This window comes from Colias croceus, chromosome 28 (genome assembly GCF_905220415.1).
Source record: "Colias croceus chromosome 28, ilColCroc2.1".
NCBI lineage: Eukaryota > Metazoa > Arthropoda > Insecta > Lepidoptera > Pieridae > Colias > Colias croceus.
The window spans coordinates 5,560,123-5,678,642 of record NC_059564.1 but is presented as its reverse complement, the minus strand read 5'-3'; the positions used below and the strand labels follow the sequence as shown (position 1 = coordinate 5,678,642).

The 118,520-nt window shown below is 35.0% G+C and overlaps 2 protein-coding genes across 2 annotated transcripts; both read left to right on the top strand.

Annotated features, from left to right (window-relative positions):
- Positions 1 to 18,055: 18,055 nt before the first annotated feature.
- Positions 18,056 to 18,935, top strand: LOC123704097 (kallikrein-5-like). Its single transcript, XM_045652365.1, has one exon. It carries the CDS (start codon positions 18,087 to 18,089, stop codon positions 18,933 to 18,935), a length of 849 nt encoding a protein of 282 aa, XP_045508321.1. The 5' UTR covers positions 18,056 to 18,086.
- A 1,073-nt stretch (positions 18,936 to 20,008) lies between these two features.
- On the top strand, positions 20,009 to 109,518 carry LOC123704091 (talin-2). Its single transcript, XM_045652358.1, has 66 exons — positions 20,009 to 20,243; positions 33,505 to 33,634; positions 44,720 to 44,803; positions 45,354 to 45,448; positions 46,169 to 46,323; positions 47,257 to 47,412; positions 47,911 to 48,014; positions 49,157 to 49,298; positions 49,669 to 49,860; positions 50,372 to 50,450; positions 50,904 to 51,072; positions 55,834 to 56,006; positions 56,505 to 56,666; positions 57,725 to 57,816; positions 59,173 to 59,261; positions 60,512 to 60,631; positions 61,163 to 61,301; positions 61,653 to 61,733; positions 62,095 to 62,219; positions 62,819 to 62,920; positions 67,725 to 67,895; positions 68,311 to 68,512; positions 69,230 to 69,378; positions 69,897 to 70,016; positions 70,664 to 70,774; positions 71,182 to 71,271; positions 71,632 to 71,769; positions 71,996 to 72,114; positions 72,389 to 72,533; positions 73,175 to 73,371; positions 74,253 to 74,382; positions 75,345 to 75,469; positions 76,179 to 76,344; positions 77,016 to 77,108; positions 77,353 to 77,427; positions 77,946 to 78,108; positions 78,783 to 78,910; positions 79,495 to 79,626; positions 80,331 to 80,516; positions 80,909 to 81,063; positions 81,459 to 81,602; positions 82,001 to 82,134; positions 82,541 to 82,653; positions 83,075 to 83,233; positions 85,055 to 85,215; positions 89,235 to 89,337; positions 89,822 to 89,952; positions 90,620 to 90,752; positions 91,163 to 91,286; positions 91,630 to 91,794; positions 92,895 to 93,085; positions 94,221 to 95,996; positions 97,301 to 97,417; positions 98,188 to 98,382; positions 99,091 to 99,286; positions 99,836 to 99,966; positions 100,886 to 101,005; positions 101,419 to 101,547; positions 101,794 to 101,874; positions 102,655 to 102,833; positions 103,436 to 103,579; positions 103,828 to 104,193; positions 105,715 to 105,753; positions 106,334 to 106,522; positions 106,902 to 107,899; positions 109,314 to 109,518. Exons 5-65 carry the CDS (start codon positions 46,188 to 46,190, stop codon positions 107,896 to 107,898), a joined length of 11,073 nt encoding a protein of 3,690 aa, XP_045508314.1. The 5' UTR covers positions 20,009 to 20,243; positions 33,505 to 33,634; positions 44,720 to 44,803; positions 45,354 to 45,448; positions 46,169 to 46,187; the 3' UTR covers position 107,899; positions 109,314 to 109,518.
- The last annotated feature ends 9,002 nt before the right edge of the window (positions 109,519 to 118,520 follow it).

Below are 118,520 nucleotides of genomic sequence, written 5' to 3'. Positions count from 1 at the left end.
AAAGTGGAAAATGATAATTTTTTACTAAGCAAATAAGATTGCCTAGTTCCATCAGCCTACAGTAGATACTCTCGTTAGCGAGGTGGCTGTTTTATATAAATAAGTATTTCAGGACATTTTCACACACGGCACGATCTGATCCCATACTAAGCTTTCGCTTGTGTTATGGAAACCAGATGGCTTAATATCTCATCATATCACACAGCCATAATATAATTTTTAATAAATACTTATACAGGGTTACTTGTAAAACACCAGCAACCTCGCAGGACAAGATAGCTAACATCATAAGTAACAACATTTGTTCTACGACTATTGGCATATCGCAATAAATAATTTCTAATGATTTTTTAAGCTTTTATTGTACTCTCCTAACATTTGTAACTGTTCACTCATCACTGTTCACTGCATGTATCGCGATGTAATTTAAACCAAAAAAAAAGAACGTGTGTGCCGAGCACACGTGTAGAAGTGAAACTTCTTTGGCAAGAGTCAAAGATATCCAAAATCGTCGCCTTACTCCATGACGTGACTCTCAACGCGCCTAAAGCAGTTTCACTTCAAAATGTATATCACGGCGATAGGTAGGTACTATATGCGGCACGAAACTGTAGCGCTAAGAGAAATGTGAAGTGGAAAATTAAATCCTTTAATATCAAAATGTGTATTCACTGTAACTAAGGCGCCAGACAGACGGGCGACGCGACGCAGTTTCAGCTTCCGTATAGAGCCTATTATAATAGATTTATGTTTATCACAAAAGTTTTGCTTGCGCTTAATATTGTTGATAAGGATTAAGGGTCTGGCGAGGAATAAAAGTGCCTAATTTTGTTAAATCAGTTGCTATGGGGAATAGTGCAATGCGGATTGTTTCATACCTATATTTTATTGTGCAAAGTATGGGTTGGGGTTGCTTGTGATAGTGGTAGTACTTACCCACCTATCTATACGTCTTTGTTAGGTTTATTTACGAACATGCATTTCTATTTCGGCCTATAACATATTTCATGTTAAACTATAGGGCTTTTATTTTTGCTAGCTAGGTAGTTAGACGATGGGTCACGGATGAATTCTACACATACCCGTGGCCCTGTCGCTGATGCGGCTTGACGGAACACAGTGGGGTTTTGGTCGGTAGGAATCCGACATAACCCACGGCCTCTTCCCCGGAGGCCGTGGGTATCTATGCAAGATTTCCCCACTAAAAAAAAAAAAGGTAGTTAGACGATTTTAAGAATTTTTCATGAGTTAAAAGCTACCTATTTTTCATTCCTATGTGACCTCTGAACGAATTTTGTTGATTATTTACAGTGATGTAGCTTACTTTGTATATAAATATGAGATATATAGAAATGCTTGATTTACCCGCGGGTTTTTCGTGGGTCAATAATAAGTCATCTATATGTACTAATATTATAAAGCTGAAGAGTTTCTTTGTTGGAACGCGCTAATCTCGGGAACTAGGTACCTACCTACTAGTCCGATTTGAAAAATTATTTCGGTGTTAGATAGCCCATTTATTGATGAAGGCTATAGGCTATATAATTATATATCATCAAGCTAAGACGAACAGGAGCGGAGCAATTGCGGGTGAAACCGCGGGGAACAGCTAGTAAGTCATAAGTCTTAGGTAGGTACTACATTATAATTTAATATTAATTAACAAAACACATATAAACTAAAACATACTGATAAGTACTGAGTAGTTAGGAACAATATTAGGTATGTATTTTATAAGCTTTTTATAACTAGTAGGTACCTACCTAGGTAATTGTTTATAGAATGATCAAATCAACATAGAGTCTAGACTCTTGTAGCGTCCGCGTCGTTACATAAGTACCTGTCTACAATCCAGAAACTTAACAAGGTTCCTTCCTTTACAATATCATTCTCTATTTACCTCTCAAGGAAAATTCTAGGAACATAGTCTATATACCAAGGTAAATGGAAAGTTTAAAGTCAAAGGTAGGGGCCGTATCGACCAATCAGAGGCGAGATCTACAGGTGGGCTGCTGTCGGCCATTTTGCTTTTCACCCCGTGATATTTTAAAGCCTTCATGTGTTTATTTTAGTGTAAAATTGACACTGATGTATAATTTGTACTAAGTGCATCTTTTGTCTATGGTCTATTACGTATTGTCAACGTATTGTCTCTAATTTTTGTTAAAAGGGCGTAAAAGGGTTTTGACGTGAGAGTTCGTGTAGGTTTCAATTTCTTACGCAGACATGCATTACGATTTACAATGCATGTCTGCTTCTTTGTTATTTTGTGTAGGTACTTGTAAGGTGGCACATAATTGTGTTATAGCTAGCTTTAGGTTATAGCAGAGAGCTATTGGTTACGTCATAATTATTTAATACCTACTGTGCTTGTGGGTGGAAATGGTACGGAGGAGGATTTTATTTACGTCTAAATTTCATTTGTGGTTTTTAACTTTCTGTTTCTCTATTTTTACATCTCTCATTTGATAGTATATCAGCTATTGGTAAATTATTTCGGTCAATACTTAGCTTCCACTTCATAGGTAGGTAGGTACAGTAGAAAAGTTTATTTAAGATCGTGGAAGATGGTTCAATATTGTTCCGGAAAATAATATTATTAATCTCATTAATATATTAAAATTACCACAATTTAACAGCTACCATTAAGATCACAATCGAGTTGCAAACTGACCAGGCATTTGGGGTGTTTTTCACCCCAATTAACATCTCTCCCTGTATGGTAACTGGATCTTTATCGTAATTTGATCTACAGATGGACTTAGATCTTCTAATTTAAGATATATGGTTATTGTCTGTAATAAAACTAGGGTAGAATTTTTATTCACGCGTCAGCATTCGAACCCGAGAGCGTTTGAAAATACCTAATACACACTAGGCACTCAATTCTGAAAATTCTACCAGTATGTAAGTAATTAAAGTTATTGCTCAGTGAATGACCTAGACTATCTTTATAATAAAAATGAATCGCCAAATGTGATGCTATGCGTAAACCTCTAGAACGAAAACAAATTTGGGAATTTTTTTTAACGTTTTTGATAACACAAGGAAGGTTCTTATGGAGAGAAAGCACGAAAAAGGGACAATAGTGAAGAACAACGTCCGCCGGAGCAGCTATTTAGATAAATTTTCATCCGATTCCGGTCGAAAACGGAACGAGAAAATCTTTTAGTATAAATTGATAGCAATCAGCAAATAGAAAACTTAGTTTTTTTTTTGACATAATCAAGTGATAATTAAATTGTAAACGTTTTTCAACAGCTATAAATAATTAGGTACCTATATCAAAGAAAGATAATGTTTTTTGTACGTTCAAAACAGTATGTAATAGGAATACCTACATTATCTAGACACGCGGCAGCGTGTTAAGCCGAGTTCAAGCGAAGAGAACTGGCGAGCAGCAGCCGTGTGTATATTTACACGAACCATTTCGAGCCACTTTTCACCCCCTTATAACTCGAAAACTATTTAAGTTATATAAACCAAATTTGGTACATATCAAGAGGACCTCAAGATAAACAAGAACCTTAAATTTCATAAATACAGATTAAACAGTTGCGTAGATAATATTAATATCCAAAAATCGCAATTTTTAAGACTGACTGACTTATAGACATATACAAAACCTAACCTACTTCCAGATGACCTAGAAAGTTCAAATTTTGTAATCAACTAGGTAATAGTGAGTGTACAAAGGAAAAAATCAGAAAATACTGAATTTATTTGTATTTAATTTTTTTTTCAATGACAAATTTTGTTTGTATGGAAAAATGGAAAAGTTTAAAAAAAAAGAAAATAGTATATTCACCTTACTAGTCTTAAAAAATAGATCAAAACTAATCAGTGGCCGAAAAAAATTTTGAAATCCATCAATAAATGACTGAGATATAGATTATTGAAGTTTAGACGAAACATCTGTAGATTCGAAGCGCCTCTGACATCACACTCACTCGCGCTAGTATCGCTAGGGCGGATTACTTCGATTGCATGATTTCTTTATTCAAAACTGTTATTAAACGTAAAATAAAAGAAAATTGTAATAAAAATATTGCCTTTATTGCTCATACAGTTAAAAATAATATATAATTTTACATATTCACATTTATTTATTCTTTATTTATGAGTGTTTAGTTTAGTTTTAATTTCAGTGTAAATAAATAAATAAAATCTTTATTTTGCTTTAAACATGGTATTCAATGGTGATACAATTATATTAATAAAGCACAAACATGTTTAGCCAATACAAGCATGCAAAAATAATTACCATAAATGGTGTAATGGAAGAAGGCTTCGTCGAAGGTAAAATGATTTAATTTGCGTAATATTAATATGAGTGAAACATCTTTAGGCGCGTTTAGAGTAAAATTTCAAGATCGCGTCATGGCAATACCGTAACGTCATGGAGTAAGGCGACGATTCTTCTACAACGATCTTTGCATCTTGGTAATAGTGTGTGTACAAATTCACGCTGGATGTTTAGAAAATCATGTAATCTTTTAAACAGAAAACGAGTTTAAAAAATTGCATTTAATGACGGGGCAATGTGCGCTGACATTCATAACATACAAGAAAATATAGAAAATAATACTAAACAAACCATACAGAGAAACCGCAAGAAAAAAAAATCGTATATAAAAAGTACATATTATATATTTTATAAAGTAAATCAAATTTGCAGAGTAATTTTCTGTACAAAAAGTAATGATATCCCACCAAAAACATAAATGTAAAAATTGGAGCCGAGTTCAATCGTTGACTTAATTTGCCAAAAAAAGAAATGAGATCTAAATGTGTGCCAAGTTCTGCAGACAGTCCAGAAATTTATTTACAAAGATGTATTAAGTTCTTAGGTTTTAGTTTTACACACTGTTTATATTTTGTGAGGTTCTAAAAACTAGCCTCATCAAATTATGGGGTTCAATAGATCATTAGTTGTTTGCTTTGTGAAAATAATTATATTATTCAAATTAAAAAAGTTATATTTTGGAATAAACATTGTTCTCTAAGGGAAAATAAAACAATTGAGTTTTCAGTCAACCTAAGAACTTAATACATTTTTGTAAATAAATTTCTGGACTGTCTGCAGAACTTGGCACACATTTAGATCTCATTTCTTTTTTTGGCAAATTAAGTCAACGATTGAACTCGGCTCCAATTTTTACATTTATGTTTTTGGTGGGATATTATAGGTATCCGATTGCTAAAACATTGACTGATTTTAACTAAGTATGTTAATATAAAAAAATAGTTTGGAAAATCCAAAAGTGCACGCCTCATAATCTCATCCTTTACAATAAAATTGATTATTAATAAAGAGTACACTATAAATATAAAAAAGAAATAAAATAAAACAGTTGGAAAAGTAAAGAAAAAAGCGGTACCGTAATAATTAAGCTATTTTTCTTGTGGCCCCACCTAGATGTGAAACTGCGCAGGTTTAAGGGACTGACTACCAACTTATTTTTTTAAACCTTGGCTTATAGTAATTTTAGTTAAGTAACTGCCTTGTAATGTTTTGGGTATACATACCTGTAAATTACTTGTGTTGAAAAATAAAGAATTAAAGAATTAAAGAATTATAGTATAAAGTATCGAGTTTATAATGGTGAATTTTGAGTACACTATAAATATAAAAAAATAAAATAAAATAAAGAATATATATATATAGATAATAGATATACTAAAATTATGGAGAACAGTCGATATTTTTTTTTTTGTTTATTTAATAACAATTAAACCACATCGAATCAGACCCTGAAAAATGAAAGGGTTCTATTCCTGAGCATACTCAAGCGTAAGAGAAAAAAAAAGACTCGATTAGTAAAGTATTTCGGTCGCTATCGTGTTAACAAGAAAAAGGATCCGCACATACAGACACACGGACGTCCAAGACAGAACTTTTTTAAACTGTTTTTTAACTAGTTTAAATAACAAAAATGACATCAAAAATATCATGAACGTTAAAAATAGTGTTTTTTCTTAATATGTGTGTGTATGTATTATCTTACAAGTGCAATATACGATACATAAAGACATTTTAAGTTTGAAAAATCACATGTTTTGCGCGAAGTGACAGTAGTACCCACCTCAACGCTTCGCTTATGAGGCGTGCAATAAAAATGTTACGTAGGTATTAAATATGAGATTTTATTCAGCCCTCTAAAGTCGCGTTTAAGCATATTTTTTTAATTCAATATTCAAATTTCTTTAGCAGAATGTAGATTTAAATTTCTTCACTTGTATTGGGCAATATTAGTTGAGAACCTATTCGAAAAGATAAATCATACTCTATTATTTTAGATTTGCGAACAATATTAATGAAATAATTAGGTACTTACATTTGATTACAAACAGCATTTTTTCCGAAATGAAACAAAGTCTTTCGTTACGACTTAGGTACCTACGACTGTCAGTTTGTCTGTGATAAACTCAAAAACGACTGCACTTATTTTCACCAATGGATAGCGTAGCTCCAGACATGTTTTAGAATTAGGAATTCGATTTTGATTTACGTAAGCACAGTCACAATGCACACAGTTTTTTATTACCTTTTTATTAAAATATATCATTAGATTAAATGCTTTTCAAGATGTCGGCACCGACCCCTTTAAAATCAACGGATTGGAATCGTAATATATATTTATATTCTATTTTACTTAATTATCTGTTTGCAGCATTTGGCCAAACGCAAATTTAATAGTTTGGGGTGGAGTAATCGAGTTAAAAGTATTTTATCGAAAGTTTGGGATTTAATGGGCGCCAAGCGACGGGGGTAGACAGATCTAAATCGATAATAGTTACAACTTACAGTCAACATTTTCTTATGTATGTACTTGTCGCAGTTATCTAATAAACCTATTAACGTATGAATAAATTAAAAATTAGTCATAGTTATGAAAATGGAATTGATATAATAAAAAAATCAGTATTAAATTATGGTCATGTAGTTACTAGTAATTACCTATTATTATTTACTGTGGTTATGTTAAAAATGTTATTAACTTTACTACATAAAAACACGCAGATGTTTTTAATAATGAATACAAGACGTAAACTATAGTTGAAGTATGATAGATCAGTAGTAGCAGTATCTATGGAGATATGATAGATATCTCCATAGATACTGCTTCCCGAATCGGTGGTAAATGTTAAAAATACCTAAGTAATTATTACTTAAGTATTTTTAACATTTACCACCTATTCGGGAAGCGCAGTATCTATGGAGATATTTATCATAATAGTACTTACTACAGTCTAATTGAATAAATGAATGTTTGAGTTTGAGTTTGAAGGTGTAGAAATGGATCATTACGTAGCATTAAAACAACAGCAAAAAAATAAAGATTAATTTGCATAATAAAGAATCTTCCACCGTTCTGGGAAATAACGGTTTATTAAGGAACTACGGATACCTTCTAGGGAAGCGCGCTCCATCTTAGGCCACATCTCAGCTTACCATCAGGCGAGATCGTGGTCAAGCTCTTCCCTATCAGGCAATAAAAAAAACTCCTTATATTATATTTTCAGTTATATTTCTAATTTTTTACATAACATCAGTGAAATATCACACATTTTATATCTCAATTGTATTATCCCCATATTTATTACATTCCTATCGGCACATCTATAAAAATACACGCATGTTAGACATGTAGATGTGGATATTCAATGAGGCATAGCGGAGGGCTCTGATTTATGGGTTACACTTCATTTTGAGAATCTTTTGTAGTACCTACTGCAGTGACTTGGGTTTTTTGATATATTATTTGGATCTGATGGAAAGAATAAGTTTCTGGTGGCAGCCCTAATTTGTATTGGTGGAGCTAATTGTTTTTCTATATAAATATGAAGTCGCTATACCAAACATTGCTGATAAAATTTGATAGTATTATACTTGTACTATTTTAAATAGGTACTTTTTAAACTTACGCATGTATTTAATGACTAGCTGCTCCGCGTGGTTTCACTCCCGTTGGTCGTAGCGTAATGATATAATATAGCCTATAACCTTCCTCGATAAATGGGCTATCTAACACCGAAAGAATTTTTCAAATCGGACCAGTAGTTCCCGAGATTAGCGCTTTCAAACAAACAAACTCTTCAGCTTTATAATATTAGTATAGATAAGAAGAAACCATATTGTGGTGTGTATGTATTTTGTGTATTTTCTTAACAGCATCTTTTTGGTAAACAATTTTAATTAATAAATTAAATCTAATTAAGCCTTTATTTTAATTATTAGTGTCTGTTTGCTCTGGTTGAACTAAGAAATATTCATATGTTCGTAAATAAATCGATAAATTGGTCCATACAAATTTAACGATAAATTACTTTATTGCACTTAAAGATAACAAAACAAGAAATACAAACACTTAAAATGTAACTTACACAAGTACAATTGGCGGTCTTATCGCTTAGAGCGATTTCTTCCAGACAACCTTTGGTACAATAGAGGAATAAATACATAAATACATTGTCAAGTACCTACTTACAGTGGAAAAAATAACTACCTTTTAACGGAAAAGCTTGCCAAAAATCATTAAGTAGACGAATTCGCGGGCATTTTCTAGTAACAAATAAAAACAATTCGGCGAACTCACTGAAGCCTTCAAGAAAGAACCATTACTGGGAACAGATGACGCAGCTTCCGGCGCGGAGGATCCGGCGTGACGTCACTTCCGCTATCTGACAGCTATAGTTGTTAGGGTGGCTGTATGTTTATTATCTAAATAAGTATTTTTTTAAGTAAAAATTTCTTTAGGCGAATTGAGATTAAATTTCATGGTCGCGTCATAGCAATACCGTCACGTCACGCAGTAAGGCGACGATTTTTTCAGTCTTTGAATCTTCTGACCCGCTCTTTTTTGTAATAAATAATAAAACAATTCAAACAACTTGTACGCAATATTCGGGAGTATAAAAATTAGTACTATAATAATCATGTGGTATAGGTATATAATCACATGAATATTTGCAAAGTTTTATCCTTTTCCTTTTCACTTCAAACTAAATAAAAGGAGACTAATTTCTAAATACATAAATGATGATTTAAAAGAGCTTCCAAAATGATTAGTCGAATTTTACTGTGAAATGGGGTTATCCGCTCTTTCCTTGCAACATAGTCACAATAGTTGTCTACAATTTGTCTGTCTGTCCCCTTTGTTCGCGGGAACTTTTATTGTTACGGAGTCGCGACTAGCAAGTCATATTGCTTTGTCTGCTAATGATTGATTGGAAGATATTTTTGTAGCAACTTCACTATCTGCACTAATATTATAGTGAGGAATTGTATTTTTGTCTGAAACTCAAAAAGTACTCGACCGTTTTCAATTATTTTACTATTGTATAGCTCTACATAAACATATGTACCTATAGACATAAACAAACAACACTTTCACAGCTTTAAAGACTAGGTATATTACATGATAAAATAAAAAAATACAATTACATATAGGTATTCAATTTTATTTTGGTCAGTAGGTAAGTATATAATTTTTAACTGACGCTATATATGTAGGTATGTAAAATTAAATAAAGGGTAAGTTTTCCGAATTATTGAAATAAAATCTCTTACCTACTTCAGACAAGTTTCTTTTTCATCCACCTAAATCTATACTATCTATATTCTATACTAAGTATTATAAAGCTGAAGAGTTTGTTTGTTTGTTTGAACGCACTAATATCAGGAACTAATGGTCCGTTTTGAAAAATTATTTCGGTGTTAGGTGGCCCATTTATCGAGGAAGGCTTTAGGCTATATAATATCACGCTAAGACCAACAGGAGTGAAGCCACGGGGGTGAAACCGCGGAGCGCAGCTAGTAATATTATAAAGCTGTAGAGTTTGTTTGAACGCGTTAATCTCAGGAACTACTGGTCCGATTTGAAAAATTCTTTTGGTTTTAGATAGCCCATTTATCGAGGAAGGCTATAGTATAGGCTATAATATATCATTACGCTAAGACCAACAGGAGCGGAGCCACGCGGGTAAAACCGCGCGGCACAGCAACCAACATTGCAACTCTTGAAGAACATTGACAATCTTCCATGACAATTTGTATAAAAATACTTTTCTTAACACAATATTCCCTTTGCGCTCGTCACGGATAAAACATTAACAGCTGCGATTAAAACATTAATAATTGCTAATGGTTAAAATAACAAATGTTATTTGTCCCCAGACGCTGGGAAAAGAAACAGTTGCGTATGGTGGGGGCATTTGGTATAGTCGAAAAATATACGTCAAATATAGAAAAAAAATGATACAGTTTATGAAAACTTTGAAGAATATACAGAATTGATCGAGCAGGATCAATATTATTTTGCTCTTTTATTATAAGTAATTAAGTCATATTCATATTATTTATTAATATATTTTATGAAATATAAATCAGGCAGTCGATAAAGTTCCTGTTTAAAAATTACTGTTTTGCTCGACTATTATAGAATGAGGGTTATGGTTTTCTAGTGTACCAAGAATTGGAGGGATTTTTTATTTTATATTAAAATCCTTATCATCCAAGTTTCCACCATGGAGAGAAAAATTAACATTAACAATGAAAATTAAATAAAATCATGAAATGTTTTTATTTTGTATTAGGGACTGTATCTAAAAATAATCTATTATTCTTCCATTTACTACATAGCAAAATTCTTCATAGATTTTTAGATAGGTACTTGACAGAATATACCTTGACTTTGTTGATGTGCGTATGTTCAAACCTTAGAGCATTAAACCAAACCGACATCTAGAGCTCTGTCTAAATGTAGTCTAAAAACTCTCAAATACATCGTCACTAACAAAACAAAATTTAATGTTAACAATATCATATCTACTTGTTAATGGAGTGACGTCGTTATAATTTTTATTGTCTCTATGTTTCATTTGGGGTTGATTTCATTATACTATCGAGGGTAGTTTGATATTTCGTTGTTTTTAATGACTGGTATGGAGATATTTTGATACCCGAGAAAGGACATAGGCTACATTTTATCCCGGGAAATGACGCAATCCTGGAAATCCCGCGGGAACGGGAACTATGCGGGTTTTTCTTTGATTGCGCGGGCGAAGCCGCGGGCGGAAACCTAGTACATAGTAACTAATTATAATTTAAATAAGAAAAAAAAATATCGTGGTAGGTACCTAATAATATTCGTCGAACCTCGTATCTAATGCATTTTTAGTGTGACACATCACACACTGAGAACAGTTTTATACTTAAATATTTTTACAATTTTTACCCCAGGGTTCTATTGAATAAAAAGGAATGGTAAGATATCAATAAATAATGTTAAACTGATAGCAGTACCCCACAGATATTTATTGTAATGTTACGAGTTGTTTCGTTACTGAATTTGATTTTATTATAGCCCCAAAAGTATGTAATGTCGTAAGTATGCAATGTAAGTATTTAGAGAAATATCAAATTTTTGAGTTATAGATACCTATATATCATCCATTATTCTAGGCATCCTTTTTTGGCGCACGCAACCTCACATATTTTGATGGTTTTATTAATATTTTGTTTTACTTTACTTTATTTTTTTCTTATTTTTTTTTAAATTCGTACTTTGTAATGTTTATTATGTACTTGTGAGTTGTGTGTGTTGAAATAAATGATTTCTTTCTTTCTTTCTTTCTATAAAATTATATGAGCAAACGTCAAAATTTACTATATTAGTCCCAATTCAAAACTTATATAGGTATTATTTTTAATGGTAATTTTATTGAGAGAGCATGTACATAACTACTTTATTTTACAATAATAAAAAAAAATCTTCTAAAGCAGTTTCTTGAGGGATCTCTATAGAAATTTCCGAGACGATGGTAAATAACACGGAACAGATAAATAAGGTAAATAATATGACGATCGCTTGCCACTTCTAAAACAAGTCTAATTATTGCATTTAGTTACTATGTACTACCTACATAATTATTGTACAAATCTTTGCAATTGTTTGATAATTGATACACACCACAGATTATGTAATATACAGACAAAGCCATGTTATATATTTAAATATCACTAGGTACTTATTATAAAACAAAGTCACTTTCTCTGTCGACCCTATATCCCTTTGTATGCTTAAATGTTTAAAATTACGCAACGGATTTTGATGCGGTTTTTTTAATAGTTAGAGTGATTATAAAGGAAGGTTTTAGTATATGATTTCTTAGGTTTAAGAGAAAGCGAGCGAAGCCGCGGGAAGAAAGCTAGTATCAATATTTTGTAAACTTGTGTAATGTATCTCAATTTATTTCCAATAGAGGGATGATGGCAGATAAAACTAAATGTAACTTTGATTTATATGTGGGGTTCGGGATGAGTCGCATTTCTTGTGTCTGTTACATATAGAAATACTAGCTGTGCCCCGCGGTTTCACGCGGCGGATAAAACCACTGCAACTGTCCACAGCTATTACTATTCAAATTCACTATTATTCAATTTACTTATTACAGACGAAAAGTTATGACAGGATTTATACTTCAACGGTAAGAAATAAACTTCTAGGTAGGTATCGAGTTTATCAACACATCACATGTTAATACTTACCTATGCCTCAGCCCCCGGAATCACAGACACAATAGAAAATCTATATTGTGTCGTGGATCGTGGTCTCATTGGGCCGCTCGGTGGTCAATGGGTTATAGGTACTATTACAAAAACTTTAGGTAAGTACCTACCTGAAAACAAGTCAAGACAATCACAGTATAATCTTCCTCTATTGTTATTTACGATATTTTACAACATAGGTACCTACCTACTACCTACTTAGCTTCAATTAAAGTTTAGTTTCGGCAACTCTTAAAATTTGACATTTGACATAATATCTATAATTTATGGTGAAAAGCGCGCCAATATTTAAAAAATAGAATGTATTGAAATAAAGATATACATATTATTATTAGTATTACAAATGTAACATCTTTATACCATATTACCTAAATGTTTATACCTAATAAATAAAGAATCATGAATTAGTTATTTATTTACCTACATAGGTATGCTGTAAAATAAAGAACATAGGTAATAACACCACCAACTTATTTTCTACATAAACCATAAACAAAATTAATCTTCGTATTTTCATATTAGCAGCAGAAAATCCGAGCATAACCGGATTAAGAAGAAGAAGAAAGAAGAAAGAAGAAGAAAATACATTTATTTTAATGTCTTGCCACACAGGAAAAAAAATTGAGAATAGTAAGATACAATAAAGTTTGGATGCGAAGAAAACAGAAAATTATATTAAATACTAATAATTAAACCTAAAACACATAGGGTCTGTGCAGCATCAAACATTAAATAAAAAGGAAACCACTCGGTGATATTCTGTGATGCAGAGGCATCGCAGCACCGGTTTTCAGTGGGCCCTCCTCGACAGTCAAAGGCACAGTGTAAATTTTTTACATAATATATTTAAGTATATAGTTTTGAGAAAGCAAAAGGTATACATAAATAATTAATATATTTAAAAAAAGAAAACATATTACATAAATATACAATATACATAATTACATTATAATTTGTATATTATAGAATTATAGTAACTTTACTACATATATATTGACTAGGTTGTAAGGAGATCAAACAATGCGAAACATATTTAGTTACCATGCAACTAAAGCTGGCCTACCTGCCTTACGATTAGATAATTTTTATATTTATTTTTAAAATTAGTCACAGATTGAATGTTGCGATAAGGCGGAGGCAGGTTGTTCCAACATTTAGTTGCATTGTACTTAAAACTGCCTCTGAATGCGTTTGTATGAAATTTTTGAAAATACATTATGTACGGAGTTGCCCTAGTATTATATCTGCTGTTTATATTACGCCCCCAAATTATTTTATCATGGAGATACTCAGGTTTAGTAGACTTTACTATCCCAAATAGTAAGGTGGCAAAATGCATGTGCCGTCGATTTTCCATGTTTAATATTTTGGCTTTATTAAGATAAGGTGATATATGATGCCTAGAAGGTATGTTCCAGCAAAATCGAGCACATGCATTTTGAACCCGCTGAATAGCATTCTTAGTTCTTTTAAGTAAACGAGGACCGTATACAGTATCTCCATAATCAAATTTTGAGAGAATTAATGTTTCACATAATCTGACCTTTACTTCAGAATTTATATAACGCTTCAGACGATATAGGACCTTAAGACGATAAAAACAATTTGAAATTGTTTTGTTCACATGCTTTTCAAACCTCAAACCTTCGTCAAATATAATTCCTAGATTGCGGGCTTCATTAACACGTTGCAGGACCGTACCCTTAATTGACACTTCTATGTTTTGCTGTTTTTCAAGCTTCTCAATTTGTTTTTTTGTTCCCATAATAAGATATGTTACACAACATGTTATTCATTACGTAAAGTGCATAACACCATTTGTGTTTGTTTGTGGCAGTCTAAAGTGATGTTACAGAGATTTTTGCATAATATTTAAAATCATTTTAGTAGAGAAATTATTCTATCTGCAATTCTATGTAGCTTTTTCAGTCTATCTGCAATTCTGCATAGAATATTTTGGCGGTTTAATTTTGAGTTGATTAAAACTTAGATTTATTAAAAATTTTACCTTACCACGCGTGATTCGACGTATTTAAGTAAAGTTGCATACCTACCTATATAATAAACTAGATTTCCGCCCGCGGCTTCGCCCGCGTTTGCAAAGGAAAACCCGCATAGTTCCCGTTCCCGAGGGATTTCCGGGATAAAAACTATCCTATGTGTTAATCCAAGTTACCCTCTATATGTGTGCTAAATTTCATTGTAATCGGTTCAGTAGTTTTTACGTGAAAGAGTAACAAACATCCATACATCCATTCATCCATACATCCATACATCCATACAAACTTTCGCATTTATAATATTAGTAGGATTATTTTTTTGAAAAATAGGGTCATAAAGAAGTTTCACTTCTTACGTGTGTACCCTAGTACACGCACACATTTTTTTATTATACTTAGTACTGATAAGCTAGGTACTTACATCATATTATCTATTATAAAAAACAAAAAGGATAGATTTTAATTTGGACCAAGTTTAAGAAAATAAACTACATTTTCGCGTACAGGTTAACAGTCTCAGTCTACCTGTGACCCGTTCGTTTTAAATTGTTTGTAATGTCGAGATAACAGCTAAAATCATGTATTTCCACATACGTATTTCTTATTCCAAGAAGGCCTTATTTATTTACTCTACAGTAATTTAATATCGTAGAGCTATGACGTATTTCTTGTGTTGTATTTACCAAAAATAAAACACAAGAAACACGTCTACTTAATTCTAGCCAATCACATCCCCAAAGTATTTCATAAATCGTCACGAAAATCGCAAACCGGGATCCTCCCCTACAGTAATAAAAATATTATTCATAACTATAACCACCCCTGTTACATCGCACTAATGAATTAACAGCAATCACAGCCAAATAGCGGTGAAATATGAAGTGGAAATTCTTAATGGGTTTAGTAAGATAAATCAGTTAAAAAATTATAATTTTGTTTATTTTTAGTGGGGGTTGTTAGATGATAAGATATAGAGTTCATTAATCCACTTTAGACGAAAACATAAGTACATATTTAAATATAGACGTGCTCTATTTACAATTAGAGTTAATTTCCATTCACGCTATAGGTACCTATGTACTTTATCACAGAATACGGAGTACCTACAAACATGATACTAAAAGTAAAAGAAAAAAGTGTGCGTGTACTAGTGTACACACGTAAGAAGTGAAACTTCTTTATGACCTTATTTTTCAAAAAATAATTTATTATGCAACACACTGCTTTCCGAATCGGTGGTAGGTAAACGTAAAAAAAATATGTAGGTAAGTACCTAATGACGATTCTAAAGTGCTTCTAGAAGAAGTATGATTGAAGTGAAACTTCTTTATCAGGGTTGGAAAAAAATTTAGTGTAACATATTTTCGTTGCGCGTGACATTTTTCCGTTACGCGCCATCTTTTTCTTATCCCTACCACGCGTGATTCGATGTATTTCTGTAAAGTAACTTTACTAAATACTATATTATAGTAAATTATTTTTTGAAAAATAAGGTCATAAAGAAGTTTCACTTATTACGTGTGTACACTAGTACCTACACGCACACATTTTTTTTTTGAATAAATAAATGTTTGAGTTTGAACAATTTGGAAGACAAACATGGAAAAATAGTGTTTGAACCTAAAAAAAACTTAAAGTTTAAATTTATATTCAGTGCTTAAAAGTAAAACAATTCTACAGAAAAACAACTTTTGCCAAGTTAGTTTCGCACAGTTATCTCCCCAAAAATATCGAAACAGATAGAGATAGCAACCCCAATCGTAACTTGTTTTTATTGTTCTGCAGATAATATAATTTATATAAAATAGTTTTATTCGCGGAGGGTTGATTAACTTTGATTTTCGCGAAACATTGTATTTTCTTACCTACCTACCCACTTCTTACTATAAGAGAAATATTGAAAAACGTTTTTAGACAAGTAGAAAAGATATGATTTTTTTATATGATAACTAGCTGCGCTCCGCAGTTTCACCCGCGTGGCTCCGCTCCTGTTGGTCTTAGCATGATGTTATATTATATCCTAGACTCTAGAGCCTTCCTCGATAAATGGGCTATCTAACACCGAAAGAATTTTTCAAATCGGACTAGTAGTTCCCGAGATTAGCGCGTTCAAACAAACAAACAAACTCTTCAGCTTTATAATATTAGTATAGATATTATAGTATAGATTTGTAACGATGAACTGAAAAGTGCTAAAACTAATTTAAAAGTTAATTATTCATTAGAATATGCTACACGCTATTTATTTGAACACTTAGGGAGTGTGGTCACCGAAGGATACAAAATTGCACATTTCAAAAACAAAACTGTAAATTTTCACAAATATGAATAACATTCAGTCCCCCATTGAAGTAATCGTCTAAAAGAATCCACGCACCATGTAACATAGTCGTGGTTGTCATAAATATCATTTAGGAGTTGGGGCCCTCGTCGACGTAGCGTGGTGAACAAATCTTTACAAATATGTACAGTCAATCCCTTTCTTTTGTTGTTGATGTAGAGTACTGGAAGAGCCAAAATATGGTAACTGTTACACTTCATAATGTAATCCTGAATTATTTTTTTTTGTTTCTGCTTTATGACTATTATTTAGTTACTTCTCGTAAATTATTATCCTTGGTACCTACCTAAATCTGTTCAATGAACAGACGCACTTTTATACGTCTTTTTTTAATAAAAATAATAACAAAAACAATTCAAAATTTAGTGAGAAACGTCACGTCTTAGAAATACAATATTAAAATTGTCAATTTTGAACATGTTATCATGCTAAACAAAAATTTTATCAACACAGCAAAAGACCAAAACCTTTATTGAACACACGTGTAGTATAGTTCTATAGGTAGGTACTTATATTCTGTAGATACGCGTATTTTCATTCCAGCTAATTACATAAATAATTTATGTTAGTCTCTTCCAGTACCTTAAAGCAATGTCGATAAGCCGATAGTCACTTAGCAAATCAATGGAGAGGTCAATATTTTGCAAAGCTCTCACAGCCCTAAGTTTGGTTGTCATGTGACTGTGTGACACATACCATACTTTGGCCGAGGATTGAATTGTATTTGCATTTTTGAAATAATCAATACATATAAGAGAATTCACTTATCTTTAGCAGATATGATTCAGATTGAAATCTTAATATAGGACGTTTGGTCCATTGTACTACAGACAACTTAAAAATATTTTGTTGTAACATACCTACGTAATTTTTCCGGAATTTACTGAAAAATAATGTTTAGTTAATGAGATTAGAAGCACCATAAAAAGTGTGAGGTTCAAATGATTTCAAAGGCGTAGCCAATTACCTATACTGTTAATAGTTTTTTTTAATACTTAAGTCTAATTGAATAAAATAAATAAATGTTTGAGTTTTGAGTTTGAATGTAACCAAGTGTAACCTTACCATAGAGATAGAGCAATTTCTAATCAATGCCAAATTACCATTGCCACAAATATGACAACCACATGAAATGTACAACTTGGATTTTGCATAAAACCATTCCAAAAACATGAAAGCAGCATGTATTATCTTAACAGCAATCGTATTAGTTGCCATCATGGCTGTGTGCGTCATGGTCAAATTTGCAACAGAAATAACCGTGGAAGAGAGAAAACGGGACTACTTGCCCGGCGCAGGAGTGTACCATGTCGCTAAATCCATAGCTGTTATCTCTCTAAATGATAATAGCAGTGTGTCTATAGCAGAAAGGTATCCATACGTGGCTGCTATCGCCAGGAATACGTCCTCGCAATGGTCATTCGCCTGTTTCGCAAGCGTCGTCCTCGTAAAATGGATCGTAACTTCTGCGCATTGCAGAAAAAAGGGCGCGACGCATAGAGTGCTCTTACTCCACGACTTCGCGAGAAATATCAGTGCGTCATACCCAATTCTGTATTGGAGGATACACGAAAAATTTAACCCGAATAACACGATGCCCATGTATGATATAGCAGTTGCTAAATTCAATATAGAATTACCTACCACGTTACGCTCGTCCACGTTCGACGAAAGGCAGGTTTTGCATTTTGATGCGAGCATTTGGAAAACTGTGTCTACAATGGACAGGCGCATTTATTTGATAAATGATTTCGATAGTTTTGAATTGAAATTCGCGCCCAACAGCCGATGTTATGAGAGCTTTGGTGTACAAATAGATGAGAGCTTAATATGTGTAGACATGTCTGATTATGAAGATTGTTTTGTACATGAATTCGGACCTTTGTACACAGGGGATAAGTTGGCGGGTGTGCTGGCTCTCAAGCCGCGTGATTGTGAAGTTAAATTAGCAATATTTACAAATGTTTCGTATTTCGCTACTTGGGTTTTGAAATTGACTCATACTACGTTTTATGGATGATTTTTATAATGTAAAAATATATTGTTTTTTGTTAAAAGTTTTATTTTGTAAACACACGCATTTATGAAGTTATAACTACCGATACCGCATATGACTAAAAAGCTACGTTAAAATCATCCATCATCCATCGATCCAGCATCAAATTATTAGAAACATTGCAAAAATTTAATGCCACTATAATATTATTCCCTACTGGCGGTATATCCAGTAGACATCCGCATTCATAAAGCTGTTAATTTAATGCGCCTGTCCGAATTCTCATAGCAAGATACGTGCCAAGTCTGCTTGTACGACCAAATAGGAAGGAAATATTAAATTTGACGATATTGTTTTCGTAAATCGTACTAATAATTTAGTATTTTGAATGATTTTGTATCGTTAATAACCGGGGTATAGCGTATAGGCATGTTATGTATTATACTGATATTTGAATTATCATTAACAGTCAAAATCGTATCATCTACCTATCAAGTTCGTAATGAAACATTTATAGGTACCTAGGTACCTACCTCGTTAAAGAGATACAGATGTACATAGGTAGGATTTCGTTGGTATATAAAATACATTTATGACACAATTTAAAAGTAGGAACTTGGCTTCAGTCCTTGTGATGTGCCTTGTGAGTGGTGATAGAGGTTCGATTTGATTTTTGTGTGAAAACGATCTCTTCTACATCCATCTAGTTTACTAGATCGATGTACTACCTAGACACCTTCTTATTGTTATTTGTCAGGTCAAAAGCATAAAACAAATTACACAAAATACCTACCTAGGTAGTTAAAAAATAATAATTAGCCTGCATTTTTAATTCGCGGTTAATGTACCTATGCGAGTAAATTCTACCTGTTTAGCATGTTATTGTATATAATAGAGCAAAAATAATGATGACTCAGACGTTCTCTCGTATTACAAAATTGCGCGAATTCGCTCTCTTGATTACGTACGGCCACAATGAATCAGCTGCGTTGGACAAAATCAATACTTCAGTTCTAAAGTGGCAAATGCGGCTAAAATGAAGCTATGCGCTTCATGAATTAAAACATATTATATCCGAGTACGCATTCCCTTATCTATTACTCACAAATTTAATGATATACACGCAATATTATAAACAGAGTCATAATTAACCAGCAAAATTCAATTAACACTAGTGTGAACTTAGCGTCAGGTGAAGAATATTTCGAATTAACTCTGCGCTAGAGGGCGCAGTGTTCTCGTGATGTTGTTACATACTGAAGGGCGTGTGAGTGCTTGTGTTAAAAATTAAGTGTTTTGTGGTTTTAAAAGTCCCAAACAACTACGGAAACGGTAAGTAAACGAAGATAACGACAAAAGTAATGCGTAGAGATATTAATAATGTTCATATCTTTATATAAATCGAGTACGAAATAAGAATCCATACATCTGTCTGATCAGACGTATAACCCGTCCAAATTTAGGTCGGGTCATTAGCGTTGCCGTTCCACTTATTCCCGTTCTACTTCATTTGGTCGGGTTATATTCCCGCCATCTTGTATGGAGCTTTCAGGATTTCGTATAAATATATCGATCGAAAGCTGTATGGAACTTGAATACGACATTATTTTATGTTTAGGAGTTTTGGGCGTGGGAAACAATTTTGGTACATTTCTCATTCATTGATTTCCTGTCGATTAAATAATTTTTATTGTTGACATTATACAAATTGAAAAATAATTGGAGCTTTCGCATTTTACTTGCATTTAGGTAATTGTGATAAAATTGCCATAAATTGTTGTAAAAGTTAATTTTTCCAAGTAATTCGTTTAAACAATAACTAAATTTGTCATGGCCTTGCTAGCGCCTACATAAACCCATATAATAATGACATCAGATTTCTAAATAGCACCAGTTGTAGAAAAACGAACTTTAAAAAGGCTAAAGTAAATTTAGGTGTTACGATCGAGTGAGGGTCGTTAGTAATTCAATTAAACGTTTAGAAGATAAATTGCCTTATCAATTATGAAATAATATTGTAGGTATATCATATTATGATTCTAGACACCAAATAAAAGGTATCCCAATTATAAAAAGTGGAACTATATTTCTATATGGAAAGAGGTATATAATTAGCAATTACTAAGGTAGCTAGTTTCTAAAATTTCATTAGTTACTGAAAATTATTTGCAAATTCACAATATTTAAGTAACATCTTTCCAAGAATTAATAAATTCAACTTAAACTCATATCGTAGAAACTATATTAACTATTTCAAGATCATTTACATCATCATGTTTACGTTTTCCTTCTATTGATGAACAAGGTTAAAAAATGACATAATGTATTAAATAAGTGATATTTTTGGAATTCTCTCCGTCATTTTATATATTGGGTTTTTGCACAATTTAACTAAGTATAGCTTTATATGGTTACTAGCTGCGCTCCACGGTTTCACCCGCGTGGCTCCGCTCCGAACTACTGATCCGATTCGAAAAATTCTTTCGGTTATAGATAGCCTATTTATTGAGGAAGGCAATACGCTATATATCATCATCATCATCATCATCATCATCGGCCCATATACGTTCCCACTGCTGGGACACGGGCCTCCTATGAGGGTACAGGCCATAATCCACCACGCTGGCCAAGTGCGTGTTGGCGGATGACACATGTCGTCGAACTTTTTAATTCTTCGACATGTCGGTTTCCTCACGATGTTTTCCTTCACCGTTCGAGCAGTGGTGATGTTACAACATGCGCAGATAAATTGAAAAAATCAATTTATTTCCTGCGCGCTCGCCTGGTCTCGAACCCCGGACTTATCGATTCGAAGTCCGAGGTCTCACCACTGAGCCACCACTGCATATCATCATGTTAATACCAAAATAACAGGAGCGGAGCACTATGGGTAAAACTGCAGGGAATAGCTAGTTTTCTATATGCCGGATACACTTGTGTTTTATTAGTTTTAATATTATGGATTTTACTGTTTATTGTGTCAATTATGATAATATACTGTGTTATTCATAATAGACAGTTACACCTACCTGCGATCGGTCATATTATTATCACCGTATATATAACCTATAGCCTTCCACAATAGATGGACGAACCAACACAAAAAACATGTTACAATTTGAAATCAGTAGTTGTTGAGATTAGCTTAATCAAACAGTCTTTACAAATAGTAAAGATAATAACTATGTAGGAAGTAAAATTATACATATATTGGCACATTATTTTGCTATGTACACCAACGCAGACCCAACATGGTCAGCGTTCATTGATAGTATAATTCAATGACTTGACCATAATTGGTTGTTACATCTTTGTAGAGACTGTAGTTAAATATGGTTTTTTCTCTTGTAAGGTACATATTGAAAATGGTACTTAGGTATCCTACTAATATTATAAATGCGAAAGTTTGTTAGGATGTGTGTGTGTGTGTGTGTGTGTGTGTGTTTGTTACTCCTTCACGCAAATAGTACTGAACCGATTACAATGAACTTTAGCACACATATAGAGGGTAACTTGGATTAACACATTGGATAGGTTTTATCCCGGAAATCCCACGGGAACGGGAACTATGCGGGTATTACTTTGAAAACGCGGGTGAAGCCGCGGGCGGAAAGCTAGTAATGAATAAATCGCGTTTAAAATCCGTTAGTCTTTAATTTATGTAGTACAAACAGTTTTGTATCAGTTTCGACAAAGGCAACAACGGTGTATGTAGAACACAGTAAAACTATAAACTACCGTCGGAACTATATTTAGAATCCTAATTTCACAAGTTCCGTGATGGAAGCGTGTTGGGATGCTGTTCATCTTATTATTTGAGTAAACATAAGGAGAATATATTATTAAGGATATGTAGGAGAGCCTGTGGACTTACGAGCCTTGTTTGCTGGTGTAGGTATGTACCTATGTCGTCGTTTTACAAAGCACAGACACGTCTATATTTTTGTAAAGATCTGTGAAATATAGGCTATCTGCAGGCTATAATATGTTGGATACCCCAGGAATACATCCCTAAATAGGTAATACACAAAAGGTACACCTATTGAGTTTTTTAAGAAGATGTTATTAGCAAATTGTAAGCGCACAGCGGTATTTGGTAAATGTAAAAATGGTTCATTTTATTGGAATTAACTTGCTACAAAATAAATTAAAGCCCATAAGTAATCTGCATTGCGTATTATGTCTTACATCACATTACGTAACTTAACCACCGGTTCGGAAGGCTTCTGAGAAACGGCGCTAAACTTTTCTTGTTTAAAAGTGAACTGCCTTTTAATTAAAACTCAATATTATAAAGCTGCAGAATTTGTTTGTTTGTTTGAACCCGCTAATCTCAGGAACAGGAATTGGTCCGATTTGATAAATTTTTTCGGCGTTAGATAGCCCATTTATCGAGAAAAGCTATAGGCTATAGGTATATCATCACGCTAAGACCAACAGGAGCGGAGCAATGCGTGTAAAACCGCAGGGCACAGCTAGTTTTAACATAAAATACGTAATAATTATATTTTAATGAAAATAAACGGAATTTATAAACGCTATGAATAATAATTTCATCGAAATCGATTCAGCGGTTTTGCGCATACCTACACTTCTCCCAAAGACGAATTGCTCATAATACGCTAATACTAAGAAAACATAACATCACTATGTCTGACACGCGCTTGCACTTGACCTGATTTTATCAAAGCCACTGTTTTTAGCAATATCGCGATCGCTATATGATACAAACTGCCTTGGTCAGCAGTTTTTGAACAAACTCATACTCATATGAAAGGCTTGAGTGATAAACCGACTTAAAAATGGCGGTTATCGAAACGATTTAGGTATGGAATATTGCGTAAATTGAAAAATATTCACATGATGATATTTATGGGGTTTGAAATGATTATAGAAAAAACTGTGCTTCGCAGTTTTACCCGCATTGCTTCACTGCTATTGGTCTTAGCGTGATGACTGATCGTGAGGTCCAATTCTCAATTTTTCGGTATTTAATTAACTATATTACGGTAATAGATATTCTTGCTACATCTTTAATGTGGCTACTTCAGTGGGCATAGATGAATGTTTGGAAATACTTGCCAATCCTACGATGTTCATCGGATAGGTTAATAAATGGTCCTCCTATAAGAAAAGTGTTTGGTGACACTCAACAAACCACATGTATATTGTAACTAGTTATAAGTTAATTTTATTTATTTTATTTTTACTAGTGTGCATCGGTACAAATAAATTTATTTTCTTTCTTTCTTTCTTTCTTTCTTTCTTTCTTTCTTTCTTTCTGTTTGTATAACGAACGTTGTTAACATCAGGTTCTGAGCATCAACAATTCGCGAAAGTAACGGTGTTAGGTTCCTGTCGGTGGCAATGTTGCTGGTTTAATTATGCTACAGCTAGATTGATTTCCGGTATCTTCTTTGCTATTTAGAATAGGTGCGCAAAGGCCATAGTAATCTGCCTTGACTATTATTTTTAAAAGTAAAAGATTTGATTTTTGTTTGAATTTGAATAAAAAAACATCTAGGTAGGTACCTACTTACGAAAAAGACATGAAACGGAGAGAGCGAGCCAGCGCGCAAGAGCAACTTTTGTCTCCGCAACTATTTTGTCTCTCCCATCAACTTTATGGGTTAGTAAGAAAGTGCGCGCACGTAGCGACGCAACTCCCTATAGAGTTGATGGGAGAGAAAAAATAGTTGCGGAGACAAAAGTTGCTCGTGCGCGCTAGCTCTTATTCCTGAGTGAACGTTCGTATGTTTGTATGTAACAGACTTCTTTAGACTCGATATTGACCCAATTTAAACGGATAGATACAATTCAAACTTTGTACACTTATCAAGGATCGGTGACAATGCAATAATTACAGCGTGTTTTTGATCTTTATTTATTGAGCTAAATTAAAACACATTCACAATTATTTAGGGAAAACAAGGTTGCACATACTCGTTTGATATTAAGCGGTAAATGAGTCAATCTCCAAGGCTACGTTAATAGGTCAGCAAGTAGTCAATGGAGATGACGTAGTTGTACTGTTTTTGTGTATTATTATTGGATTGTTAATTATTGTATGTTTGTTTCGTATTGGGATGTGTCACCATTGATTATTATTGGTGGCATGTTCATACTGCGGTTCAATAATGAGAATACATATTCAATTTTACGGAGAAAACACAGGGAAAGAAAACATAAAAATAAGACTGGGACAAGAATATAATATAATATGTAATAATGAAACAAAATACAAATTAAATGTTAAATGGTTATCATAACAAAATACAAAAAGACTCAAATGAAAGAAAGAAAGAAGAAAGAAAAAAATATTTATTGCCACAAGTAATATGTTCTTTCCTTTAATTTGGAATCTTATAGAACACAAGCTCCCGACTTCGCTCGTGGATCTTAGATCTCTTTAGATCTTATAGCACTCAGGGATCGCGTACATAGGTATCCAACGGTGAAAGAATTTTTAAAATCGGTCCAGTAGTTCTTGAAATTAGCGCAATCAAACAGTATTCAGATTTATATTGCTAGTGTAGATGTTCTTTTGTTATATCCAACTCAATTATCTATACATCTATACAAATATTATAAAGAGGAAAGGTTTGATTTTTTGTTTGTTTGTTTGTTTGTATGAATTGAATAGGCTCCGAAACTACTTGGCAGATTTGAAAAATTCTTTCACCATTCGAAAGCTACATTATCCACGAGTAACATAGGCTAGGTTTTATCCCTGAAATCCCACGGGAACGGGAACTATGCGGGTTTTTCTTTGAAAACGCGGGCGAAGCCGCGGGCGGAAAGCTAGTGTCTTTATATGGTGGACAGTCGTTCCACCAAGGACAGATTCTAGATGGTCCATGCGTATTGTTTTCTGTATACTGTATTCATACCTTTGATTTCTTACCACCGTCTAGAAAAAAAATATTTTTTTTTAAATGCAACCATCTAAAAAATAAGAAACGACGTGTGGCACTCGGGGACTGGGGCGGTAAAGCTATTGTATGCTATGCCTTCAAGCCACACCTCCGCCGGTCGGAGTGGGGAGCGTGAGGTTTTTTTCGTTACGGAATTTCTCGATTTGATCCCCGCGCTCAAGGCCTGCGATAAAAGCTATGCAATAGCTTAAAAATCATGTACCTAGGATATGAGAAGGAATGGTTGTTTATACACGGTTATTTATTACAAACATTTTTTACCATATTTGTTTATCTGTTTGTATGTCACGGACGTTGCATTGACATGGCTAGCCGGTTTACAACTGCGATCTTATTCTGTTAGTAAAAAAGCAAACTTGTTTGGAAATAGTGTCAATTTCATGTTTTTTTGTAAATTAAAGTAAAACGAATATTCAAGGAAGAACATTGTTTACGAGATAATAACTATTGATAATTTAATAATCACTACATAGTATAAAACAAAGTCGCTTTCTCTGTCCCTATGTCCCTTTGTATGCTTAAATCTTTAAAACTTTAAAATACGCAACGGATTTTGATGCGGTTTTTTGTAATAGAGTGATTCAAGAGGAAAGTTTTAGTATATAATTTATTCGGTTTTATAGACAAAGCGGGCGAAGCCGCGGGCGGTAAGCTAGTGATAAATAATATAGTTGGAACTAAGGTTGATGACGTCATGTCACTCATGAGCAAATAAATATTATTTTACAAGCATGTATTATGAATTCCTTCTTGTTCTTATTCTCTTTTACGCAATTTAAGCATCTTTGCTCACTGTTTCTATTCGTTATAGGTACATAATATTTAACAATAGTGATAACTGCGTTAAAAACAACCGACTTCAAACTTGCACTTGCAAAATTTACAAATACCTACAGACAAAAACGCTCATAAAATAAAAACTACTGGGCCTATCCGAATAAAATTTTTATGGGACCAATTCGACACCATCCCGCATCGAACAAAAAAAGAATCACGTAAATCGGTTCAGAAACCTCGGAGTAATCGGTGTACATACATAAAAAATAATAATAATATACCGGCCGAATTGATAACCTCCTCCTTTTTTTTGAAGTCGGTTAACAAGAAGAAGCTTCTGACACAATATGCATACCTATATCTACTCAAACTAAAATTCCCTAAACAATATAACATATAATATAAAAATTATAAATATCAGGGCTATCCAACTATGTGATACAGCAAGTGACAACTTTCTAAGCCCTTCGTGGGTGTCGTGAGGGCGCGCCCACGGGGCACGGTGTAAGGTACCTAATACTTGGTAATGTATCGATGTGGAAAGCTAAATTCTTTGAAATTGGGACGATTATCATCGGATATCAATAACTAATACTTTAATACATCTCGTGGCGCGGTGTTTGAAGTTAAACTTCTCCGAAACGGCTTGACCGATTCTCATGAAATTTTGTGTGCACGTCGGATAGGTCTGCGAATTTTCATACCCCTAAAAGAGAAAGGCAGAACATTTGTCGGGACAGCTAGTTTATTAAATAACTTACTAAGAGTAATTATTATCCTGATTCAAAGGTTGTCTGGCAGATATTGCTTAAAAGCGTCCGTCAGACGTCCTGTCATCGCGCAAATTATGTATTGTCAAACAAATGAATTTTTAATAGTTAGCTGTTAATTTTCCTTTTCGGCGCATTTTTCATAAGCTTTTCTTTCATAACATCCTTCTCCTGACGATAATGTTTGGGAACGTTCATGAATTCTGCTGTATGATTATTGTTTTATGGTTTTTTGGTTGTTTCGCTCTTGTGTCCGAATTAGGCGTTAGTTTTTGGACTACTTGACGTAACTGATGCGTGTTGCATGATGGAAACAGCGCTAATCAATGTAGGTATGTGCTAGTTTCAGGCCGTAGCTTTGTTCCTTGATAATGTATTGCGCTCTGCAGATTCAATATCCGAATATTACGTTGCAACAATTTTGGTTCGTGTAAAAGTTCACGTTGAAAAATCGTATTTCGACTTTAAATGGTAAAAGCAAAGCTTTTTTGGCATTATATTTTGTTCCTTGAAACATAAGTACCTACTTGCAAGTTGCATACATAGATGTTAAAAAAAAATAATTGTTAACAGTAAAGTTTCATAACAATTATAATAGCATCAAATAGCCTATATCATTTCACAAAGTTACAACAGTTGTTTCTCACTTTTTTCGAAAACTAAGCGAAAACTAGATAAGATAATTAGGCTGTATGCACGTTGTTTGACGGTCCGTTTCGACATTGCCCTCATATTTTATTTTACTACTACATAAACATGCCCTTATTTTTTTAATCTCTTATGAGTGAAAGGTTGATTTTATTGAAGACTAGGAGATGCCCGCGAATTTGTCAGAGTTTAATGATATTAAAATAATTAGAAAAATGTACTAAGTCACTATTTTCTATCAATTGTGTTCAAAACTTGGTTCATAACTGTTGAAATAATTGTATATTGAAACACAACTTGTGGATGCTGATAAATTATCTTTATTTTTATAATACTTTATTACAAACTACATTGTGCGCACACGACATTACACCACGAACCACAGAGACAGGAGAAAGGGGGCAAAGACAATTGCAGTTGACAGTGATACCATACAGACTATACAATAACCAAAATACAGATTATAATATTTGCCTATTACAACAAAAACAGATTCCATTACTTAAATAATTAATATCTACATAATATCCTAAAATTTTTCCGTACTAAAGAAATTAACGAAGTGTTCTAAGAATTCTAAAACAAATTACATTTTAGTAATATTTTCGATGATGACGGCAATTTTGGGCGGTGTGACGTAATATGACATTATGACGGAATTCGAACCCCCGCCCCCGCGTATGCCTTGACCAATTCGGCCTCTCAGTTCATAGGTAGGTATACAGGGTGTAATCGTTAAGTGTGCACAAGCGATTATTCCGTAAATATTGCAGATATCAAAAAACTTTATACTGATATCGATAGTACTTAACCTAATGAGTAAAATGGCCAGAATATTTTTTTAAAAATAAAACGAGAAATATCCAAAAATGTTACATTAAACGCTCCCATACAATTTATTTCCCATACATTTTGTATTCATAGCAGATTTTCGAAATGACGTGAAGAAAATCAAAAAAAGAAATAAAAAGCTAAAATCTTTCATATTAAATGTACATGGGATATTCATAACTCATACTAAATGTATGGGAGGGTTTAAAGTTAATTTTTTTGATATTTCTCGTTTTATTTTTAAAAATTTACTATGGCCATTTTACTCATTACATTAATTTAAATAAACGTAATAAGTAACGTAATAACGTAATTAATGCCTGGGAAATTCCCGGAAAATATCCGGAAAATGCTTGGAAAATGTCTGGAAAATCCCCGGAAAATGCCTGGAAAATGTCCGGAAAATGCCTGGAAATGCCCGGAAAATGACTGGAAAATGCCCGGAAAATTCCCGGAATATGCTTGCAATTGTCCGGAAAAAGCGTGGAAAATGGCTGGAAAATATCCGGAAAATTCCTGGAAAATCCTTGGGAAATGTCCGAAAAAATGCCCGGGTAATGACCGGAAAATTCCCAGAAAATATCCGGAAAATGCCTGGGAAATGTCCGGAAAATGCCTAGGTAATGACCGGAAAATTCCCGGAAATATCCGGAAAATGTCTGGAAAATCCCCCGAATATGCTTGGGAAATATCCGGAAAAATCTGGGAAATGCCTGGAAATTTCCCGGAAAATATCCGGAAAATGCTTGGAAAATGTCTGGAAAATGTCTGGAAAATTCCTGGAAAATGCCTGGAAAATGCTTGGGAAATTGTCCGGAAAATGCCTGGTAAATGTCTGGAAAATTCCCGGAAAGTGTCTGGAAAATCCCCAGAAAATTCCCGGAAAATGCTTGGGAAATGTCCGGAAAATGCCTATGTAATGACCGGAAAATATCCGGAAAATGTCTGGAAAATGCCCGGAAAATGCTTGGGAAATGCCCGGAAAATGCTTGGGAAGCCCGGAAAATGCGTGAAATTGTCCGGAAAATGCCTGGAGATGCCCGGAAAATGCCTGGGAAATGTCCGGAAAATGCCTAGGTAATGACCGGAAAATTCCCGGAAATATCCGGAAAATGTCTGGAAAATCCCCGGAATATGCTTGGGAAATATCCGGAAAAATCTGGGAAATGCCTGGAAAATTCCCGGAAAATATCCGGAAAATGCTTGGAAAATGTCTGGAAAATTCCTGGAAAATGCCTGGAAAATGCTTGGGAAATTGTCCGGAAAATGCCTGGTAATTTCCATGTGTTCCAGGTAATTTCCAAATGTCTGGAAAATTCCCGGAAAGTGTCTGGAAAATCCCCGGAAAATGCTTGGGAAATGTCCGGAAAATGCCTATGTAATGACCGGAAAATTCCCGGAAAATATCCGGAATATGTCTGGAAAATTCCCGGAAAATGCTTGGGAAATGCCCGGAAAATGCGTGAAATTTTCCGGAAAATTCCCGGAAAATGCGTGAAATTGTCCGGAAAATGCCTAGGTAATGAACGGAAAATTCCCGGAAAATGCCTGGAGATGCTCGGAAAATGCCTGGGAAATGCCTGGAAAATTCCCGGAAAATGCTTGGGAAATGTCCGGAAAATGCCTAGGTAATGACCGGAAAATTCCCGGAAATATCCGGAAAATGTCTGGAAAATCCCCGGAAAATGCTTGGGAAATATCCGGAAAAATCTGGGAAATGCCTGGAAAATTCCCGGAAAATATCCGGAAAATGCTTGGAAAATGTCTGGAAAATGCCTGGAAAACCCCGGAGAATGCTTGGGAAATGTCCGGAAAATGCCTATGTAATGACCGGAAAATTCTTGAAAAATATCCGGAAAATGCCTATGTAATGACCGGAAAATTCCCGGAAAATATCCGGAAAATGCCTGGAGATGCCCGGAAAATGCCCGGTAAATGCTTGGGAAATGCCTGGAAAATCCCCGGAAATGCCTGGGAATGCCTGGGAATGTCTGGGCAATTCCCGGAAAATATCCGGAAAATGCCTGGGAAGTGTCTGGAAAATATCCGGAATATGCGTGAAAATGTCCGGAAAATGCCTGGAAAATCCCCGGAAAATGCCTGAGAAATGCCCAGAGTAACTTATCTACACTTTTTTACTTATCATTGGCTATGTAATGTACCACGGGAAAAGCAGGGGCGCACCACAAGTGTGCAAAATAAAATAAGTTAAAACTGCACTACACGCGTGCCACACCGACTCTTGCGCATGACAATGTAACCGGTTTACGCGACATGAATTATTTAACATTGTTTGTAATGTGTTTATGTGCACGGCGTGTGCACATTTAATTGTTAGCACAGTTTTTATGCATCACATATGATTGGTCATTTGAATTTGAGTATTGATGGATTTAAAATTAAATCGCGTTTTATTTGTGACTGGTCGCTCGTTTGTAATGTGTTCGAGATATATCAACTATCAATTGAAGTAATCGCGTTATAAATCCGTTAAAATAGTATTTAATTCAAAGTAAACTTTAAATGTATACAGTATGTTTGTTTTTAAGTTTGATTTAACCCATTGAGCCCCCAGCGCAGCGGCCCGATCGGTCCACGACACAATAGATTTTCTATTGTGTCTGTGATTCCGGGGGCTGAGTTATTAAATACATGCAAAAGCATCTGTACTTTAAAAATTAAAAGAGATTGCATTTTATACAGGGTGTAATCGTTAATAGTGCACAAGCGATTATTCCGAAACTATTGCAGATAACAAAAAACTTTAAACTGATATCGAAAGTAGTTAACCTAATAAGTAAAATGACCGTAATAAATTTTTAAAAATAAAACGAGAAATATCCAAAAATGTTACATTAAACGCTCCCATACATTTGATTTCTCATACATTTTGTATTCATAGCAGATTTTCGAAATGACGTCCTCATTGTACAATAGTCAATACCATGAGGAGCTCTATTTAAAGTTTCTAAATGGGAAGTTCATTTAGTAAATTCAAATTTGCGAAGTAATTAAAGCAGAAAACCAAATAAAGTAAGAGAAAGCTATAATCTTTCATATTAAATGTACATGGGATATTCATATCTCATACTAAATGTATGGGATGGTTTTAAGATATATTTTTTTTTTTATATTTCCCGTTTTATTTTTAAAAATTTATTACAGCCATTTTACTCATTAGGTAAAGGTCTTTCGATATCGGTTTAAAGTTTTTTGTTATCTGTAATAGTTAAAAATAGCATGTGCACACTTAACGATTACACCCTGTATAAAAATCCACATAATTTTTTTTATAAATGTATTTTTGCTAAATAGTTGAAGTTAAAGCCTTCAAAGACCTTAAAGATAGATTATTTAATATTTTTCAAACGAGATAAAACAAATCAGCGGAATTGACTACTAACATTTTTTTATGTACCTATGTAAGTATTTATCACTTTATCTCTTGAATCACTCTATATATTAAAAAAAAAAACGTAATAAGCATACCTAGGTACAGAGAATGCGACTTTGTTTTAAAACATTCAGTGATTAGGTTTTAGACAAGCCGCGAAAAACTAGTTACTTATCATTGCGGACAAACAAGCCCGCTTTCCCCGGTACGGATATGTTTTCCCGGGTTACATAAATGGCTCCGCGGCGGCGGGGCCCGGCGCCCGGACGGCGCGGCGCCGCCCCGGGGAGATCGGCGCCTGCTGGCTGTGTGTGTGTTTAAAGTTATGGGTGATACCGGGATGTTAAAATTGGGAAAGAGGTGGTATTGGTGTGATGTATGGTGTGATGCTGATAATAAAATATGAGTTGAATGTGACTGATGTGGATATGAAAGCATGTTATATCGATTAGGTACAACTTGAATTAACCTAATATGTACATTGTTGTATTAATTTATATACGATTTAAATGTTTTAAATATTTCAATGAAAATACAACCTGAAAATATACAGATAATTTTATGCTCTGAAATTTTATTCGTTAGAAGTGGTGGTCATTTAATAATCGTGGTAAAAACTTTAATAATTCAACTTTGACATCGAATAAATTTTATCGATGGGGAGTATTAAAAACTTATTTCTTTTTCGTATAGGTATTTTAACTATATGTATATTAAGTTTTTATTTTTGTGGCGTCAGTTTTATATTCATTTAAGAACTAAGTATCTTTTCTGTAGTGAGAAGATGATGATTGACTATAATCGTATGATCCGATCAGCTGTTTTTGCGTGAAACAGTATCAAACATACATATTTTTTACACACACGAAAATAATATAAGACATTATGAATGTGTATTGTAGGTATTTTCATTTATATCACCTAGGTACATGTTAGTTGTTATATGTTATTTGATTAGACTCGGTGATAATGTATTTAATTACTATGTTTTTAATTAATTGTTTGTTATTGTTTATTTATAGATAACTAATAAGTTACCAACCACCTACAACAGGATATGTTCTACGTGAAATGATATAAATAATAAACTGAGTAAATAAAAATTTAAATTTATCAGATCACGAAAACTGATTTTCAGCTCTTAGCTTCAATCTTAAATTAACATAAATTTGACATTATTATAGACATCAATAAAATCGATAATTTATTTTTTTAGCTCTTGTTTAAATTTGTTTCAGGTATTGAGATGTGAAATAGACGGACATACAAACACGCCAAACAGAGTGCCTTAAGAGTAAAAAGTGCCTACAAGTAGAATAGAAGAGAAGAACACTAACGAACGAAACTAACGAATTCCGAAATTATTAAGTGAGTATCATTATTAAAATTAATTAAAGTAATTATACCTAATAATACCTATTTAAAGTAAAAAATATGCTCATGCAAAACATAAGCGCAGTTGAGCATTTTTAATAATAAACTTAACCGCCTTTGAGATGTCAAAACTAGACCAAATTTGGTGAAAATGGAGCACAATCTAAAAAAAAGTAGCATCAAAATCGGTATACGCATTCGAAAGTTTTGAGGTGACAAACAAAAATACGAACATCAACTCCAATGCAAGTAACAACACAGATTAAAAAAAAAACATTTTTTGCGATAAAAAATCACATTGACGTCATGGCACGAACGATTTTACATCACAGCAGGGTGTTTTGTGCTTATAGTGAACTATGGTGTTGTTTAAAAAACCAAGGGGCATCACGTGAGCTGGAAAAACTTTAGGAAAATGTAAATGCTCGAAATTTTGGGACCGTTTGTCAAAACTGCACATATATAAATGTATGTCTTTCTGTATGCATAGTGTAATGATAGTACCAATATTTAGAAATAAATAAAATAAATAAATAAATATTTTAGGACAATTTTCACACACGGCGTGATCTGGTCCCATACTAAGCTTTCGCCGCTTGTGTTATGGAAACCAGATGACTGATAAACATACATATATACAATTTTAAATAAATACTTGTATAGATTATTAACACCCAGACACAGAGCAAACATCCATGTTCATCACACAAATATTTGCCCCGGATGGGAATCGAACTCACGATCTCTGGCTTGGAAGGCAGGGTCACTACCAACCAAGCCAACCGGTCAGTCAAAATATTGTGTTGTTCCTTAAACACTACAATATTGTCCATAACTTGATCTATTATATTACAAACTTCTACGAGGAGATACATGTTGAACTAAAAGGCACATAATTAAATTAACTGATCCATGTGTAGCTTACATAATGTATAATGCATATATCACAGCTTTTTGTAGTAAATATAACCTTAGTGACAATCCAGTGACATTCCAAAAATGCTTCTAAACGAAGTCTAGTGAAATAAATGGTTTAGTTTGCAAAATGTATCGAGATTTTGAACTATCTCTATCGATGCATATATAGGTACTAGATTTCCGCCCGCGGCTTCGCCCGCGTTTTCAAAGAAAAATCCACATAGTTCCCGTTCCCAAGGGATTTCCGGGATAAAACCTATCCTATCTCTCAAGTTGGATCGAACTGCACATGGTGTGCGAATTTTATTACAATCGGTTAAGTGGTTTAGGAGTCCATTGAGGACAAACATTGTGACATGAGATTTATATATATTAAGAAAGATAGATTATGTAAATATGTGTTAAGGAGAACGGACTGATGATTATAATTGAGAACCGTATCCAAATGAAAGATAAATATTATCAAAATTAATTCCTCATGACACTATCTCAAGTGCATCCATGTTGTAGTGTTTGCGCAAATTGCTTGTCAAAGCAATGTTTAAATTGTGTCGAAACGTACATAGTTCAGATAGGTCATCCCCTAGTCAAAATATAGTTAAATAATTTTTTACAGTAATATTATAAAGAGGAATGATTTTTTTGTTTGTATTCAATAGGCTCGAAAAGTGTTGACCGATTTTAATAATTTTGTCACTCATGGAAAGATACTTTATTGTGAAGTAACAAAGGCCATATTTTATTTCGTTTATATTTGTCCTTAAAGATAAAGAAGTTATTGAAGTTGTTTAAAATATGCTACTATCTTAATTTATCTTAATAAACTATTTCGTTTGTGGATGGAGCTGTGCCAATTTAGTACCTATTTAACTTTATCTATTTGATTAATTATAAATGCAGTATTTGTATGTTTGTCTGTATTGACTATTTTATCTAATTAACTTGATGCATTGTATAATAATCAACGACGTTTGTCATCCCTTGCCATTACCCCTCTATAATTTTCCGTATATTATGTTTCTTGTATTATTATCATGTTGAATTATCGAATGTTTTCTTAACAAATGGCACAATTATATCATCAACCGCTAAAAGCACGGCATTCAGCCGCCGGAGACCCTTTGATATCAACAACGCGTCTGATACAATCAAACTGTCAACGGCGCTCACCCCTTAACGTCTTCACGTATTACTTCCACGCCGACGCACTACGCTACCTAAATAATATGCATAATTGTTCGTCAGTTCACTACGTAAATTACGATCCACCCTTTTGCCACTCTAATCGCGGTTTGAACTGTTTATTTATTTTTATTTTTTCATCTGTTTTGTTGGTCCGCCTCCGCTCCGCACTTAGTACTCTTTTGTTGCCAAATCTGTTTTCGTTTGGGGGACAACGTTTTTCTTACAATAATAAAAGTTGATTTACTAGTTGCGCAACTTCGAGTCGCAATTACCCCGGCGATATAAAAAGAGCATCAGATAGAATTGATGATACATTTTTATTGCTGTCGGCCGAAGTTCATCGGTAGTAAATTCATTCGTGACATGATAAGGGGATTAATAACTCCCACGGCAGGCTGAGAGCGTGGCGTCTTCGGTTCGATGCGAATCAATAAACAAAATCACGAACGCCGGAAATCCGAGCGTAGTCCGAGATGCATTTCCATCTTTCACCGTCTTTTCACCCTCCGAATATCATCCCCAAATGGCTCCCTTTTTTACGTGGGTGCGAGGGTGACAGGAGACGGCCAGTACGCGTGCGCGAGGCGACCCCTCATGAGCGTTTGAGATGGTTCATAGTTCTGAGTACGAGATCCTCGCGTGTTGCTGGGGTCGAGGAACATTCCTTCGTGGACCGTCCGCGGCGGCGGAGGTCCCGCTCTCTCAATCTCGGGTCTAAACTTCTGCCTTAACGCTTTAAAGGAACAGTCATATTGGTGCACCGCAAGGGCCCATTTTAGATCCCGCACTTATAAATCTTCACAAATATCTATCTGCATTTTGAATTCTTCTTACGTTTCTGCTTCGTGAATAGAATTTGAACTCCTAATTCAAACCGAAAGGTTAGCAGGGAGTGAGAGAGCGAGAAGGAATATAGTATTGTTTAAAGTGGGAACGAGACGGCGAGATGACACGCTGCTGCCGGTCGAGGTAAGTGCCACTTGTAAGTCACGTGTTTCAGCTTTCCGCTTTCAGTTTCAGGCTCCACTCAAAACTTACTATTTCATTCCACGTAGCGTCCTCTTCATCTTTATGAATGAATCTACGTTTTATTTCATTTGTGCGTTCAAAACGTGCTTTTATACGTGAGAATTTTAGGTTAATGCACTAGGTGTTTTACTTGATGTAGATAGTAGTGAAGCTTATTTCTAGAAATTGTTGTTTATTCAAAATGTATCTAAGTTTTATATCAAAATTAGTATTTATTCCTTGATGTATTACTCTGTGTATAACTTGTATTTTAAGCAACGTAATACGAATTCTATTTCATATCTCATGGGTATGAATTTAAATTTCTGTCTTCAAAGTTGGGACATAAGAAGTTAAATAGTAAAGTGATAGAACCTTGTAAAGAGATTGAATTCATAAAGTTTGCCCTATCACATTAGATTGTCTCTTTCATAAGTTTAATCTGTTAATTTGTAAACTGCACGGCAGCGTAGCCCATGATTACGCATCGTTAGTACCGTTTGATTGGAGGGACACCCCGGGGCCAAATTTGCATTGGATTCAGTGAGACCATTGCTATTTTCTATCTAGAGATTGTTATGAAAGAAACTTGATTGAAACGGTCGCGGTAGGTAGTCTACTGCTTACTGATGAAGAATGATTTATCTTTTAATTTGCTTATTTCCAAGTATTATATCCCTACTCGTGTATTAGACTCTAATAATTATATCTGGTATATATATCACTACTCGCTATTAACACATGTACTTATAACCTTTTCAATTTTGCTAGAAGAATTGGGTTGATGAGCTTATAAAAATGAGGTCTTTACAATTTACATTTACATTACAAAAACACAACAGTTAACATTTTATTTAAACGCAAAATGTTTCTAATTTCTACTTGAACTCAATAACAATTTTAGAATGAATTCCATTCGTATTTTTATTTAAAATTATTTCAAAAATTAGAAAGTAATAAACCTGCGTATTCATGACTACATGATTTACCTTTTGATTTAGTTCAATTTGCTTCGTATTGTAAAATTTAATTATCTAAAAATTACAACTTTCCACATTTCACATCGAAATCTATTTCCCAATTGTGATAAAAACACAAGTTATTCCACATCAAGTCGGATCCAACTTTCACGTCATTCATTAGCTCCTCCAGATCGGCTTTTCCCGCCGCGGGGGCGCATTATGTCCCGCGGCGTTGATTGTAACGGGCCGAGTTGATTGATTAGCGGACCCGGGACCACCCCACACATTAGCGCCGTGTTTGGCGTTGTTAGCGCGCTGTTTGTCCTCTGGATTGGCTATTTGTTAATCGTCAACGTTAACTCGATATTGATGGATCTCTTTATTGGTTTCATGACTGTCGTTTCGTCTATCGTTCGTTGGTTTTGTTGTTTTTTGTTCAATAGCAGTATTCGGTTTCTTAAGATCATCATCTATATCATGTACTTATTGAAAATGGTATCCGATTCGATCGCTGTCTCTAAAAATGATTAAATTTCAAACAAGTTTTGTTGTACTATTACAAACAAAATTCGGTTGTTTAACCGATAAGAAGTAACCGTGACTTATTATCTTAAATATTTCACTGCAAACAGTATGGATTTTTATCTCATTTCATGATTCGTAGATCCGACCATATTATAATTGATAATGATGTTTATATAAACTTTATTTGTTCTATTCGAATCGAATCTTAATTATTACGACTTTTTAACTGTATTTTTAATATGCATTATTTATTTAATGATAATAAATAATGCATATTCCTATATGTATTCGAGTATTTCACAATGTTTTTAGCTCTATAACAATCAAAGAGCTAAACTGGACACTCAAATCATCAAATTCAGCTGAATAAGTTAAATCCCTGCAATCACACCCTGGTAACGAATACAATGTGCCCTTTTCACAATGGGCCGGCAGAGTTGGGCGAGTAGAGGCAATCACGATAGTGAAGATTGGCCGTCATTGCATATGTTTATTCATAATCGCCGTACGGGCAATATTCGTTGGGCCAACGCTGCCCATTGTGAATTGGGCCCATTATGTTAAAACGTCGACCGTATCCACCCCGGCTGGCCACTCGATGTCCCCTAATTCGCTAATAGAAAACAGACTATCCGATTTCCCTCTCCGACTTCCGGCATCCGGTGCTATATCGACTACATCACATATCACTATATTATTTTTATTCCTACCACCGTTATCAGCGGTATCTGCTGTTGATAATGCAAGATGATTAGGTTCGTTGCGGTCATCGAACTCTGCTTCCACGTTTTGTTTTTTATTGTGCGTGTTTAATTCACGATTTATGATTTATTCGTTATTGATTTTTTATGTTATGCTGTTCCCTAGTTGATGTGGATTGTTTTAATTATATGTGCCTTGTTACAGCAAGATTATTGCGTCGTTAAATGTATTCTTCACAATATGTATCAGTTTACATAATATACATTTTTCTAGCTGATGTTTTCTTCGTTAGATTTATACCTAATTATTGTCTTATAACAATAAATGTGGTAAATATTAAATTACGTATTTTCACGATGGAAAAGTGCTTCCTAAAGTAATTCTAGTTGGATGAATAAATCTTTGAGGTTGAGTTTGAATAGATTTTTTTGCAATAAAAATGTCTTCGAATTTTCTCGAAGTATCCCTAGATCCATTCCAAGGAGCCACGCCCAATTTGCCGCCCGTCTCGCCTGTAACCTCTATCCCAGAGAAGGACAGACGCACAGGCGGCAGACGAGCCGGCGCCGGAGTGATCGATCCCGCCTCAATGTTGACGCATGCGCACACCGTGTTTGTGCTGATTTCAACGGATTATGGATTAAACTTTTATAGGCGGATTATTCTTTTATAGCTGTGTTGTAGGGTAGGTAGGTAGGGAGGGAGGGGGTGGTATTTGAATTATAATCAATAATTGATATTTGTTAATGGTTATGTAGACTTGAGGTGATAGTTTGGGATTCTGTCTTGAAGATTTTTGTACTTATGTACCAAAGTATGTAGTAATTAATAACGTTGTTATTATTTCGTCACATTTTAAATCGAAATTTATTTGATGTAAGTGGAATTTGATAAAATGGCATACAATAATGTTAAAACATTATTGTATGCCATGTCAGGTTAGGACTTATAAAAATATTTATTTTGCTTGATATTGTTTCAAAAATAAACAAGCAAAATATGGCACGTTTTGCATTTAGCGGTATCATTCACGTTTAGATGTCCTTTTGTTTTTTTTTATATTCAAAATATTTTAAATTTATATGGTATAGTGCCTTACTTACATACCTTTCCTTACGGAATCGTAGAATTTGCAATACCAATATGTATTTTTATTATTTAAACACAGATAAGATACAGTATCGCGTGTGATATTTTGCTATCTACACGGCTTGTTCATTTAAATTGTTACAGCGAATCTCCGTAAATAGAAGTTAAGTACTTGATCGATATAAGCAAATTAATATTGCAATAAAAAGTGTGTCATAAGCCGATTGATTTTGAATATATTTTCCCGTGACGCAATTTTGCATTGATTCCATAATTTTGGAAAATGTGCTTAATTTAGCTGTTTATAAGGTCGATTATCTGTTGTCTTCGTTCGCTTGGAATAGGTAATTTTGGAAAATATGCTTAATATCGCTTGTAATAAGGTTGATTATGGCTTGTATTCTGTGTACGGGTCGTTGGCGACGGTGCGTCGGGAGCGTTGCTAGGCAACCGGGTTTGTGGGCCACGCGGCTGCGTGCTTCATAGGAAATTGGAAAATTGAAATGTTCACAATGTTTGTCTTTGGTTTTGAGTGCAAGCTAGCTGAGTGCCGCGGCGATGGCTGTCTTTGTATTGATTTTTTTTTGTTTAAATCGTTTTGTGTATAACAATTTTAAGCGGAATAAGTACTTAACTATTTACCTATGTAGGTACTATCTTTGTTAATTTGATTAGTCTATAGGTAGTTTTTTTTACTTCGTTTATTATTTCTAACAATAATCTATTGAGTTATTGACATAGAAGTTGCAAACTTTTCAACAATAATTAATCTAACCGCATACTTAGAAATGTTCAAATATTTTTTTTTCTCAGGTACTTTTTATATCGAGGCTATAGCATAGCTAAACGAAGACTCAAAAAACATCCCCCTTTTCTTCAACATGGTAAAGATTTCTAAAAGATTAAGTTTTAGTGTCATAACATAAAACGTTCCGGACGCAAGTGATACGAGTAATGTGAAAAACTTGCGTCCGTTTGTCACGAGAAAGGGTGAATAAATCGAGAGCATCTGTATGCAAGTGTGGAGATTTAACTGACTGTGGAAAAGAGGTTTTGTTTTTTATTGTTTAGCTCGGAAAAAATAAAGTACATGTTATTATATTATGCCAAAATGCTTCAGGTTTAAATCATGATGCTCTGTTTCACTTCGGACAAAATTACGGGAAACAACTTTCACAGACATGTCTTTCGCGTTTTGTGTAATCAGATAATGAACCTTGATTTTAACAATTTGTAGGTATAAAATAATGTATCTTCATAAATAGGCGAATGCTAGGAGCTTATAAATTTTAAACTATCTCCTACGTGATTATTATAGACGTTATTCTATATTGTATAAAACAGTATATTTTAACGTTCATTTGTTTACATTTACTCATATTAAAGTTTACGCGTAGGGGTGTGACGTTTTTTATGATAAACACTAAACGCGTATGCACCCTCTGATGCGGTTTAATGGGCGGTGATAATTCGGTGCTGTGAACACGTCAGAATTTATATTGGACGATATAAATATATATGTATTTTGCAAATTTGAGATTGAGGTTTTTGTTTATAAATATTGAAAAAGAGAACTTGATCTTCGATGATAATATTGTTGTAAGGTACTGAGATAGTTCGATTCGAGGTCTTCTATCTAAATTTAACACAACATTATTCTTATTTCAGTTTAGGATATTTCTCAAAAAGATTAAATTTAACTAAGAATGATTTACAGAGCAATAGATTTTAATAATTAATGTTGACTAAATACATCTAACTCATCTAAGTATGCGTAATCGTCAAACATAAAAAGAGTCAAACAAAGTTAGGGTAGTCTTATAAATATAAAATTATATGACATAACAGAAAAAAAAAAACAAAGTACCTACTCTGTTTTATTGCGCAGTTGTGTAACTATGATAGGCGCTACATCACATGCTCAATATGCAAATGACGGTCAACGCAAGTGAAGCCACGAGCTAATCCTAGTGTTATATATTTATTACCTCATCATCAGCCCCGAAATTGAACCCAGTTCAATTAAACATGCCTTCGCAATTTGCAAATGCACTTCACTTAGCCATAGGCCATTAGACTTTTTATGGTTCCCATACATCATCCCTTAACGTGGTGTTCAACAAGTTTATTGCAAAACGTCTGAGTGTCAATCCCATAGCGATCTATTAAAATTCCTCTGTGTTGAATCGTGGGGATGATGGGGCAGTTATGCAAAACTGTCAGTCATAATGTGTATGGTTATTGCTTAGGTTTTTAATTAATTCTTAAAGCTATATGGGAAGTGTAGGCTAGATCTGTTTTGTTGACTGTATGGGATTCGATGGGGCAGATCAGATCTAGTCTGTGATTTTAATTTGTTTTAAAACGCTTGTGTTGGCTTCACCTGTACGGTGTAGGCCCGTGTAGCCTGTAGGTGACCATTTCTGTAGACTCGATTTTTATTGACTTTAAACGGACAGATTTAATTTAAACTTTGTACACTTATCAAGAGGGATGTTTTCTTAGTTCTTTTAAACTATATTTCATAATTATTTGAAATTGAAGTCAAGTTGATTCCTCTGTGTTACTCAGTGTTACTAGTTTACTACCTATACGCAGTGTAATAACTCAGCCCCCGGAATCACAGACACAATAGAAAATCTATTGTGTCGTGGTTAGATCGGGCCGCTCGGGGCTCAATAAGTTAAAGAGAATTATACAAATTGATATGCAATCAATTTACTATAATAATGAGTGACTAAAATCGTTTCAGTAATTTTTGAGTATTTCCATGGCGTATACTGAACATTTATTATATCGTACCTGAAGAAGAATAAGAGAGCGGTTGAGTTTTTAGTTCAAAATTATTATATTTTCCCTTTATAAAGTAACAACCACTTGAACAATATTTTCCATACATATGAAAATAGCAAATGTCATTAACTCGCCGTCTATATTGTTATTATTAACACAACTAATTAGTCGGTGTGACTAAATGAGTTCTATTTCTAGAAATCGCTTCCGTTTGTTTTTAGTTACTTACATATTTGTTTTTTTATGTAGGAATTTGTTTTTATAAGAGGTGTTTTGTTTATTAAATCGTGTGAATGTTAACAAGTTGTTTTTATTGTTTCTTTATTTATTTAATTATTTGTGTAGGTATATAGGTACTTTGTCTTATCATGAATCTGATTGTATACGTATAGGTGCGTACATTATGAGTTGTTGATTTATTTGAAGTTTGTGTGAAAATAGGTTATGATATGTGAGACGATTATTGTGGTTATTTTTAATCCACATAGCTACAGCACGAACGAAAGTGCGAGTTATAGGATGATATTATACTTATTCAAACATACATACCAATATTATAGATACTTATTCAAGCATACATACAAATATTATAAAACCGAAAGATATTTATCTATTTTTGTATGTAGTTACCTAACATATTTCTTCCTCATTTTAGCATATAATCTGCGCTGCAAAGGTTCTACCGCCAAGTAGTATATTTTATAATATTACTTGGCTAGTAGAAATCGTGATGTTACAATATGGAGCTTGTCTGTTGAATTAAAAAACAATAATACAGTACAGCATTGTTTTTCTTGGTTCCTTTCCAATCTCATATTATTTCATGTGTCCGGCGCCTCATGTCGCTCGCGAGATCGCTTCGTTATTTGCGGGAATAGAGAAAGAAGTTAGTTTTATTTGTTGTAAATTTTCTTGTTATAGAGTACTAATTATTTTAACACACGCTATATGATATTATAATGTATTTAACAATATTTATTTATTGATTTCGTCCATTTTTTCTTGAGTTAGGAAGTTATAGAAATATTTCGGTCGGTCATTTTTCAAGACAAGCGAAAGCATGCAAACGAATAAAAAATATAGTATCTATCAATATAAATGAAATAAAATGGTCTTCTCTACAAATTAATATTTTACGTTTCCAATGTTATTTTATACAACTCTCCCAATATTTTACGTTGACTATAAACTCGTAAAGATTGTGATGAAACCAGGTGTATCACAAAATGTCCTACAATATATATTTTAATCTAAAATCTATCGAACAGCTAATAAAAATGATTTAACGTACAAATATAGCTTATTGTCTCACATTGACGGGATAAAATCTGCGCGTGAGTCACCGCTCTAGCTACGCGCGTCTGTTCGCGTGTTGTTATTGTTATATGTTGCAGTCAGCTGGTGGAATTTGCTATTTGATTGAATGGCTAGCGTCTTTATTGAATGATGATATTTATCTGAATGACTAAAGGATAATTTTCAATTTGTTGAAAGTAACGTTAAACGTTTTGACTGAACGTAATTTAGCATAGTCGTTGGTTTGAAAAAAGGTTGTGTTAGGCTCGGTTGTATTTTTAACTACACAGGAATAGGAGCTCCGCAAGGTTCCGTCCGTCCGCGTCGTCTCGCAATCGTCTTGTGGACGTTTGGAAAAAGTAAATTCTGTCGTCATCCAATTAACGCGATAGTCGTTCAATCAAATAGCGGATTCAATCAGATGACTGCGACATACATATTATGTTGTTTTTATTTTATTTTTAATCTCATCCGGCCGTCTTCCGCGTCCGCGATGTTTACGCGGCTCGCTTTGTGTGTGACAGATGAGTGCGAACTCGAACTCAAACTCAACTGTAATGTGTTCTGTAATTTTAATTAATATTATCTCTATTAATTGCAGGTGGCAAACGAGCCCGCACCGCAAACGCACACGCCCGCGTGACTCCACCGGCCGCCGGACGAGCGGAGTCGGCTGATTGACACTGTATGTGTTAATGTACATAACATTGTAATAAAAAAAAAATATCTAAAAATATTTCGCAATCAAAGCCGCGTCGGGAAACTAGTAATAGTAGTAGTACCAGGTTTTTGAAGTTATACTTCTTTTTGAGTGAATTTTTACGATGAAAAGCGCGCACACCGACATCTAAATTTAACAGCATGAAGTTAGTTCTAGGTGGTATGAAAATTGATAACTATGTTCAAGTTGTATATTCTAGTATTTTTTTCCATACGCCAAAGAAGTATAACTTCTAACGCGTGTAGGTACATAAGTACATACACTCTTTTTTTATATTAGGTACATATTTATGGAACAGCTAGCAGGCTTATTTTTATGTTTCGTGGAATTAATAATTATTATTTTGTAAGTATTATATATTATAATAATCGAAAGGCAAGAAATATTTATTTGGCCCACGGCCATTGTCTGATCACCTTTTATAACAAAGGAAAATCGATCACCATAACAAATGTTAAACATACAACTATGTATCCAATAATGAAGTTATTTACAATGTATATATTTATTTCAGAAAACAAAAACCCATCGCCAAAGACACCACTCGTTCAGCGGTCCCAGCGGGGACGGTCCCCGGCTGCAGCCAGCTCGCACAGCTACTATACACAGGTGGGTTGCATCGGAAATGATACAGCAGTTTTGTATAAATATAGTGATATAAATGAAATGAAATGAAATGAAATGAAAATACGTTTATTTTGCATACATACCAAAAATACAAAAAAAAGAAACAAGAAACTTAAATCTAACTTAAATATAATGTATTCCACAATAGGCCTGCCACTCAGTGCAATACACTGATTTTCAGTGGTTGTCTTAGGATGCCTTGCTGACAGTGGATGTATTATTGCTCAAACTGCAGTGAAAAGTTATTTAAAAAAAAAAAACACACACACACACATTTAACTAAATTAGGTTGGATTACTTCAATACTAAAAATTTTTAGATTGCTGACAAATTTTGTGTTTTAACTGAGGATTTATTAGTTAGAAAATGCAACTTGAGGAGCTTTTGCACCACAAAATGCAGGATATTTTTGTGTTATAAAACGATAGAGCAGATAGAGCAGTTTCTACACAAAGGAGCAGGCAAGAAACGCTGTAGTTGTTTTTAAATCATATAAATGTAATATTTTACATAATAATGATGGCAGAGAACTGTCCTGTGGTTCTTAAGCCAACGGCATTTCGTGAACGTTCGTTTCACCCACGGCCACGTTCAAATCACAACGATACTGGAGTTTTCACTTCAAAATTTCGACGACATTGTTTAATTACGACAATCTCTATGATGATAAAATGTAAAAATTTTATTTCTCCCTTGTTCCAGACCCACATCGCTATCCAAAATGTCATCCCTATCGCTCAAGATCTCGATAGAGGGTGGCAAGGTGGTGAAGACGATACAGTTCGACCCGACGAGCACCGTGTACGACGCGTGCCGCATCATACGCGAGAAGATCCTGGAGGCGAACACTAGCGATGGTATGTTTCACTTATTAGGTGTCCAAATCACAAAAGGAAAAAGAAACGACGTGTGGCACTCGGGGACTGCCGCGGTAAAGCTATTGCATGCTATGCCTTCAAGCCACACCTCCGCCCGTCCCCGTGGGGAGCGTGAGGTTTTTTTCGTTACGGAATTTCTCGATTCGGTCCCCGCGCTCAAGGCCCGCGATAGAAGCGATGCAATAGCTTAAAAAAGGAACTCTTAGGTTCGGCAAACGGGCCACGAAAAATAGCACAATCTATTGAATAATCGATCCAGTCAGCAGAGGTCGTCATGTAAGAACTAGCGCTCCGCGGTTTCACCCGCATTGCTCCGCTCCTGTTGGTCTTAGCGTGATGATATATAGCCTTCCTCGATAAATGGGCTATCTAACACCGAAAGAATTTTTCAAATCGGACCAGTAGTTCCCGAGATTAGCGTGTTCAAACAAACAAACTCTTCAGCTTTATAATATTAGTATAGATTGCTTGGAACATATAATTGTGACTATCAAATAATAATTTTGTGACTATAAACTGAAATGTAACCTAGCCTATCTTTGAAGTTAGTTAAAACACCACACGGGATGCAAATCAAATTTAAAATCGGTTCAGAAGTTTTGGAGTTTATTGCGGATAAAAAAAGTGACACGTACTTTTAATAGGCCATCCACACGTCTGCAGAACAACGTGACAAACAACGAACACATAGGGACAGCACTATACGAAGAAAAGAGATGTACTTATTTCTTTCTCGCTTCTCTGTATAGCGACGTCCCTATGTGTTCGTTGTTTGTCACGTTGTTCGGCAGACGTGTGGATGGCCTATATTATAAGAAGACTATACTTACTCAGAAAAACTTATGTTTTTAAAAAGAAGAATTATATTTTCCCTTCCACAAGTTTTGTAAGCAATTGTTCTTTTCCCTACAGCAAAAGAGTACGGCCTCTTCCTCGCCTCCGAGGAGGACAACAAGAAAGGCATCTGGCTGGAGGCCTCTAGAAGCCTCGACTACTACATGCTCAGGAACGGGGATCTGCTCGAGTATAATAAGAAGACGAGGAACCTGAGGGTCCGGATGTTGGATGGTTAGTGGATTTTGTATAATATGTTTAACGAAATATGTTTGTTTTCAGAGTATTTGATATAAGTAAAAAGTTTCACACTAAATGAAAGCAAATAACCATCGAGTGACCACAGAAAATGTTATGTTGCATTTTTTTGGTCGCATTTTTTAAGAGAAATTTAATGGAAACGAAACATGATGTTCATTACATCATGATCACAATATGATGATCGTCATAAGTAGGAATAAGAAAGTGCCTGTGTATATATTTGACTAGATAAAAAATATACCGGCCGAATTGATAACCTCCTCCTTTTTTTGAAGTCGGTTAAAATAGCAAAACATCTTCCTTTTTTCGTTAATAATTTCCACAAAGAAAAATATTTTGACGTCTGTGTTTTTAATTTTGTGAATTGTTTATAACCTCTGTATTTAAAAAAAGCCAAAAATGCGGGTGAATTTGCAAGCATTTTTTATCTAGTTTTGATTTAAATGTAGGTAAGCTAAAATATTTGTTCAGGTACGGTGAAGACACTGCTAGTTGATGACAGTCAAGTGGTAGCGAACCTCATGGTGGTGATTTGCACTAAGATTGGTATCACCAACTATGATGAATATGGATTGGTGAGTTTTATAATATGTATTTCTGTTTAGTTAAGCGCTGATTTTTCAATCCTTGGTTAAAACTTATTTATATATTCAATAATGTATTAGACTACCCTTTCAAAAATGTATTCTAATTGTCTGTATTTGACAGTTTACAGGTGACATTTTAAAATGTTCGTGTAATAGTGTAGAGATTGTACCTAGTTAAGTATTTGTGATTAAACGTATTTTCTTTCTTCTTTCTTTCTTCTTCTAATACTTTATTGGACGGTTAAATTTTAACCAAGGATTGTAAAATCGGCCCTTGTTGGGTTAAATTGTTTGGAATAGTCATGTGTGTAAGGGGATACTATGGTATAATGGTTGCGCTATTAATTTAGTTTTTCATACGTGAAATACGAAATTACTAGGCTTTGACTTTAGAATTTATGTCATAAATCAAATAAATGTACAATAAGAATAAATCCTGTCTACAAAATTCTGCAAAATAAATAGAAAGACATGATTATCATAGGTATAGTTATCATTTGTATTTATAGTAGCTGGAATAGGAATGTAAAAGTTCGGCTTTGTAAAATTTACAAGTATACAGTTATAATTGTCTTAAAAATTCAAAAAATTCAAAAATTCAAATTAATTTATTTGCCAAAAAACATGGTATACATAGATATCCCACACATTTTACAATATACAGGGTGTCCCACTATTGGTATACTAAGCGCAAAGAGACTTGTAGTTTTGCATACACTGATCACATAAAAAATACTTAAACAACAAAATAACTTCAAAAATGTTTTGCTAAATTTTTCCTGAAAATCCATGTTTTCTTCTCTAGCTTCGCGCAGCCGGCATATACCGCTTCTATGTGAGCATTTTGTCTTATGAAAACATAATCTTAAACGATAGGTCACGTGCGGGTGGCAAAGTTGGGCGGGTTGCTTGTTATGGGTGTACACATAGAGTTTTAAGAATTCATCTATTTGAAAAAAAAAGGCGTCTGGAATTTTATAAGTATTTTTTACGTACTCAGCGTATGCAAAATTATAACCTCCTTTGAGCTTAGTGTACCAACAGTGGGACAGCCTATATAATTAGTCAATTCTATCCCATACATTACCTCGTGTTATTCATCAATTCATATTATTCATTCATTCACACAGGTACGCGAGGAACAGAAGGAAGAGGCGGATCCGTGTGAAAAGCCTAACTACGGCACGTTAACATTGCGCAGACGACACCACGAAAAAGAGAGGGATGCTAAAATGGACCAGTTGAGGAAGAAACTGAGGACTGATGATGAAGGTATGTATATATAAGAAGAAAGAAAATATTGTCAACTAGCTAACCGCCCGCGCCCTCGCCCCCTTTGTCTAAAACCTAATAAATTACTAAAACCTTCCTCTTGAATCTATCTATCTATTAAAAAAACCGCATCAAAATCCGTTGCGTAGTTTGAAAGATTTAAGCATACAAAAGGACCTTTTTTTCTGCCCACGCTTCTCTTAAGCGGACAGGGAGAAGCGTGTTTTTAATTTTGACTTGATTTTGACCCACTTTAAGCCGCCAGATTCAATTCAAACTTTGTACCCATAACAAGGATGGGTGACAATACAATTTCATGAGTTTTAGTGCGTCTTTTTAGCTTTTTTTTTAATATATATTTTTTTTACAGTAAACTGGGTGGAGCCATCAAAAACGCTGCGCGAACAGGGCATAGACGTCACAGAAACTCTTTTACTACGTCGCAAGCTGTTCTTCTCGGACCGCAACGTGGACTCGCGGGACCCGGTGCAGCTGAACCTGCTGTACGTGCAGGCGCGCGATGCGATACTGGACGGCACGCACCCCGTCACACAGGACAAGGGTCAGTTTGTGGGGCATGAGGGGGTGTATAGTACACATGAGTGAATAGATAGTACATGAGAAAAACCGTCATACAAACACATGAGTAGATAGATAGTACATGAGATTGTACGGAGACAAACCGTCATACAAACACATGAGTAGATCGATAGTACATGTTGTAACTTAGACTTAGACTTAAGTTATTGTTAAGATAAATTTGTGATAATAATTTCAATAAATAGTAATGAAAAAACGGAGAAAAACCGTCATACAAACACATGAGTAGATAAATAGTACACAGGCAAATCTTCATACAACCACATGATTAGAGTACAGAGACATAGCGTCATACAGCCACATGAGTAGATAAATAGTACATAAACAAAAATTGAGAACTTATGAGCATGAACTGTCAAAACGGGACTATTATTTTATGTTGATAGTCCATAAGTCTCGCATAAAAATAAGATAATACACGACAATACATTTATTTAGCAGAATAATCATACTATTACTATATTTTATTGCAGCGTGTGAATTCGCTGGCATCCAGTGTCAGATACAATTTGGTGATCATAGAGAAGATAAACACACGCCTGGTTTCTTGGAGTGAGTAGTCACTAATATTAATAATTCTATTGCTTGAGTATTTTTGATTAAATATGGATTCATATTATATCGCGAATCAATATTGAATTCAATACAGTTAAAAATTACCTAAAAGTTCATAGTGCAGCTGGTCATTCTTAATTATGCCATTTTTATGAACTATTACATAAAATTGCCTAGAATTTCGCAATGTAACTAGTAATTCTTTATTATGCCGTTTTTATGAACTACAGCATAATTTTGCGAGCAAATACGCTTCAATGTTATTTCATTTGAGAACTGATCATATTGCTCAGAGACATGACGAATGAATCGTGATCGATTTTTTTCTATTTTTTATAAATTTATAAATGAAAATGTTTCACAATTGTAAAATCTGAATATTTTAAACAATTTTTTAACCAAACTGATACAGACATAAAAACTTATATTTTTATTTAACAAATCCAACAGCCTAAAAGAATTCCTGCCGGCGTCCTACGTGAAAGTGAAGGGCGTAGAGAAGAAGGTGTTCAAAGAGCACCGCAAGCACACGGGTCTGTCTGAGTTGGACGCTAAAGTGCTCTACACCAAGAGCGCTAGGGACTTGCCCACGTATGGTGTGGCTTTCTTTTTGGTTAAGGTGCGTATTTTGATGTACAATTTATGGTAATACTAGTTTTCAGACAGCGGATCCGCCCGCTTTGTGTAAAACTAAAAAATTTTAACACAAATCGGGCGAAACAACTTTCAACAAAACAAAGAAATTTTCATCGAAAATCACTTAATGAAATAAATTTATTTGCCCATTTATGATTTATAATTAATGTACGACAGACGATCTATTAAAAAAAACCGCATCAAAATCCGTTGCGTATTTTGAAAGATATAGCGAGCTAATTTTAACATTGGTCCTTCGAGCCGGATTTTTGTGAAGTTAAATTAACTTTTTTGTTCTAACTGTGTACGCGTCTGTGCCATAGAATATTGCATCCTTTTTATACTTTTGTGGTTAAATATACCTTTCTTTTTCTCTCTTAACGATATTTAGATTTAAATTTATGATTTTATATTTATAAAGCATTAATTGAATGCCATAAAACCAAAAATATCAAATTCAATATTTAGATTTATATTTTCTCATTTTCTAATTTATACCTATATCACATTGTAAGTCAGTTAATAGTGCGTCTATCCATATATATATGTTACAGTCAAAACCCTGAACCAGTCAATAACGTTATTGACCGGTAAAATCAGTTAATAAGGATATTGACTAAGGGCGTCGGTTAATATCCTTATTAACTGATTTTATCTGATTAAACCAGTTAATAACGTTATTGACTAAGGGCATCGGTCAATATCCTTATTAACTGATTTTAAGTCGAGACATCTAGTCAATATAGGTTTTAACCGACGTGCCCAGTCAAAACTCATAAAAAGTTAAGGACGTTAGTGAAATTATACTAGAAAATCATTTAAAAAGGTTCATAAAACTTTTTAAACTTTTTTATATTTAAGAGTTTTATGTTTGATTAATTAATTCGGGGTATTGTTTGTAAACTGTAACCGCGCGAGAATACGTGCCCCAAAATATTTTTGAAGATGGCAATTGTGTTTTAATAACAACTAGGTTTCCGCCCGCAGCTTCGCCCGCGCAGTCAAAGAAAAACCGCATAGTTCCCGTTCCCGTGGGATTTCCGGGATTGCGTTAGTTTCTGATTTGACGGAGTGACCTGCAGGTGTACTTCGAAGACTGCTACTGGATCTAATAGACGAGTAGAGCTAGGAATGCCGAGTTTGGACTCGTTTTGTTAGTTATGTCGAGACCTTACCTCCGGACTTGATGGAATGATCTGCAGGGGTACTTCGAAGACTGCTACTGGAACTATTATACGAGTAGAGCTATGTGTGCCGAGTTTGGGCTCGTTTTGTTAGTTACGTTGAGACCTTACCTCCGGAATTGATGGAATGACCTTCAGGTGTACTTCGAAGACTGCTACTGGAACTATTATACGAGTAGAGCTAGGTGTGCCGAGTTTGGGCTCGTTTTGTTAGTTATGTTGAGACCTTACCTCCGGACTTGATGGAGTGACCTGCAGGTGTACTTCGAAGACTGCTACTGGAACTAATAGACGAGTAGAGCTAGGTGTGCCGAGTTTGGGATCGTTTTGTTAGTTACGTTTAGACCTTACCTCCGGACTTGATGGAGTGACCTGCAGGTGTACTTCGAAGACTGCTACTGGAACTAATAGACGAGTAGAGCTAGGTGTGCTTAGTTTGGGCTTGTTTTGTTAGTTACGTTGAGACCTTACCTCCTGACTTGATGGAGTGACCTGCAGGTGTATTTCGAAGACTGCTACTGGAACTAATAGACGAGTAGAGCAAGGTGTGCGGTGTGCCGAGTTTGGGCTCGTTTTGTTAGTTACGTTGAGACCTTACCTCCGGACTTGACGGAGTGACCTGCAGGTTTACTTCGAAGACTGCTACTGGAACTAATAGACGAGTAGAGCTATGTGTGCCGAGTTTGGGCTCGTTTTGTTAGTTACGTTGAGACCTTACCTCCGGAATTGATGGAATGACCTGCAGGTGTACTTCGAAGACTGCTACTGGAACTATTATACGATTAGAGCTAGGTGTGCCGAGTTTGGGTTCGTTTTGTTAGTTACGTTGAGACCTTACCTCCGAACTTGATGGAGTGACCTGCAGGTGTACTTCGAAGACTGCTACTGGAACTATTATACAAGTAGAGCTAGTACGTTTTGTTAGTACCTGCTGGTCACTCCATCAAGTCTGGAGGTAAGGTCTCAACATAACTAACAAAACGTGTCAGACGTGTCTAACAGACGTGTCTAACAGACGTGTCTAACAGATGAAAAAATTATGTCGAGACATAATTTTTTCATCTGTTAAATCGTGTGCTGGCCTCCGATGCCACAATTGACATTTTTGCTAGTAGTATTAATACTGTCCTAGACCTCTGTATCAGGTACTTGGATGCACATTGAATGTAACTCCATTTTGTTTGTATTTTTGTTAACATATTGTTACTAAATTCTATGTATGCTTTGGTATTATTACTGTAAATACAAAGAATGATTCTGTGTCAATAAATAAATAAATAAATAAATAACTAACAAAACGAGCCCAAACTCGGCACACCTAGCTCTACTCGTCTATTAGTTCCAGTAGCAGTCTTCGAAGTACACCTGCAGGTCACTCCATCAAGTCCGGAGGTAAGGTCTCAACATAACTAACAAAACGAGCCCAAACTCGGCACACCTAGCTCTACTCGTATAATACGTGGGCCACACTGAAAGTTTTGCGTAACTAATAAACAAAACAATTTATTTGTCCAATATTATATTTACTACTTTTTAAAGTATTCTCCGCTACATTTAAAACACTTTTTCATCCGTTCAAACCATTTCTGGAAACATGAGGACCATTGGTCCGAGGGTATGTTTTCTGCGTGCTGTTTGAAAGCAACCACGGCCTCTTCTGGCCTCGTAAATGTCGAACCACTCATTGAATCATAGATTTTTGGGAAAAGGAAGAAATCGCAAGGTGCTAGGTTAGGACTGCGTGCGGCATGAGTCACGTGCTCTATGTTTTCAGTAGCCAAAAATGACTTTGTTTTGTTCGCGGTGTGCGCCGAAGCACTGTCATGGTGCAACAAGATGCGACTTCTAGGTCGCTTTTCTCTTATTTTTTCTAAGACATTGGGCAAAAAAATAGTGGTGTACCACTCGGCATTAACAGTCTTTTGTTACTCAAGTGGGATAGTGCAGACAGGATTCGTCTTAGAGAAAAATAATGCAATCATTTGTTTGCCAACCCTTCTCGCCTGCCTCTATTTGGTTGGTTTGCTGTCACTTTCAAACACCCACAAAGAATATTGGTGTTTTCTTTCTGGAATATAACCATATATACATATTTCATATCCTGTCACGATATTATACACGGCATTAGAATGTCCGTAATTGTACTTTAATAGCATTTCTTAACACCAATCTACTCGATGTCGTTTTTGTTCTGGAGTGAGTTTGGGAGCAATTCACCGGCAACCAATCTTCCTAACTTTGAAATGTTCATGTAAAATTTTCTGAATTTGTCTCATACCAATCCCCAAATGTCCTCGAATATCCTAATAAGTGATATGGCAATTTTCTTAAATTAGTCGTCTGATGGTAGCCATATTTTCCTCCGTGATCGCAGTTGAGGGTCGACCTTCACGAATTTCATCATGAAGAGAAACACGGCCGCGATGAAATTCAGCATATCAATGCCTTACAGTGCTCAAATAAGGTGCTTCCCTCCCAAAAGTATTTTGAAGGCGAGCAGTGCAAGCTTTCGGAGAGAGCGAACTTTTAAAATCATCAAAAATCATCGCCCTAAAATTGTTTCGTGTTAGTTCCGTTTTTGCTACGGACAACGAACTTCAACTTGAGATTAAAAAAAATTGACACGAGCTTCCAGCCAAATTTTTTTTTCCTCAACTTATGAGACTTCATAGGTTAAAAAAATATAACATTCAAAATTCAAACATTTATGGGTGGCTAGAAACGCAAAACTTTTAGTGTGCACTAGGTAGTTCCAGTAGCAGTCTTCGAAGTACACCTGCAGGTCACTCCGTCAAATAGGAAACTAACGCAATCCCGGAAATCCCACGGGAACGGGAACTATGCGGTTTTTCTTTAACTGCGCGGGCGAAGCTGCGGGCGGAAACCTAGTTGTTATTAAAACACAATTGCCATCTTCAAAAATATTTTGGGGCACGTATTCTCGCGCGGTTACAGTTTACAAACAATACCCCGAATTAATTAATAAAACATAAAACTCTTAAATATAAAAAAGTTTAAAAAGTTTTATGAACCTTTTTAAATGATTTTCTAGTATAATTTCACTAACGTCCTTAACTTTTTATGAGTTTTGACTGGGCACATCGGTTAGAACCTATATTGACTAGATGTCTCGACTTAAAATCAGTTAATAAGGATATTGACCGATGCCCTTAGTCAATAACGTTATTAACTGGTTTAATCAGATAAAATCAGTTAATAAGGATATTAACCGACGCCCTTAGTCAATATCCTTATTAACTGATTTTACCGGTCAATAACGTTATTGACTGGTTCAGGGTTTTGACTGTAACATATATATGTTTGCTATATTAAATCCAATTTTCCTATGAAATACAAACTTAAACATTTATTTATTCAATGAGACTTCTTCGAGAAGCACTTTTGAAACGTCATTACATATTTTAACATTTACCACCGATTCGGAAACCAGTATCTACGGAGAAGAACCGGCAAGAAACTCCATAGTTGCTCTTTTTAATCATGTCAGTATTACAATTTAATTTTACAAAATATGTAACTGTATATTATCATATCTCCAGGAGAAAATGAAAGGCAAGAACAAGCTAGTGCCACGCCTACTGGGCGTCACCAAAGACTCAGTGTTGCGTCTGGACGAACGCACCAAAGAAACGTTACAAACATGGCCGCTTACCACTGTGCGGAGATGGTGTGCTAGTCCCAACACTTTTACATTGGATTTCGGTGATTATAGGTATGTTACAGTCGATAAAATCTGATTTCGTTTACTATTCAACTTAAACTCAATTTATTAAGATTTCATCTAGAAACACTTTTGAATTGTCATAACATAGTTTAACATTTTACCACTCGTTCGGAAAGTAGTGTCTACAAAGAAGAACTGGCAAGATACTCTGTAGTTACTCTTTTAAAATCACTGGAGATAATGCAGGAGATATCTATCTCCTGTATTATCACCAGACAAAAAAAATCACATCATAAAGGTACCGTTGCAACAACAAAGACACGTGAATAAACATAATTTACTTTTAGATGTTATATTCGGGCTACAGTATTATCTTTAAAAGACAATAACTTGGTTACAATATTGAGTAAAAATTTTCGCATAATAAAAAATTAACATTTCCTTGTTCCATATGCACTACTACAAACTTTTTTCCGTTTGGCTGCGTTGTAAAAATTTTCATTAATATGTATTTAATAATAATAATTATTCTTTTCTCCTCTACAGTGATCAATACTACTCCGTGCAAACAACGGAAGCGGAACAGATACTACAAGTGATAGCCGGATACATAGACATAATAGTGCGCAGGCGCAGAGCAGCTGATCACCTCGGTAGAGATGGTAACGAGGGCTCTGCGCTGTTGGAGGACTCGGTGTCGCCTTCCAAGTGAGTGTAGACAGACAGACAGATACAAACACAAAATACATACACAAACATATTAAATTGTTGAGCACCAAAAAAAAAATGTGTGCGTGTACTAGTGTACAGACGTAAGAAGTGAAACTTCTTTATGACCTTATTTTTCAAAAAACAATTTATTATATGCAACTTTACAGAAATACGTCGAATCACGCGTGGTAGGGATAAGAAAAAGATGGCGCGTAACGGAAAAATATCACGCGTAACGAAATAATGTTGCACTAAATTTTTTTCCAACCCCGATAAAGAAGTTTCACTTCAATAAAAGATGGATACACAACGGACTACAAATACAATAAAATAAAACAAATAAACGCAAAAGCACGCTTTGATGAATTCCACACACATGCTAATTCATTTACAAACAGACAAATAGACACAATTGGATTTATAAAAACGAATTATGATTTCAATTTTATTGTCAGCCAAGTCCCTTGAACATTTACTCCTATATTTTCGAACTTATAGTCGAGCCAATTTAATAGGCAACATTTGACGTCTATCAATTTTATCTTCGAAGAGAGGTAACCTGCTTAAAAACATCGATTAAAGTGTATTAATCGATACGGATTTTAAACATTTGTCAATCGAATTTATTAATTTATGATGATTTTTATTCACAAGTAATCAATGCATTCGATTCTAGATGTCAGATTTCGATTTTTAGAGTAACGTCTCTGGTATTTAAAAAGAAAAAAGGTTTATTGACACAAAATTGTAGCGACGTCAGTTCTTCAATTCAGAAATTGTTTATTATGTTTAGGATGGTTTATCAGTAAAATGAAATCTTAAAATTACTTGTATCGGTCATTATTATTATAAATATGTAATCGTAATTGAAAAAAGTTAAGCAAATGTGCAGTTCTAACAAAACGAAATATCATGTTATTCTATGTCGTCGTTACTAGGTTACGTTGTTGAATTTTGTTGAACTGTCAAATGTTGCCTATTAAAATGGCTCTACTATAGTTATGAAATACACAAAAAATAAAATACATTTTCATTGTAAAAATATATATTTCCAGGGCAAATATAATACAACACGACACGTTCAAATCGGGCAAAGTGAACACCGAATCCGTAGCAAAGCCGGCCGTGCTCCGGCCTGGGGCAGAAGGTATGTGGTAGAAAATGATAGATTTATTATGGAAAATGGTAGAAAGTGTGTGAAGTACGGTAGGTTGTAGTAGAAATTGTAGGGATAATAGTAGAAAGTTTGTGTGACGTATGTGGTGGATGGTGTATGGTAGGATGTGTGTTCGGCTTTAGCGTGTAACGGAAATGCAATTTTTCAACAATTTGTTTTTATGGAAAGTCGTCTTTACAATTTTTTTAATACAATAAGTATGAGTATGATAAACTAGCTGTGCCGCGCGGTTTCACCCGGATTGCTTCGCTGTTGTTGGTCTTAGCATGATGATATATAGCCTTAGCCTTCCTCGATAAATGGGCTATCCAACACCCAAAGAATTTTTCAAATCGGATCAGTATTTCCTGAGATTAGCGCGTTCAAACAAACAAACTTCAGCTTTATAATATTAGTATAGATTTGATGTGTTTCTGAAGAATTGCGTTTGTAATGTTACACGTTGTATAAAATTGTCAAACTATTATTACATATTTGTTTTATATAAGCTTGCAATAAGCTATTTTTTTTTCTTTTTTCTATAAATTCTGTTGATCTATGAACACTTTGTAAATGAAGCACAATATACAAGTAGATTGAATTATTGAAACTGTATAAACCGCTGTGTACAGAATTTGTATATCAGATATATTTTATTAAGCTTTGATATATTTTGAGTAAAAATTTAGGGCTTGTTTTGTTTTGCGAAGTTCCAAACTCCTTGAGGACACAATATATTGTCATATTATAATGTGATCCAACCTGAAATAGATAGATTCAACTACACATTGTGACAATTTTAAATTCACAAGAATTTATAATATCAGTTGTTGGTTTATTAAATTTATATTTTTATTGATGTGCAAAGTATACGACTTATCTTTGCTATGTCGTATTTTACACAGAGATAGTTTGATCGCGTTATATGGCAATATACGTATAGAGAGTACCTATATTCAAGCAATAAGTGACTCTATTACATACAGCATACAAGCCAAGTCGTATAATCTTCACCTTTAAATATTGCCAAGCAATCAATGACTTTATTTTGTACCTCATAAGCGCTAAGTCGTATAATATGTATATGTAAATATTGCCATACAAAAAGTGGCTTTATTGCAATATGGCGTAGGTACAAACTCGTACAGTTCATACTTATACATATTGCCAAGCAACAAATGACTCTATTACATACAGCATACGAGCCAAGTCGTATAATCTACACCTATAAATATTGCCAAGCAATCAATGACTTTATTATGTACGGCATAAGAGACGGCGAAATCGTATAGTAAATACTTATAAACATTGCCAAACAACAATTGACCCTATTGCCATACCGCGTAGGTGCAAAATCGTTCGCGGTCGGGCACATGACGGGCGCGCAGCAGACCACCGTCTCTGGCCAAGTGATCACCGGCCACACGCCGCCCGCTGTTAGTATTTATAGTGTTTTTTGTTTGTCTGTTTGCTTTTTGTTTGTCTGTTTGTGCATGTGTAGGTGGGGATCGGCTGCGTAGGTATTTAATGTTTAAGGGGGTGGAGGTGAAAATAAATGGAAACAAAGAGATAAATTGAAGGAGGGAGGGATCTAGAAATTAATGGTTTTTGTTAGATGTGAAATTTTAGAGGGGGTTAAACTACAATTTTGTTGATAAATTATAGACGAGAGAGACTTAGGATACTTTTTGGGTAACATAGACAAATGAAATTGAAATAATTATGAAATAATAATGATAGTAACATTTATTTTCACCACCATATTTTGTATCATACAATTAGCTTTATATTTACGCTTTTGTGTTGCCATCGCTTTATCATTTTTTGCATACTTATTGTACTAATCTAAAAATATATGTGTTGAAACTTAATATAATTTTGAATTTCATAACTTACTAATTTTAACATGTAAACCCATATGTGTTTCAATAAATTAGTGTTTTAATACGTAACTAACATTGCATCAAATAATCTATCATCATTGTCTTGCCATACGTAAGCTACTAACCATTACTAAACGACTAACTAAATGTGTGTGTGTGTAACTAATGTGTATGTATTCTGTTCACGCACACTAACATGGATTCATCAGCGTTAGATGTCGTCTGTGTAGGTACCTGATGTTATTATTTACTTATTTATCTGTTGTTTTATTGAAAATAACTCTTTTTGACAGTTAACCAAAACATTGAACTTAATTTGCATAAAGTTTCTTTCGAGTGTAATTTTTTTATGCGAATTTTCTAGATCTCACAAAAATTAATAACCTTGATTGTTTAAATGGCAAAGTATTTTCAATGAAACAACAAGAATATCTTATTTGAACTATACTAATATAATGTCTTTTTGTGGGTATTAATTAAAACAAAAAATATTCTGGGCTGAAGTATAGTTTTGTTGAATATTATGTCTATAACAATGGCGTCCACTGAAAATCAGTGTAGATTATGCAATACTAAACTGAATTAAGAATATTTTTCATATTTTTGTAGGGCTCTCGAAAGTTGAGCACGCGATTTTATACAATAATTGTGATTTAAGTCATATTAAATCAATATTCCTACTTACAAAACATTGACTTAGAAGTAAAGATTTAGAAAAAATGCTCTCTTGATTTTTTAAACAACAAAACTGTACTCCAACCTACACTACAACAACGACAAATAAAACAACACACACCTTACAGGCATCGCAAGTGCAACAGACGAGAGTCACATCGATATTGAGCGAGCCGCAGAGAGCTCTGCTATCGACTATCACGAGTGGCAGAGAAGTTATCAAGCAGACGGAAGAAGGGTTGACAAGAGTATGTATGAGAAAAAGTGACAAACATTTTTTTTTTTTTCAAATTTTGTGTGTGAAGTTTGGTAGGATAGATGAATGTGAATTTTTGAAGTAATACAGGTGACATGGATAATATATTTTAACTAAATATAATTTATTAAGAAATGCATAAAATTCGTTTTAATATTTAATAACTCAGGCCCCGGAATCACAGACACAATAGAAAATCTATTGTTTCGTGGGCAGATCGGGCCGCTGTGGGCTCAATGGGTTAAATCCAATTGGGAAACTATAAATCTATCTACTCACAACCATCATTTAAAACGCCAAAAAATGTAGAATTGACAGAATATTCATTGAAATTGACACTATTACGTGGCAGTAATGTTCAAAATCTATTGCATCATATGAAGACTGTCTAATTAACTCGTAGGCAGAGTTTTGTTTGGGACAATTTTTTGATCGTGATACTGACTTTAATTGTTTAATGTATTTTTTTAAAAGAAGTCTAATTGAATGTTTGAGTTTTTAATTTATATTATTTGTTACACAGGCTTCACTGCCAGCACTAGGCTCAGACGCCGGCTCCGTTCGTTGGAAGACAACTACACTAGATACGAGCAAGCAAGTGGTGACGTCACACATCGCAGCTATGAACGCGGCTACCGCGCAAGTGGTTACGCTTACAGCCGGTACGTAGATTTGAATAGACAGACGGACAAAATTATAATGCTGTTAATATTTTCATATCTTTATAATGTCCGGTTTTTTAGATAAACACTGTTGCAGACAGAAATACTATGTACTGCAAAAAGTTATTCATAGTAAAAACTTATTTATTTTGTCTTTTCAATGTTCATTTATTATTAAAAAAAGCCTAATTCTAACTGCAATGATTGATACAATTTTCAGTATTATTCCAATGGGTCATGTTTTAATACTTTTGGATAGCCCCTTTTACACATGATACGAAATATAATATTGTAATACATTTCTAATATTTTTGAATTAAATATGTCTACCATTTCTTTTATTATTTTCAGGACCTACCGAAGAAGTCGATCACACCGCTGTTGGTGCAGCAATTACGACTATCACCACAAACTTACCTGAAATGACTAAAGGTAAGCAATTTTATTATATATAATATAAATATTTATTTCATTTTAAATTAAGTTCTCATTACAACTTATATTTATTCTATAAGTCATATATTTCTTATAGCATAATTATATTTATCAGTAACCACGATTAATATTTTGAAATTAAAGACTTAATAGAGGATCTTAAACGCGGTTTATTCATTATATGATTAAACCCGACTTTTTAAATCGAAAATCTATTTGAGTGATTTTTCTATTTGCAAAATAATAATTAAAGCATAGAATTCGAATACCGCATCTAAATCGATTTCTTTCTATTCTTAAAAAAAAATCCTTAAAAGCTATTAAAAAACATACACTAATCACCACACTTGATCACCAGGTGTGCAAATGATAGCGGCACTAATGGATGATGATGATAACGGTGATAAGCTGTTGGACGCTACACGCAAACTGTGCAGTGCCTTCACCGATCTGCTGCGAGCCGCCGAGCCGGAGACTAAGGAGGTGAGGATAGACGGACAGACAAACACACACATCACAGATAGACATTTTACTTGAAGTCAAAGATCTTGTTTGAACGCATTTTTCCGAAAGAATTAATAAAATTGGCAGATTTTTTTTATAACTAGCTCGTGTAATCAATAGTGTTTTAAATTTTTTCTGTTGGCTGACTGTACTGACTGATGTAAACTTAATTTATTTTTATTACATCGAATTCTGAAATAAGGTACAACTTAAGGTTACCCCTTCAATTTTTGCTGAAACGATATGAAGTAAAAAAAGACGGGTTGCACTCCAGGAGTGCCGGCAGAAGTGAAAACTTGATTATTAACGTTCAGCATGTTTGATATTTTGGAATGGTATCCGTCTTACGCATGGAATATAAGGGTCGTCTTACGCTTTTTCGATCAGGCCACGTGTCCTGACGCGAGTTTAAGATTTTATACCCAACGCCGCTAAAGAAGTTTTCACTTCAAAAATACATATAAATACTACATTCAAACTTATTTTTTAAATAATTGAACAATATATTCAATCTGTCACAAATTAAATGCCAAACTAAACAATTACATAAAATAAAAACGCTATAATTTCCCTTCCAGCCCCGACAGAACCTACTCAACGCAGCCTCCCGCGTCGGAGAAGCGTCCACAAGCGTTCTGTACACCATCGGCGAAGAAACACCGCAAGACAAGGAGACACAGGTAAACAGACAGACAAACAACACGCCAGACGAACGGCACAAAACAAAAAAGTCGTATCTCTATAGAAAACTCAATTATTGCTACGACAATTTCTATAAAGTCTTCTTCGGTAAGGACAAAAATGATTACGGTGCTGATTTCGATTCGCATGAAAATGTTTTTTATAAAGATAGCGGTGATAAGAAAGATAGCTTTGATGATGATGGTATTTACGAAGATGTTGATACGAGTAAAGACTGGGGTAAAATGCTAGATGTGATACAAGAAGAGTCAGACAGCGATTACTATAGGAGCTTAGAGTATTGTAATGTCACTTTGAAAAGACCGGTCACGTTAAATGACATAAATCGAGCCAAAACACCGCTCGTCGATGATAATAAAAATAATAATATCGATGATATATTGCACGATTGTGAACATTATTTAGGGGATAGTGCAGAAAAGCGTAATTTTAATACAGATAATAAAACGCCGGATTTACACCCGAAAAATATAACGGACAAAATTTACAACTTCAAAAAAGATTTCTCTCACCATGACTATGTTAATATTAATTATAAACCTGATTTGAATACAAACGTTAACTTAGATCGTCGCACAAAAAATGAAATTTTACGCGAAAAATTCTTTCTATCCAACAACACGGATAAAAACGATATAAACGATCAATTCAACAAATTTAACGACAAGAAAATAGAATGCCACAGTATAAAAAATGACGTAACCAAAAAGGGGCCAGATGTAAAAGTTGCCGGTTCTCTAAACATGAAATTGTTCAATTTGGACAAATACAATCGCGTTTTAACAACTACTGAGACGTTCGTAGAAAAAGCTGAAGCTAGTTTCACGAAAAATGAGTTAAATTACAAACGCGATGACTTCGAAAGTTTTATAAAACGTAGCGAGAAATATTACACAAGTGAACATAGGGATAGAACGACCACTGTACAGTTGAATAATTCCAATCCAGTACCGAAAGGGAAAACTGAAATAAGGATATTTTACAATCCTACCTTTTTGGCAACGGACGCAAAACATCGCGGCTTCTGCCAATTTTGTAGGAAACGGTGTCCGCGTACTGAACTCAAATGTTGTACTCAATGCATTTGTTTAGAACTCGAACTGAAAACGGTATTCAAAGAGAATTGGTTGAATATTCTTTTGATTTTGGCGTTGATTTTCGTGTTGTTAGCCATTTTTATACAATGGTTGTTGAGAAAGATCGGTTGTGAGGAAGGTGAAGGTGGTGATGATGATGAGAAATGTTTCGAAATGTTCACTTGGTAGGTGATGTCTATCCGTCACTAAATATCGTTACAATGCATTCCAACTTTTATTGAGAACGGCATAAAAGACATACTCGAATCTTGGCGGCGTTTTAAGACAATATAATAATCTTTAATTTGACAACTTAAAAAGAATAAATATAGGTTTGATTTAACCACACGATAAAGGCACATATAAATAAAATAGTTTATATCTATATGTATAAAAATGAAACCCGTTTTCCTTGGTCACGGCATCACGCGTGAGTTTCTTGAAGTACGAGCCTACGAGGATGGTTCTTATGTAGAGAAGCACGTAAATATGTACTTCGGGCTAAGCCGGGGCGGACCGCTAGTTTGAAATATAATATAAGAAGGTCCTCCTTTCTTAGTATTGTGCGTTTGAAAATAAACCTTAATAATCACAATGACTTAACAATTTTATACTTTAGTTTAATTGTTTTAGAGTTGAATTTAGTATTAACGGTGCGGGTCTATACACTTAATTTTTACTCAGACAATTGTTATTGCCGTCCTTTTCCTTAATTATTTTTACGATTATATTTTCAATTTTTTTTTTGCTTGACACATTTTTTTTTTTGTTTAAAGACACTAGGGAAAAAGACTGCGAAGTATCAATTGATTTTTTTTTTAGTTTTAAGGTGGTATTGCGAGAAATTATTATGAAAAATTATAATTATGATATTGGACTTAATAACGACACTAGTTTGTAATCTAGTCGTTATTTAAGGAGCCATTTTCAACGCTTGCGAGTACTAAAATGATATAATTATTCATATTAAAATGTATAAAGTACATTATATTAAAAATGTTCATAAAATCCTTAAAAAAAATGAAAAAAAATCTGAAGCATTTTTCGGGACTGTATTTTTTTTGTAAATACTTCTAAAAAGTATTCAATTGACTGGGGTAGGGTGTAAATATGAATTCAAAGTACATATTTCATAATATTATTAGAGGCATATTTTAAATAATATTATTACAAGAAAATTAACATTCATAATAACACTAACAAAGAAATAATGTAAAATAAGTAATATATAGAGGCTATTACGTAGTTCAAAATATAAAAAAAAATATATTAATTTTAATACCTACATAATTATGAAGCAAGCGTTGAAATGGTTTCAGTCATTTAGCATTTATTTAGAAGTCTGAATTAAAAAGGAAAAGAATTAGCGCCGATTTTTCAATCCTTGGTTAAAATTTATTCGTCCAATAAAGTATTACACGAACATTTTAAAATGTCACCTGTAAACTGTCTAATACGGACAATTAGAATACATTTTTGAAATGGTAGTCTAATACGTTATTCGATGAATAAGTTTTAACCAAGGATTGAAAAATCAGCCCTTAATATACTGACAATCGAGTTCCTAAATTGGTTAAAAATATATAATTAATATTATTGGTTGAATTTATTCGGTATTATTTGTTATTAATGGCGGCTCTCTTTTTTTTTTGTAGTTTTAAGTTTTTTTTAATTTGGTTGAGGGATTTTATTTTGTATCTACATTTCATCACAATTTTTTACAAATGGCGTAGTATTAGCTTTTAAAGTTCGTCATGTTTTTATTCGTTGTATTATACATCACATATTATTTTGTTAATACGAATTATGCGTTGTTTTCAATATAACAGTTACATAATATATAAGTACATAATGCACAGTTTTGTAACGCACTTAATTAATTTTTAGTAACAGTTTATTATTGGAATAAAACTTAACATTATTTTTTTTATTAATTTCAATTTTCATGACCATTTTTTAATGATCTGACAGGATATTTTTTATCAAGCCACATACAGTTTTATTCCGATGGGAAATTTATTGTTTTATTTACGTTTAAGTTTTTATTTTTTTGCTATTTTTCGATTTATACAAATCTTTATGGTGCGTGTTTATTTGATAACATTTATCTATGGAAATTGGAGAGCAAAATTTTTTCATATATTGTTACTTTATTAAATACTTTTCAGGCAAATGTTGTCAAATAAACACGCGCCACATGTTTGTACTTACAATCTTGCCACCCGTATGTTATTTTTGTTAATACATTTGCTTTTTTTATATTACAATGGACTTTTTATTTTCGACTAACTGTCTGTAAAGTGAATGTAGTGACAAAAATAATTATAAATATTTTATTACTAACCATACCCTGTATATAGTTGTATAAATTGGCTAGAGAATATATTGCCATAGAATAGATAGTGCAGAAGCTCCACAGCAGGTTTGTTTTATTAGTTTAACAGTTTTTTTTAAATAAATATGGAGATGTAAATATGGAGACAAATAACATATTAACTATCCAGATTGATTTTGTAAATATACTCATTTTATTACCAACTAGCTGCGCTCCGCGGTTTCACCCGCGTGGCTCCGCTCCTGTTGGTCTTAGCGTGATGATATATAGCCTATAGCCTTCCTCGATGAATGGGCTATCTAACACTGAAAGAATTTTTCAAATCGGACCAGTAGTTTCTGAGAACGCGCCAAGCGTTCAAACAATCAAACAAACAAACTCTTCAGTTTTATAATATTAGTATAGATAACAATTGATATAATAAGCTTTCTTGACTAAAATTGTATATATCTATTCTGTGGTAATATTCATGGACTATTAGACTAGATAACTTTAGCAACATGTCCAGTTTGTAAAACATTCGATAAATGACTTGAAATAAGGTTTCGATGAAGGCATATATTACAACAGAATATTATGGAGCTTTTAGTAAACTTATAATATATTGAGATGGGAATACAATCGTCTACATACACAAGAATATATTTTGATGAAAAAATATTTTGAATTATAGAGGAAACGAATATAAAAAAGTAGGCAAAAATCAGATCAATATTATGTATTGAAATTAATATAGGGTTTCTAGTAGCACTTTAGAGAAGAACTGCTATAAATTCTGTCACATATTCGCTTACAATGAGTCACCTTGAAAATTTAACTGTCAGCTTTTTACTTAACACTCTAAATTATCATTTAAATTCACAGACTTATAAATACTACTTATTATATTATTGGTATATGAGTGCATATTGATAATTAAAACAGATTTTTCAGATATCTATATAGATTTAAAACGCACACAATATTTACAATTATTTTAGGCTTATACAAATTGACATCATTTACGAAATCGCATCATCACAAGATATCCTGATCTCGCTTGCTTAATTTATTATCAAATTAAAGAAAAATAAATATAAAGCTCAATAGAAAACTCAGCCTAATACACACGTTGGCAGAGTTTTGTTTTGGACAATTTTTTTGCGCGGTCTCGTTGTTCAAACTTTTGTCAGATAGGATGCTTATTGAGCGCCACGCCATAGCGCTGTCACAAAACGACTATGGCCATTCACCAAAGCGCTGGCAGTTTCTTAGGCAGTATATTTACCGCGTAGTTCAACCTAGTTCGGCGTTATAGCGCGGCAGTAAGGCGTGCTATGTGACAAAGCCATTATTTTACATCTATGAAACACCACATCATTTATAATACAGGATATACTCCTCTCGCTGGCCAAAGCGGTGGCCAACACTACAGCAGCGCTAGTGCTAAAAGCTAAGAACGTGGCCGCTCAGTGCCGCGACGAGCAGCCGCTGCAGAACACGATCATAGCGGCCGCTACACACTGTGCGCTAGCTACCAGCCAGCTGGTCGCTTGTGCTAAGGTAATTGTTATTATTTACATTATTTTATTTATATTGTTTTGCCTGAAAAAAATAAACTAGACTTCGTTTGGAAGTGTTTTTGAATCGTCAAAATACAGAAGATAATGTTTTTCTTACATTGTAAGGGGGAAGGGATATAATAGTATTCATTATTTCAGATGAGAAACAATTCTTGGTTATGATTCCTGTTTCTTGGTAGCAGTTGTTTTACAAGAAAACTCGTTCAAAGTGAAAAATAGGTCTTTTATAGCGATGACAACTTAAATTCATTACACTAATTTACAAGTGCAAATTACATGGTCATGTCAAAAAAGTCTTTAACTCGGAAAAAATAAAAAATATTCACTGAAAATTTAACTCAGAAAAATTTTCCCTAAAATAATGAACTAAAACTAGCATATAACTCGACAAACAGGTGGTAGCCCCCACCCTCCACAACCCGGCATGCCGCACGCAGCTGGAGAGCGCGGCCCGCCAGGTGGCGCAAGCTGTGGAGCGGCTCGCCAGCTCGTGCCAGCTCGCGCCCGAAGCTGCGGCGCCGGCGGTCGAGCAGCTGTCTGCTGCTGCACGACGCGTCACCGAGGAGCTGGAGAGATTGTTGGCGCATTGTGAACTGGGTAAGTTGGGATATTGCTGAAGGATCGGCACAAACGGGCCCCCTCCATAAGCCAGCATGCCGCACGCAGCTAAAGGCCCAAGCTGTAGAGCAGCTGTCTGCTGCTGCGCGGCGCGTGACCGAGGAGCTCGAGAGATTGTTGGCGCATTGTGAACTTGGTAAGGATATTAAATAAATAAATATTTCAGGACAATATTCACATACGGCACGATCTGATTACTAAGCTTTCGCTTGTGTTATGGAAACCAGATGGCTGATAAACATACATGTATAATTTTAATACTTAGATAATTAACACAGAGCAAACATCTATGTTCATCACACAAATAATTGCCCCGGGTGGGAATAGAACCCACGACCAGTGGCTTGGAAGGCAGGGTCACTATCGACCAAGCCAACCGGTCAGTCAATATGTAGCAAGTGTTGTAGTTTTTACAAAATAGATTAAAGTGAAATGACTGCTTTATGTGTGTAATGTGTGATTGCGTTTTAATTGTATATTAAAGAAACAAGCTTTAATGCCAAACAATAACTTAAAATTACATTAAATTCAAAATACATGAATATGGCGAACGGGATAGAATCAGCCATTCTGTCGGGCTTGGATATCCGAACAGCGCTGATTTTCAGTTTGCCAGCGTATTTTTTTTTCAAGTCACTTAAGAGACAATCCTACAATTTTCTCTATATAAAATCTATAATATGTTATCGTTAACAGACCGCCGCGGGCAAGCGACTGTATCGCAGTCGGTGGACAGCGTGCTGTCCGCCAGCGAGCGGCTCGGAGCAGCGGCTGATGCTGGGGAGATGGTTCGCAGCGCCCGCCTGCTGGGACAGGCCACTGCCAGGCTGATTGCTGATATTAAGGTGAGACAACGTCGACGGAAGTGTGTGCCGAGCACACGTGTCACAAGTGAAACTTCTTCGGCAAAAATAGAACGAAATACTAAAACTATAATAATTGTTTTTGACGCGAAACTCTAACACACAAACTGACTTTAATTTGTCCAAACTGAATAAAATTTAAATGTAAACAGCCAATGTATATGCTTTTCAATTAAAAGATAATAAAATAAATACAATAAAATTGAGTACATCCTCTTTTGAAATCCTAGCTTGATCACGCGACTTCACTCCCCTTGACAAGTAGACTATGTATTTATCCAGGCAAAATTTAACTGTGTTCCAAATTTTTACGTATCTGTCGCTTGTTTTTGCGTGTAAGCGTAACAAACATCCATACACGCTTACAAACTTTTGCGCTAATAATACTAGTCGTGTGAAAAGCTATTAACAATATGATAAAACGAAAGTAAACACATGCCTTTAAAATAATATGATTATGGTTAAACTTCAAAATAATAACGCATTTTAATATTTTACAGACGGAAGCCGAAAAACAACCATCGGAGAGTCAAGGCAAATTACTAGCTGCAGCAAAACTATTAGCAGATGCCACCGCTCGCATGGTTGAAGCGGCCCGGCTCTGTGCGTCCGAACCGCAGGTATGGGGATACAAACATACACACACACAAACACAAACAGAGACATGTGCCTGCCTTGTAATAGGGAAAATGATTCAGACATTAGTTATACGTACGAATACGTACATAGGTACACACGCATACGCAAATTCACGTATTCCTGTAAAAAACACGCAAAATTAAACTTGCATATACATATATAAATAATTTTACATGTACAACGTTACATACTTAGCAATGTTGCCATATTATTTATTTATTTATGCTTTATTGTACATACATACCAGGGCAAACAAACTTAGACTATAATTTTATACAATATAACAACACACAGGCACATATGCACGAAAAGGCGGCCTTATTGCTCAAGAGCAATCTCTTCCAGGCAACCCTGTATAGTATATATATATTTATGGGCTATATTAGTATTGAAGATATTCAAATATAGTCTTTTGAGAAATAAATATCTTAAACCGTCATAATAGATACTTAGGCACTACACTAATTACAATAAGGCACTTATATATACCGTTAATAGTAACCAGACTCAATAATGATTTTGAACATGGAAAGATCTGTCTTTCCACGAAGTGAAGATTACTTTACCTCACCATTTATCTCTGTAAAAAACAGAAAAACAATATATTAATAAACTGTTTTTTTCTCAGGATCGCGACAAGCAAGAGGCGTTACTCCGAGCTGCAGAAGAACTCCGCTACATCACAGTGGATTATGCGCAGGGACAGGATCTGGTCGAGGCTCAAGTGGCGAGACTGCATGTGAGTTTATACTCAAACTCAAACTTAAGTAGCAGCTCAAGTGGGGAATTAAGATGTGACTTAAGTGGGAACTTCAGTAGTAACTCAAGTGACGAGAGAAAAACTTATGACTTTTTGTAGGGTAAATGATGGCTAAATAAAGAATAGTGGCGATATTTCAAATGAAAATGATGTAAAACACAAAAAAAATGTGTCAATACATTTTAAGATAACAAAAAAAATTGACAAAATATATTATATTTTCATAATAATCATTTAGTAAAGGTTGTAGAAATTTATTGTCATTATCGCATTATTTTCTTGCAAACATTGTGTTCGTTAGTGGTGATATAATAAAAATCATGAATAGCAGTTTAAGTAGCCAACAAATGAAAAAAAAAAGTATTTTTTTACTATTTTTTGCACAGGAAAGCGCCAAACAAGCTACTTCGAGCGCTACACAGCTGATCGCGTCCGCTCACAACGCGACGCAGTACAACACTAATAAATATTCGCAGGTTCGTTCATATATTTGACATTTTTTGGGATTTTTTGTACTTTTTTGTCGGATTTTGATTTTTGAGAATTATGTCACGTGTAAAGTACTGTATTTAAAATTTGATTTCGCAAGTAAATTATCGAATTCAGACGTTTTTGCAGTTATCTTTATGAATAGTATATTATTTATGAGTGTTATGTCATATTTAAAGTACGGTATTTAAAACTTGATCGTCGGAAATAACTCTTGCTCTACTTTTCAAAATTTTCAAATTTGACATCGATATTTTTTTAGTTTTTTCCAAATTTTTATTGATTTTTTGCCTTTCCCCTACGATATTTTCCAACTTTTTCTGTATTTTTTGCCTCTTCCCCCCCAGGAGGCACTCCTATCTGAGTGTACAGTGCTAAACGAGCAAGTGCCCCGCCTGCGCGAAGCGAGCGGAGCGTTCGCGGCGAGGCCCAGTGATGCGGCCACGAGTTTGGACCTTATTACCGCGGCCGAGAGTTTCTTACAGGTTGGCAAATATGTTAAATGGTAAAATATTGGAAATAGAGAGGACTTTTTCGTTACAGAAAAAAATTTGAAGTTTCATCATGTGCAATAGTAACATGTAGTATTGCCACTTTTTTATAACCAAAAAATCATTTTTGAAGTAATAATATGCCCTCACATAAACTGCTATATTTTTTCTTCTTTACGATACATTGTCAACCTACACTCACATTAACAATCTCTTCCAGCCAAGCGGTCACGTGGCTCAAGCTGCTCGCGCCGTGCTGCCAACAGTGAGCGAACCCGCGGCGAATAAACAGCTAGCGGACACTACGCACCAGTTTGCGGCTAGCTGTACTGATTTGAGGTTAGTTTTTAGGATAAAATTTATAGAAAGCTAATTTTATAAGTAATTGTAGTCACTCAGTTCAAAGGACAGATGTTTTTTATAAAAATCCAGTGTTTAACTTAATAATATATTGAAGTTTTTGAAGTGAAACTTCTTTAGGCGCGTGAAGAGTAAAATTTCAAGGCCGCGTCATGGCAATACCGTCACGTCATAGGACAGAAGTTTCACTTCTGACATGTGTGCTCGGCATACACGCTCTTTTTTTCATAGACTAATATATCTATTTTCACAGATCGGCAGTAGGCCGCGCACGAGCATCATGCCGCGGGCTAGAGATGGACGCAGCTGCCGAAATCTTGCGCAGTCTCCAAGCGGAGATCGATGAGATGGAGCGAGCTGCTGCTGCACTGGAGCTGAGGCCCATACCTGCGCAGACGGTGAGATGACATACACCTTGTTATTATGTATTTTCTTATTATTACTGTCTATCTACACTAATATTGTAAAGAGGAAAACTTTGTTTGTTTGATTGTAATGAATAGGCTCATAAACTACTGGACCGATTTTAAAAATTCTTTCACCATTCTCCATGAGTAATATAGGATAGGTTTTATCCCGGAAATTCCACTGGAACGGGAACTATGCGAGTTTTTCTTTGAAACCGCGGGCGGAGCCGCCGGCGGAAAGCTAGTAACATATAAAATGCTTACTGACGAAGTAAAAAGATTTAAACTTCTTGTAAATATATTTAAAAAAAATATGTAAAATCTTAGTGAGTTATTTTTTATCGTCATTTTTCATTTACAGGATATTATTTTTGTTGTATTTGTTTTTATGCTCGATCGGTGGTTCTTTCTATATATTATGAAAAAATTAAACCACTATTCATTCAACAACAGCATCTTTAATTACTTGAAAAAAAGAAAGAAACGATTACTTGTGCGTTTGTCCGTAATAACTCAGGCCCCGGAACCACAGACACAATAGAAATCTATTGTGTCGGGCTGCTGGGGGCTCAATGGGTTAAGCATAAGCAGGTTTTTTATATAAAACAATAATGTGTTATTGTTCCCTGCAGCCGGAATGGTCGTACGGCCGGCTGCAATCAGCCGGGCGAGCAGCCGGCTCAGCGAGCGCTGCTCTGAGCGCGGGCGCGCGGCGCGGGGAGCAGGCCACGTGTGCCCGAGCAGCGCTGGACCTGGCTGCTTCGCTGCGGGACTTCGCGCCGCCGCTCCGAGCAGCGCTGGCTGTCGCTGAGCCGGATCATCAGCCTAGGTAACGAATATATCACTTAAATGCAGGCACTTACCTCCAACCCAAGATGAAAACTTGTTTAAAAGAAATAAAAAAAAATATTAAGCTATTGCATAGCTTCTATCGCGGGCCTTGAGCGCGGGGACCGAATCGAGAAATTCCGTAACGAAAAAAACTCACGCTCCCCACGGGGACGGGCGGAGGTGTGGCTTGAAGGCATAGCATGCAATAGCGCAACCGTAACAGTCCCCGAGTGACAACGTCGTTTTTTTTTATTTTATTACTTATATCTATATTTAAAACACACACATACGCATATCAGCAAGCATGCACGCACACTTGCGTAAACATAACATATAATAACGTCAGAGATTCCCGTACGAACACATTAATTCATCAAGGAATTGTAGGTAAATTTGAAGAAAACGCAAAACATGTGTTTGTTTAATACAGCTGTTTTTTTTTTTTAATTATTATTATAATTTTAAATTAAATCATATTAACAAGCACCATAATTAATTTTTCTACATTTAAGTTTTATCTAATAAAATAAAGCATAAAGAATATTATATGAATTGTAATTTATTCCTAAAACATTAATAAATCGACATTTCATTTACATCCATGTCTAGTTTTGTTTGTTTCTTTATATTTTGTATTGATGCTCACAATACAGGCCACGAGTCTAGTGTGGGCATCTTGGTTCAAATGATGTATAGAGTATACTACATCTTTACTGTTTTAACAGTCTTATTGTAACAAAGTTCAGATTGTATGCTTGATTATTGAATAAATATTTTTTTACTTTACTTCACTTTTACATACCTCAATCCGCATTTGTCATGAAAAACAACCGTAAAAAAAAACTTAAAACAACCCTAAAACACAATTTACCCCCACAGAATAATCTCGTCCGGTCGGCAAGTGGTGACGTCATCTCTGACGCTGGTGGAAACTGTGAAACGTTACCTCGTCAGCTCTGAAGAGGTGGACTGCGCGAACATCGTCAGCATGGCCAAGAGTGTGTCGCAGGTATGGTGTAGTAATTTAGTTTGTTATTATTAAATATTCACCGGTGTTGCAAGCTCCTATATATCTCTTGATTAACTGTCAAAAGCAAATAAACGAAAAAAATGTGTGCGTGTACTAGTGTACACACGTAAGAAGTGAAACTCCTTTATAACCTTATTTTTCCAAAAATAATTTACTATATGCAACTTTACAGAAATACGTCGAATCACGCGTGGTAGGGATAAGAAAAAGATGGCGCGTAACGAAAAAATGTTACACAAATTTTTTTTCCAACCCCGATAAAGAAGTTTCACTTCAAAAAAAATATTGGAACACTTTTGCAAACTTTATACATTGATCACAGACCCACGATAATATTTTTGTTATCTTATTGAAGTGTATTTTAATTCTTTAAACTATTTTTAATTGATCTTTGTTGAGCAAAATTCAGTTTATTTCATTTTCTATCTCTTTCTATTAACAGAGTGAATAATATATTTTTTGAATGTTAGTTTAATGTAGTATCACAGTGCATTAGTCGAATACCAGAATGTGCAAGAAACAAATGTTATTTGAACAAGTGTTACCATCTCTACAAGACACATCTTCGTATTATATGTGCCGTTTTATAAAGTCACTAAAGATTTTTAACGTGATACAATATTTATAAACTCAAACATTTATTTATTCAATTGGACTTCTTATAAAAGCACTTTTGTGTCATAATATTTTTTAACATTTACCACCATATATATTTATATATACTAATATTATAAAGAGGTAAGTTTTGTATGTATGTATGTATGGTTTTCACGCATAAACTACTGGACCGATTTTGATGAAGTTTGGCACAGATGATCTTTAGACCCTGAGAAAGAACATAGGCTACCTTTTATTGCGAAATATGTACCACGGGTAAAGCCGGGGTGGGCTGCTAGTTAACTATAAATGCCCGTGATATTTATATTTTTATCCCCTTTCAGAGTGTGGAACAAACGTTAGAAGCGGTTCCAACGCACACGGAACTCGACGGTGCATTAGATGATGTTGCGCACACGCTGCATATACTGGATATTGGTGATCTGCCCAGATCCGATCGGACTTATGGGTGAGTTACGTGTTTTTTAAAGTGAAACTTTAATCATAATCAATATTGTATATTTTAAAGGTGAAATAAAGATTTTTTTTTTTTTTTTTTTTTTAATTACATCGTCTCAAACTTTTTGATCTGTGTAGCGCATGTCGCGTGACGCACTAATTATCATATAAATACGATAATTTTTAGTTAAATGTCTATAGTGTGAAAAAAAGTTTCGCTTTTACCGTGGTTTCATAAAACCACACAACATTTTTTTTTGTGAAAGGGGGGGGGGGGGGGGAAACTTACTAATAATTTATTTTCGTGCTCCCGTAGTTTACTAGTCGAAATGGGGGATCTTTACAGTGTTAGTTATAGTTTTAGAAATTTATTATTATTCAAAATGTGTTTCTACTAACGGAGCCGGCAAATGTTATTCTGCATGTAACTTATCATTCCATCACAATCTGTTGTTTACAACAATAAGCTACTGTTTTGATATTTTTTATCTGTTATAGTATTAATATAGAAAGGTAGCTTCCTAATTTCAGGTCTATCAAATAATTTTATAAACTCGTCGTTTAAATTTAGACTAGAGCCTCTCGAGGCGACTTTACAATTATTGTGTTATTACTTTTTTCTTTGTTTCCCTTTAAAGCGTTTTAAAATGTTACCTTCATCATCTCATCATATTTATTTTCTTTGTTTTTGTTCAAAATCGTGTTTATTTTCGACACAGCGAGCTGCAAACAGAACTGAACTCAGCCGCAGTAGGCCTCAGCAACGCCTCCTCAGATGTAGCCGCGGCCGCTGAAGTTGGCGGCTTGTCTAACGCGGGGCGACAGTTTGGGGATGCTTTCAACAGGCTGATGGGCGTTTCTCTTGAACTGGCCGGGCAGACTGAGGTGAGCAGCTTGTCTAGATCTTATCTTAATATCTTAATATATATTATAAAGGCGAAAGTTTGTAAGTATGGATGTTTGTTACTTTTTTACGTAAAAACTACTGAACCGATTACAATGAAATTTAGCACACATATAGAGGGTAACTTGGATTAACACATAGGATAGTTTTTATCCCGGAAATCCCACGGGAACGGGAACTATGCGGGTTTTCCTTTGCAAACGCGGGCGAAGCCGCGGGCGGAAATCTAGTAAATCTATATAGCTATATTCTATAGTCTATACTAATATTATAAAGCTGAATAATTTGTTTAAACTATCTACTAATCTCAGGAACTACTGGTCCGATTTGAAAAATTCTTTCAGTGTTAGATAGCCCATTTATCGAAGGATATATAGGTTATATATCATCACGCTAAGACCAACAGGAGCGAAGTAATGCGGATAAAACTGCGGGGCAGTGAATAACTATTCAGGACAATTATCACACACGCCACGATCTGATCCCATACTAAGCTTTACGCTTATGTCATGGAAACCAAATGGCAATGTTCATTATAAAAATATTTGCCCTGGGTGGAAATCGAACTCACATCCTCTAACTTCGAAGGCAGGGTCGCAACGGTGGTGATTTCTAACTTAAAAATACATATTTAATTTCTGATAATTTGCAGGAAAAAGAAACGCGCGGTGAAATGATACGATCAATGAAGTCGGTGACGGTCAACTCTTCGAAACTACTCGGCACAGCTAAATCTGTTAGTCAGGTGAGTTTAAATACAATTTTATTTATATAGAACATTTAAGAGGTCGTTAAATTAGTTTAGAATGATGTACGGATACAGATTATTGGCAAAAATGATCATAATTTTAAAGAAATACTATTGTGTCCGGCTCGAAGGACCACCTTTATCAAAAATTGTAAAAAAAATCGAATACAATAAATTTGGACATTTTTCTACTTCTAGTGTGAATATAGAATATTATTTGTTTATTTATTTATTTCTACAGGATTTGACACGACCGAACGCCAAAAACCAACTGGCGGCCGCAGCTCGTGCCGTCACAGAGAGCATTAATCACTTGGTGAGTTTAAAATAATAGGATAAATAATTTTGCACGATCTTGAAAGTAGTAAGGTGAAATAAAATACTTCGTTTTCTGAGTCGTATTAAAAGCAGTTGTTTTTTTAGAAATTAAAAACAAAAGTGGACCCAGCACACTACCTTGAAGTACACCGAAGTTGTTTATAATAGTCTGACTATTTCTCTTGGATTTAATGAAATCTATTCGTTTTTGATTCATTGTGATTGTAATGAATTGTTTTCTGAATTGAATACAGTACCACTTAATTTATTTCTCTTATTTATTCTATAAATTTGTGTGTCAAATGCTTCAGACTTGTCAAGAAATATCGTAAACGTATTTTTAATTTATTATTTATACATTTTAATTTATAATTTCTCTACGACACGACGGATGTATCCGTGTTTTATTTTTAGCCTGTTTTTACACACAAACCGTTGTCTCAACCACCAATTTTACCATTTTTTACACATTTACCCACCTTTTTAATTTTTATTATTTATTGACTATTTCTCTAGGTGGACGTATGTACAGAAGCTGCGCCTGGGCAAAAGGAATGTGCAGCAGCTATACGCAGTATCGAAAGCACTCGTCCACTGCTGGGTGCACCGAGCCAGCCGCTCAACGATCTTGGTTACTTTGCGTGCCTCGACGCGGTCGTTGACCAGAGCAAGGCGCTGAGTGAGTGACAGACACACAAACACAATTAGTCTTTTGTTCCCTCCCGCACACACACAAACATTAAAAGTCTTTCCCTCCGACACATATATGCAACTACTTAACATACTTCATAAATTTCCTTTCCCATCAGGTAGCCTGGTAGAGATTGCTGCTTAGCAATAAGGCCGCCTCTTGTACAAGCTATGCCTTTTAATGTTATTTTTTATCATAATTTACTTTGTGCATTAAATTGTTATAAATAAATAAAAATACAAACACCATATGTCGTTAATCTTGAAACGCATCAAAATGACACATTATTTTGACTTATTCGTAAGCAGAAATATGATAACACGTGGATGAAAAACTATTTTTCCTCTCTACTTTAAGTATCTAACATAGTACACACGGACAATAATTCAGAGTATTCCTTGACAGATATTGCCATAAACAACAAACTGGAACATATTTGCATGAAATTTGGTAAAGAGATATTTTGATACCCGAGAAATATATATAGATATATATACATAGGATAGGTTTTATCCCGGAAATCCCACGGGAACGGGAACTATACGAGTTTTTCTTTGACTGCGCGGGCGATGCCGCGGGTGGAAAGCTAGTTTTAAACTAAATACACAAAATATTTTGTTCCTTCACTTGTGTATAAAACTAATAATATTGTTATCCTACAGGCGAAGGCATGTCAGGAATGGCGAGTTCTATCAAGAAGGGCGACAACACGCACTTTGCTCGTAGCGTCGTCGGTGCGGGCGCAGCTGTGCAAAGTCTTGTGGAATGTGCCGCACAGGCTGCTTATTTGGTGAGTTATTAGTTAATAAACACATAGAACAATATTAATTTATCCTTAATAATAAACACTTAAAAAAAAAACGAAAATAATACATTTTTAAATCAGTACAAAGCGGTCTTACCAACATGACAGAAGATTCTTCATTGTTATAAAATTTTGGTCAAAATTACTGTGAAAAACTGTATTATAATTGTACAATTTATAGTCGACTTGAAGGACAGATAATTCTATCCATAAAAATTACAAGTAATTTCTACTCACTTCATATCTTACTCAAAATACCACAAACTATTCGAGCATATATGAATTGTAGCCATTTCTACACATTTTAAACAAGTTTTTGGTCCTTCGAGTTGTAACTGTTTTTACATATAAACCAATCACATCTTTGATCAAAACATTTAGAGCATGAATGAATTTCAATAAATTTCAACTCATAATTTTAAATAGTTTTTGGTACTTCGAGTACCTTTTTATTTTCATTGTACGACCAATCGTCACTTTTCTTACCTCCCAAGACCCAAACGCCTATATTTCGCTACATATTATTCTGCACGAATTCTAATACAATTCCCACTGTCTCCCTCAACCAGACGGCGGTATCAGACGAAACGTCAACAGCCGGTAGAGCGGGTCTGGTCGACCAGGCGCAGTTCGCACGAGCTGCGGCCGCGATAGAGAGAGCTTGTGAAACACTGTCTGACCCCAGGACTGATCAACACCAGGTGAGATTTGGAAAAATAATATATATTTGCTAAAAATATGTCAATAAATTTGCTTGTCATAAATGTTTATGGCAATTTTTCTTCACAACTTCATATGTAGTTATTTTGAGTATGTTTTCTGCTACCTATGTTACATAAAACAGAATTTAAATGTTAGGGGCTTGTTGTTGAAATCTAATATGTCATTAACATGTAATAAAAATAAAAACGGACTTAATATAGAACCTTGTGTGACACCGATTTATAAATTGTGCCTAGTAAAGATTTTCGTTTCAATGAAATCTTTTGAATTCTGTTAGATTTTAGTAAGAAGCTATATCATTTTTCTTGATTCCATAAAAATTAAGTTTTCTACATAATATTTTGTGATCAACACAATCGAAAGCTTTAGGAAGATCACAAAATAATATTTATCGAATTTTGCTGAGTTTACTAAATTTCTTATACATTTTAAAACCAATATTAGTAGATTAAGGTTTACCAGCTTACAAATTCTCGTGAACAGTGCGTTGTATAGTGTGCAGTGGGCGGAATTCGACTTAATAAAATTTTTCGAGTGTAATTTTTGTTTATTATGCGTTACTATATTTACGTTTACGTGTGCTTACTATATTTTGGTCACAGTATTTAGATGCGTATTATATCTTTTATTATGTGTACTATACTAATAATTATACAATATTTATGTTTGTATGTATGTACAGGTGCTATCAGCAGCCACGGTAATAGCGAAACACACGAGCGCACTGTGCAACGCGTGCCGCGTGGCTTCAGGCCGCTCTGTGGAGGCGCAGAGCAAACGACACTTTGTGCAAGCCGCCAAAGATGTGGCCAATTGTACCGCTGCGTTGGTGAAGGAGATCAAAGCGTTGGACGCTGCGTATACGCAGGTACGTGCGTTGACAAGTTGTAGGACGCATTTTTGTGTATAAAATTGATTTAGATGACGACAAGTTGTAGAAGGCATTTTTGTAAAAATTGATTGCTTGTTCCGTTTGGTAATGTTTTCAACCGTGAACTGCTGTTTTTGTTGTGTTTTTTATTGTCACGAGAAGCATTTTGTAAAATTGATTAGGACGAAAAACGTTACAAGATCATCAAAATGACTAAACATCACCATTTCCACTTATGTATTTTGCAATATATAATAATAATTAATAATCATTTATTTAACACTATTTTATAATATTACATACACCTATTGACCCAGGCTCTTAATCTATCCAGTTATAAACTGTTTTATGCAATAAATGATGTATTTATGTATATATTTATTTTATAGGAGAACCGCAGTCGTTGCGGTGCTGCGTGCGCGCCGCTGCAGGAAGCGGTGCGTTCATTGGTACAGTTCGCTGATAGTCCCGAATTTGCTGCAGTGCCGGCGAGAATCTCACCGCAGGCGAGATTGAACCAGCAACCGATATTGGATTGCGGCAGGTGAGGAGATATAACGCAGACGAAACGCACCCACTGCGTTGTCTCGCGTACACTTGCGTTTTGTAATTTTGATAAAAAAAAATGTCTGAATTCAATTTAAACTTGGTCCACTTATCGGAGACAATTCAAAAATATTTGTTAAGCGTATTTTTTTTTTAATTTTTAAAACTGTATTAATTAATTATTATTGTACACTAGTTTGGTGACAGGTGAACAAGTTCATAGTGGTCTTTGTTCCTTTAAAATTTGATAGCTTTAGTTTTGGTGTGTTGATAAGAAATTGATAGTAGACAACGGTAAGACACGATTTTGGCCGCGCTATTATAGAAAATGAACAGTAATACTTACTTCTATCATTCATCTTTTATAATTTTAACTATATCTTCGTTCCCCAGGAGCATAATATCCGGTTCGTGCTCTATGCTCGATGCAGCACGTGCGCTTGCACTTGCTCCGGCCGACCGCGGCCATTGGCAGGCGCTCGCTGCACACAGCAAGACCGTGTCCGATAGTATTAAACAGCTGGTCGCTAATATACGGTGAGTGTACACACACTTACATACATCTCTGACGGACAGACACACACTAACAGGTCTGAAATACTTACACACACGCAAATATAACATATGTGACTCAAATACGATAAATATTAGAAATGTTTACATAAAAATATACACACGAACATCTCTGACATAAACACACGCACGCACGTACAGTAACGTAACATATTATGTCACAAACACAACACATATTTCAAATTAAGTTTTTACTTATCATCTCTGAAATTCATAATCATACACAGTATTGCCTCTGTCATAAATTCACATGCAAAATTTCATACATGTAGATATGTCCAAAATTATGGAGTGAAAAATTTAAATATACCTTATCAAAATAACATTACAAAATTTTAACCCACCCCCATTGTTTTCAACAGTGAAAAAGCGCCAGGACAACGCGAATGCGCACGTGCACTGGACACGCTCAGCGCGCAGCTGCGGGAGCTCGACCATATCGCTATACAGGCTGTGGGGCAGGAGCTGCAGCCGAGACAAGCTAACACGCTGCAAGGTGAGTGCGGGTGGATTATACCCGGAAAAAATGGAGATGTATTTTTTTTTTTTGTTTGTAAAAGTCCGTAAGAAATAGTCAGAGTCAGTTTCATAGAGAATAATGTATTTTTACTTTTGTCAATGTGGTTATTATTACACACTTTTTAACGTCAATTTTAATAGTAATATAATCTAAACTGACAGATAAGCTGAATAAAACATATCCTAGAGCCGGGAAACTGGATATAAATGTTTCATTTGTATTTAAAGTACTTAAAAATTATTAGGATGAGTACTGGGTATTAATCTATATGAAATTTAATGGGCTGCTGGACAAATATAGTTATGAATACTTTTAATTTCAGTATGTCCACAAGTCGTATATTTTCATTAACATGTATTTATCAATTAATCTTCTTGCACAGGTTACTGTGAACAAGTGGAGAACAGCGCTGCCGAGATCCTGGAACGCCTGGAAGCTGTTCGTGTAGCTTCCACCAGTGAAGCGGAGAACCTGGGACACTCTGTGCTGCAGCTGGTGAGTTCAACTCAACGCTCTAACTCAAACTTAAAGTTGAAATTATGTTTGTCAAGTTTTAGAAGTGTGAGGGGGGTATAGGAGAGGGAGTAGGTTGTGTCTATTTTTTTCTTGAAGGGGGAATTGTAAATGTTCAATAAGTGGTACAAGTTTATTGAAACATCTAGATATATCAAAAGAAAAATAATTGATATTAACAATTATTTCTCGTCTTATAGATTAATGTATGCAATTTTCACGGCTCAGTCTTTATTTAAACCGGATTGAATTATGCAATAAAAACTATTTGACTTCAAAGTAATTTAGCTATCAACTTTTGAAGAATCATTTCCAAGTTGTACATTTTGTTTATCCATTACTACCTTACAAACATTGCATTATTTTCATATTAATGATCATTAAATACTATGTTTTCCCTCAGGTATCATACGCCGAGCCGCTAGTGGCAGGCGCAAGCGGTGCAGCATCAAATCTGACGGAATCGAACGCGCAGTCCGATCTCTTACAACACGCACGCACTGTGTTGGAGACCCTGGCGTTGCTCGTGACTGCGGCCAAGCAGGCGGGCGGCAACCCTAGGGTGAGTTTGTGTTAGGGTTGTGTCCAAAAAATTGAGAATTTGTTCCTTCGAATGTACATTTACATATTTAGTCCTTCGTGTTTATATTTACACATTTGGTTCGTGTAGTTTATATCTTCATATTTTTCCGTTTAAACTATTTTTTTACATATCTACACATATCTGGTATTTTGCGTCTACATTTATACATTTGGTAGATCTATTCAATATCTTCATATTTTTGCGCAAAAACTATTATTTTTTTTACATTTGTTCGAGTCTCTATCATCAAATCCAGTTCTTTGAGTCATTTATACATCATTCTAGTCCATATCTACCCATTTCCTCCTTTGAGTGTATTTTTCACATAAATTTGTTTGTGTTTATATCTCTATCTGTGGTTCTTCGAGACTATCACCCGTATTCACAAACAGTACTTCCCTAAGTAAAGCATCAACACTGTGCCAAGGGTAACACTTCTCAGTGCGTTCCATTCATCGAGCCTTTCTATTCATAGACAAAACTTAAGTAATGCTTGGCAAAGCAAACGCACTGCGTAAAATGGCGACATGTGATTGGTCCATTTGTATTGCTAAGTTCATGGTAGAGTTTGACAGGAGTAAATGACAATGACAATCAATTCGAACCGTTTGTTTAGAAACATTGTTCATTTGATTTGTCGTGGTAATTTTCATATAATAAGCTTACACTTAAAATGTCGCAGCACCACGTGACTGGAAATAAAAAAAATAACGTTACGGACGCAATGTGGTCAAATAAATTTTGTTTTACTATCTTCACAAATTACCTAAGTTCCTAAGTTTAAACATTGTAATGTTATTACTTTGCTATTATGTATGTAATTTTAACTTGGTTTGATATGGCATATTGACTGGCAAACTAAGGAAAACTTAAACGAAAATTTTGAGTGACGTATAAAACAATATGAGTACATAATTGTATTCCAGTTCTAAGAAAATACGATTCACCACGTTGGAAAGGGAACTAATCGTGGCTCTAGTACGAGACCGACCCATTATTGAAGACAAGCGAACTAATTCAAAAAATATTGAATTAAAAAGGCAAGCTTGGGAGGACTTGACTGTTGCCTTCAACTCACAGCCATATATATATATATATAAACAACATCTTTCAAAAATCTATAACGTTTTCTAAACTCTTCCGAACTATAGTAATCATCAAATAAGGATCTTGAAAGTCCCGTACCACTTTTCTTGTTATTATTGTCCTTTGTTCAAATATCCTATCGTTAATATAATTACGAATTCTTCTTCACTGCTATAATCCATTTTGACTTTTGAGGTCGAAAGTAACAACAAATTAAGACGACAAAAAAATATAACTTCACACGTTTTGTACACGTGGCCTGTTTTTGGTCTACTATGCGTTGTCTAAAGTAGCTAACGAAGTTGCTTAGCTGTGCGTTCAGTTTATCGAGCGCATAGTGCGCTTCACCACTTAAGTATTGTTTGTGAAATGATTTTGCTACCCCTATGCGTCCATGCCTACTATGAGACTTCACAGTAACGTTTGTGAATACGGGTGTATATTTCCTACTATAAATCTATATTTTTTTACATTTTTTCGAGTCTATATCAACACATTTGGTCCTTCGAGTATATATTTTCATATTTGCTTTTTTTGAATCTATATTTTTCACTTTTGTTCGCGTCTATATTTACGACGACCTATGACTACTATCGACATTTGGTCCTTCGAGTCCCTTATTCAAATAAGCCGCTCCTCGCCTCTAGTCCTTTTAATCTACATTATCACACTTGGTCCTTCGAGTCCCGTTGTAACCTCTCGCTCACTGTACAGGCGGGGGGCGCTCACGCGGAGGTGGACGCGCAGGGGTCGCTCGCGCGCGCGGCGCTGAGCGAGCTGAGCGAGACGGTGCGCGCGCTGAGCGCCGCGCGCGGGGACGCCGGCCCGCTGCTCGACTGGATCGCGCGCTCGCTCACCCGCCTCACGGAGCAGCGGTGAGCGCACATACACACACACACATACATGATCACCCGCCTCACGGAGCAGCGGTGAGCGCACATACACACACACACATACATGATCACCCGCCTCACGGAGCAGCGGTGAGCGCACATACACACACACACATACATGATCACCCGCCTCACGGAGCAGCGGTGAGCGCACATACATACACACACACACATGATCACCCGCCTCACGGAGCAGCGGTGAGCGCACATACACACACACACACACACATACATGATCACCCGCCTCACGGAGCAGCGGTGAGCGCACATACATACACACACACACATGATCACCCGCCTCACGGAGCAGCGGTGAGCGCACATACACACACACACACATACATGATCACCCGCCTCACGGAGCAGCGGTGAGCGCACATACACACACACACACACACATACATGATCACCCGCCTCACGGAGCAGCGGTGAGCGCACATACACACACACACACACACATACATGATCACCCGCCTCACGGAGCAGCGGTGAGCGCACACATACATACAGACAGACAGGACACACGCAAAGTTATAAACACAAATGTACACAGACACGCGTATAATCTATAGATACACACAAACAGCCAAAGATGTATACATATACATAAGCAAACAGATACACACACACACATAGACATGAACGCACCGGTACACATAAATATACATAATACAATGTAGACACATGAGATGCATGTCGATACATAAGCAAACAAACACAATATACACAAATAAATATACGTAGACACACATATACAACTATATCATATACATACACGCACAGACATGAACGCGCCCGTGCACATAAATATACATAGACATAATAATATATGGAGACACACACAAATACATGCACACGTGTACGCGTACGACATGAGATAAACGTACAATTGACAAAAATACTTAAATATACGCACACATAAACAAACTCGCACCCACTTGCGTGCATATACTTATGTACAAATTAAGTGTTCGTGCACTAACTAGTGTTTAACAAATACACATAATATTATGATATCATTTACCAAGAGTAAGTAACAAATAACAAAAAAAAATGTGTGCGTGTACTAGTGTATGCACGTAAGAAGTAAAACTTCTTCATGACCTTATTTTTCAAAAAATAATTTTCTATATGCAACTTTACAGAAATACATCGAATCACGCGTGGTAGGGATAAGGAAAAGATGGCGCGTAACGGAATAATGTCACGCGTAACGAAAAAATGTTACACTAAATTTTTTTCCAACCCCGATAAAGAAGTCTCACTTCAAAAACCGTTATATACAGCCTTTCTTTTCTAAGAATGAATTGAAATTTTCTTAAAATAATTCTCATTCATCATCATTCTATAGTAAGTTATTTTTGTTCATAAAAGGTCATGAACGGTAGTTTCCTGATGTATTTCTATAATAATTATAACTATGTTTTAAACTTAATTTAAAAATATCATATCGATACAGGTAAAATAAATCCTAAATCTTAACGATACACGCTCTAACCACGCAAGCGTGCGTAAATAGCCGATTCGTCATACGGTTATAAATAACCGCCCAGATGTCGGGTTAAGGACATGGTAAAGAGTATAGGGTATACTAGTTGTTCACGTTGATTCGTCTGTTTTGATTTCATTTTTAAATGACTTCAAAAAATTAGGAAGTTCTCAATTCGGCCGATATATTTTATTACAGGTGGAATTATGCGATTTTTGGCGCTTTTGGTAGTGTATTAGGGGTTCAAAAATTGACTGGTCGTCTTAATTTATCAATTTAAATATGATCGTTGAGGTTACTAATGTCATTATGAGAAGTAAATGAGAAAATATCAAATAGGAAACACTAACATGTAATATGCTTCCTAATACTATAAATCTAAAAGTACTTCGTTTAATGTACAGTTCACTTTTACCCCGAATGCATTGATTCTATTTTGTTAAATTTCCATATAGAGATAGATAAGACCTTTCTGATGACATGGGTCACTTTAAACAGAAGTAAAGGGTCCAAAATTTTAAAAATGTCTAGATATGACACAAAAGGGGAGCTAATTAATAAATAAATGGCGTTTTAAATCAATATCTCATAGCCGTCAACGTAATGTATGTAATTATATTTATTACGCTTAGGTCACCGTTAGTTGAATCTTGGATCTGAGCCAAGCGCAGAGCACTAACCAGCTGATACGTTTTAGCTTAGCCTAGTGGTATTGATCTTGAACAGTTTTTGAGATAAAATATGCCTAAGACTTGTAAATAAAATTTATAGTAATTAGAAAGTCTAGTGAAGACAGTTTTAAGGCTGTATAAGAAGACTTTTCCAATGCAACAATATTGCTTTTTAGGATTCCGATAAAATGGTACTAGGATATTAATTGCACTATAAATAGTGAAATAAGTTTTAAAATAAATGACACATATCTTATTCCCGACCATAATTTATCTGCAAACAAAATTGCAGATAAATTATCCAACTTCTTCCTTTTCTGTAAAAAATGAGATGGAAAGTGTCTTTGCAAACGAAATTACTTTAAAAGCTTTCGCTCACTCTTTCTGGCTCAAATTGTTAATGCACTTTAAAATAACACTAAAATTATTATTATTTTATAATATAACGTAATATATGCCGTCAATAATTTAGTGTTCAAGTCATTACCAAATGGCCTAGGTCGCGATCAGCCGTTCACAAGAACGCACGCGTACGCACCGTGCGGTCAGTGTCGTAATATTTGCGTGTTTTGTTTATATTATTTGTTATTTTGTTTACTATGTGTTGAAGTGTAGATAAATTAATTGTTTCTTTGTGAAAAGTGAAAAAGTGTTAGGGTTTTGGTTGGGGACATGTAAGTTTTATTTTTATATAGATAATTTATAGGGGTATATTGAAAGTAAATTTCGCATATCAAAGTATAAGAATTGTGATGATAGGTATGTGCGAATTGATCTGCTTGTAATTTGTGTATTTATATGTATGGTAGGATGAATTAGTGAATGATATGGGCCTAAGTCATCTATTTATTTATTTATTCTTTATTATACATTAGGTTTAATCTTATTTTATAATATCTTAATGGATTTAAATGTACAAAAGGCGGCCTTATAGCTCTATGCCATCATCTACAGTTATAAATGTTCTCATATGTTTCCGATTTTAAATGGTTGGAAGTATGAATAGGTTTTATTCTGGTCATATATAATTTGGAAATGTCATAAAATACCGCAGATTAATGTTATTAATGATCAGCTGTGTCTGATAAATACGCCGGTATGCGTGCCAAGCATTGTTAAAAATTATTGCTCAATTACTATGCATTTAATAAGGTTTTGGATAAATTATCATTATTGATTTTATCATTAGAATTTTGACATTTTTCGTCTATCAAAACGCTCTAGTATTAAGGCCATCAAAATAATAAAAAGCTGGAAGATAAATAAGGTCAAGTACACTAATGAATGACTAAGCTCTAACAATTATTTCGACCAGTCATATAACATTAGGAAATTTTAATTTCTTACCTTGAAAATAACATAAAGTCGAGTATAACATTTTATACATTTCACGCTGAGTGCCAGATCTTTTAATTCCTGTATTATGGTTTTAATGTATCCTTGTGTTGAAATATTTTTAAATAGAGCATAACACAAATCGTTGCAGTTATGTTCTTTTTTTTCTAAAGTGTATAAGAGCAAACACACATACACTCTACTCTACACTTTGGATGAAAGACATAAAATTATTTCTATGTTAACATACACACAATCTATCACTCCCAAGTAAAAATACATATTCCGTACATCTTTTTGACCGTATACAAACACACACACACATACCTTCACAGTTATATGAAATCTGCGTACATAAATCTAAATTATGTTTCAAAAAAAATCAAGCAGTGATTTGAAAAAATTAGTTTTATTTGAAAAAAAAAAACAAACTACATCCTACAGCAAAAAAAAATTATTAATCTAGGTTTTCTTCCTTGTTTCTAAGCTTTGATTTTAATTTGCAGAATGTCGCTTATCGGCTCATACGATGAGACGGAATCGTTCGTCGACTATCAGACACGCATGGTGGCTGCCGCCAAGGAGATTGCTAAACTTGCTTCGGATATGGTAAGTTGACTTGTAATGGAGTTAATATTTATCACATCAGATCACCAGCAAATGATAACTTAAAGCTTCTGGATTAGGTCATTTAGACTTGATTGGTACTTTCACGTTAAGACAAGTAAATTTTGTTGTTTAAGTTCAGCAATTTTCATAGTTTTCTAAAATTGGTAAAGTCCTAGTTTATTTTTCATAAAGGACTAGTGGTCCGCCCCGGCTTCGCTCGTGCTACCTACATGTTTAAACTATCCTATCTCTCAAGTTGGATCGAACTGCACATGGTGTGCGAATTTTATTATAATCGGTTGAGTGGTTTAGGAGTCCATTGAGGACAAACATTGTGACACGAGATTTATATATATTAAGATTAAAACGTCAGTTATGTGGCAAATAATATATTACCTCTCTTTCATTTTGTACCATACGAGATTACATCTCTCTCGTAATTTTCCTTTTAAAATGTCCTTAAAATATCCAATTTCTATTGCAGACAGCTAAAGCGGCTACGGAACCATCCCGTCTGCTAGAGATCGGCAATGAAATGTGCCAGAAGTATGAGAAACTGGCGTCAGACAGTGTCGGTGCGTCTGCCACCACGCCTAATGCTGATATTGCTAATCGGTATGTATTTTCTATAGTTTATTTAATTTCTATGGTTATTTAAAAAAAATTGTATGTAATTTATAGAATGGATCGTTTATTCCAAAATAAGTAAACTATTTAATATAAAGTATAAACTTTGACTTGTTTTTGGTTATTTATTATTTTTCAAATCTAGATTATTTTTACCAATTTTAATAAATTTTGCATAAAATACAATCCAACAAGGAAAAGAACTTACTCGACGCCATTTTTACGTCGAATTAAATGAACTTATAATTTCAATCCTAATAAGATTTCTACATATTTACATTTGATGTAAGTTATAAAAAAGAGAGAGAGTAATAAAAAGTGAATCATTTTTGTTTTATAGCATTCATATGCTTGTAAATAAAGTGAATAGTATTTTATAAATGACATTTGACACCTAATTTACACCAAAAAGTTCACTGACGTTCCTTTTCTGAGTTGGATGGCATTTACTTACCACATAACATATTATATTATGAAAAATATTAATTCTTTTTTTTTTTTGTCACCATGTAACTCTTAGTAATTAATACACAAAACAGAAAAAAAAGATAGTAATGGAGGCAAAAAGGACTCCCCGTCAGCAAAGCAGCAACCATTATTTAAAATGTGTTTCAAAAAATAAATAAAAAGTAAAATTCATTGTTTTCCCATACAGTATTCGCGTGTGTGCCGTAGAAGTGGGCGAAGCTGTCTCTGAATTGGTCAGAGCTGGTGGCCATTGTCGTCTAGCGGCCATACCGCAGAACCAGCGGGCGGTCGGTGATTGTGCGAGACGGTTGAATGAGAAGGTGGGTACAGGGTACAGGGTACACGGGTGATAGGGTACAAGCAGATAAATATGTGTATTTTGTTGTGAGATAGAAGATAGAAATGTAAACCAAATATACAAAGGAGAAGGTGGGGGAGATAGGGTACAAACAAATAAAAATATGTACCCTTTTGTGAGTTAAAAGTTAGAAAGTGCAACAGACATACATAATAATAGGAAGATGGATACATGGGTACAGGGTGGTAGGGTACAGGCAAATAAATAAAATTACTATGTTGGGTACATATTGATAAGAAAAATTAAAAGTATTATAGACATACACACAGAAGAGTAAAACAGGTTTTAATAAATAATCTGGCCACAATAACGAAATAAATTATTAAATTATTATAAAAACTGCATATATATTATTATTTTATTGTTTCTCAGGTGGTCTCAATGCTAAGTGCTTTACAAGCGGGTTCCCGAGGCACGCAAGCGTGTATCGACGCAGCGGCCACCATCGCCACTATTATAGGAGACTTGGACACTACCATACTGTTCGCTAGTGCCGGTAAGTTTTGTAGATGTTGGTAGAAAGTGGTGTAAAGTGTTGCTATTACAAAAAAATATTGAGAAATGTATAATTATGTTGGTAGAAAGTTCGTTGAATTTATTCAGATGAGAAAGTGGGGAAATTTTGTGTCTGGAATCGGTGATAGATCAGTTGCTCCATAATTGATAATTTTTTTATAATTTCCATAAATTCGATTATAAAATTTAGCTGTTGATAAAATTTGTCGAATTGTAATTTTACTTGCATATAGCCATTTTCTAATGTATGTGTGACCGCATACATTGTTATTTATTTTATATTTATATAATATGCCAAAAAACTAACCAATCCCCACTCCCAGGTACACTGCAATCAGACAAAGAGGGAGACACGTTCTCCAACCACCGCGAGGGTATCCTAAAAACGGCTAAAACATTGGTAGAAGACACAAAGAGTCTGGTTGGTGGTGCTGGCGGGTCGCAGGATCAGTTGGCTGCTGCTGCACAAAGTGCTGTAGGAACTATCAGTGAGTTAAAATTATTTTGTTTTTTATATATTGTTGTGGATAGTGATTTTTTAGTAAGGTTTAGTTGCAAGTATGAGGCGGAAAATAAATTTTACGCTGACTTTCCGACTTTTGTAGTAGTTATATGGTAAGAACTGCACACGAGTGTAAATGTTTTCTTTTTACTAAGGACCCAATATGGAGTTTTTGATTTTGATAATTATCAGTATTTAATTTTGTTGCTGTTTTATTTTACGTTTACGTGTTTCGATGTTTATAAAATTTCAGGTAGTTTTGATTTTATCTCTATTTTGTGCAACTTTACAAAGCAAGCGTTGTAGTACATTTATTCACATTACTGCAACTGTAGTCATGTTGCAATACAAATATACCTATTACAGCAACTGTACCCGTGATGTAGTGCAACTATTCACGTTGTGGCATGTTGCAGTGCAACAGTTGACATTGCCCTCTGTTGCAGTGCAACTATACATGTCACATTTCACATTGTGGCATGCTGCAGTGCAACTATACAAAGCGTCACATTTGACACTTGGTCCATGCTGCAGTGCAACTATACAAAGCGTCACATTTGACACTTGGTCCATGCTGCAGTGCAACTATACAAAGCGTCACATTTGACACTTGGTTCATGTTGCAGTGCAACTATACAAAGCGTCACATTTGACACTTGGTCCATGCTGCAGTGCAACTATACAAAGCGTCACATTTGACACTTGGTTCATGTTGCAGTGCAACTATACAAAGCGTCACATTTGACACTTGGTCCATGCTGCAGTGCAACTATACAAAGCGTCACATTTGACACTTGGTTCATGTTGCAGTGCAACTATACAAAGCGTCACATTTGACACTTGGTCCATGCTGCAGTGCAACTATACAAAGCGTCACATTTGACACTTGGTCCATGCTGCAGTGCAACTATACAAAGCGTCACATTTGACACTTGGTCCATGCTGCAGTGCAACTATACAAAGCGTCACATTTGACACTTGGTCCATGCTGCAGTGCAACTATACAAAGCGTCACATTTGACACTTGGTCTATGCTGCAGTGCAACTATACAAAGCGTCACATTTGACCCTTGGTCCATGTTGCAGTGCAACTATGCGAGGTGGTGAAGCAGGGCGCTCTATCGCTGGGCCGCGGCGGCAGCGAGCCGCAGGTGCTGGTGCTGCACGCGGCAAGAGATGCGGCCGCTGCGCTGAGAGATCTTGCTGCTGCCACTGCTGCAGCGAGTGGGAAACATGTGCACCATCCCGATATGGAGCGGCTGAAACATGCTGCCAAGGTGAGTGGTGTGATGTTGTGATGCTGGCAAGTGGGTGAAATACGCTGCCAAGGTGGATGTAAGTACTTGGCGAGTGGCTGCAAGACAAGTGATAATGTACTTGGCAAGCACATGCGCCATCCCGATATGGAGCGGCTGAAGCATGCTGCCAAGGTTAGTGTAAGGCCGAGTACATTAACTTGGCAAGTGGTTGAAATACGCTGCCCAAGGTAGGTAATGGGGCAGGATGTGCTGTGCATACATTACTTAACTAGTGGTGGTTGATAATGCACTTGCCAAGCACGTGCAGCATCCGGACATGGAGAGGCTGAAACATGCTGCCAAGGTGAGTTGTGTACTTGGCAAGAGATGGAAACTGTAATGTACTTGGTGAGTGGGTGGAACATGTCGCCAAGGTGAGTAATAATGTACTTGGGGAGTGGCTGAAGAACGCTGCCAAGGTGGGTAAGGGCAGGTGGTTTAATCAGGCAGCCAAGTTTAGTAACGCCGCACTACTTACTGCAGTACTGTGCTGTAGTTGGCTATGTGTGCACACGCTAAGTGCCGGGCTAAAAGTCACCGCCAAGCAAGAAAATGGTAATTAGGTAATGTATTGATATGGCTGAATTGACATTTAGCCAAATGTATATTGACAAAGAGCTCTGGATTCGATGCCAGATGGATACAATTTTATTGTAGATCTGATTAATAGTAGATCTATTATTGAAAAGAGTAAATAGTTATAAACATTGTGTATATTTTTAATTCAATTGTGTCTAATCAGACTCCATAATACAGGAAGTCCCGTTTACCGATCTGTTATTTTTATACTTTTTTTTTCAGTTATGTACAAAATTTTAAATGAATAAACAGCTTTTGAGGTGCACTAATTTGCCTAATACAAAATATACTTTTGTAGATCAAAGTAGAAACAAGTGTATCAGGTTTATTTGTATTTGTTTTCCACATCTTCACCATAAATTAGAGACACGTTTTGCTTGTACATTGTCTATGTATGTTTGTTGTGTACACTTCGATATTGGACTTTCTAAAGAGCAGAGCGAGCTGTCAAACTCGTCGTCAACAGCTATGACATAGTATGAATTTGACAGTTCGCTAAGCATTGTATAAATTGTAACTAAACGGGTGTTTCTAGCGTCTCTCCGACCCGAAGCGCTGGAGTCTCCCGCTCAAAACGAACACAGTGCCAAGGGCAAAGAGACGCTCGATTAACTTGAAGGAGTACAACTCGTGCGACTCCGAAACTGATATCTTCCAATCAGACCAGGAAGAGGAACTGGTCAAGCTCCTAGACTATTCGAGCCAAGATGACGATATCTCGCCAAGCATATTTTACGACAGTTGCGAAGAACTCATTGCCTATATAGAAAATTTAATGGTGAACCCGCCAGAACGAGTAATCGATGATGATTTGAACATGAGATACAACATGGCAGCTAGAAATAGCTTATTCGATATGGACTGGCGAGTACTGAAATATGGAGAGAGCATTTTCTTGGGAGAGTTAAGGAAATTGATAGATCTGTGTGCAGATTGCTTCAAGAAAGCGGAAAACAGAAGGAAGCGTAATGAAAGGGAAATAGAAATCGTTACGTCTGATTTGGATACAGAAATGAAGAGATTATCACAAGTTGTAGAGGATTTAGATTGGCAAGACACGGTCAATGAAAACATGACGACGAAGATAAGCACAATTCAAACGATAATAACGAAAAAATCTAAACAGGAAAAGCCGAAATTGAAAAACCCAGTGTTCAAAGTTAAGAAAGTTAAGCCGGTCAATTTAATTATCAATTTGGATAAAACACCTGAAATCAAGTCGGTTGAACCTTACAAATCGCCTGAAAAAACTCCGGAAAATAGCCCGAAATCGCCGGCACTAAGCAACGGAGTTAGTACGATAAATAGAAAAGAGTTTTGGAGTTTGTTTAAAAATGACACGGAATGGTGGAAGGCCCTCGCTCAGAGGAATTTGGAAAAGATGGAAGAAACTAGACGTGAACTAGAGAGATTTAGTGGTCACGAACTAGTTTTGGGTGAAATTCAAAATGAATTGGACAGATATGAGAAGGAAAAGCACACTTTACGCACGTTTATCGAAGAGGTTGACTTATCAAAAACAATTAACAAAGATCTCGAATACAATAAAAAATATGAAGATATTGTGCTAAATTTGATTGATTTCGCCAAAAAAGACTTTGTGTTCAAAGGTTTCGATCCGTTAATAGTAAGATTAAATGAACTATCTAACATAGAAATAGAAAGGAGAAAGAAGAATATTCAAATAGAAGACATATTGAATATCACCAATATAGATATAACGAAATATACATACGAAGAGTTGTGTATACTAGAAAAGCGATACAAAGAATTGATAAGGAAGTACAAAACTCATACACAAGATAAAGAGAACGTTACACCCGAACGTGAAACAGAAAATAAATCAAGACCACCTACATTTCATAAAAATGTCATTCTTAACGTGCATTCTAGTCAAAATATAACGCGAAACATAAACCAATATACATCTAACTCAAATGAAAACACACTCAAAAGAAACAAGAATAGAGATGAAAATTCGAAAAATAACTTGGAAATCTTGGACATAACACGCACGTACCCGTTAGAGTACTACGCGAATAACTGGTGGACGATCTACGAAGACATAGTGAAGAATCGGGAACGCCAATTCGGCAGTATAGACAACTGGTGGGAATTCTATGAAGCTGTTCTAAATAGAAAGGACACAAGCGCCGAGGACTTGAAGCGACTGCGTGAAATAATGAAATACAGAAGCTTGAGGCGGTCAAGGCCGAATAGTCGAATGGAGGAGCAGTTAAAGATGCTAGATGACGTGGATAACACCAAGTTCCGTGAGAGCGAAGCGGTGGCGACGAGCGGCAACGAATCGGTCAGAGTCTTGTGATGTACATTAACCGCCCGCTGGCCGCTCAGAGCACATCTAACACGCAGCACGCAATGGATAGCGCATGGTGTGGAACGGATCATTGTTGTTTCGTGGTGTTTTTGTCGTGTGCGGAAATGTTTAAGTCCTCATATCGCATGGTACAGGTTTCTGACTAAAAAGGCACATAACTCTTTCATGAGACGTGGCTTTTTTTTTGACCTAATCCTAAAACTTTTAAATTTCAATTCATCTAATATTTAAGGATATTTTTGGGGTCATGTTTTTCATTGTTTGAGTCTATTTTTTATGAAGCTCGTGCCTCGGGGACTTGAATATTTCCAGCAAATCATGTCACCGTCGTCATTTCACAAAGAATCATCACGCCAAGTGTCGCATCAGCACCGCCTTATTGTGGCTTCTCACCTATTTATATATTATTCATAGGGTCATATCATCTATTTTTGCGTATCTTTGTATCATTAATAGATTTATATCTAATATTTTAATGACTTGTCAAAAAACGCATTTTAGAGATGAAATAACAGATTAGTATTGTCGTAGTTTAACTGTGTTTTTCTAGAGATTTACGTCGAATTGTCATAAGTTTAGATTATATAACATTCATACAATCATGGTATCCCGGTCTTTCATTGTGTGTAACAAAGCCAAAAGCTTTCATGTATAACCGACTTCACAAAAGGAGGTTTCACTTGCGTTAGCTTCGAAAGTCCAATATTGAAAAAAAAATACAGGCGGCTGGAAATTTGTCTTATCTATCTGTTTATATATGGTTGAAAGCTTGTGGGTTTCTGGCATGAGCTTTTCGCACTTGGGTGTTTATTTTTTATTTTATTTTTTGTTTGTTTATCTTTTTATTTATTTTATTTTAATCATCTTAAGTGGTAGCGCTTGAGAGAATCATACTCACGCTCATATTTACAATTGGCTTTAGCTTTGGCCCCGATTGGCTACTGTGGTAATCATTCAAAATTATTAACCAAAATTTTCTTAAATTCGTGAGTAATTCAGATGGTGGTTTCCTAAATTGCAACGTAACGAATACTTCTGGGAGGTTTCTAAAGATGGAAAAAGTAATATTTTTTTTAATATCTCTCTTTAACAAGAGTTAGGAGAAAAGAGAAGTTTTGCAAGGAATCTTGTTATAATCAGAACGTAATTGCAATGAACAATATAAATCTAGCAGTAAGAAGAACCTATCTTAGAATCCAGAAGTATTCGTTACGTCACACTATTCTTATCTATTATACTGATACACGAAGCTATAACTCCGTTTCCATGGCAACCAGGTGATGGTGACGAACGTGACGTCACTGCTGAAGACGGTGAAGGCGGTGGAAGACGAGCATACGAGGGGAACAAGGGCTTTGGAGTCAACTATAGAAGCTATCTCGCAGGAGATCGAGGTAGGTGGTGTAGAATGTTGTAGAATTTTGCCAATGGTGTTTTATTGGAATGTTTAGTATGTAATATTTTAGTTTTATATTTTAAAAGACTTTTTCTGCAGAATTTCACTTTTGTTTTTTAGGATACATTCTATCTAATATTGACAATATTCTTCCTTTTAATAATTTGTTTAAAATTTCTGGGGCATTATTAATAACTTACGTGTGTTTGTGTTTCGATTTGTTTCGGGGCGTTTCTTTTAGTTTTTCTCCAAACCTTTAAGATAGCTTGTTTAACATTCGGCACATTATTTCGCACTATACAATACCTTTATATTTATTTTACTCTTGCTACGTATTCTTTATCACTCTCCTGTTGTGCTGCTTCGCTGTGTATAATGTCTCTGTTTAAGGACACTGTCCTTTCAAACTACACTATATCTCTTTCCCCTGCGACAGGTGCTAATGTACCCAGCTCGCCTGGTCTGGTGTCACACAATATTTGTCCCACGTTGCCGGCAGATGCTATTGTCCCCCACCTACTCTACATTACCCCCTCTCTGCGACAGGTGCTAATGTACCCAACCCGCCTGATCTGGTGTCACACAATATTTTTCCCACGTTGCGGGCGGATGCTATTGTCCCCCACCTACTCTACATTACCCCGTTCTCTGCGACAGGTGCTAATGTACCCAACCCGCCTGATCTGGTGTCACACAATATTTTTCCCACGTTGCCGGCAGATGCTATTGTCCCCCACCTACTCTACATTACCCCGTTCTCTGCGACAGGTGCTAATGTCCCCCACTCCCCCCACGGGCAGCGGTTCTGCCGAAGAGCTGGTGCGTTGCACGCGGCTGATGACCGCAGCCACAGCCCGGGCGGTGGCCGCCGGGGGCACGGGCGGAGCCGCGGGGCAGGAGCAGCTCACAGCAGCCGCTAACCTGGGCAGGAAGACCGTGCTCGACATGCTGGCTGCGGCCAAGGTGAGCATTCAATGATAACATTTATTTATTTATATTTTAGGAGAATATACAACTGTATTCTTAAAAAGTAGTCAGATAATATAATAATCACAATAAGCCATTTACAGATTCTCACGACTAACATACTTACACGGCTAAAATAACATTTCTAAATATATATTTAATAGATAGATAAAGAAAATCCCGCATAGTTCCCGTTCCCGTGGGATTTCCGGCATTGCGTCATTTTCCCGGGATAAAAAGTAGCCTACGTCTTTTCTCGGGAATCAAAATATCTCCATACTAAATTTCATGAATATTGGTTCAGTAGTTTAGGCGTGATTGAGTAACAGACAGACGGACAGAGTTACTTTCGCATTAATAATATTAGTATGGAATTTACATATAATAAAATCGTAGGTAAGTCAAAACTTTTTATAAATTTATGGCGTATCTTCAGTAGATACTGAAGCTAAAAATATAGTTTTTAGAATTTTTGTCTTTTTTTTTTATTCAAAAATGGTTCAGGCATTTGACCGCGATCTCGCCTGATGTTAAGCGCAGATGCGGTAAAATTGGTTAGTATGCCTGATCAGAGGAGTATAGCCTATTCATTCTTTTCTTAAATAAATCCAAATTACCACCACTATTTAAAAAAAAATCAAAAGCACTCTTAAAGACGATTGAAATGTCCATAAAATTACAATATATATACTATTTCGTCACTAGAGCGCAGCACACGCAGCGGAAAGCGACGAACTGCGCACGCGCACGTTGGAAAGCACACGCGCAGCTGCAGAAGCGTATCGTGCGCTGCTCAGTGCGTTACTTAGTGCACCTGCAAGCAAAGCCGCGTTGCCCGATCTGTCTAGAAATGTCGCTCATGCTGTCGCGGATATGTTGGCGGCCGCTGAGCTGCTTAAAGGTGAGTGGGGGGGGGGGGAATACACGGTTATTATGTTAGGGTACGAAATATTAACAACTCAGGATCGGGATCGGGCCGCTCGGGGCTCAATGGGTTAACGAGTAATTTCATATTTTTGTATTCGAAACACTCGTATACGTTTTTCTACTGATCCTTATTGTCTTTAAAACACCTAGCAATTTATATACAAACACTATAATTTCTACAAAATTTGTACTTGGTCCTTCGAAATCTGACCCTTAAAGAAATACACGATTTGAATGGTCCTTCGAGCCAGATCGATCCTTTCATTTGTTCATTCAAATAGAATATTCTAAATATTAAGTTCCGATTGAGTACACCTACAGTTTGTCCATGATCCTTCGAGTAAAATGCTAATAGTAACCGGATCCTACAAACAATCTAACCATTACAATATTTTCTTATTTCTAGATATACCCACAATTTCTCCACAATTTTGATTTACACACCCTTGGTCCTTCGAGTCGGATCCTACCAAACAATCTTACCTATTTTAATGCAATTTTTTCATACTATTATTTGAACCAGGTTCGGACTGGGTGGACCCAGCAGACCCGACCGTGATCGCGGAACAGGAGCTGCTCGGAGCAGCCGCCTCTATAGACGCGGCCGCGAGGAAACTGGACAAGCTCAGGCCGAGGATTGTGCCGAATACACAGGTGTGTTTTTGTTGTATTTTTTTGTTGTAAATGTGTTTAGAAATTAAAGATTTTTATCAATTGAATCAAACACTAGAAAATACAATGTGTTCTTTGTTCTTGTTTAAATTGTTGTAAAATGTGTCATCTATGTGTGTAATCTATTCTTTTTTAAATGTGAATGTATTCGTTATAATTGTTTGTTAAATTGTTCTACGTGTGCAATGTCTGCTATGAATGTCTTTGTAATGTATTCTTTAAAATATGTGTTAAATTGTGTATAAATACAGAGCAATAATAGGTTATGTATAAAAACATTACTTAGTAGATTTATTACAATAATTTAGTAATATTATACCTTTTCAATAAGAACTGACTAAAATTTTGCAAGTTAACATTCGAGTATTCGCAAATCGCAGACGATTAGTTTACTTTAAATCATTGAGAAGAAATACCGTAATATGAAAAGAAGAACAGAAGATAGAAGAGGAAAGAAGAATTAGTGTCACGCGTCGGTGAGATATGTTTGATATTCTTGGTTGTTTATTTGTGTATCAGCCAGGAATCAAACATATTACACATCGACCGTGTCCCGTTCTACATGTTAACAAGAGAAGTTGTTGTAAAGAAGAGTTGAGAAGAAAATGGAAGAGAAGATTAATGTGCACGCTAGATTTTATACTATTTATAATTACCAATTTAATTAATTGTTGTGTATTGTTCAAACTCAAAACATTTATTCATTCAACTTCAGAAGCGCTTATCGTCGAAATAAATAATTCGATATTAACCACTTGTTTGGAAAGCAGTTTTTAAGAAACTCTGTAATTTTCTACTCTTACTTCCAATCTTCGACTTTTTGGTGTAAAAAGAAGACTGCATTCTTCTATATTATTTCTTTCTTAATACTTATCTTTAAAATGAACAATATCTCTCTCAGGAAACGGACGAAACACTGAACTTTGACGAGATGATCCTGGAGGCCGCTAAATCGATCATAGCGGCCACTTCCGCTCTAGTTCGCGCAGCTTCCGCCGCGCAGAGGGAGCTTATCGATCAGGTAACTTATTGTAGATCACTTAAATATACTTCGATATTCAGATTAAACAAAAATTTATTTGCTTAGAAGGGTTGAGCGTAAAGAATATCTTATTCATGACAGTTTTTTGAGATGGTAATGATTCATTTGATAATACTTTATTCGAAATTAACCGTCGATACCTATCCTCGTGGTTTTTATTTTTCCTATCTCCCAATGTTTTCAAATATTAGGTTGCTGTTTTGCGTAACAAAGAGAAGCGACTTTACTTTTTCTCTTTCTCTTTTTATATAAATAACGGGTTTTAACTGTCATTAAAGTTAAATAACTAGCTTTATAACCGTTTTTCCAACCCATTATTTTATTATATCTTAATATAGATGATTTTATTACATATTATTAATTAATTTGTCTAATTTCACCATAATTTCCAGGGCAAAGTGGCCCGCCGCCCCACATCGTCATCGGACGACGGCCAATGGTCTGAGGGACTCGTATCGGCCGCTAGACTCGTAGCTGCAGCTGCGCATGCGCTGGTCGAAGCTGCTAATGCTCTTGTACAGGTGAGTGTACAGACAGACATACATACATGCATACCTAGATGGACGCAGATAAACTTACATGCTCACACACACAAATACAAATATGGATGTATATTTACACACAGAACGCTCGCAAACACATAAACACGCATTATGTACACGCACGCTAAATCACTGTGTCCGTATTTCAACGACTTCAAATTATCTGCTTACCTAACTTGCTTTATACTGATTTTTATGTTATTTTAAATTGATTTAATTCCTCAGGGCGCGGCATCAGAAGAGCGTCTTATATCTAGCGCGAGGCAAGTGGCCTCGTCCACCGCACAACTGCTCGTCGCTTGTAAGGTGAGATTGTGTGTTTATTTATTTTATTGCGTTGTTTGTATGTAAAAATGGGGAAATGAGGGTAGGAATTTATTAAGATGTTGTTGTTTATATAAATTTTATAAAATTTATTAAATGTTGTTGTTTGTATGAGAATTAGGGTAGAAATTTGTTTCCTTAGAGATGAAGTTGGAGCATGAAGTTTTTCACAAATTTTATAATTATGATCAGCCAAGTAAGACCGATAAAACAAAAATCATTAAAATCTGTTCAGCAGCTCTTGAGTTATAAGTGTCGTAACTTTATGTTATACATATATCTGGCCTATGGATATATCTGGATGTCAAATGTTTTGGCTACTAATATTAAAAACGCGAAAGCGTCTCTATTTGCGTATTTTCTACTTTTTCACGCATAGACAGCTGATCGAATCTATGTGAAATTTGAAACACATATATATCTTTTAGACTTTTTAACCCTTACAATTTTTAGCCTTTAAATTTGAACATGTAAAAATATATTGGTGTGCAATGGATTATATGAATTTGAATTTGAATTTGAATTGAATTTTTAACCTATATAATCCCCGATCCCCACCCGGGGCAAATATTTGTGTGATGAACATAGATGTTTGCTCTGTGTCTGGGTGTTAATTATTTATTTAAAATTATATGTGTATGTTTATCAGCCATCTGGTTTCCATAACACAAGCGAAAGCTTAGTACGGGATCAGATCGTGCCGTGTGTGAAAATAGTCCCGAAATATTTATATTTATTTATTTATAATATGTGCGTGCGCAGGTGAAAGCCGATCCGTCCGGCGAGTCGACCCGTCGGCTGCAGTCGGCCGGCGCCGAAGTGATCCGATCGACGGATAACTTGGTGCGGGCCGCCAGAGACGCGATACACTGCGACGACGAGAGGTCGCTCGTGCTGAACAGGCGCATGGTGGGGGGGATCGCGCAGGAGATCGACGCCAGGTGAGTGGGGGGAGGGGGAGTTTACGCAAAATACTCATTTGTCGAGTCAAAAACGATTCTTATGATGTCTATCAACTAGAGTCACTCGAACCACAAAAATGAGTTCAATCAAAATTATGTCCGAGTGGTAATTCATTGAAATGAACACCCTCATTAGAAAACTCTGCCTAATTCACCCGTAGGCAGAGTTTTTTAATGTTTAACCTTTGTTGTTTATTGTATGCCAATGAAGAACATTTTTGTCCATGATAGAATTGCATCATCACTACATAGTATTTCTTAATAGATAGAGTGATTCAAGAGGAAGGTTTTAGTATATAATTTATTAGGTTTTAGACAAAGCGGGCGAAGCCGCGGGCGGTAAACTAGTTACACTATAAAATACTCTACTTTAACTTTTTACTTTTTTACTTGAAAGAAAAAAAATTTTCAAGTTAAAAAAGTGTCGCTGCATAATAAATTATTATTAAAACTTGTGTTATTTCAAACCATCGCAGCATAAAGTTAACTATAAATAAAATATCACTACAGTAAATGCTAACAAAAACTCTACATAACAAATATTATACAACATACAACAATTTTTTACCAAACTCCTACAGATCTGAGGTCCTGCGCATAGAGAAAGAGCTAGAGGAAGCACGTGGTCGCCTCACCGCCATCAGACAGGCGAAGTACAAGCTACGCGGCGATACTTCCGGTGACGAGACGGACACTGACCACGATGGTCACGGTCACGGGAACAGGTGAGCGACCACGACGTGTTGTGGTCATGACTATTTGAAAAACATGACCGTGATGATAAAATTGTTTAAGTTAAGTAAGATGAGCGTGAGTTAATTATATTTTTAAAAACATAATGAAAGTTTTAGTTAAATGCAGTATTACTTATTTAGGTATTTTTAATTGCTTTTTTTAACATGGTATAAAGATGCTCTTTTTCATACCAACTACATTTGAAAATAAATGCTCACAATCGATCCATCCGTTCCAGATTCAAATCGCCAACATCAAGCTTCGCGAACACAACGTACAGTCCGAACAGCACGTACAGCGCTCACAACACGACACAACACACGTCGTTCAACACGACACAACACGCGTCATACAACACGACACAGCACAGCGCTAACCTCTCTCAAACACTGGGCTCGCCGGGTTATGGGCTAACTTCACCGGGTCACAGTCAGAATTCGGTCGGTCACGGTCAGAATTCAGCCGGTCACGGTCAGATCCCGTCGCCCGGTCACCACAACGGTTACGCAAAAGAGACGGAGCACAAAAGTGCACAGAGTCCGTCCTTCTCTAGCTTCCGACCGGATGATACGCCGAAGCAAAATTACGAGGGTTTCACTACACGGTAAGTTGAACTAAGTTAGGTATAGGGGGAGGGGGGGGGCAAGTTAAAGTTAACTTTGATATTCGATAGTTGATTTAAATTCAAATGTTAAATGATTTTGTTTCTTTCGAGAGAATATAATAATTAAAATTAAAATGTGATTAAAAAAGCATTAATGATTGATATTTTATAGTTTTTTTATTGAGTTTGGTCTGAAAAACGATAAAAATCGAAGGACCACTTTAATATTATTAAAAGGACTTAAATGGGTTTTTAGATTACTTTGCAAATCACTGAACTTTTTTAAGTAACGTTTTTTAGTAAATTAATAACTAGTAAACTAAAAAGACTGAAACAGACTGTCCAAAAAACCTAGATACTAGATGTAATATTTAACATGATCTAATCTATTTTCTGCTTCTCTTACACGCTGCTGGATTTTAGATAATATTTACTTACTTTAATAATAATTTTTAAATATATTTACTTGTTAACGTTCGAACTACGATGTGCCTTTATGTACTTATGATATGTGCCTATTAGATACGATGTATGAATTATTGTGTTACTTATTTACAAAATATTGAATATCTTTGTTACTGTCGTGGTCGAATCTTGTGGAAAAATAAAAAAAAATGTTTAAAATTATTATAATTATCTGATATGTAAGGAAAAAATAAAAAAAAAAATATAAAAAAATCAAGTTTCGTGCTATTTTCCACAGGATTCTCGAAAAAAAATGATGTACAAATTATTATATTTTTCCCGAAGACGAGTCAATGATGCATAAAAAGTGTGATATTCAATGTTACAAAATTAAAAAAAAAATCAAATTTATATAAAATGTATTCTGTATTAAGATTACTATAGCCATGTACTCGCTATAGATATTGCATGAGCTTAAAGCGTCGGAAGATTATCGAATTGGTCTAATGATGTGCCTTTTTTGATGAAATCGAAATAGAGCGATAGATGTCTTTTATACCCTCCATTTTTCCGCCGTTTTGATATACACTTACATCGACTATTCGTTATTTGAAAAAGTTTTATAACTTGCATTAAAAATAGATTTTTAAATATTAAAAAAAATTGAGGCACGTCATTGGTCAATTCAAGGATCCATAAAGAACAGCTATAACATGCTTCTCTATTGACTGGGTATTGTGGTTATTGTGAAACAGATTTTTAAGAACTATTCGAAAATAAATTTATAAAAATATTATATTTGTAAACTCTTTGGTACTCCAAATTGTAAAAAGCGTACAAAGTAAGGTAGTTGTCGAAATTTTTTGCGGTAAAAATCTTAAAAATCTGCCGATAAATGTGTTTCTATTATACTTGGAAAACTCCGCTTCCGTTTATATCAATAATAAGAAACTGCGTAGATGATGTATAATCTGAGACGCACAATTTTAGAAGGATATAAAATTGTATAAATATGCCATATAAAAAGACAACTTCTTTAAAATACCAAAAGAACCAATCTCAGATTATGAAGCATCATCGTCTCTACGGTATTTTCAAATAATATCTTATTTACAGAGAAAAAACTACGAGTAATGACAGAACGATGAGAAACGAGTAAGTCGTCCATGTGAACGAAGCAAATGCATTTTTACAGGCTTTCAATTGTTATGTCATTGTAAATTACGCAGCTTGATCCCGCTCGCGTTTTTTTTTTGAGCAAAACACATCGTTCTGTACATAAAAAGCGTATAACCGTTGTTTTTGTAAACGAATTTGTTACTGTCTACTTCTACTGCAACATGCTAGTAACCCCTCGCTGCATCTATGTGCGACATGTCGACGTTTTATATGATTATTTTAATATTTAACGCCTTATTCGGTGGCAATGCTCTTATTGTTTTGTGCGAAATTATTCGAGCATTGCAAATCGGTATAATCTTAATATGCATAGATATAGCCTTATTAATAATTACATATTAACAAAATAATGCCTCAGTTACGGGTTGTTTGACTGCATTACTTATCTTTAACTTTACTTTCTCATAGGAATTGTACCGTTTACTAATTTCTACATCTCATAACAAGAGACTCGCAGTCACGCAGCCGGTAACTGCTCGTAAATTTTGTTAATGCGTAACGTAGCCGTAGCCACTAACAGTTGTTTCTGCGCATGCGGGTGTCTAATGTAACATAGGACGAGCATGACAGAGGAAACGGTTGTCGTCAAGTCGTTGCGCCTGCCGGAAGTGAGGACAGCCCGGCTGGTGCAGGGGGAGGGGGGGGAGATGAGAACAGGCCGGTTGGTGCCCGAGGGGGGGGAGGTGGTGAGCTACCGCCGCGAGAGGGCCCCGCCACCGCCGCCCAGGCGAATCTCGCTCCTAAAGTATGAGGACAACGGTTCATAATTGGGTTCGTCTATCTCTCTACTCGCACCGGGGGTAGGTCATCGCACATTTCATACCGAATCAACAGAAACAGTTTGACGACAATCAAGGTTTTGAACGGTAACGGTCTTGTTGGTGTTGAGTTTGGTTCGTTTGCTTCTAATTCTAATTAATAGCGACTAACGTGCGGTTTGGCAATTTTGTAGATGTTAACGTAACACGCCCTTTGCCGTTCCGCGCCGTTGAGTGTTGCCTCTTATTTACATTCGTGGTCAATAAACGCATGGCATGCTGGTGTCGGCTTTCATACCTCTTCCTTCGGTTATGGGTTAACTTTTAAAAAACTAACACCCGACTAATCGACCGTGGTGGTTTCAGTTACGAGACCCGCCTGTACGACACGCCGCGTCCCGTCAACGAATATTACTCTAAAACGGATGAGCAAAGGCAATATGAGAGCAATCAGTACTATAAGGAAGAGAAATACGGTTACGATGCGCCCAAAGTGACAGCGCCCATGAGTCCCAAGTTTAACGCGCGCGATCTTCCCAAAACTCCAACTTTCTTTGACGATAAAGAACCAATATACTCTACTCTAAGGAAATCTAAGTCGCCGTTAGACGGTATCGGACAGACGTTCAGCGAACACCACAAGTCGACTGAAGCTATTCCCGGTGGTACGAAACATTCAGAATTCTCGGTCAAAAGCGAGTCGTACCAGAGCTACCCTAAAACGGAATACATCAAAACGGAAACGCGACAAGACGTCAAATCTCCATTCGCCACATCCACGCCCGCTAAAACAGACAAGGACTTCAAAGATTTCAAACATATGGACATGGTGAAAGTGCCCACACCGGACTTCGACAGGATGTCATCTCCGTACGGCAAAGATGTGCACAGCTACGGTGGCCCGAATTTCCTCGAGGAAACGACCACCGAAGTAAAAGATATACCGAACGGCACGCAGAAGATAACCACCACCAAGATTTACAGCTCATCGCCAGTGAATTTAACGAGCACAAGCACTAAATACGAGCCGATCAAGCTGGAAGGCATAGATGAGCTGTCGAAATTCGATAACGACTCACGCTACAGCACGCTAGACTCTCGATTCAACACGCTCGAGTCGAAAATGAGTTCTGACACAAGTCGATCCTTTATGCGACCTTCAGAGTTCACATCAACTGATTATCAGACAAGCAGCATGAAAGTAAAGAAACCGTCAGATCTAGTGAAGGAAATCGATAGTCTAGATAAAAAATTCTCGAAGCAAACGATCACCTCAGAGACGATAGAGCGCAAGTCGGTGATGACCAGCTCGCACAAGTCGGAGACCAGCTCCACGGTCACCAAGAAGTTTGGCAACTTTTAAGGTTTGATAACTTTTGCTTGTGTGTGTGTGTGTGCACGTTTGCATCCTCCAGTGATAATTCGGCTGCCAAAAACACTGTATATGTTGTACTTATGTAATCGGCAATTAATAGAATTGTAAATTTTTATGTAATCACAGAGCCTTTTAGACTTAAGGAAAGCGGTGCTAAATTATTCTTTCTCTATATACGGCCGAGATTTTCCGGCTTATGAAAATTTTATTTATAAAGATGTGTTGATATTTTAATCGAGTTGAAATTCACAAAGTGCTATCTCTCAAGCAGAGACCTTAAAGATGCCTTAAAGATTTTTCTATTCACAAATAATTTATTGGATTTTTGAAGTGTTTAAATTGTAGTTGTTTAAAGCCGATGTGCCATTTGTCGTTTGATGTGTGCCTTGCATGTAACATGATGAAATCTCGCTAATTATGCGCGTGGCTACCTCCGATATATTATACTGATAACCTGTAGTAAGAGCCGTGTTAGTTTACATTTAACAGATATGAATAAAAATTAAAATGACATAGAAATTGACCTTTGCATGTAAAAGTGACTGTATAAAAATTGTAAAATTATATTATTTGTTTTTAAATTTACGTTTCAATAATTTGAGACACGAATTTATGCCAATTTTATAAAGAAACAGTACAAAAAGAGCAGCTATTTATTTATCGTAATCTATATTCACGACTCTGTACTACAAGGTTATAGCATTTAGTCTGTTTGTACACAATGTTCTACCATTTACTAGAACATTTTCAATCAATGCACATTTTCTATTAAACAATTTTGACTCTTATGTCAATGTGATAAAGTTCATTTTTGAATTTATATTGTAATAAGCAGTTCAAAAGTGAACTCTATTTGCATAGACATAAGAGTCATGTTGGTTTAACAATGTATTTTATTTAGGTATATGTACGCGTAGCTCGATATTAGTGCCATAGAGATTGTATTTAATAATGTAATATTATTAATAAAATATTTAACAGGCGTAGTGATTGACGGTGCAATTATTAATAATTTCTAACATATTGTGTTTATTTTTAACAAAAAGGTATGTATTGTTGTTTGTTAATTAACTGGCTAAACAAATTAAGTAGATAAAAGTATAAAGAATAGACCATAAAGAAAGTTTTTTTTTTCTTTTTATATTAAAATGTATTTTTAAATACCTTGTACAAAACATACCGGCCGAATTGACAACCTTCCACTTTTATTTGATGTCGGTTACAATGATACTTTGACAATGACTTGTTATTTTACACTATTGGTCCATCCGTTCCCAATAAAAAATTAACATATATAAATATTTATATTGACTATGGTCTATTCTCTATGCATGATATAGTAGTTGTAGAATTAACACAAAAAGCACAGATATATAATATATTTGTTAATATTTCTTTTATAGCAAGTTGGGATCTCGCCCTCAACGCTCGTGCGACGTGTCCGCGTAAATTTTATATAAGAGTTATATGTATTTACAATACTAAGGTGCCTTAACTATATGCGGCTTTTTTGTATTTATTTTTATTTTTGAAGTGAAACTTCTTTATCGGGGTTGGAAAAAAATTTAGTGTATTTTTTCATTACGCGTGACATTTTTCCGTTTCGCGCCATCTTTTTCTTATCCCTACCACGCGTGATTCGATGTATTTCTGTAAAGTTGCATATAGTACATTATTTTTTTGAAAAATAAGGCCATAAAGAAGTTTCACTTCTTACGTAGGATAGTGATGCCCATGTGAGCTAACGTCCACTGAAGGTAAACAACACCAATGTAATTGATTATATATTTTATAACCATATAAATAAATGTATTTAAAAATGTACTAGATATTGTACTAAGATTGACATTTATGTTTTAATATATTATAAGTCATATATTGTATTGTTCAATGTAATTTTGATAACTTATAACCAATAGTCATACGCTAGATTTAAGTATATTAATCTCATATAACGATAAGCCAAATAAATGATTTGTTTTGATATATAAGTGATACTAATGAGTACATGTTATTTTTTATTTTGAGATTTTAATAATCGTCGGTAGCTGTAGTGGTAGCGACATTTATGTGTAATTTATATGTAATAAACTGTGTAACTCAAAGTACTTGTTTTTTATTTCCTCTCCTCTTCCTTACATACATATTCTGAGAAAGTATCGATATTCTGTGATAACGCTAAGGTTTTTAATGGACCTTAGCTCTTTTATTCTGTAATTTTAAGTCTAGTAAGATATGAAGACATTACACACTATTGATTATTTTTAATTAGGTAGGTACACTATTACCACAATATGAACCAAAACATAATGAACTATCCATATTATTAATATTATAAATGCGAATGTAACTCTGTCTGTCTGTTACTCAATCACGCCTTAACTACTGAACCAATTTTCATGTAATTTGGTATAGAGATATTTTGATACCCGAGAAAGGACATAGGATAGGTTTTTTCCCGGAAATCCTACGGCAACGGGTTTTCTTTGAAAACGCGGGCGGAAAGCTAGTAGTCTATAAGTCATCAAAATTGGTCAATTGATTTTAGTATAACCTGTTTCCTGACTTATACCACATCTTCGTTCTTACATCTCCATCCATTTGTAGGCATAAAAATTAGCAATTTCTTAAACACTATGGAATACAATTTTTTGTACAGTAAATATATTTTAGAGGTATTTAAAGAATTATGTTTTCTGAATATGTAGCGCTGCTTTTAGACTTACAGTCTTAATATATCTTGCACCATTTCTGATATATATAATACTTGTATACGTAGTATATTATTATTAGTCTGTGATAATAAAAAAAAAAAAAATAAAATAAAAATATCTTTATTGAGTACAAAAATTAATACAGTCCAATTACAGTGTGGCTCTGTCTTCCTAGCTAGGAAAATCCTGTGTTAAGGAAGACAGTTCCTTCCCAGAGAACATGTTCAGTACAAAACAAAGATTACATTAAAAAAAAACAGAGAAAGTAGAAAAAAAAACATATAATAAATACAGCTGCGCGTTTACAATTTTTTACAAGTATAGTGTGTGAGTTTGTTAGTGTGAGTGTGTGTGTGTGTGTTTGTTAATGTGTGTGCTTGTGCATGTGAGTGTTGTGTGTTTGTGCATGTTATATTATTGACATCTATCCATTATTAATTATGAGCTGCTCTATTTCATCATAGTCATAATTGTCAAGCCATTTAATGACCGCTTTTTTAAATAAACTGTTATTTAAATTCCTAACTTTCTGGGTCCTACTTATAATATTGTAAAACTTAGGGGCAGCAAAATGAAAAAATCTTTTAGCAAACCTACTATTAGTACGCGGCATAGGGAATCGGTCTCTTCTTTTATTAACACTCAGTGAGGCTGGAACTGTCTGTGTATGGTATCGTCGTAGGATTTCCTTTAAATATATTTTCCGTACGCTTAATAAGTTTGAATCCTTAAATAGCTTTGTAGTGGGATATCTGAATGGTAATTTTAGTGCTACTTTAATAATTGCCCTCTGAACTCGTTCGACATGAATAAGGTGGGACTTAGCCATGCCTCCCCATGCACATATGCAATAGTTTAAGAGGCTTTCTATTAGTGCCTTGTATGTTAGTAAAACGGTTTTTTTATATTTTACTACTGCTCTTAGATTTTTAAATATATAGATCATCCTTCGTAATCGCGTTACTAGATAAGAGGCCTGAACATCCCATTTTAAGTGACTGTCTACCTGTATACCTAAGTATTTGGTGTGCTCGACTCGAAGTAGTTTCTCGCAATTGCAAGTGATCTGCAATCTGGGAATCCTATTGCATGGGAAGGTATGAATTTTTATTTCAAAATCAGGTGAAGGAGAGAGAGTTTTACTCTTAGAAAAGCAGATATAAGTAGTTTTTTTAGTATTTAAAGATAGTAAATTATCCTCAAGCCATGTTGTCACGGAAGCGAGCCCTCTCTCCACAATCTGTCTGAGCTTGAGCCAATCTTTATCATAGAACAAGATAACAGTATCATCCGCGAAAGTAACAATATCTGCGTTATTTATTTTTAACTCACATAAGGGATTGATATAAATTAAAAACAGGATAGGAGCTATAGTACTGCCTTGCGGAGTACCATAAGAACATGTAGAATGATTACTCATCGATCCCTCTACTTTGACACATTGGACTCTATCACTTAGATAATCCTGAAACCACTTTAAGACATTGCCACGCACTCCTATGTTCTGGAGTTTACACAAAAGAATAGGTATGCTCACTGTATCGAATGCCTTTTGAAGGTCAAGGAAAATACCTAAACATTTATTGCCTCGGTCCAGGTTATGTGTGATACAGTGAGTGAGTTTGAGGATAGCGTCTTGGGTCGAGAGTTTACTACGAAATCCAAACTGATTTTTAGAAATAATGTTATTGGCATCTAGAAATTTTATCAATCGGGTTGAAACCACTTTTTCTAGTATCTTAGAGATACTAGATAAAAGGGAAATTGGCCGGTAATTACATGGTAGGGTCTTTTCTCCTGATTTATATATCGGAACAACAACTGCTTTCTTTAAAATTTTAGGGAATTGGCCCGTGCTTATGCTTAAGTTGCAAAGGTAGCTAATAGGTTCAGAAAGAATATCAACATGGTTATATAACACAGATGAGCTTATACCGTCTAGGCCTGCCGAAGCACTTTTCTTCATTGAGATAATTATATTAGCAATTTCTTTAGCGTCAGTGGGGATTAAAGCCATGGAATTAATCGGTCCATTAAAATGTGTAGCTTTAGTAGAGAGATCCGCGACAGTTTTATTGATTGTAGTTAAGATATTGTTAGCCAAATTTGATCCCACATTCGTGAAATATTCATTAACGGAGTCTAATGATTCTGTGTGCGTATTTTTTAAATTCAACAGGTCAATAGCTGAATTGTTACATCGTTTTAGATTACATAATTCTTTGATAGTTTCCCATGTACCTTTGATATTTTTTGCGTTAAGTCTAAATTTATTTTGGAAGTAGAGTTCTTTCTGTGATTTAATAATGTTATTGCATGTATTTCTGTACTTTGTATAGCGGTTTCTAAGTACTATATCGTTCGGTGTCTTGTTAGATTTTTTGTGTAGTACGTCCCTTTTCCGAATTGATCTAAGAATTCCCGAGGTTATCCATGGTTTTAGTATCTGCTTTCGTTTAGGGATATTCTTAACTGTAGAACTAGTATTAATTGCTTTTTGTAAGCAACTAATTAATATGGATGCAGCAACATCAGGATCAGTTAGTTCAAAAAAGTTAGAATGCAACCAGGTCTTTTGGTTAAGGGCTTCCTTAAGCAGGCGTATATTTATTTTTGAAGAAGGAATGACATGATTATTATATGATTCGAGATCTTGAACGTAAAGCAATATAGGTTTATGGTCGGATATTTCAGGAAGAATGACGGTACGGCATGTTTTTGTGGACTTTATCATAAAATGATCCAAACAGGCTAGCAGCCGTGTAGGACGATTAATGCCTACTTTGAGTCCGTGTGCAGCTATTATATTTAAATATTCGTTAACGTGTGGCGTGATACTATTCTGGATAATATCAAGATTTATGTCACCCGTAAGAATAATATTTTTTGTTTTTGTTTGCTCCAGTATACATACGAGAGAATTAAGAAAGTTAGATGGATTAACGAAGCTAGGAGGTCTATAACAACAAATAATACTATATGAGTTTTTAATATATAAAATCAGACAGTTTCCATCCTGGAAAAGAGGTTCAGTGTAAGTACATCCTAGGTTTTCCTTTACATATGCAACAATGCCGTCATTTTGATTGAATGATTTTTTTGTATGAAACATATTATATGATTGAAGCAGCGGGGGAGAACTGTTAGCATCTGTCCAGGTTTCGGTTAGGACAATGATATCAATTGTCATATTCATAGTTGATAGACTTGATACAAGATAGTCAAAGTTGCAGTTAATACTCCTGATATTAGCGCATAGTACCGATATTCCTTGCGTAGCATGATATTCAATTAGATAGGGACATTCAGAGTATGTATTTGCATTTTGACACGTGATATTAAGGCTTTCGGTTATATCAGATTCTAAATTATCACTTAAAGTATTGAATTTTGTTGTAAAGTTTAAACAATTGTGCTGTTAGGAGAAATATATAAGCAATTTCAATTATAAAATTCAACCGCCTTACAATAAATAAGAGTTGTGACTTAATAATTTTAACTAAGTTTAGGAACCGCAAAATTAAATGATCGAGTTTTAAAAATATTATTGGATAGATTATTAATTGTAACATTCCGTAATACAATATTATTTTGTTAGAAAATTTTAGCGAAATAAGCGATCGTTGAAAATTTTGTAAAACAAAACGTGCAATATTAATCATTATTTGTGTGTGTGGAGTATGTGTTATGTTGTTTTGAGTGTTTTTTAAATCACAAAGTAAAAGAATGTACTTTAAATTGAGCGTGTAAAGTTTGTAATTCTTGTAAACTGTTATGTAAATTGTTGAGTAAATTACAATTATTTTTATATGTTTTTTATAAGAAAAATAGAAAAAAATTATAACTAATTTTAGCTTAACATCTAGTCACTTCTTAAGTTTTAATTGGTTCAATAATTGGTCTTCGTTTTTTACCAAAATATAAGATGCGCCTTCCTTCTTCCGGAGAAAAACTCTATCGTTACTCATCCAACAGAAATGATATTGCTCTGACTTTGCAAATTCCCTTGCTAGGAAAAACAATCGTCTATCTTTTGGGGTGAGATATTCTGAGGCGAACAATGGTTTCGATTTACCGTTAATACCTAAATTACAGCTATTTAACTTTTGCGATGGGTTAATTTTATTAAATTTCTTGATAGCGTCTATTACCGTATTTCTGGATAATGTATTTGTAAATTCGATGATCAAGGTTGAGTCAGCAGAGTCTCTCTTGCTCGGCAGACGAAAAGCATCACGTACATTCTTCTGTTCGTTTTCTAATCCAAGATGACACAATAAATTGGATGCAATCGAGAACAGGTCCTTTTTCTTTTCGTTTATCTGTTTGGGGAGTTTTCGTATTTCTATACTTGTCTTACGTGAAATTCTCTGCAGTAAGTCGATATTTTCCTCTATTATACCTATTTTGAGGTTGACACTATTAAATTCAGACTTTATAGATTCAATTTTAGATGTGAGTTCATTTATTTGTTCGTTTGTAAAATTCAATGAATTTTCTATGTCCTTATTTGTGTGCTGGACATTAGTAATTTTAGTGTCCATTAGTGAAATACGCTTTTCAATGGACTCTAAACGACTATTCTGCCTTTCGGACAAATCGGAGAATAATTTCGTGAGCATATCTCGCATATCAGTTTTAAAATTTATCATTTCATCGGACTTGTCGCCCGACAATCTACGCCTTTTTTCGCTCCTTAAGGTAATATTATTTTCATCATCGCCTGCCGTAGTGCATAGTTGTGAGTCAGATAATGTTCTATAACTTGTCGGTGGTGATCGATGCATTTTTGAGTTGAGGGTAGATAAAAAACTTCTTGACAATAGAATGGCGGGCTTTACTCATGCGCCTTCGATAGATCGATCGTAAGTAAGCGGTGAATGAAGTCCGATGATGACTCAGTGCAAGGTGCGTAGCAAGCGCAGCAGGAGTGAAAAGGATAGCGTATATAAACTTGTACTCACAGTTGCGATCTTATCTTGTGTACCAGGAGACTATGAGCCGCAAAGAGCTCGGTTTACGAACGTAGCTGCACGTTTGAATCTCTTTCGCTTGCTGTTGTCCTATTATTATCGGTGTAATTTTTTAAGTTTATGCATTTAAATTAAACAAATAATAAGCAACAAAATACACGACTGTTGTGAATCGATCCAAGAGGGGAAGGGATAATACCTAATGATTGATTGCAAGCTTCTCGAATGCCTTTGAAGGGTGACAGATTATGTTTTTATAACTAGCGGACCGCTGTATATATAGTTATATTTATAGAAATAAGGTTAAAGTTGCAAAATTTGATTTAGATAATATTTTATACACATTTTGCTAGCCTTTCCTGCGTGAGGTTTTCTTTATAAAAATCTAGATTTACACTTTGACATACTATAATAACTCTGTCTATAAGAGATTCTCAGACCCTAGGCTATAAGCACACAAAATTTCACTAAAATCAATCATAATCATTCTCAATCGAATTCGATATTTGGAACGAATAAACCGATTTTGATAGGATTTCCAATATAAGATACGGCATCTAAGAGAGGTCAATATATTAAGATGTTTTTTTTAAATTCTCTTACGTGTGTATCATTGTGTAAACGTTGTAATGGCTGAAACAATTTTGATGAGATTTTCATTAGAAGGTAGGGCATCTTAGTTATCCAAACAATAACAAATGAGTTTTTTTTTCTAAATTCTCCAATGTAATTGTGTAAACTTTGAAATGGCTGAACCGATTTTGATGAGATTTTCAATAGAAGATAAGGCAACATAGTATGTAACACATCCAATAAAAACAAAATTATCAATGTTTCTGTTTTTTTGTGATTGTTGTCTAATGTTTGGAACGGCTGAACCGATTTCGATGAGATTCTCATAAAAAGACAGGTCATCATAGTTATCTAACCTTCAATTTATCAAAACACTCACGAATAATTACGTGATCATAACTATATCACAGAAAGGAAAAAGGTACCAATATAACAACATTGTTGGCGCTTTTTTACTACATCTAACTACATGTGTAATAATATACTGCCGATTCAAAATCGCTTCTAAATAAATTCGGTTGAATGAATAGGTAAAAGTTTAAGAAATAAAAATTTACCTAACTCTATCATCGATAGATCCTAAATGACAAATGGTACAACTACGTGAGAGTGTTACGATGGAAAATGCTTGATTAATTATTTTTATATGGACAATACAATTATTTGGCTTGTGTGTACCTAATCAAAGAAAGGTTTGTGTGTAATCATCATGAAATTTAAAGTGTGGATGCGAAACCAATTGGAAAGAGCGAGTCACTCTCTGCTATTTGTTACTATACTAACGATTGCTTAGCAATAGATCCTAGTGCATTTAACAACTCTAAGCTGGGTTGCACCATGTTACTTCAGAATAACAAACATGTTAAAAGTAACGGTTAGGGAAAATATGAGTTGCACGATTTGCCAATTTTATAGAGGACGGACGTCATGATTCACCAACTATTACCGCTCACGGGTTAAAGCTATTGCTAATGTTAAATTACTGTCAGAGGCGGCAAATAGAAAATGAGACATTTGACTTGAGACTTTGATAACTTTAAAAATACGCTGCAGCTGGTGCAACCCATTTCGCTGTCACTGTTAAAGTTACCGTTACTGTTAAAATTGACATTAACCTTAAATATGGTGCATAAGGTGCATACAAATTACAAGTCACTTTAAATACTTTTTTAATGATCTGCAATAATCATACACACCACATTTTTTCCAATTAGAGTAACTGCGTATGTATTAGATCTAAAATAAATTAAATGAGAGTCTGTCGGTTTTCTTTAGCATTTTCTTTTTTCTTCTAAAGGTCGCAATGGTGTGATTTTTTTTGTATGGAAATTATTGATTCTAGATACTTTTGACCATGCGGGTGAATAGCCTTGCTATTTTAATTTTTTTTTTTTCAAGTCTGTTCAATTATTTTGGTGAAGATTGAAGATTCTGATTATTACGGTTTTTTTAAATGACTGTGTATTTATTACTAGATATATATTTTTTTCTACATTTTGGATTTGGACAAATAAGCTGTAAATAAATCGGATTAAATAGGTAATCAGCTAAGAAATCCTGAGCTTGCTTGTTTTAAAATTAGAAGGGTTAATAAAAACACAAAATACTCATCACATATTTATTACAATATAAACAAATAACAAAAAAAAGTTTTGCAAACAGTAGAAAATCATAGAAAAGACCAGTAGCAAAAATTTTCAGACATTTTCACAATGACAGAATAAACCATGAATTTCTATTTTAATTTTAATTAAATATTATTCGGTCATTGTGAAAAATGTCCTTCATTATAAAAATGCGGAATGTTAGGTAGTACAATTTGTGTGAAAAAAAATGCATTTTGCTTTGGTGAATTTAATTTATCAACACAAAAGATATTTTTTGAATAAATTTACATAAGTATATTTAACATTTAAACTGTATTCATTTCACTAAAGTATACATAAAAATAATTCAGATTTTTAGTCATAGCCAAATATATGAAAATTATATAATTCCAAATATCCCTTCTGCCTTCCCTTTCGTAAACATACACAATAAAACCTTTTATATAACAAAAAATATATTGTTGGCATTGTTTTTATTTTAATAATATAGGTGTCTGTAAATTATTTCTTTATTATAGGTATAAATGCCTTTTAGCAAACGCCGGAATGTGATATTTGAGAAAAACTGTGCTCAAATCAGCCACAAGTGTTTATTTTAAAAACTCAAAAAAATCCCATACGGACAGTTAAATTTTGCCATTTTTCTCCTATGTCAAAATTCAATTTTCTGTATGAAGCATGAAATATAAAAAGTAAAACTTATAAAATTACAAGATTTTAGCCAAACATTGCTTTTAAACACA

Excerpts from the sequence above, each read along its gene's own strand:
- LOC123704097 (XM_045652365.1), top strand. The coding sequence starts at position 18,087 with ATGAAAGCAGCATGTATTATCTTAACAGCAATCGTATTAGTTGCCATC.
- LOC123704091 (XM_045652358.1), top strand. The coding sequence starts at position 46,188 with ATGTCATCCCTATCGCTCAAGATCTCGATAGAGGGTGGCAAGGTGGTG. Across the intron at positions 76,345-77,015 it reads AACTGGCCGGGCAGACTGAG|GAAAAAGAAACGCGCGGTGA; the intron begins GTGAGCAGCTTG and ends GATAATTTGCAG. Across the intron at positions 98,383-99,090 it reads ACATGCTGGCTGCGGCCAAG|AGCGCAGCACACGCAGCGGA; the intron begins GTGAGCATTCAA and ends TTTCGTCACTAG.